Source organism: Rhinolophus hipposideros (assembly GCF_964194185.1).
Source record: "Rhinolophus hipposideros genome assembly, chromosome: 5".
Taxonomy (NCBI): Eukaryota; Metazoa; Chordata; class Mammalia; order Chiroptera; family Rhinolophidae; genus Rhinolophus; species Rhinolophus hipposideros.
The window spans coordinates 23,640,902-23,785,080 of record NC_138051.1 but is presented as its reverse complement, the minus strand read 5'-3'; positions in this window follow the sequence as shown (position 1 = coordinate 23,785,080).

Below are 144,179 nucleotides of genomic sequence, written 5' to 3'. Positions count from 1 at the left end.
TAATCCTTTATATGTTATAGGAATCCATTCTATATTCTTAAAATATAATGGCATATACAGCTAAATATGATTAATGCTTCAGCATTTTACCAATTATATCTTCCTTTCCTCTAAGACAAGACTTTTCATACTTATTTACTTTTCATTGCAGTGTGCCTTTACAATACTTAGGGATAAAGCATTCAGGTACAATTCCTCCATAGAAATTCCAATACTGTTTGTTTTAAAACCAGAACCATATATGTATATTAAAATATATATTAACCATATATATATTAAAATACATATATTTAATCATACATATGAATACATTTTTTGTAGTTTTCATTCTACATTTATAGAAAACTACATATATGTACATATATATGTGTATATGTGTGTGTGTATATATATATATGTGTGTGTGTGTATATATATATATATATATATATATATATATATATATATATATATATATATATGTTGCCCAGGGGACAGAGAATAATGAAAATGGGAGCATAGAGTTTACAGGTAACAGAGACAAGAAATATAATTACCTACTATTCAAAATATGGTCTAAAGACTAGCTCATGGTCATTATCGGGGAGTTCATTAAAAGTGTACAACATCAGGCCATACCCCAGATCTGCTGAAGCAGAACATGCACTTTCACAAAATCCCTAGGTTATTTGCATGCACATAGTTCAAGAAATACCACTCTAATCTGAACCTGAGTAAGGTTACTGTCATAAAACCTAGAAGAAACATAGAGATAGAGAAGTTTGAAAATGGGAAGGTGAGTGACTTAGAGGATGAAAAGATCCTGCCACCTGTACTTTATCCTTCCAACAGAGGAGAGATCATCAGTCAGACGCCTTTTATTAGCATAAAAATAAATGTTTTTAAATATACATTTTTGGATGTTTTTGGTTTTTACACATCATTTGGAAAAATAGTCATATTACTGTTTACAGTACGTCAGTTTGACAGAAATATTATATAAATCCACATCAAATGGAAGTTTTACTCTTTATTTTATCCTTCTTATGGTTTGCAGAGAAATGAGGGACCACAGTGGCTTTTAAGACTAGTTTTGTCAGTTACTGAGATCCTTCAGGTATGAGCGCAGTGACAACACAGGAAACTTTTCTTCCTCAAGATTTCAACCCAGACCACATCAGCAGAACCAGTTCACGTAAAGATGATCTTTTGGAAACTGAGTCATTTAAAACCATTTTCATGTTCTTTGCAAAGCTTTAAATAGCTATGGGAACTAGGAAGGTCACAGCAACATATTTTGATCAAGTCTCATTTGTGCAAATCAGTATCTTGGCCCCTCTCCCTCTGCCTTTTCCATCATCTTCTCCATTCAGGACACTGAACATGTTGACTGGCTAGGAAAGAATCACACAAGGAATTGAGACTATTCTCTATTTTTGCCTTTACATGTTATATTGGTGTATTTCAATGCTATCTCTTCCACAGAAGATCAAAGAAAGATTACTTTCTGAAATATTTTTCTCAATGTAACTGTTTAAACAGATAAATGACATGTATGAATCGTATATAAGGGCTGACAAAAATGTATGGCATATTAATCCATGATTCCATGGATAAGACACAGGCACAAAAGTGAAAGAAAATAAAGCCTTTACTTTGGAGGGCACATGGAGGTACTAAATTATTTACAAGTGATTCTTGTTAACACTTACCATATTTACTTGTGCTATTCCTCAAATGGCAAAGATATTTGGGGACAGAATGGTTATTATCAGGAGCCAAATTAGAAAACTAACAAATAGTTATAAAGGAAAAAGCCCTATTTTTGAAACTTGATCCAGTTATTTTATTAATAATTATTTGATTTGGGGAGGCCAGTTAGGTCAGTTGGTTAAAGCGTGGTACTCTTAAGAACAAGGTTGCCGGTTCGATCCCCACATGGGCCACTGTGAGCTGCGCCCTCCACAACCAGATTGAAACAACTACTTGACTTGGGGTTGATGGGTCCTGGAAAAACACACTTAAAATAAACAAAAGTTGAAAAAGATAATAATTATTTGATTTAATAAGGCATAGGCATTTTTAGCTTTGCATGTCTTTTTATACTTTATATATCGGTTTTCAGACCTAATTATAGTTAAAATATAATTCATTGTCGTTGTTTATATTTTGTATTCATTCAATTGAGGTTTTCTTCCTAGGGAAAAAAATTCAGGGGGAAATTCTTGGACACAAAAACTGACTTTATAAGTTAAGAAAGATAAATAACTTTTTATATGTTATACCATATAAGAACACCTTACAAAGGACTTGATTTTTTTTTTCCCTAATAAGTTTTAAATGTCTCCAGTACTTGTAATATTCAGTGCAATTAAAACCGTTCTGAATTACAGCCCCATTATTAGGAACTTTTTGTAGGATTACTCTAAACAATAACTTTTCGTGTAAATATATGATTAGATTTATTCAGATTATACTATAGCCTTCATAAATCCTCTTTTGCAAGATCCAGTCATAGATCTGTTAAACTTAAAATCTTTCTATTTATATTTAGCTATGAACTGATGCTTGTTCAACTGGGGTTTATCCAGCAAAACATAATCCACTTCAATTTACAAGAAAGGGCATTTAATGCAGGAAATTAACTGCACACGTGATGAAACAGCTGAGAACAATCACCGGTAACAATAGGGATGGAGTAATTTACAGATCAACACCATCAGGAATTCACTAACATCCTTAGACTGGAGAATCAAAGGGAAGAAACTGAAGCCCAGGGTCTGTGTGCATCTCAGGTTAGATGATAGAACCCTGGTGGGCCTGGATGGTGGCAGCTGGAGTCAGAGAAGAGACAAGCGGCTACCAGTGAAATGGCTTAAGGAGAGGATATTCTATCTGCCTCCATCATCTTGCCCTCCATTTCTTATCTTCATCTTGCATTGAGTGACCCAAGCCAGAAGTCAGCTAGCCTGGGAACCAAGAAAATCAGCCTTCAGGGATCAGAAGGAAAAGGAATCCATCTGCTAGCAAACAGATCCAAGACCTGCAAAACAATCTTCCAGGTTTTTATAAACAAATGTAAAAGGTAAAGTTTTAAAAGCAATTTGTGACAGTAAAGATCGGAATGTACACGTTGTGCTCAAACTTAGCCCGCCTGAGAAATCTAGCACTTGCAGTTTTCCACTCATCAAAGAGGGCAGTGAATCACAAAAGAAATCATAGCAGAGAGAGAATTATATTAATCAAAGAAATTTCTGGTGAAAGAAGGCATGGAAATCTCTAAGCAAGTCACAGAAAGAAAGCTATACTCTTCAAACCACTGAATTGAAAACAAAGCTTCAAATGATAACTATATGATTTGACAAAGATACCTCAAATTGCTCAGGAAAATCTCTTTCTTTACAGTAATGTTTCGGGCTATTTAAAACAGAATCTCAGTCGAGGAACTAAACAAAGATGCTAGCATTGGACATAGAAGACAGATGAATTTGGCTGTTATCCATGTAAGAATGAAAGCCAAAATTATGCTGACTAAAAATGGAGCCAAGCGATGTCATATAGATTTGAAAACCATGTTGTGCCAAGGAAGATGTTAATGTTTTTCAATTTTTAGGTTTAGTAAGGATCATAAGTTGTTTGATTTCTTACTCTAGTTTATATATCCTAAATATCTCTGCAAATTTTCAAGGCCCTATTTTTTTTTGTTTTAAATTCTAAGATTTGACAGTGTGATATAGATTCCCAGCCTGATTAAATGTGTGGTATGTTCCAGTTTTTTGGTTCATTTAGGTGTATCTTATTGATTTGTACTGCATGACTTATCAGATGCCATTAATTCATTAAAGATATTTTAAAATTATTTATAGCTCTTGCTTAGACTAGCAATTGGGTCAGTCATATGCTTGAAGGAGATAGAGTGGGACTTTACTGGAGGTGAAGGGTTCAAGGAATGTTTCCTGCTTTCTCTTCTTTGTGCCCTGTAACTGAGATAAAGAACAAGGATCATCTTTGCTTAGTGTAATGATGTAGAGAAACTAGACCAAAGAAATACATGGTGAAATCATCTGCAAGGGCGGAATTGGTGAGCATATTTTCAAACAAGTTCAAAAGCTCATGTGCACATGTATATTTACACATTGGGGGCCTGTTAACATTTCCTAATATTTTAAATCTCTGAAGTGATTATTATAACATTTGGTATCCTCAGATAAGGAATGAAGTTTAACTGGAAAAGGAATCTTTCATAAACCTTTTAAAGGTTGCCATGATTTCCTTTGTAGATCTATGGATGATAGCTAACGTAATCAAAATCTTCCAGAAGATAAACCTCATAATGTTAAATGGCACTTGTATATTTGTACCACTACTTTATTCCAGAAAGGATTTCCAGAGAGTTGTAAAGGTATATAAAATGGAACAAAGTAGCACAAGCTAAAAAGTTGCATGACAAAAATTAAGTGAGTGGGATTAGAAAAATATGTGTGTGGGTATGTACTGTGGTTTGTTTTTATTATTAACAGGACGCAAAACAACCCAAATGGCACCATTAAATGTTCAAGTTATAAGGAGGTGGTAATGATAATAATATGTGCCAATGTGTTTTGTAAATACTATAGAATAATACACGTGTGAGAGATATTATTATAATAATCTAATTCGAGCTTAAGTACACCCAGAAAAACAAAACAAAATATATTTGACTCTACTAATTTTCTTTGGTTTTAAAATCAGAAAATCCATAACATTTTTCTTAAAATAGAACTTTAAACCTTATTTTCCTCTTCTCCAACTCCCTATTTTTAATCTGACTTACTTACTATAGAATTTTCATAGAATGAAAGATACTTCTTATTGACTGGGTCCCCCAATTTAGGAATCTGGAATCCACCTCAAAGTCTTAAGTCACCATCTGAACTATATTTTCTAATCTCTGCTCCTTATCAACTCGCAGGTGTATAAACTTTATTAGTAACCCCAGATCCCTCACACAGTCTGATTTTCCTCCTTCTGCTTCAGACCTCAGAATGCTGCTGGTAAGGTCTGTGGTCCTTGCTTCCTGTCTTGCTCATCTCTCTCATCCTGTTCTCATCAATTCTCTCAGCTCTCACTGGCTGCAGCTTCTAGGTTCCTGCTGGATTTTGCTTTGGGTCAGTTGTGTGACAATACCACGGGCAAGTTTCTTTGCATTTCATCTTTGTTGCCCCACCTGGCCAACCTGCTCTAATTTCTCTCTCCCTTTTACCCTCATCCCTCCAGGCTCCCTCAGGATTTGGATACATATTTGCTCTCATCTCTCTTGCCATCACCTTCTAGTTAGGATATTCTAGTCCCATTTCTCTTTCTTCTTTTTCTATTAGAGTCCTGAAACAGTAACTTTTAAATTATAAGAATAACTGAAAACATCTTCAAAAGCAAGCACATTATTCCTTCCTTTATCTATCCTCTCTGCTCTGTAAACACAGCCACTGCCTGTGGAGCTCACAATCCAGCAGGGCGAGAAATAGTTAGTTATGATATGCTGTAATATATTTATGATGGAACAATATCTCAACTACTACAGGAGCCCAGAGGAATCTGGAGGGGGCAAAGGTGAGAATAGTAACTTTGCCAGGAATAGGTGACATTTCAACTAGATCTTGAGCGATTAACAGGAAAATGTGGTGAGGACTTTAGAGAAGAGGAAACAGCAAGGGTATAGGCTTGGAAGGCATGAAACACTTGATTTAGAGAGGGGTGTCAAATACCTAGATGGGAACAGATTGCAAGGCTTAGAAGAGAAGTGGTAGGAAATGGCCCTGGTCTTGTAGGTTGGGGCTTCTTACAGAACCCAGGTGCATCTGAATCAAAAACCTGTCCTCTTAAATGCTCTTCATTATTCTCTCCAGAAGGCTGTTTAAACTTTATAATAAATCCATAATCTAGTTTAGAAATAAGTTTACTCAAAGACATGGAGTCTGCACTACCTGATGTTATAATGCAGGCTTTGCAAACTCAACTATAAAGACCAGACAGTATCATAAATCAGGATTTCTATGATATTCTGGGATACAGTAGCTTTACGATGAATATGGAGCTCTGTGAAATCTGGAAAATGGATGTACCTTTTAAATATGACTACCTCTTCTTAGGTCTACAGATGGATGTCTTGAGAAATGTCAACTTAGTGTTCCCTGATAATTTCCTTTCCTAAAAATCCTGGAAATCTAGATGTTAGCTAACCACTAATTAAAACTTTTAAAAATGAGTCAATACATTGGGAACCAAATAAACAGATCTGTAGTCCATATGTGGTACTCCAGCAAACAATTTACAGCCTCTGTTAGTAGACCAGAAGCCTTTCTTTTTATGAGAGTAGTCAGAGAACTTAGTCCATAACTAAAATGTATTAAGAACAGCAGGGGAAAAAAAAAGAATGCTGTTAAAATCCTTCAAAATCTCTAAATTCTGATTGGTGTGAAATTCAGCATTCCTTATAGCTGGCAAAGAGTCTCATGATCTGGCAACTTCCCAAATCACCAGCTTCCTGTCAAGACACCTTCCTCTTTGCTTGCCACAGTCCACCCACAAGGATGTTCTCCTTTCTCAGAAGTGTTAAGCTCCTCCCTCTCCGATATTTGCCCCCATTATTGCCTTGGCTTGGAATGTTTCTTCCTCTTTTCAAATGGGTAAATTCTTAGGCATCATTGTGGCTCAGATTAAATGCCATTTTGTCAGGGAAATGACCTCCACAAAATGACATTAAGTCCCCTCTTAAACTTCTGCCTCATGTCACTCTGCCATTTTCTTTAGAACATCTCACTATCGAAATTAAATAACTATTTGAATTGTTGGTTAGTCCAACTAGTCTATTGTTCCATGAAGGTAGGGCTTGTAGTCATCGAGTAGAGCACCTTTATCAGTTGAGTAGCCACTCATTAGTTGAGTGAATAGATCAAGGATTTGTCTGTTCATAAAGCCTGTATCATATTTAGTATTTAGCCTTTCTTGTGAAAGTTAAATGTTAATCCATGTAATATGTTTAGCACAGTGCTAGGAATAAAGTTGTTGCTCAATTAAATGTTAGATATTCACTTCCATGGTTAGAAACAGAAAACAAGATAACACAAAAGCACAACTGATATTTTCTAATATGATTCTCCAGACGGATACACCCAGATTATATTGGGTTTCACATAAAGGGGACCCAGAGGCAAAATTTAGATGCAAGATCATAACTTTGGAGGTAAACTCGGGAGGTAAACATGATAATGGAGTGGGGAAGAAGGAAAGCTGTCCCTCATTAGTTGGCAGTTGACACTAGGAAGCATCCAAAGAAAATCCTTAGGCTTTTTTTACTCACAAATTCTGTATTTTTTTTTTCATGATCTTTGAAGGTCTTCATTTTAAGAATCACATGTTCTTTCTTTATAATAATTGCTTATTTTTGCTAACATTATCCAAAATTGGTACAATATTTTTGTAAGGAAATTTGGTAATGTGTAGCAAACAAATGCATGTCTCTTAACCTACATAATCCACCTAAAGATTTTTTTCTTAAAGTAATAATTATAATATATATTTTTCTTATTTTACAGACATCTTACTTTTTATAGAAATTTAGAAAACACCTCAAAATATGTAGAAAATAAAATTTAGCACCACTGCCACAACACAGACATAAATACTGCTTATATTAAATATAAAATATTTATACTTTTTTGAAAAAAATAAAAATATACTACATGCTTACATTTTTCTATACATTTTTTATGATAAACATTTGCTTATTTTAATAAAGCTCATTTGTAATAATGGTGCTATCCTAAAACATTCTGAAGCATATTTAAACAGAGCATGCCAGTTATACAACACTCAGTCCCATAATATTATGTCAAGAGTTAGATACACAGTAAGTACCCAATAAATAAATTTAAAAACGGTAATTAAAAAAGAAATGAGTTAATGTCAAATCAAAATATTTATTTCCCAAATGAAGAGCGAAGGTTAACTGTAGGTATTTCTGTTACACTGTTGTTGATACCAAGCATACACCATAATACTTCAGTGGCTTTATTATGATATACTTCCCTGCCCTCCTCTTCTTCCTTCTCCATACCCCATTTTTGTGTCTCCTGCATGCCAAAGCTGAAATGGCAACTCTTAAGGACAGGGTCCAGACACATCTATACTCTTCTCATTCCATACCTTCTACTCTTCACATTTCCAACCCCCACTCTTCTCACCCTTCCATCGAAGGCTAATTCTCCCATCTTTGCGCTGGTTCCCTTTCCTTTCTGCTTTCATAAGAACAATGGTGCTTTCCAATTAGTATTTAAACTTGCCAAGTCTCTTCCATCATAAAATAATAAAAAATTCTCTCTTTATATCCAAGTTCTCTAATTACGGACCCACTGTGTTTCTGTTTACAACAAAGTGATATCAAAGAGAGGATGCCTTTTACTGTCCTCAGTTCTCATCTCTCATTCACTCCTCAGCCCTCTGTAATCTGTTCCAGTGACCTATTCTCCACAAGGCCACTCCTGCATCACCACAATGCACCAGCTCACACGGCACTGTCTATGAGGGAGTTTTCAGCCAGTAAACAAATAACTTATTGGAACAGCCTCCCTATTCATGTGATCTGGTCCCCAATGACGCTTTTCTTTACCAGAAGATAAAGGAAATATTGAAAGGACGACATTTTGATGACATTCAGGACATCAAGGGTAATATGATTACAGCTCTGATGGCCATTCCAGAAAAAGAGTTCCAAAATTGCTTTGAAGGAGGGGACTAGGTGCTGGCGTCAGTGTTTAGCTTCCAAGGGGAGTGCTTTGAAGGTAACCATAGAGATATTCAGCAATGTGGTATGTAGCACTTTTTCTAGGATGAGTTTGCGAACTTAATTGTCAGACCTCATCTGTTTAGAACCCAAGATCTTATAGAACATCTAATCACTGAGGGTTCACTTAAGAATAGAAAAAATAAGAGGGTCTAGAATAGATCCTAAGCATATTAGAATGGGGTAGAGAAGAGGGAGCCAGCAAAGAAAATTTAGAGGATAATCCAGTGAGGTAGAGAAAATCAGTAGAGTGATCTCTCATGTAAATGCAGAGAAGAGAATGTTCCAAAAACAAGGTAGTATTTAAGTCTTTAAGCCATTTTGAATTTATTTTTGTATATGGTGTAAGGAGGTGGTCCAGCTTCATTTTTTTGTATGTGTCTGTCCAGCTTTCCCAGCACCATTTATTGAATAGACTGTCTTTACCCCACCATAAATTCTTGCTTCCATTGTCATCGGATCTGAAACCATAAAATTCCTAGAAGAAAATATAGGAAGAAACTTTACAGACATTACCTGGAGTAAGAGTTTTACTGATACATCCCCTTGGGCAAGGGAAGTAAGAGAAAAAATAAACACGTGGGATTACATCAAACTAGAAAGTTTTTTCACAGCAAAGGAAACCATCAATAAAACAAAAAGGGATCCTACTAAATGGGAAAAGATATTTGTCAATGATGTATCCGATAAGGGGTTACTATCCCAAATTTATAAAAAACTCACTCAACTCAACTCCAAAAAAAACAAACAACCCAATTAAAAAATGGGCAGAGGACATGAAGAGACATTTTTCTAAAAAGGACATACAGATGGCAAGCAGACATATGAAAAAATGCTCAACCTCACTAATCATTAGAGAAATGGAAATAAAAACCACAATGAGATACCACCTCACCCCAGTGAGAATGGCTATCATCAATAAATCAACAAACAACAAGTGCTAGTGAGGGTGTGGAGAAAAGGGAACGCTTGTACACTGTTGGTGGGATTGCAGATTGGTGCAGCCACTATGGAAAACAGTATGGAGGTATCTCAAAAATCTGAAAATGGAACCACCTTATGATCCAGCAATTCCACTCCTAGGTATCTATCCGGAGAAATCCAAAACTCTAATTCAAAAAAATTTATGCACCCCTATGTTTATTACAGCACTATACACAATAGCCAACACATACAAACAACCAAAATGCCCATCGGTAGACGACTGGATTAAGAAACTGTGGTACATTTATACAATGGAGCATGACGCAGCCATAAAGAAGAAAGAAATCTTACCATTTGCAACAACATGGATGGATCTTGAGAACATTATGTTAAGTGAAATAAGTCAGACAGAGAAAGACAAATACCATATGATTTCACTTATATGTGGAATCTAAAGAAAAGAATAAATGAAGAACTAATCAGAAACAGTTTCAGAGACATAGAGGAAAAACTGAGGGTTGCTACACGGGAGGGGTTGGTGGGGATAAGGGGAAAAGTGAGGGGATTAGAAAGCACAGTCAGTAACCACAAGATTGCCACAGGGTTACAAAAGTTAATCTGGGGAATGTAATCAATAATGTTGTAAAGATTTTGTAGGGTATCGTTAGGGAGACCACCTCAGGGAAGATGTACATGCCTGATCACTGCACTGTACACCTGAAGCTGAAGCTGAACACTAATGAATGTCAACTACGAGTTTATGTGTGTATATATATATATATATATATATATATATATACACACACACACATACACACATATACATATATACATACATATACATATATACACACATATATATACATATGCATACATATAAGTGTGTATATGTATATATGTGCACACATATATGTATGCATATGTATATTATGTATATAGTTACAAGAAGCGAAGTACAGCATTAGGAATAGAGACAGTGGAAATGTAATGGCTGTGTGTGATGTCAGAGGGATAGTGGATGGGGGGAGGGGGGTTGACACAGTGTGAGGGATATAAATGATAAATGTCTAACTATTGCATTGTTTTGTGCACCTGCAACTAATAATATATACATACATATATATGTGTGTGTGTACATATATATATATATATATATATATATATATATATATATATATATGTATATTTAGGATGGATCATACCTTAATTATGTAAATGGATGTAAATGTTGATGAAAACTGTTCTATTATTAAAAATTTCCAGCTTACTTCCAAAAAAATAGAATAAAATCATTTGTTCAATATTAAACAACAACAAAAAATAAGGCAATAACCAACTGGGTGAAAATACTAAGTTCTACTTCAAGCTGTTGATATATTCACTTAACGACATAGGTATGGCCACTTCGATGTCTCATAAGAATATCCAAAAAGTCTGAGTCATCCTTGAGTCTTATCTACACCCACATTTTGTATCAGCAAATTTCTTTGACTCTACTTTTGAAATATGTACTGAATCCAACCACTTCTCACCACTTCTGCTGCTACTCTTTCCATCTGATCACCACTATTATTCAACTGGCTAATTCCAATAGCTCAACATAGAATGATTCAGTAAAATGACAATTCAGCTTATGCCACTCATCAGCTCTCACTTAGAATAAAAGCCACACTACTTCAGGGACTTCATTTCCTATTACTTTACTCCTCATTGTCTCTAGCCATACTGGCTGTCCTAGAACATGCTAGGCAATCCCTTGCTTCAAAACTTTAAAACATATATATTTCATACAGATGGCAAGTAAGCCCATGTAAAGATGTGCAATATCACCATCCATTACGGAATTACAAATTGAACCACAGTAAGGTGTCATTACACTCCTACAGAAATTACAGTGACAATACCAAATACTGGAAAAGATGCAGAAAACTGGATCATTCATACATTGCTGGTGGGAATGTAAAATGGTAAAGACACTCTGGAAAATAGTTTGGCAGTTTTTAAAAATATATATATTATATAAAACTATAATGCAATCAGCAATTGCTCTCTTGAGCATTAATTCCAGAGAGATGAAAACTTACATTCACACAAGAAGTGGTACATGAATGTTCACATGAATGTTCATATCAGCTTTATTCATGTGGTGAATGGTTGTATAAACTATGATAAATCTATACCACAGAATATTACTCAGGAATATAAAGGAGCAAATTATTGATAAATGTAACCACTTGGGTAAATCTCAAGGGAATTATGCTGAGTAAAAAATGCCAATCCCAAAAGGTTATAGACTGTATAATTCCATTTGTATAATATTCTTAAATGACAAAATTGTAACGATGGAGTAAAGATTGTTACCAGAGGTCTGAGATGGGAGAGATGGCAGGCGGGAGGTGTGTATGGTTATAAAAAGGAAGCACAAGGTAGAATTATTCTCCACGTTTTCTGTGGAGGTGTTTATACACATGTGATAAAATTGCACAGAATTAATTATGTACACACATACGTGACTACATATAAAATTGGGGAAATCTAAATAAGATCAATGTCTTAGTGCATTATATTGTCCATTTCCTAATTGTGATCTTGTATTATACTTTTACAAGATGTTACGGGGAGGAATTGGTAAATGATACGTGAATCTTTTTGTAATATTTTTTATGACTTCATGTAAATATACAATTATCTCAAAATTTTTTTAAGTTAAGTCTTTATAATTGTGAAATATAATTATATAGAGTATATGAATTATAAATTTATAGTTTATTATAGAGTAAATACTCATATGACCACCACCTAATTTAAGAAATAGAACATTTTCAACATCCTAGAAGGCCCCCATGTTCCACTTCAAAAACCAACCTCTTTATTCCCTCTTAAATAACAACAATTTGGATTTTTAATAGTAATCACTCCACTTAAACATGAATTCCTACACACTATAGTTTTTTTCTATTTTCAAACTTGTTCAATATTATAATTTTTAGATTCCTTAAAAGTTGTTAATGTGAGCTATAGTTTTGTTTTTTTGTTGCTGCAGTATAGTATTATAATCCATAAATATACCACAATTAATCCATTCTTATTGTTAATAGATGTTTATTTTTCTTCCAGTTTTGACTAATATTAATAATCTTTTTAATAAATAATATTGTACCTGTATTTTAATATACATCAGGATATCTCTCAACTTTGGCACTATTGACATTTGAGACTGCATAATTATTTTTTGTTGGGAGGATTTTATATATATATATATATATATATATATACATATATACATATATATATACATATATGTGTGTGTGTATGTGTGTATACACACACATATATATATATATACACACATATATATAGTAGGATGTTCAGCAGTATCACTGAGCTCTACCCATTATATGTCAGTAGCACTTCCCATCTAAGTTGTGAAGTAAAATATGTCTCCAGATATTGCTAAATGTCCTCTGGAGATGGAATTTACCCCTAGTTGAGAACTACATATATCTATATCTATTTCTCTATCTCTAGATAGATGGATGGATAGATAAGATTAGATATAGGTGATATAGATATAGATGATATATATAGATATATAGACATATAGATATATCTATAGATATATGTAGACATATATATCTATAGATATATAGATATAGTTACATAAGCATACATACACTTCTTCCAGGATGTGTAACTGTGTAATTGGACTGGAGTTGCTGTTAATCATTACTTTTAAATAAAGAGAGAATGCTAAAATATTTTTTAATGATTTTTTCCCATTTGTATGCCCACCCTTATACATAAAAACTACAATTTTTCACATGCTTGTAGGCATTAGATATTATCAGGCTTTTAAATATTAGCCATTCTGATGTTGACAGTGAAATTTCATTTTCATTTCATTATCATTTGGATTTCTCTCATTACTAATGAGATTGTCTTTTCAAAAAATATTTATTAGTCACTTGAATTTATTATTTCATGAAGGACGGCATATCTTTCGATCATGTTTCTACTGGACTGTGTATCTTTTAAAAATGGATTTGTAGAAGTTCTTTTTTATTCTTTTTTTTTAATTTTTCTTTTAATTTTATTAGTTTCAGGTGTACAAGACAAGGTAATACTTAGACGCCCACCATCTACATCCCTCACACTGTGAACCCCCCTCCCCCCACCCACCATCCCTCCCACCTCACACCCAGCCATCACATCACACACATAAAATTATAGTTGGTATTCATTAATGTTTAGCCTCTGGTGCACAACGCCATGATCAGGCATCCACACCATCCCTGAGGTGGTCTCCCAAATAGGACGCATGCCCATCGGATACCCAACAAAACCCCTACAACATTATTGAATAAGTTCCCCAAATTAATTTCCAGAAAACCCTGAGGCCATCTTGCGGCCACCAGCCGCCTCCCAATCCCTTCACCTTTCCCCTTATCCCCAACCCCCCCCCCCCGCCCCCGCCCATCTAACAACTCTCGGTTTTTTCTTTTCTTTTCTTTTTTTTGCATATAAGTGAGATTATATGGTACTTGTCTTTCTCTTTCTGACTTATTTCACTTAACATAATGTTCTCTAGATCCATCCATGTTGTTGCAAATGATAAGATTTCTTTCTTCTTTATGACTGCATAATACTCCATTGTATAAATGTACCACAGTTTCTTAATCCAGTCATCTACCGATGGGCATTTCGGTTGTTTCCATATCTTGGCTATTGTGTAAAGTGCTGCAATAAACATAGGAGTGCATACTGATTTTTGAATTGGAGTTTTGGATTTCTCCGGGTAGATGCCTAGGAGTGGAATTACTGGATCATAGGGTAGTTCCATTTTCAGATTCCTGAGATACCTCCATACTGTTTTCCATAGTGGCTGCACTAATCTGCAATCCCACCAACAGTGCATGCTGTGTATGTACACACATATCTTCTGAAACTTTGTGGTTTATGTGACAATATGGTTCTACAATAGGAAAATGCAAAGGCCAAGAATAGCCAGGACACATGAAAACGACAAGGTGTGGGGCAAAGGTGATAATCACTACATATACTACTGAAACAAGAAAAGAACACAGTAGAATAAAACCTGTTCTACTTGATATCAAAATCTACTAAAGTCACACTAAGCCAGTCTGGTATTGATTCAACTATAGATGAACACAAAAATAAAACAGAATAGAAAGTCCCAAAACAAACTCATACACATTTATACACTTGATTTAAGAGACAGTATTACAAACTAGTGAGGAAAGGCTCACATTTCAATAAATGAAACTGGGAAATTAACATACACTTAGAAATATAAAAAGTAATTCCTACCTTACAGAAAACATAAAACTCAAACCCAGGACTACATTAAAATTACAACTAAATTACAGAACCATCACCCTGGAGAACCATCTGAAGTCTGGCTAAACCAAAATTTTATAACTAAGGCTATAAAGAAGCCACGTTGAGACTGGTAGGAGGGGTGGAAATGCTGAATGAGCTGGCCCCAAACCTCCGTGTGGCAGCTAAGAATCAGGAGGGATAACTCGGCCGCAGAGGTTCCCCCAGAAAAGTGAAGGACCCCAGTTCCATACCAGGCCTCCTAGTCCGGAGTATTGGTGGCAGAAAGAGGAGCACCCATAATAACACTAGCTATGAAAAAAAGTGGGAATTCTGACCATCCAGTTGGGACGGAAGGCTGTGGGAAACACAGACGTCCTACTAAAGGGCTTGCATACAGACTCAATTGCTCACAGATACTCACCCTGGTCTCTGGCTGGGGATGGAAGCAATGGAAACATACGGGGAGAGACTGAGTTGTGTGGTTTCAGGGTGAGGACTGGAGGGATAGTTGCCATTTTTCCTTTGTGTGGTCCTCCTCCTGTGGAGCCGGCAGATGGGTGCCATTTTCCTCTATTGAGCCAACCGTCCCCCTCCCACATAAACACGGCCAAACCTGAACCTGAATTGGTCTGGTGACCTTCACTTGCTCCACCCTGGTGACTCCCTGGGAAGCTGCCCCACCCAACTCACACAATGCTGGAGGCACTTTCTTGGGGAGCAGCCAGCTCCACCTGCATTGGATTCTTTCTTAGACAACTACTGAGGTCCTCTGGACCCCAGGAGGGTGGTGGTTAGCCTTGGTGTACTTTGAGACTTTTGCTGAGTACTGGCAGCAAATCAGAATCTACGTAAACCTGATGAACCCAACTGGTCCCACCCTGTTGACTCCCTGAGCCCCAGCTTCAACCAACTTGCATACCACTGGAGGCTTTATCAGTGGTTAAGCCTTACAGGAGCTGGCAGCTGGCATCAGGCCTTGGGGTGTCCTGGCTTTTTGCAGAGCTACCCTAGGCCTGGTGCTGGTGGCAGCTGTCTTTAGTTCGCAGAGTGGACTCTTCCACATACCTTCATGTTTAGCATAGGCAGTGATCAAGTATGGATCACTTTATAGCTCCTACTTTTACTGGAGAACACGGGTTCTTTTATCGTCACATGAAGGAATTCCAGGGTGTACGAATACGCAATTCAAACAAAGCCAAGCAAGCAGTGCATTTATTAAAAGAAAGTAAATACTATAGTACACTCTCAAGATGGCGTGAGAGCAGGAAGGCCCTGGAAAAGAGTAACTGCCTTGAAGAAGAAAGAGGCTTAGGATTTTATTCAAATGAAGGTGTGAAATATTTAAGATTTAGGGGTGGTATTGTGGGAATTCCCAGTGTGGGTCCCTGCTGATCACTCCTTTCACTGGGAGGGTGGAATCTCCTTGTTCTCACCTGGCCCTTTTGGGAACTGTCATGGCAACAAAACGGGTGGAGATTTTTCCCTGCCTGCAATGCTAATAGTATAATCTATTACAATTAGCTGTAGCTGCACCTTTTCTTAAGAAGGATCGCATCTCCTCTTTCTCCTTTGTTTCCCACACTTCCTCTATGTCTTCCTTCCCCCTCTCTCCCTGAGTCCCTGTTCTTCCTGCCTAAGGAAACACTGAGGTAACTAGTGCCCTGCTGGTCACAGGCAGTGGGTGACCTGGGCCTGAACTGCATATCCTCTCAAGAGGCTCCAAAAGCAACATACGTGGAGGATGGTATCAGACCACAACAGAGCACCATCTAGTAGCCTCACAAATGGCAAATCCAAAGGGTTGTCTCAACAAGCAACACTGGGGTGAATCCTGCTCCATAGGGTAAGACTCCTGCACAGCAGCCTGTAAACTACAGATGTGGCCAAACCCCATAGCCAGCCAGCCTGAGGGTCAATGATACCCATTGATGTGCCAACAGCAATCAAGGTTTAACTATAACAGGAGGGCACACACAGACCACACAAGGGAAACTCCTGGCACACCTGGTGCCAGTGACCAGGGACACTGTGTAAAGGCCCCACAGGGTACATAATAGATAAGTAGTAGTAAGATAATAGAAAACACCCAATCAGGACAGCAAAAAGAAGAAAAGAATCCCCCCAAATGAGGATAGTTTAATAGACCTCTGGGACAATATGAAGCATAGCAATATTTACATCATAGGGGCACCAGAAGGAAAAGAGAGAAAGCAAGGGATGGAGAATATATTTGAGGAAATAATGACTGAAAACTTCCCTAACCTGTTGAGGGAAATAGACATGCAAGTCCAGAAAGTACAGAGTCCCAAACAAGGTGACCCTAAAGAGGACCACGCCAAGACACACTGTAATTAAAATTATAAAGTTTAAACAAAAAGATCTTAAAAGCAGCAAGAGAAAAACTATTAGTTACATACAAGAAAGCTCCCAGAAGGCTGTTAGGTGATTTTTCAACAGAAAATGCATGTCAAAATAGAGGGGCACAAAATATTCAATAGCAAAGTCCTTGCTATTAATGAAAAGCAAGGACCTACAATCAAGAGTACTCTAGCCAGCAAAGCTATCATTTAAAATCGAAGGAAGATAAAGAACTTCCCCCTCAAGAAATAGCTGAAGGAGTTCATAACCACCAAACCAGTATTATGAAAAATGCTAGAGGGATGTCTTTAAAATAAAGTAAAATAAGAAAATCAAAAATATGAATAATAAAATGGCAATAACTACATATCTATCAACGATTACTTTCAAAGTGAATGGATTAAATGCCTCAATCAAAAGATATAGAAGGGTTGAATGGGTAAGAAAACAAAACCCTTACATATGCTTCCTACAAGAGACTCACTTCAGATTGAAAGACACAGACTGAAAGAAAAGGGATGGAAAAAGATATTTCATGAAAATGGAAACAAACGAAAAGACTGGGATAGCAATACTTATATCAGATAAAATAGACATTAAAACAAAGGCTATAGCAAGAGACAAAGAAGGATCTAGTAATCCCATTTCTGGGTATTTATCCAAAGAAACCCAAAATGCTACTTTGAGGAGACATGTACATCCGTATGTACAATCGCCAAGATGTAGAGTCATCCTGGGTGTCCATCAATGGATGATGGATAAAGAGGATAAAGAGGAGGTGGTACATAAATACCCTGGACTATTGTTCAACTACGAAGGGAATGGGTTCTTGCGATCTGTGGTAGCATGGATGGACTGGGAGGGTACTGTGCTGAGTGGAGTGTGTCAGACAAAGACAGATGCAATGTGATTTCACTTATATATGGAATCTAAAGAACAAAATAAACAAATTAAACAGAAAAAAACTCATAGATACAGAAACATTTTGGTGGTTGCCAGATGGGAGGGGGTTAGGGAAGCGGGTGAAAAATGGAAAGGGATTAAGAAGTATATATTGGTAGTTACAAAATAGTCATGAAGATATCAAATAAAGCATGGGAAATAGTCAATAATATGGTAATAATTATGCATCATGCCAGGTGAGTACTAGATTAGTCAGAGGGAATCACTTCTTAAATTATACAAATGTCTAACCACAATGCTGTACACCTGAAATTAATATAAAATAATACTGAATGTCAATGGTAATTGAAAAATTTAATAAAGGGGGGAACATATAAAGGGGAATAAGAAGTTGAAATTTCCAGGTACAAAACAAATAAGTCATGGGGATGTAATGTATAGCACAGGGAATACAGTCAATAATATTGTGATAACATCATATGGTGTCAGATGGTTGCTGGACTTCTGGTGATCATTTATTTATGTATATAAATGTTGAATAACTATGGTGTACATTTGAAACTAGTATCATATTGCATGTTAGCTATATTTTAATAAAAATCTTTTAAAAAATCAAATAACAGGTAATTTATAGACGTAATGTTTAAGGCAAAGCAAAAAGCAGTTAGAAAATACACTAAAATATTTCAATAACCTTGGTGTTCTTAAATAGGATACAGATTTTAAGATAAACATAGATAAATCTGAGTACTTTACATTAAGAAATAATTATTAGTCTTGATTTGCCGATCCCTCTCCGGACTGCTATTCCCTTACCTGTCCACATGACTGACTCCTTCACCTCCCTCACTCAACTTTCACCTTCTTAGTGAAGCTTCTCCTGGACACCCTATGCAAAATTATCATGCATCCTCCCCACTACTCCACTACTGTTCACATTCCCCATCTTCCTTTCCTGAGTGTTCTTGTTTGTTTGTTTGTTTGTTTTTTGCCTTAGCACTCACACCATTTAATATGGTGAAGCTCCTTGAGGGCAGAAAATTTTGTCACTAATTGTAATGCTACATTCTCAGCATCTAGTCCAGTAGTAAGTGGCAAACAGTAGGCACTAAATAAATATGAGTTGAATGAATATATTGTCCTCTTCCAAGCTTTCTGGGGCTCTTATTTTTTCTTTCTCCAACACCCAATTCTCAAAAAGAAAGCTTTGTGCCATGTTAGATGGTCCTCCCCCTGGTACCTCACTCCCAACCAAGTCCTAAATAAGTCTTGAATGAGTTTCTATTCATAGCCACTGATCACCCCTAGTTCAGACTAGTCTATTGTAATTTTTAACCTAAACTATTGCAGCCATCTTTTGATTGGCCTCGCTCCATTTTTTTTCCTCCTGTATTATAATCCTCTAACTGCCGTCTGTGTGACATTTCCTAATACTGATTAGGGACCCACACTATTTCAGTGCCTCCCACTGTCCTCAAGATATGTCCATTCTTTAATGTGAAGCCCCAACCTTCACTTCTTCATTCTCTAACCTCATTTCTAGCTCATTTTTGTAAATTTGCCTCCCACCCCTCCAACCTCTGCCTCAGTGTATTCTTCCTCATCTCATCTTTGCCCTTGGTTAATTTCTACTCTTATATCAAGTTTCAACTTGAATGCTTTTTCCATGCAGTCTTCCCATTCCCTCTGATGTCCTCGTTTAGTGCTTTCCCTCTCTCCTGATGTGCTGCCAGAATAACCTCTACTTTCACCATGACATTTCGTCACACAGTATTTCATTGCCTGGATATTTGCCTGTGTGTGACCCCCACCAGATATAAAGAAGGTGATTATAAGCATCATTACTCTCTTGGCCTTGATTCCAGCAGGATTTCCAAATTCCTGCCATATGATATTTAGATGCTCAGCAAATATATGCTGAATGGATAGTGCCCTCTCTAGTCCATAGAAAAGCCTAAGTTTGAGTTTACAATGGAGATAATCAACTGACAATAGAGTGTGAAAATAAAAACAAAATAGAGTGCTATGGTCAGAATATGTGTTGTGCAGATAACCGCCGGGACATATGTAATCAGCATGGTCATTGTGAGTATTTTCTAGATATCATTTACAATTCTAGTTAAAATTTTTATCATGCTTAATATTATTGAAAAATGAAAGCATTGCAATAAGTTGATAGGGCTATTTTTCCTTCATGTTTCCTCAGCATTATTAGCACGTTTAACACCTGAGAATAGATTAAAACGTCGACATAAAATGTTAACAATCATAAAATTTCCATTTCAAAACATCACATTTGTCTATTCCTGAAAAAACTGTTTCGGATTTACGCAACAGTTTAACCTATTTGAAACAGAGCTCACATTAATAGATTCAACATAATATGTAAATGTCAAGTAGTATTGCTATTTCTGATTTTAATAACTCTGATAAACAAAATTTACAATTGTTTGCAAAGAGATGACGACCCCAAAATATCAAGGCAAACTACTTTAAATGTTTGTTCTTTCTTCCAATTCACTATTTCAGAAAATATGAGAAGAAATTCATAACTGCTCAATTCAACTCATAACTGCTGCTAAGATGTATTAAATCAAGGCTCTTTCAAAAATAATCTCTCCTAAAAAGCAGCATATTTCTTCTTTTTTTATTTATTTTATTTAAATTTATTGGGGTGACAATTGTTAGTAAAATTACATAGATTTCAGGTGTACAATTCTGTATTACATCATCTATAAATCCCATTGTGAATATTTCTTCTTAACTGAATATAGCAGAAAAATTAAAGGCAAAAATTATGCTGTATATTCCAGAATATGGAACAAAACTCTTCTTAGATCCAGAGCTCACCGTATTGAGTCAGTGGTTCTTAACGTCTGGTAAAATTAGGGAAATATTTGATAACAGTCCTGACAATCACCAAGGAGGATGCAGTGAAAAGGGTACACTTATGCACATATGGTAGGAACTGCCTCCTATTCAAGGCTTCTGGAAATTGATATGCTCCCAGATTGACAAAATTGTAGGGTGTGATCTCCCTCTGGAGTCCAGGGAGTGTCCTCTGGGAGAGGCTGGCGCTAGGACATATGTGTCAGGACACTTGCCAAGGAAAGACTGAATAGATGAGAGTGATACAAGTTGTCTGATGGTCACAGAAAGTGAGACATTCTTCATCTTTTAACAAGTGGGGGGACATTCTGCATGAAGAAACATTAGCAGATCGTGTCCCCAAAACAAGAGTCTTAGTCACTGAAACTGTTAGAAACCATGTCCTTACTCCCACCAGTGTACTCTAAAGGTGTACACCGACATGCAAAATGAGAATTTTTAGAGTGGTATTAGAGTAGTGGTATTAGAGTAGGGAAGGTGGATTGAAATATACTAAAGCATAGTTATGTTTTTTCAGTGTTCACTATTATTCCCAAAAGGATATTCAGAAGGTAAAAATAGTGCTGTTCAAGGTTTCTCAAGGATACATTCAACTGTTTCTCAAAAAAAAGGGCAATTGTTATTTTGGCAATCAAGTGTTAAATTTAAAAGAAAGTGATGTTTTTGTCTGTGGGTATATATGATTCATGTATTACACATTGAACAAGGACTGCTACAAGAAATTTTACAAAAATGCAAATGTTTTTATTGTCATGCAAGTTTTGGGGAATGACAATACTTCCAGAGAGATCTCATTCCCAGCAAAAAGGGGTTATGGACTAAGAGAGCCAGAAAAAGGAAATGCCAAAACAAATACACAAATATGTAACTAAAGGGAAGTACTTGCTGTCCAAACCACGGGCATGTAGAAAATACCTTCAAAGAAGCAAGCTTGTGAGTTAGGCTTTAGAATATCTGTATCTGACAATACAATGCAACAGTAGGCTTCCTTTTTTTGCTCTCTTTCCCACTACCTCAATCACAATAGAGACTTATAACACTTTAACTGTAAGTAAAAGTGTGTGTGTGTGTGTGTGTGTGTGTGTATGTATATAAATATAGAATCACACTGTTTTGAATTCGCGAAATATTAAAATTCATTTTCCTCAGAATGGATGTAACATAAGCTACTCTGATTAAGTAAATGCTGTGTTTGGCTTAACTGATATTTATTATATATAATGTGGGATGTATCCAATTTCAAAGTCTGTGAATATGGTAAATAAACACAACACACTCACATCCTAAATATCTTTAATCTTTTTCTTTGTGGAAGATTTAGAATATGCTTGAATATCTTTCAATAAATAAAGTTATTAGAATAATTCATATTTTAAATTCTATTTTAAAATAGTGTTAATAAACATTAAATTAAAATGCTATGTAGAGTCTAAAATTCTAATTAACAAAATTAAAATATTTTCTTATTTGAAGCATAGTTGTATTATTTACATTTGTAATTGGCCTATATTCAAATTTTGGTTGTTTAGGAGGTGATCACCTAACTTCATATTGTTTACATTCTAGTCCTGAATACTTCAATTTTTCTTTCTGCCTTTGAATATTTATTGGCTTGTCACAACTCCATTACAGAAGAGTCAGGACATTTTTAAAAAGGAAAACAAACATAAAATACTATTTATAACATATAACATGTATGGGGGTCTACTGTGTTCTCCCATTTTCAGACAAGAAAACTCAGTTCTGGAGGTTGTAAGTAACTTGTTCCAATGCACAAAGCTAATAAGTGGTAAACTCCTAAACTATCAGGACTGACTAAAAGGACAATTGTTTTGTCCTGTCATATGGGCCAATATGCAATTTTATACTAATTTGGAAGTTTAAAAGTTGGGAAAATTACTGCTGAGTTTAAATAAAATAGGGTTCTTTAAGTAGTAACGCAATGTTTCTGGAACAGGGACATTTCCAGAGACTTTGCATTCCCAGCAGGAATAGGCTAGGGCCCAACCAACAGAGGTAAGATACAGTAATGACAATGGTGGCAGCCTGAGGTGGGATTTGAACCCAGGCTATGACTAGAGTTTGCACTTGTAAGCACTCTTTTATAAGGCTTCTACTATTGGTCAGTTTTGCCAGTTACTAGAAATGGTGTTGGTAAAAAATCCTTTACACTATTGATTAAACTTATATTTGTGAACTCTTTCTGCACTGACGGAAAAAATCCCATTCTTTTCATACCACAGACTATTGCTAGTCAACTATAATTTTACCCAAATTGATGAAGGAAATTAGTTATATAACATTAACAATTTGCTACTCCAGTCAAATGAAGTACTGGTATAATATGATACTTCTATAAATACAAATTTCCTATATAATTTGTTCAAAAATGATTTTTTTTAAAAGACATAGTTTTGAAGTAGTGATTCCAAGTGGCTTATTATTAACTAATAGATAGGAATGAGTTCTAATTATATTAATTACCTGAATATAAACGGTAATTATAAAAATCTTAAAAGTGATTCATTCTCTTAGATAATCATTTCCCTAAAATTATTAATCATATTATGAATTTTCTCAACAATATTATTGCAAATAATTCATATATAGGGAGCCCAAGCTTACTTTATTATGAATTACTTTAAGTTTAACATGATAAGAATTCAAATTAGTATTTTCTGTTAGGTAACATACATACAGATTGAGAGAAATTTACAATTCTTTAGTTCTCAGAGGAAAGAAACTCAATCAAACATAATATAATGGTGCCCTGGAAAATTATAATGAAGTAATAACTGACCCTAGCCGTGTACTAAACCGTGACATCTTGAATTCAGCTGCCAATATAAACTACAATTATCAAATCACTTGGTGGTTTAGAAAATCAAACCATATTCTTTCCAGCTATTCTTCTGGCTTGGCATTACCTTCTAAATTTCAGGCTTACCCAGGTCTGCCATAGTGTAGCAACTGTCTACATTTATTGACAAGCAAATATTTTCTGATCTGTTGCCATAAAGGAAGGATCACCCAAACAGGGAGGCCAGATTAAAAATTGAAATCCTGTCAAATGTCCAATTCTCAGCATGACTTATTATTTCGTATTGTCATTTTTCTGTACCCACAGAGTTAAATCTTGTTAATTTTAGCACATTTAAAAGAATCCTAAATCATGGGTTTAAAACTAATGGGGCTGAACAGACATTTATTTATCCTGCAAAGCAGGCCAATAAACAATTTTATGTTTCCAAATGCTAATTTAGAAGTTTGAAAGTCAAAGAATGCATTGCTAATTTTAAGTAAAATGGATTACTTCAAGTAAGCAGAAAAACAAACATACACACTGAAAAAATATTTTTTTTTATGATCCATCTGATGCCTACGTTTACTGACAAGACATAATTGAAAAGAGAGAGCTTCAGTTTTTCAGTTGCCACTTAAGTGCAGGGTCCTGGGGAAGGTGAGAAAAAGGCATGAACATGTCTGTACTACCTCAGTTCTTTAAATCTGAGAATATCTATGTCTAAAAACATTAGTTGGAGTTAATGGTCCAAGAGCTTGTTGCGTTTCACCTGGCACAGTGAACTTACCTACTGTTTACACTTAAATCTTTCCTTTCATTTTCTCTTCTTTTCTAGTATTTATTTCCATCATTAACATATTAAGGTTAAAAAAGAAAGAGACAGTGAACATTGATTCCCTTAAATGGAGTTCTCAGGTAGTTGATAATTTACCAAGTCAGGAAAGCTTTAATTTACAATCACTGTGAATCCCAGGATACACTAAAATAGTACATTGTCAAAAGTACCAAACTATTGGGAAAGAGATGTTAATGTGATAATATTTCTAAATTTAATCTATCCCTATATTACAGTCCTATAGCACCTTTCCTCCAAGGAGATCAGGATGCTTTATATTTAGAAAACAGACGGAAATACAAATCAAAGTGAAACTTCCCCCAGAATTATGCTGAAAAAATTAAGAGTCGTATAAAAAGAGATAAAGGGCATTAGAAAAAAATAGAATAGCGATTGGAATCCATGCAGGTCCTGGCAAGCTGTCTGACTTAAGGGTTCTGTTTTTGCTACTACCTTCCCTAAATTTAACAGTAAGGACAGACAACAGATGCTGGCCAAGGTAGACCTCATATTTGTTCCTGTCTAATGTGCTTTTATATACCACCATAATCTGACAATTCCCATCATTCCCCAGCCTCATTAAGGCTTAGTTCATAATTTCCCTTAGAGAATTATAAAATACCCAGGCTTGTCTTATAAATTTCATTTTGAACATGTTATTTTGTGCCTTATGACAGTGGGAGACATGGTTACTCAGGGAATACATATCAGCTATTGGAACCATACCTGAATTCTCTAGAAATTCAGGTATTTCACAGAACAAGTTATGGACTTTATACCAGACTTTCATTCTATTTGGACATGGTTAATGTTTTGTGATGTCAAAATATGCCAATGGAAAACTTCCAATAATTCAAAACACTTACGCACTAATTTTATTTTTACTTATCTAATGGTATCTATATATAGACATGGAATCTGAATTAAGATCACTTATGCTCAAATCATGCTACATTAATATCCACTGATTACTACCTGAATTACCTTGGACAAGTTATTCAACCTCTCTGTGCCCCCGTTTCTTCATCTGTTCAAATGAGCATAAAAAATTTCCTACCTCATAAGTTATTGTGAAGAGTATTATGTGGCACACAGAAATAGCTCAATGAATTTATCTATTAAATGCATAGCAGACATTTTTTGGTTCAGTCTATGAATAATAGTGAAGAAATTCAATTCATTGCTTTCCCCTTGCAAACAGTTTATACTCTACATCCAGGAGCTAGCAGCTCAAAGTTTGGGAACCATGATTCTATTATAGGACTCTCCTTAGGGAATTTTGGGATAAATCTTGACACAAGTAAGAGTTTATAGGGATGTTTTGACACATAGTAAAAGAAGACGAGTCATTATGTTGGAACAGATCTTAATTACTACATAGTTGCTTTAACATAGACCTACACAGGCTACTGCACAAATAGAGTAAAGGTATACATATAAAAACAGTGACCATGCTCATTTCTATCTTATACTCAGAAACATTTTTAAAAAAAATTGTTTGCAGTACTCTGAAGTAAGGCACAGATTCATCTGACTGTCACAAAAATAACATCTGAACCAGTGTTATGCTTCTCCCGAGGACTGCAAAAAAAAAATAGTTAAGGAGAAGCTACATACATTAAAATACTGAGAATTGCATCAGTTTGATAGCTTAGGATAACTAGAAAATTTTTATCAAGTTTCTTGAAAGAACTGGGCAACACTGCCAGAGACACTGGAGAATACCTTCATATGTCTCTGCTAGAGCGCCCCCTAGAGGCCGGGTGGATAGCACCAGACCATGCAACTAAGTCTAGAGGTCCTCGGAACCAAATAATGGAAGGTGGTAGGATTTGAGTTTGGGCCTAGGCTCTGCACCAATCTAGCAAGAGGCTAATCTCAGGCAGCACAAAAATATCAACAGAGCCTCCAATTCATAACCAACACAGTAAGTCTTCATTTTTGGATTCTCATTGTAAATAATAAAGTCATTAGATTTGAAGATTTATCTTTTCTATTTCTTAATTATGCTGATTCCAAGAAGTCACCCTGAGTTGATTCACAGAACTACTCCACAGGATAGTATCAAATTTGTTCACACAAGTAAAGAACACTTATTAATATTCAGGCATCATCTCACCTTCCACAAATCCCTAGTGAACTCAAAGTTTTATGTGCAACAATGATTCCTAAGCAGTATTTCTAAACACATATCTTCTGTTTGAAAACATAAATAATTGTCATCTTTACTATCTGGTCAGATGCTGTAATTTGAAACCTGTCTCCTAGTTCAGATTTTTCTTGTTCTATTCATTTTTACCCTCACCTCAAAGACTTTCCCAAGATTAAATGAATATTTTGAATCCTCAAATGGGTACTATCAGTCTGGCTGCCCTTCCAGGTGCAAAGTCAGCACTTCAAGACCCAGCACTTTTCTTCATTGATTGATAAGTGACACCACTTTCCTGGGTTCATAGACAGAGACATAGGAACAGACAGGCTGGCTACACCATGGAACTTTACACACACACACACACACACACACACACACACACACACGCATACCCTGAAATTTGAGTTTGTTTTTAAAGTAGAAAAGCAATCTAATAAAAAATATAAAGCTATAAAATGTCCTACATATGTAATAAGTCCATATACATAGAAACAATGGAGTTTTCCTACCCAATCATTCATTTATTCTAGCACCTTATACCCAATCAGTCATTTATTCATACATTCATTCAACAAACTTGGGTGCTTATGGGGCACTGAGCTCTGTGAAAGCTCCAGGAGCTCCAAGTCCAATGAAGGATATTTTTAAAAGGGCAATAAAACATGCTGGATGCTAAACAAAGTGCTTGTGGTACAGAGATCTGAACAATTAACTCCATCTGGGGATGTTTCTGAAAATTTCCTAAAATAAATGATTTTTGTGATAAGTCTTAAGAGATTAACAACAGTTAGGCAGGGGAGGGCATAGCATGCACAGAGACACTGAGTTATGAAAGTGCTTGGTGTATCTGGAGAGTCTGAGCTGGACACTGGCAGGAAAGACTGGTGAGTAACCTAAGTGGTCAGACATAAGACAAGAAAGGCAGATGGAGTCTGATTTTGCATATCCTATTTGCAAAACTACAGAATTTAGATAATATCCTGTTGATATCTTGGAACCTGAGAGATTTTTTTTTTTTTAAACTACGGACTTTATTTTTTTTTTTTATTTATTTATTAGGGTGACAATTGTTAATGAAATTACATAATTTCAGGTGTACAATTCTGTATTACATCATCTATAAATCCCATTGTGTGTTCACCACCCAGAGTCAGTTCTCCTTCCATCACCATATATTTGATCCCCCTTACCCTCATCTCCCACATCCAACTCCCCTTACCTTCTGGTAACCACTAAACTATTGTCTGTGTCTATGAGTTTTTGTTTCTCATTTGTTTGTCTTGTTCTTTTGTTATTTTTGGTTTATATACCACATATCAGTGAAATCATAGGGTTCTCTGCTTTTTCTGTCTGACTTATTTCGCTTAGCATTATACTCTCAAGATCCATCCATGTTGTCACAAATGTTCCTATATCATCTTTCTTTAACGCCGAATAGTATTCCATTGTGTATATATACAACTTCTTTATCCACTCATCTATCGAAGGACATTTTGGTTGTTTCCATGTCTTGGCCACTGAAAACCTGAGAGATTTTAAAATTTGGGAAAGACAAGTTTACCTTTGATGTTTTAAAGACAACAATTCTGAGTGTTCTGTGGAAAATAAATTGGAGTGAAAGGCTCCGGAGACTGGGTCCAACAATGTTAAACGAGATGGAGAAAGAATAACTTAGAGCCCCCAAGTAAGACAGTGACAGAGAAAACATATTGAATGTTTTAAAAATGATAATTCATATGACTACTGATTACCATTATAATGAGATTTACCACTTAGTAGAAATTAAAGATATTTGTAAAAATAGTTGTTTATCTATGTTTCATTTTAATTTTACTGCCTCAAATTGAAAGGCTATGTAATCTTGCTTTCTCTATAACTTTACCTTTCCTTTATTTGTAAACACACAGCATTATAAATTAATTATAACTTCTGTGTACGCCATTATAATTTAAATCTTCTAAGAACTGCCTAATTTCATAGGTCCTTTACAGGCCTTTTCCATACCTTTGATAATGGTTGACCATTTCCTCTTCTGGAACTCTGTCTTCCTTTGGCTTCCATGTCATGATTCTTTCAAGGTCAATATCCTACCTTTCCAGCAATTTTTTCTCAAGGTTCCATGTTGCTGGTTTTCCCATGGTTCTATGTCTCCACCCCAGCCCCTTCTCAGTCTGCCAAGCTATCTCATTCACTTTTATATTATTAATCACAGTGTATCTATCAATGACTCCAATTAGACATTTATTCAACAAACATTTTCTAAGCACCTACCTTGTACTAGGCTCTACACTACTTGCTGGGATTTTATCATAAATAAATTTCCTTTTATGACAAAATACCCTTTCCCCAAGGACTAAATTGCCATTCACATCAAAGAGAAGTGGAAGAAGCTCAATAGCAGGATGTTATGGGATGACAGGAAAATTATAAACATGTTTTGTGAGGTGTAGAGGATAAGTAGAAGTGAGTTAGGCAAATGGATACATTTCTGGCAGAGGAGATATGGAAAAAGTGGAACCACTCTATTCCTTGAATGTCATCCTCTATCAGAATTCAGGATAAAGAGTGGCAAGTGATGAAGTTATAATGAAAGCAGGGTACAAATGAAGGTAGGCCTTGTATAATATGTCAAGGACTTTAGATTTTATTTTATCGGTCATAGGGATCTTTTGAAGTAACAATCATTCCAACAGGCATGAAAAGAAATGATTAAAAAAGAGACAATGCCAGAGTCGGGGATTAGCATGGATGTTGCTGCTTGGTAATTAACACGAAAGACAATAAAAAGCTGACTTAATAGATCAGTGGTAGTAAGAGGGAGAGAAAGGGGACGGTTTCGAGAAGTGTATAGGAGACAAAATCAACAAAATTTAATAGCTGATTTTATGGGACATGAGGGAAAGAAACTTATCTGGAAAGTTTGCTAAGTATTCTTACTTAATATTAGGTTGGTGCAAAAGTAATTGCGGTTTTTGCAATTATTTTTAACCTTTTAAACTACAATTACTTTTGCACTAACCTAATAATCCTGGTGCCATCAATAGAAGAATAAAAGTTTATTTATAGCATCATTGGGGAAGGGAGCAGGAGAGATAATGAGTTCAATTTTGGACATAGACCCTTTTAGAAGCTGGTAAGACATTCAGATAGAGAAAAATCTAGCAGTGCAATCCTATGGGTCTAGAAGTTCTAGAAAGTCTGGTGTAGATATTTTTATTTTTTTTATTTTTACTATGTGGTCTAAGTGCTCTGTGTACATTAGCTCAACTTTAGCCCCAAACCTTATTATATAAGTACTATTACTATTGCCATTCTATAATAACTTGCCAAAAAAAACCAAAAACACAGATTGTGAACATTGGATCCAGGGTTTGAACCACTGGTTCTAGCATCCATGTTGTTAACTACTCTACTGTACTACTTCCACATATTTGTAGTAAATGAGTCTATGAGGGGCAATGACATCAACCACTGTGTGAAGTAATAAAATAGGAAAGTCAAGTGTAGAATTCCTAGAAACACTCCATTACATATGGGAATGGAGGTAGAATGGGGGAGTCTAGGAAGAAATCAGAAATAGAATAGAAGAACCAAAGACTCCAGGAATCAGAAGATTGCAATGTCATGGAAGGGAGTACTTGGTTTCCAAAGGAAAAAGGACTTAGCAATGATGCCAAAGCTGTTTCACAGTCCATTCCGTATCTTCAGCTCAAAATACACAATAAAACACCCTCAGGATTCTCCTCCTTAATGCTCCTCAGGCATCTCAAGGTGAACCTGCCTCTAGGTAATCCACAGAGTTTCCAGACCAAGGTTCCCTAACCTCTGTACTACTGAAATTTTGGGCTAGATAATTCTTTTTGTTATATGGGACTGCCCTATCCATTGTAGGATGTTAAACAACTCGGGCCTCTGCCCAGTGCATGCTGATAGAATACTTCCCCAAGTTGTGACAACCCAAAATGTCACCAGATATTGCCAAATATTCCTTAGGGGCAAGCAACCCCAAGTTGCGAACCACTGCTCCAGGTCCATCCAGATAACTTGTGTTTCTTAAAAACATTGTTTTACACACACTGTTCTCTGGAGCGGCCTTCTTTCTACTTTCCTGCCAAGGGCCTCCTGCTTATCCATCAGTATCCAGGTGCAGTGTCACCCTGCCTGGGAAATTCTCCTTTGTGCCACCACTGTACCTTGTACATATTGTTTTTATTCCACAAATGGCATTTTATTATAGTGATTTCTGTGAAGTTGTATTCCACAACTGGACTCTTGCAAGTTTTCCAGGGGTGGCACATAGAATATTTAAACACAATAGTGTTTAAGTACATAAATGAAATTTTTTTTTCTTTTTTACAAATGGAGTATTAACATTTTCTATTAAAGTTTTGTTATTAGAAATTATCTTTTGGAAGCCAAGAAAGTACTTCTGGCTAATTCATTTTTGTGTTATTTATTTTCGGTGCACACTTTATTTTTCTGTGTCAATTTATTTCTGATTGAGCCAATATCAGTAACTATCCTTATTATTTTAGTGTTTTATTAAACTTATTAATAATCATTGATCACATTAACAATTATTTATTATAATAATCAAAATTATATTAAACTTAATAAGATAAACTTAATGACTCAAAATTATTAATTATTTGAATAGAATACTATATATATTTTACTATTTTAGAGGATATACAAAGAAAGTATGTATATGATTTTCATGTGATAGTTTCAGTGCTCTTAGCAATACAGCAGTGTTTTCCATCTACACATCATCTTTTATCAGGGGACCATACAAACATTTCAATTAGGAAAATACCTACACATCTTAGTGAGGAAAGTAAATGTGGTCATTCACTTTTGAAGAAATACAGTGCAATATTTTTGAAGAAATACAAGGCAATTATTTTTTTTCCCTAGAAAATCTTGACAGTCCTGAGATTAGCATGGGGAGTGCCTGTTACCAGACTTGTTCTCCTGATACAAAGCTGTTGGAAATACCTGGGACAACTAGCCTTGGTGGACTTGGCTTCAACTCTATAGGAACACACTGAGAAGAGCCATTTGTGGAACCGGTTGTCAGAGAATAACATTAGGTCTCAAATTCAAACGGAGCTAATATAAGGCTTCCTCCCTTTAATGGTCTCAATGGTTATTGTCTATGGTCATCATAAGATTCCATTAGGATTTGTAATAAAAGTTAGAGAATCCCAAATTCTCTCAAGAGAAACTTACTAGTGTGTGTGTGTGTGTGTGTTTTTTTTTTAAACAAACAAAAGGAAGTGTTTCTTACTAACATACGTGACTTCTTCATAATTCTTTCTGCAGTTTTAAGTCTGGGAGCAAATTCAGCACTAGTGAATTCCTATAGCAGCACTCAGTATAAGTCCTCAACTATAAAATTCTCAGCAAATGAATGAAATGGAGTCTATTGCCGATTCCAAGAACACAGCAGCTAACAGGACCTGGTATGCACTAGATGACATGCAGATGGAGGCCAAATCATCAGCTTCACTGGGGAATGAAGGTGCTCATCAAATTAGCAAAATTTTTAAGAATAAAGAACACTCAGGTTGTGGTGATTATAAATCATTAGAATCCTTTTTTAGGATATTGTGTTGGTATTGTGACATTAAAAACATGTATATACTTTAACCTGGTCTTTTAGATCCCTGGACACAATTCCAGTGCGTGTGTGGGAGGCTCAGGGGTTTCCCACACACCACCAAGCAATTCTCAGACAACAGCAGAGTGTCTAAGATCTCAACTCAATTTTGACACTACCCACTGGAAGGTAGTGCCAGCTTTCATAGGTTGAGGGCTCAGTCCCACAAGACTGTGTCCCGAACGCCATTTCAAATTCCAGGCACAAGCACAGACTATTACCTGTACCTCTGACTGACCAGTTACAAATAAGAGGTTCCAATGACTCCCTCTGACTCAGGATTTCAATCACAAGTGCAGGTTTTTATTTGTACTTCTGAACAAATGACTAGGTTCTCCTCCTTGTGTTAGATTAATTTGCTAGAGCTGCTCACAGAACTCGGATAAACATGTTACATACTAGACCAGTAGTTTATTATAAAAGGATACAACTCAGGAACAGCCAAATGGGAGCTTCACAAAGCAAGGTATGCTTCCATTCCCTCTTACATGCACCATTGTCTCAGCATCTCCATGTAGTAACCAGCCTGGAAGCTCTCCAAACCCTGTCCTTTTGGGGTTTTATGGTGGCTTCACTGCATAGACACGATTGATTAAATAAGTCATTGGCCATTGGCAATTGATTCAACCTCCAGCCCCTCTCTCCTCCCTGGAGGTTGGGGTCAGAAGTGAGTACTGAAAGTTCCAACCCTCTAATCACACTGCCCCTGGAAACCAGCCAATATCCTTAGGTTACCTAAGTGCTTTCCAAAAGTCATCTCATTAACATAAGAAAAGACACCTTTATAGCTCTTATCACAGGAAATTCCAAGGGTTTTAGGAGCTCTGTGACAGGAACTAGGTCAAAGACCAAACATATTCTTATGAAACACAATATCAATCTAGCAATCCTACTAGTTGTGAAAGCAAGATGAGAAATCTTTACCACAGAAATAAAATCACCAGTATGTAGGGACCTAAGAACAATGATGTTAATCATAGCATTTTATTTTATAATAGTAAAATTTAGAAACAATCTAAACTTTGGCATCCCTGAGAAATAATTGAAAAAATTATAATGTGTTCATAATATTATGCACTTATTAAAAAGAATAAAAGAATGACTTAGATCTGTGTACTAATCTGGAATGTGTTCATATTTTATTATTAAGGGGATTAAAGTAAAATTACAGATCAATGTGTATATGTGATTTCTTTCTATAAAAAAGGGGGGGAAATCTCATACGTATACATATTTGTACATACATATATAAGTGTGTATAGTTGTACACATATACATATATGTACAAATATTTCCATACATTTGTATGAGCATAGAGATGGGTGTGGAAGGAATCAGAAGTATTTCCACCTTTATTAAGAGGAGGAGAGGTAGCCCTAAAGGAGAGAGATGAAGGAGACTAAATATATATATATAATACATACACAGGGTGCCAAAAAATTTTATAAACATTTTAGGAATGGAAAAAACTTTGTAGTTTTGTAGGAAAAAAAATTGTAGTACTCAATATATACTGATAACAAAAGATGAATACAAGTCATGTGTATACATTTTTTGGCACTCCCAGTATATATATATATATAGTAACTAATTATATATACATAATATATAATATATAATATATATTATATATATATACATGTAACATATATGTTACAAAAAGTAGATATTGTTTACACAATTTGAGAAAGTCTATTTAACATAAAGTTTAAAAAAGAACAGAAAGAACAACAAAAATCACCTCCATCCCTGAGATCAGCATATACAAACATAAAAAAGGACTAAAATAGTGTATGAAAGAAATTCAGAAATATAGAGAAACAGTAAAAATTCAACCCCAGGTAAGTGGTAACTATAGTGGTAAAGCAGGAGAAATTCTGTTTTAGCTTTTGGAACAATATGTCAGGACATTCTAAAAGAGAATCAAAAGACTGAATACTGAACCTGGCTCAAGTTGTTCTTTTCAGAACTTCTTTGACCAAATTTCATATTATGTTAAGGAAATACAGTTTGAAAAATTAAGCTGAAGTTAAATCTACAGAAGACAGTCTTTGAGCCTATAATCTCTCAGCCTACATATAGCAATCAAGCTATCTGAGCACTCGGGAGAGTGGAGTACGAGTCTTGGTCCTCTTGGCCAAGGAACTAGTTATTTAGACAGAACTAACCAAGGAAATAATTCTTGAGTGATACAGAACAGAAAGTATTCAAGTGGTAGATGTCGTGTTATGAACTTTAATCGTAATGTCAGAATGTAGGGAGCCAATGAAAATGGTCCCAGAAAGTGCCCTGGAGGGAGGAGACCAGAGTTAGTGTAGATAGGCTGGAGGAGCCAGCCAGCAGGGCATCACAGATAAAAGAAATGTGATCAGTGACCACAATAACAGGAAGTGAAAGGGAGCTGGAGTGAGTGGGGTGACGGCTGAAAAAAGGGGAGACCAATACCAAGATAGAGAGAAATGTGTTAGAAGGAGAGAAACAGGTGGACTAGAAGATTATAATGGGCCTGGAATGCCAGGTACACGAGTTTAGGCCAGATGAGATCAAAAACTCAGAGTCTCTAAAGATTGTTTTGAGAACTATGGGCTGTGGAAGGAGGAGTTGTCTGGCTATGTGAATAACGGAAGACAGGATGAGGAAGGCAGCTGTTGAAGCATTTCTGGAAGAGAGAGAAAAGGCTCAGCCTAAACATATGCCACCTCATGGTGACATTTATAACAAAACAACAACATTTTAAGTCCTTTGGGATTCCCCATTTCTTTGTGTTCCTACAGCCTAGAATTGTACTACACACAGAGATAGATATAATACATGAATGCTGATGAGGTAAATAAAAGGAAACATAGGAAATGAGAGAAATTTTTAAGGAATAATTTGATGGAACATGATTAATGGATATAAGGCATAGTGAAAAAGTTCTAATCAAATATGTCTCCAAGGTTTCAAGCTTTAATGATGAAATAATAATAGTTGTGTCTTTGAATAAGACAAGGAGGAGATAACAAACAATAGTTTTGAAGAAACCTCATTTAATTTTTATTCTATAAATCCATTTTTTCTAAGCAGTAATTTGACCTGTATCACCAATGAAACACCATAATCTCTTCATCTGACTTTAAAAACAAAGCAGAACTTCTGGTCAAGATGGCGGAATAGGTAAACGCTATGCTCGCCTCCTCCCAGGATCATATCAAAATTACAACTAAATTATAGAACCGCACCCTTGAAAACCACCTGAAGACTCGCTGAATAGACTCCTATAACTGAAGATTTAAAGAAGCCACTTGGAAACTGGTAGGAGGGATGGAGACTGGTAGGAGAGTAGAGACTGGTAGATGGAGCAGAGATTGGAAAAAGGGTGGTCCCACAGCCATGTGTGGCAGTTAAGAATCAGAAGGGATATCTTGGCTGTGAAGGTCCCTCTTGAGGAACCAGAGGTCAAAGCCTTACACCAGGCTTCCCAGCCCAAAGCACCAGTGCCAGGGAGAGGAGTCCCCACAATACTTGGCTATGAAAATTAGCAGGGATTCTGTCCGGGTGAGATGGAGGCCTGCTATAGAGCCAGGTGTCCTCTTAAAAGATCTGAGCACAGACACACTATTTCACAAATACTTACCCTAAGCTCCAGCAAAGGAACAGTAGCTTAAAAAATGCCAGGAACATACAGGAAGGAACTGTCTAGTGAGGAAGGGGCAGCTCTCTCCACGACAGAGCATCTGCAGGCACCATTGTTTCTTTGTTGAGCCCTCCTATCCCCAGACTGCAGGTGCAGGTAGGCACCAAATCTGAGTTACCATCAACCTGACTCATATTGCTCACCTCTCCCTGGTGAATCCAAGACCCCACCTGACTCAACTCACATACCTCCCAAACCTCTTTCAATGGCTATTCCTCACAAGAAGCCAGCCTTGGCCCATGCTGTGGACTTTTCGAGAATATCTCATAGGTCCACAAACCCGAAACAAGTAACAGCTGTTCTTAGAATATCCTGTACCTCCTGCTGAGAGGCCCTAAGCCTGGAACTAGTGGAAAAAAGCCTTGATTTGCAGCATACCCCCCCCCCCCCCCGGTACGTGCAAGCCCAGCACAGGCAGCTACCAACTGCAGATCATTTTGTAGCTCCTACCAGGTGGCACTGGGCCAGGCACAGGCAGAAACTGACTTTGCCCTGAACCAGGGATCCTACCAAGAGGCCCCAGAACCAACACCTAGTGGCCAGCTTCAGACCACAAAGCACCCCCCATAAGCTCCACAAATAACAAATCCAACAGGAGAACTCAGCAGGCACCAGAGCCTCAATAAAGCAACTCCTGCTCTGAGGGGTCAGCTCTGGCACAACAGTTTATCTGCTGTAGTCATAGCCCATCCTCACAGCCAGTCAGACTAAGGGTCAATCTTACCCACTGACATGCCAACAATAATCATGGTTCAACTACAACACGAGGGCACAAGGGTCCCCCAGGAGCACACAGATCAGGTGACCATGGAAATTATACCACTTGGCTCCACAGGACACTGACCACATACCGCAGCTCTGCCAAGTCTCGAGACATAGCAGATCTGCTTAATACATAGAAACAAATACAGGGAGGCAGCCAAAATAAGGTGATAAAGAAACACGCCCCAAATGAAAGAACAGGACAAAACTTCAGAAAAAGAACTAAACAAAACGGAGACAAGCAATCTACAAGATAAAGCATTCAAGACACTGGTTATAAGGATACTCAATGAACTTGGGGGAAGAATAGGTGAAAACAGTGAGAACTTACACTAAAAAATAGAAACCATAAAAAAGAACCAGTCAGAAGTGAAAAACACAATAACTGAAATGAAGAATACATATGATGGAATCAACAGCAGATTAGATGGAGGATCGAATCAGTGATTTGGAGTACAAGATAGTGGAAAACACCCAACTGGAACAGCAAAATGAGAAAAAAAAAAAAGAATTAAAAAATAAAGAAAAAAACGAGGATAGTGTAAGGTACCTCTGGGACAACATCAAGCATAATAACATTTACATCATAGGGGTAACATAAGAAGAGAGAGAGCAAGGGATGGAAAGTCTATTTGAAGAAATGATAACTGAAAACTTCCATAACTCGGGGAAGGAAATACACAAAGAAGTTCAAGAAGTACAGAAAGTCCCAAACAAGATGAACCAAAGGAGGCCCACACCAAGACACATCATAATCAAAATGCCAAAGGTTAAAGACAAAGAGATATTCTTAAAAGCAGCAAGAGAAAAGCAGTTAGTTACCTACAAAGGAGCTCCCATTAGATTGTCAGTTTATTTCTCAACAGAAACTTTGCAGGCCAGAAGGAATTGATATGAAATATTCAAAGTGATGAAAAGCATGGACCTATAAACAAGATTACTCTACCCAGCAAGGCTAACATTCATAATTAAATGACAGATAAAGAGTTTCCCATGCAAAAGAAAGCTAGAGGAGTTCATCACCACCAAACCAATATTACAAGAAATGTTAAAGGGGATTTCATTAAGAAGAAGAAAAAACAGGATAAAAAAATTATGAGCAGTAAAATGGCAATAATTACATATGAATTAATAATTACTTTAAATGTAAATGAATGAAGATTAAACGCTGCAATCAAAAGACATATAGGGTGGCTGAATGGATTAAAAATATAAGACCCATACATATGCTGCCCATACATATGCTGCCTATTCAGATCGAAATACACACACAGGTTGAAAGTAAAGGGTTGGAAAAAGATACTTCATACAAATGAAAGTGAAAAAAAGCTGGGGTAGCAATACGAGTACTTACAGCAGACAAAACAGACTTTAAAACAGAGGCTATAATAAGAGACAAAAAAAGGACAAATTAATCCCTTCACAATGATAAAGGGATTAATCTAAGAAGAGGGTATAACCCTTGTAAACATTTATATACCCAATGTAGGAACACCTAAATATATAAAGCAAAATTGACAGATATAAAGGGAGAAATTGATAGTAATACAGAAGCAGTAGGGGACTTGAACACCCCATTGATGTCAATGGGCAGATCATCAAGACAGAAAATCAACAAGAAAACAGAAGCCTTAAGTGACAAATTAAACCAAATAGATTTAATTTATATTTTTGGAACATTTTACCCTAAAGCTTTTTCAAGCACAGATGGAACATTTTCCAAGATGGACCATTTGTTAGGCAACAAAACAAGTCTCAATAAATTTAAGATTGAAATCATATCAAGCATCTTCTCTGATCATAATGGTATGAAACTAAAAATCAATTACAAGAAGAAAACCGAAAAACACACTAACACATGAAGGCTAAAAAACATGCTACGAAACAATGAATGGGTTAACAATGATATCAAAAAAGAAATCAAAGATACTTTGAGAAAAATGAAAACACAATAACCCCAAATCTGTGGGCCACAGTGAAAGCAGACCTAAGAGGGAAATTCATAGCAATACAGGCCTACCTCAAGAAACAAGAAAAATGTCCAATACACAATCTAACCTTATACCAAAAAGAACTAGAATAAGAACAAAAATATGCCCAAAGTGAGTAGAAAGAAGGAAATAATAAAGATCATAAAAGAAACAAATGAGAATCTAAAAAAAAGCTACAAAAATATACAAAAGATCAATGAAACCAAGATCTGGTTCTTTGAAATGTTAAACAAATTTGATAAACCTTTAACCAGCCTCATCAAGAAAAAAAGAGAGAGGATCCAAATAAATAAAATCAGAAATGAAAGAGAAGTGACAACTGACACCACTGAAATACAAAGGATTAAAAGAAAACATGACAAACAATTATATGCCAACAAATAGGACAACATGGAAAAAAAGGATAAATTCCCACAAACATACAATCTTCAAAGACTGAATAAAGAAGAAACATAAAATCTGAACAGACCAATAACTACTAAACAAATTGAATCAATAATCAAGAAACTCAAACAAAATTCCTGGACTAGATAGCCTCACAGTTGAATTTTACCAAATATTCAAAGAAGAATTAACACCTATTCTTCTTGAACTATTCTAAAAAACTCAAGGGGAGGGGAGGGTCCCAAGCTCATTTTATGAGGCTAGCATGAACCCAATTCCAAAACATGATAAACACATCAAAAAAAAAAAAAAAATATATATATATATATATATATATATATGAATTGAGGTGCAAAAATACTCAACAAAATGTTAGTAAACAAATTTCAGCAATACATTAAAAAAATCATACACTGTGATCAAGTACTACTTATTCCTGGGATGCAAGATTGGTTCAATATCTGCAAATCAAATAACTTTATATGCCACATAACAAAAGAAGAATAAAAAATCATACGTTCATATCAATAAATGGAGGAAAAACACTTGACAAACTCCAGCATCCATTTATGATTAAAACACTCAGCAAAGTGGCAATATGTGGAACATATTTCAAGATAATTAAGACCATATATGACAAACCCACAGCTAACATCATACTAGACAATGAAAAGCCAAAAGTATTTTCCTTAAGATCAGAAACAAGACAAGGATGTCCACTATCACCACTTTTATCCAACGTAGTATTGAAAGTCCTAGCCAGAGGAATCAGACAAGAAAAATAAATAAAAGGCATCCAACGGGGAAAGGAAGAAGTAAAACTGTCATATTTGCAGGTGACATGATATTATACAGAGGGTGCAAATAATATATATACACACTTTGAGAAAGGAAAACTGTATTAAAATTGCAATACTTAATATATACCGATAACAAAAGATGAATACAAGTCCCTTTTGACTTCTGTAATTACAAGATGTGCTCAACATGGTTACCATCAGCATCCAGACACTTCTGATTATGGCAAACTACTGCTTGAGCAACATTGGTCAGAGTGTCCAGCTGTATACATTTTTTTTTTGGCACTACCCGGTATATATAGAGAGAACCCTAAAGATGCCACCAAAAACCTATTGGAACTGAGAAATGAATTCAGTAAAGTAGCAGGATACAAAATTAATATTCAGAAATTGGTTGCATTTTTATATACCAATAATGAACTATCAGAAAGAGAAATTAAGAAAGCAATGCCATTTACAATTGCATCAAAAAAATAAAATACCTAGGAAAAAAATGTAACCAAGGAGGTAAACACCTAGGTTTGGAAAATTATAAGACCTCAAAAAAACAAACTGAAGAAGATACAAATAAATGGAAGCATATACTATGCTCATGAATAGGAAGAAACATCACGAAAATGGACATCACAAAAATGTCCATACTACCCAAAGCAGTCTATAGATTTAATGTAATCCCTATCAAAATGCCAATGACATTTTTCACAGAACTAGAACAAGTAATCCTAAAATTTATATGGAACTATAGAAGACCTCTAATAGTCTCAGAAAAAGAACAAAGTTGGAGGTGTCACACTGCCTGATATCAAACTACACTAAAAGGCTATAGTAATCAAAACCACATGGTCCTGGCATAAAAACAGATACATAGATCAATGGAACAGAATAGAACACCCCAAAATAAACCCATGCCCATAAGGTCAATTAATCTACCTTGAAAAAGGAGGCAAGAATATACAGAAGGTAAAGACATTCTCTTCAATAAATGGTGCTGGGAAAACTGAACAGATACATGCAAACAAATGAAACTGGACCACTTTCTTACACTTTACACAAGAATAAACTCAAAATGGATTAAAGAGTTAAATGTAAGATCCAAAACTATAAAGCTCCTAAAAGGGAAACATAAGTAGTAAACTCTCTCACATTGCTCTTAGTTTTATATATATATATATATATATATATATATATATATATATATATATATATATATATATATATGTCTCTTTGCGCAAGGGAAACAAAAGAAAAAATAAACAAATGGGACTACATCAAATTAAAAAGGTTTTGCACAGCAAAGGAAACCAACAAATGAAAATACAACCTACTGAATGAGAGAAGGTAATCGCCAATGATAGAACTGGTCAGGGGTTAATATCTAAAATATATAAAGAACTCATACAACTTAACTCCAAAAAAAAAAAAATCATATTAAAAAAATGGACAGATGACCTGAATAGACATTTTTCCAAAGAGGACATACAGATGGCCAAGAGACATAAGAAAAGATGTTCAACATCACTAATTATCAGAGAAATGTAAATTAAAACCACAATAAGTTATCACCTCACACCTATCAGAATGGTTCTCAAGAAATCAACAAACAAGTGCTGGTGAGGATAGAGAGAAACAGGAACCCAAGAGCACTGTTGGTGGGATTGTGAATTGGTGCAGCCACTATGGAAAATAGTTTGGAGGTTCCTCAAAAAAATTAAAAAAACAACTACCTTATGACCCAGCAATTCCACTTTTGGGTATTTATCCAAAGAAATCCAAAACACTAATTCAAAAAGATATATGCACCCCTATGTTCACTGCAGCATTATTGACAACAGCCAAGATATGGAAGCAAATTAGGTGTCCATCAATAAACAGTTGGATAAAGAAAAGGTAGTACATATATGCAATGCAATATTAGGTGGCCATAATAAAAAATGAAATCTTACCATTTGTGACAATATGGATGGACCTAGAAGGTATAATGTTAAGTAAAATAAGTCAGGCAGAGAAAGACAAATATCATATAGTTTCACTTATATGTGAAATCTAAAAAAACGAAACAAAGCAGAAACAAACTCATAGGTACAGAGAACAAACTGATGGTTTCCAGATTGGAGGGGTTTGGGGGGACTGGGTGAAAAATGTGAAGGAATTAAGAAGTACAAATTGGCAGTTACAAAATAGTCGTGGGGATGTCAAGTACAGCATAGGGAACATAGTAATATTGTAATAACTATGTATAGTGTAATGTGGGTACTAGACTTAACAGGGGGATCATTCCATAAGCTATATAAACGTCTAACCAGTATGCTGTATACCTGAAACTAACATAATATTGAATGTCAACCATAACTGAAAAATGAAAAAATAAATTTTAACTAAAAACAAAAACAAAAAAACACACAGAGAAGATGTAGCTGTTCGAAAAAAAGGCCAAAGAGCTACCAGTTAAACACACACTTTCAAAATACTGATGCATCAATTCAACAAACATAAATTGAGAAGGAATGTGAGCAAGGGGCTATCCAGGTGCGTGGGACAGAAAGATCAAACAAGATGACATATTTGCCCTCAAGGTGCTCAAGGTCCCAAGCTTGAGACTGACATTTTGTAGAGTGACTTTCATTACGTTACTGTTCTAAAAAGTGATATGAAGTTCAACGGTAATGTCAGGAAACTGCTGGGCACTGGAGGGAACTGGACAAAACATCTCAAAGAAGATGTTATTTGAACTTTACATTGAAGACACAAAATAAAAGAGACACTTGGGGACGAAAAAGGGAGAAGAACATTTACACAAGTGCAGTGCTCTCATGATATCACCTGCTAGCGATGTTTTCTAGAAAGAGACACTCTGCTGTGCCTACTACTTGACGGCAGCAGAAACTGCCCTTTTGGGTACCACCTAACCCAGGCATTTGAGCTTGGGGTTTTCTTAGTTGTCTGGACTGAAGCATGTAAAATTTGGGAACAGTAAGCCATGTTCTGCTATTTAAACTGAACCACAGAAGCAACCATATGAGTATACAGCAAGAGAGAACACTAACTAGATATGCTCAGAAAAATGAAGTAAAAAAACTCACAGTGTTAAGTGCCCAACTCCATAAATTCCTGAGGCCAAACTTCATTCTTATTTTTGGCTCCCATTAGCCACTCCTTTTTACTTATGATGATAATTTCCTTTTCCTTTCCTTTTCTTCTTTGTCTCGTTTAATTCAAATTTTGTAGTATGTAAGGGAAATCGAACTACATAGATGCCTAATACAATCAGGCAATTCTATTAGGTGAGTTCACATAAATTACTTCACTGAATTCCTCTCAATATTCCTAGTAATGGATGTTATTATCCCCATTTTACAGCTAAATAAATTAAGGCTCAGATTCATGCAGGGCTATTAGCAACTAATGAATGACAGATATGGAATTCTGGCCCAGATCTTGTTCCAAGGTCATTTTTTCCTCACTATATCATACTGCATTCCAAAAAGAGAACTGCATTTATAAGAGTGCATAGAGGCACGAAGGGGCTTTGGATGTTCTGATGCTGTCTCCCTTCCACGTAGCTAGAGAAAAGAACTCAAAGAAGAAAGCTTTAGAACAAAGAAGCTTGAGAGTAGGTTAGGGTGAGCTCATCAAGGACCTGTTATGCTAGGGAATCCGAACCTAATTTAGCCACAATGGAGAGTATTACCTCTCTTTTTCTGTTAAGGTTTATTTTCAAGCCAGGGAGAGATGTTATCAGATTTTGTTTTAGAAAGATAATAATGACAGCATTAAGGATAGATTAAAGAAGAAAAAGGTTATTGAGAAACTCTTGTGCTAATCTATGGGAGAGCGGATAAGGGCCAGATCTAAAGTGGTGATGGCAGGACAGAGTCGAGGTTAGATCTCAGCAGTATTTCAAACAGATTGTCCAGCACTTGGGACCACTTGACAGATGGAAGAGATGGAAGAGTTGAGATTAATTCCATGGTGTTCAGCTTGGACACCTGACATAACAGAGACTCCTATGACAGGGTAACTTTGAGGACAAGAAAATGGAAAAACTGGGGGTAAATCCCAGAGCTCCTGATCATATTTAAAAAATGGACCCTTTGTGCTGTTGTCTGAATCGGGCTGACATTAGATTCTGTGTCACTGGGTTTAAACTCTCTTAGGCTCAATAAACCCCTTAGGCTCAATAAAACATAAATATGAGACATGTTATTTGGAACATTTCCCAATTACCAAATTTATTGAACTATGTATGGATACATACTATTTTAAGTCTACGTCTAATATTGATCACTAACTTTTACATTTCTTCCTCGACTGATTGCTTTGAATCTGGGTTCTTCAAAGTAACGAAAGAATTCGGTTTGGGAAAGAAAAGCTGTTTAGAACTGAAATCAGAATGTGGAGGGGTACACTCTCCTTTTTGAATCCTCATGTATTACTCCCCAAGGCAGTCTCCTGAATGAATCTTTTTCCTTGTTGTATAAGAGCCTCAAAAAGCAGTGAAGAACATTCATTTTTCTACTTGATTTTGTTACTTTGCCAGGAATAGCACAGGGGTCCCTTTAGCGAGTGAGACTAAGGGCACTAAAATGGTTGGAAATCACTGAAAACAGTAGCAGGTTTATTTGAGCAAAATCGGCAGGGTGGTGTAATATACATTTTTAAAAATGCATTTTCATTAAAATTATAAATGAGCTTCCAAACAAACTCTGGAAAGGGCTCCAAATACAGCCTTACAAACCCAAAATGAAATCAATAAAAAGAAACCAGCCAAGCAGCAAGTTGAGAAAACACCAATTAGAGATTTTAACAAACAGAGAAGCTCACTGTGGGGTACAGTTTTTAAATCAGACAAGAGAAATTTGGGCTTTTTTCCTCTACCTCAGCATTGCTCTACTGTGTTCTCCCTGGAACTAAAATTGATGGGATTCAGAACGCACCCCAGGAAGAAACCACAAACAAGCGGGTGCTTTCGACATTATATCTGAGCAGATGAAAGCAAATATTATTCTGATAGTTTTTCATTTTGCCCTCTAAGGAGCTTTGCATTATTATCCATGACTAGGGATTTTAATAGTCGAACTACCACAAATTTGTCAAACACTCAATTTCTGCCTGGTTTCAGAGTGCAGCTTTCACCCGTGGAGGTTAACTCAGGTTTCTCTAGCCAAGGAATTTTTGAAGCAGATCCTACTCTGATGGACTGTCTCAGCTAATGTGCCTCCACAGATGACGCTGCATTGAACTGTCAGGTAGGTGAGGTTCAGCTTCAGTCCCATCTGCACCCCAGCTATCAAGCCTGGCCAGACACTCCCGAATGTAAGTCCTGTGCCTGGCAGATCCATTCTTCTGCTTTCCCCCGGCTGGCTCTCCTCAGAGTTTATTTACCGCTGGCCTATTAAAACTACCCTATCTTGTTCTTAGACCCTCAGGAATACGCTTTGTGCTTCTGCCCAAGTGACGCAATATAGATTGTCATGAAAACTCACCTTCTCAGTGCTCAGGAATCCAGTGGGGTTTTGTTCTTGTTGTTGTTTTCTTTTAATCAATTTAACTTAACAGAAAGGCACCACAAAAACCGAGGAATCATAAAGCAATTTTTTATGTGTGGATTATTTGATTATTGCTACTTGGTATACATGTATTAGTGTGTATATATATATATATATATATATATACATATATGTGTGTGTGTGTGTGTATATGTATATATATGTTCTGTGCATATACGAATATATGCATGTGTGTATATAAATATATGTGTATGTGTATACACACACATATAAATGTATACACATATATACATGTAAAATACACATATATTTTTTTCCCAAACCCTAAGGCTATTTTGTCCTAGTATGTAGTTTTAGGTTCCTATACAATAATACCCATTTATTATTTATTTCTACCCATGAAAGAAACATCCTCCATGTTAATTATATTTCCTTTTAGCAATGAGTTTGAAGTCAATGCTCATAATCCTTGGTGATGCATAGATTATAGAGATTTTATATTGTACTAGGCCGGCCAATCTAAGAATGAAACTTGAAATATGTTTACAATCCCTCCATTTTCATCACCTCTACTGGCACCAGCCTCGCCACCAAGCTTCTCTCCTAATCACTTTCCTTGCTTCTACCCTTGTCTCCATCTGTCTGTTCTTGCAACACAGCCCACAGAGTTATCTTTCTAAAAAGTAACCCATATCACATCAGTCAGACTTTCCATTGGCTCCTCATTTCCCCCAGCCTGAAAACCAAAGTCTTTGAATTGCTTATCAGGCTCTAAATGATGATGTTTCCTTCACCTCTGTGTCCTACCAACCAGCTACTCTCCCTTAGCACATGCAGTTTCATCAGCATTGAGCTCTTATTGACACTCTTCCACCTAAAGCCTTCCCTCTGCCTGGAATGTTCTTTCTTTAGATATGTTCTTGGTTAACTACCTCCACCTTCAAGCCTTTGCTTAGTAAGACTTACTTTGACCATCCTACTTAATACTGAACTTGACTTCCTTCCTCAACTCCCATCCCTGCAAACATCATCCCGTCTCTTGGCTCTTCTAATTGTCCATTTTCACTTTTTTATATAGCACTTACCATCTTGCATACAATTTAATTTAGTTATGTCTTATTTTTGTTTTTATTGTCTATCTCCCTTGCCATAACAGAATTTCTCTGAGAGTGGGGATCTTTGTCTAACTTTGCTCGTCAATCCCTAAATAGGAGCATGTACATAGTAGATGATCAATAACTATTTCCTAAAAGAATGAATACTGTCCAATTATATCCAAAATAATGTATTATATTTTCCATTTTTGGTAAATGATGCAAATGTGTATGTCCACATACTCATACCATTTTAGTTATGATTTTCTCATTTCAGCATATGAGGAAATGGATTATTTTATTTTTTGTTGAAATATGGTTAAGAAAAGGTTAGGATGTTTAAAAAGAGGTTTCAATTGACTGCATGCCCTGGTTTGATGAACAGCCTTTAACGAGCACCTGCCTTCTGTTGTATATTTCAGGTGTAAAGTTGAACAAGTCATGTGTCAGAAATATCAGTGTTGGGTGGAGGAGACTGACTTGGAAACACGAGGCAGGTTGATAAATTTGTATTACAATCATAAACGAGGAGCAGAAGTGACAAGACTAATTTAGCAAAAAGGTAGACACTGCTGAGGTTAGAACATGATCCTGTACCTTTAAAGTAACTGTTTAGGGCAGGAAACATATGTGAGGGCCAGAGATTTTATTTGTCTATGTTATCGCATAGAGAAGACCTGAACACAAGGGTTCCTCTACCACTCTGTTCTCTGAGTATTGCAGCTTCCTTTAGGCCAGGCTGTGGACAAAAGCACATGACAGTTGGGGGCTAACACTCACGTCAGAGCAGGTGCCACAGGTGAAGGGGGGCAGGAAAGGAAACAAAAGGAAAACAACCCTTTGGCCTTTGCAGAGCTCATATGGTGCCATATTTAAACTTCACAGTGTAGACACCAGCATTGACTAGAACACCTGGACCTTCCTCTAATCTAGTAGCAAAACACAGAGCGAGGGTCCATCAGTTGTTACATAGGAGAGAGTAAATGCATATTCTTGCTCTAGGATTAGAGAGCTCTATCTAGTCCACTGCTCACAGGACGGAGAAAAGCAGAACAGAGTATATATCTAAACGTCAAAGTGACACAAAAGAGAAGCATAAATTGTGTCTATTTATTTATTTAGTTCCAGGTCAAGTTTTGTGCTTGAGTTAAGTTTCTATGGAAATTCTTACTCCATTGCTGTTATGAAGAGACAACTCTGTTTCAACAGGTTTTGGATTCTGGTCCAGGCTCCAGCCTGTCTCAAAATCCAAACAGAATCCTAAAATCTGTTCCTGCCTCTATCAGAACTTGCTGTATTTTCTTTGCCTCCTGCCACCACACAGTTGGATGGACACCAAGTATAGAAAATTTCAGCCTCAAAGAGACATTTTAAGAAAGTTATGAGCTAGATTCAATTATTTGTATAAGCATTCTTTGAAATAATGTTATAACATACCTTTGAATAAAACTTAAAATAACTACAAGTTTAAGCTCCAGATACAGATGGACTTGGGTTGGAATGCCAGTTTTGCCTCTTATTAGCTATCTTACTTTGTGCCTTAGTTGTGTTATGTGTAAAATGCAGACAATTTAAATGACATCATAGAGGCATTGAAAGAGTCTAATGAGATAATATATATACCATATGCTGAGCATAGTGCCTAATTCCTAACTAACCTCAACAGATCAACAGATTGTTGTCATAGTGACTATAATTTTCAATCATCAACCCTTAGTGTATAGGTTTTGTGAGTTTTCCATAAAGTGGTATCTAAACTTCCTTTTAATTTTCCATGCACAAAATGATTTCCATGCACAAAATGGTTACTCTCATCTCTATTGAATGGGTGTCCTCTCTCCCTAGAGGGGAGAGCAGTAGATTAAAAATGACAATTTTATCAAGAGTGTCCTTAATAAAAATATAAGAGTGAAATGTTTGTTAGTAAATATCAACCTTGTGGTGACAATGTTATCAGCAGAAGCTTATTTAAAAAGCTAAATTGGCATGATTTTAAAAGGTAAATCATTTAAGATTCTTTATTCCATAATATAATATAGGCAATACATAGATTTAGGAATAACAGTTTTATTTACCAATCACGGTATCCATTCATTTGGTATACACTGCACCCTCCTTTTTTTTCCTTTCTCCTTCCCCCCTTATTAACAGATTTAGAACTGACAGTGCTTTCACTTCTAAGTATAAAGAATAATTTTCTTCTGAACATAGAGACAACTATGAAATCAAAGTTTAAAATATAGTCCTCTTCTAACAGCAATTCAGATTTCCATTAAACCTCCTCCCACCCTCTCAAATTAAAATTTGAAAAGCAGAGCTCAGGAATAATCTGACAGGAACTAGTGCTTCGTTCATTTCCAGCAAGGAAGCACCAATTTGATTCCTACCATAACAATTTTTGCTGTTGCCAGTGCATCAAATTTTTTAACACAGCTTCTCAAGTGATAGAAATCATCCCGTCACTTTGTTTCACAAAATTGACACTCTGGGGAAATGCAAAATAGAGTAGGAACTTGAGCGAAACTGCTCCTCCAACCCTGGTAGGTATTCCTGAAATTCTCTTTTCCTCTTCAACTAATGTCATCAAGTCCCAATTGCTTGTTGTTCTTTTCTCCTTGTTCTGCTCACGTGCTACAACATCCCTTGGCTTCCCTCATCACTGGAGTTGGTGTTTTTAAAAGTGTTACTCATAGATTGGGATTCTACCACTGGCTGATTTGAATGCAGTGACAAAGGAAAAAAAAAAAGGAACTTGATGAAATTATTTCACACACAGAGAGCAATAAACATATGGAATAAATTACTACAGAAGATGATTCAAAGAGTTTAAGAAACACCTGGATTTGTTTCTAGAGGCAGTGGATTAAAGAGCAGAGTGAGAAGAAGCAAGAGAGGGAAATGAAAGCACACTCACCAAGCCAAGTGTTAAGGCTCTAACTCCTTATTGAGATGGCACCTCCTGCATTTATCAGGAGCAGCAGCTATGAAGTCTATTTTAAGAGAAAGGTTCCTCAAATACCCTGACTAAATCATAGGAGCTACCTTCCTAACGGGTTGGCCTCTGGCTTTGAGGGAAGGAAGTGAATGATGGAAGGTTCTTCTCAATCCAGAAAGAGGGGAAGAATATTTGAATCTGCAGGAAGTAAATTTTAGCAATTGGCTTGAGATCTAGTCCAGGCTTCCCATGTTAGCCACATTTCCGACCTCCTTACACTGCCTGCCCTCCCCTCTCTCTAGACACATTCTGACCTTTCAGGAACAACCATGTTCCTCCCTGCCAGTAATTATGTTGCTGTTTCCTCTCCCAACTCTTCCCCTCATTCTTCAGCCCATAGGCCACCTGACATCTCAGTTAATAGTCACGTCTCCCTCCGTGTTCCCATACCACATGAAAATATCGTTATGTGTTTACTTTCATCTTTATCTCCTCAGCACTTCACCAAATGCCTGGCTCACTGGAGATATTTAGTGTTTTCAAAATTGATTTGCTTCACTTTGTTTCAGAGAGGATGTAAAGTGTTTGATAAAAATAATAGCTAACATCATGGAGCCTGTAACATGTGCCAGGCATTGTTCCAAGTGCTGCACATGCTTTAGCTCATGTAATCCTCTACAGTGCTGCAGATGAGTGAGTTTGTGATGTAGGTAATAATATTATTCCTATTTTGCAAACAGAGGTGCAGAGATGTTAAGTAATTCACCCAAGTCTAGCTGGGGAAGAGCACATTTGAGACTGGGCTCAGCCAGTTGGTTCCAGAGCTAGTAGTCAGCCATTATTCTGATTACTGGAATGCCGACCATAGCAGGGAAACAAAAATAGGGAAAGGTGATGAAAAACAAATAATTAAGGTCATAAAATGGAGCACTTAATTACACTAATTAAAAATACATGTAATAAATCCCAGCACACATTATACTCTGTTTTTAGCAGCCAATTAAAAAAGGTTAGTTTGATAAATTAATCAATTAAGCAAAAGCAAATCAATTACTCAGGAGAGTATTCCTGATATCACAACATGAAATAAATTTCTTCTATGGGGTTCATAAAAGATGATGGTGTGTTAAATCATTCCTTCATTTTCCATCTACATTTATTTCTATCCAGTAGCATCTAGGTGTTCAAACAAAAAGACTGATCACGGGACAAACATTTTGTAAATTTATATGTGCCTCTCCAAAATGATGTGCACTGATTTTACATATCCAAATGGAAGACACACATGAACTCATTCAAGAAATATACATATGTTGAGCCTCTATTTTGTGTGACTTCATGATGTACCACAAATTATCAAAGTCTCTGCTCTCGTGGAGCTCAAATTCTAGATGAAAAGACAAATGATGAATACATAAACAACAATGACAAGAGTTGTTAAGAGCTAAGAAGTAAAATAAAGCAGATTAAAAGGATAATGCATAACTAAGGGAGGGAGGTAGAAGGATTTCTCTTTTAGATAATAGGGTCAAGAAACACTTCTCTGAGCAGGTGGTATCTAAACTTAGACCTGAGTCAAGAAACATATCAGAGATAGTTATCTATTTTTTTTGTTAATTATTCCAAACTGGAAATCAGATGAAATGTTATCACTTCCTTGTGTAACTTCAGGCCAATGAAATAAAATGTTCTGTATGATTTTTCCTGTAAATCTCCTTTTCTCCCTGAGATATTCTTTTATTTGTATTAGATGCAAGTTTCCTTTGGGAGTTTGAATATAAGCAAATGAAGAAAAGGAATAGGATAAATTTCATACCTTCCAAACCAGCAATAGTCTGAGAGTAAAGTGAGGAATTTAGTTTAATAAAAATTCAAAAATCCTACACTGTAACGAAAAAAAAAAAAAGAAGACAATAAGGAAAAAAATTAGATAAAGAAATCCAATATGGCAGAGTAGATAAACACTGTGACTGCTTCCTTCCACAAACACATTAAAATTACAACAAAATTATAGCACAATCAACCTGGAGAACCATCTCAGTTAACAGAAGTTTTATTACTAAGGATATAAAGAAGCCAGGTCAAGATTGGTGGGGGGACCGAGATGCAAAATGGGCTAGCCCCAAACCTCTGTGTGGCAGCTGAGAACCGGGAGGGCTATCTCAGCCCTGGAGGTTCCCATTAGAGGAGCGAGGGATCCCAGTCTACATTGGTCTCCCCAGCACGAAGTACTAGTGCTAAGAAAAGGAGCTGCCACAACATCTGGCTGTTAAAAACAGTAGGGATTCCAACTACCTGGGTGAGACAGAAGGCTGCAGGAAACCTAGACATCCTCTTAAATGGACAGCACAGAGACTCCCTTGTTCGAAGGCATTCACCTTGGGCTCAGCAGAGGGACAGTAACTCAGGGGGTGTCAGAGACATAAAAGGGGCAGACTGAGCTGTGTAGCTTTGAGGCGAGGCATGGAGGACAATCACCATGATCCCTGTGTGTGTGGTTTTCCTCCTGTGTAGCCGGCAGGCAGGCACCATCTTTCCTGTATTGAGCTCTCCCTCACAGGCCAAATCTGAATCTGATTAGCCTGGTTAGCCTACTCATTCCATCCTGCTGATTCACTGAGACCTCACCCCACCCAACTCACCCAAAAACAGAGGCACTTTCTCTGTGAACAGTTAGCCCTGCCCTTATTGCACTCTTTCTTGGAAAACTACTGTAGTCCACAGTCCCTAGGTGCGTGACCAGCCTCAGTGTGCTCTGAGACTTTTGCTGAGTAGCTCCAGGCTCAGCACTGGCAACAAATTAGTCTACATTAGCCTGTTGACCACAACTCTTCCCAATCTAGTGACTCCTTAAGATCCCGGCTCACTCAACTTGCGTACTGCATGAGGCTTTATCTGTGACTGAACCTTAAGAGAGCCAGCAGGTTGCAGCAGGACTTTGGGTGTCCTGGCTTTTTACAGAGCTACCCAGGCCCAGTACTGGGGAAAGATATCCTCAGTTTGCAGTGTGGGTTCTCCCACACAAATCCAGGGTTGCATAGGCAGTGAACAACTGTGGATCACTTTGTAGCTCCTACCAGATAGTCCCTGGCCAGTCACAGGCAGTGGTTGACCTGGGGTTGCAGCAGAGCCTCTTGCAAGAGGCCCCAGAATCAAAATACTTGGATATTGGCTCAGACCACAGCAGAGCACTGTCCAATTAGCCCCAGAAGCAGCACACCCAAAGGGCATTCTCAACAGGCCCCAGAGCCCACTGGGGCAAATCCCACACAGTGGGGTAAGCCCCTCCTCACAGCAGCTTGTAAGCTGTCAACAGCTTGTAAGCTGTGGCCCCACAAACCCCACAACCAATCAGCCTCATGGTCATTCCCGCTCACCTACGTGCCAATAGCAATCAAGGATCAACTATAATAGGAGGGCACACACAACCCACACAAGGGACACTCCTAAAGCACCTGGAACAGGGGACCTGGGACACTGTGCCAGGGTCCCACAGAGCACCTACTACATAAGGCCACCCAGTCAAGACTGGAAGATATAACAGATCAACCTGATACATTAAAAAAAAAACAAAAAAAAAAACAGAGAGGCAGCCAAAATGAGGAAACAAAAAAATACATCCCAATTAATAGAACAGGAGAAAACTCCAAAAAAATAACTAAACAAAATGGAGGTAAGCAATCTACCAGATACAGTGTTCAAAACAATGGTTAACAGGATGCTCAAGGAATTTTTGAGAATTTCAACAAAGAGATAGCAAGCATAAAAAGGACAGAGAAATCATAAAAAATAATCTGTCGGAAGTGTAGAATAGAGTAACTGAAATGAAAAATGCACTAGAAGGAGTCATCAGCAGACTAGGTGAAAAAGAATCAGTGAATTGGAAGACAAGGTAGCAAAAAAACACCCATTCAGAACAACAAAAAGAAAAAATAATCCAAAAAGTTGAGGATAGTTTAAGAGACCTGTGATACAACATCAATCATAACAACATTCGCATCATAGGGATACTAGAAGGAGAAGAAAGCAAGGGATTGAGAACCTATGTGAAGAAATAATGACTGAAAACTTTCCTAACCTGGTGAAGGAAATAGACATACAAGTCCAGGAAGCACAGAGAGTCCCAAATAAGATCAACCCAAAAAGGCCTATACCAAGACACATTAATTAAAATGGCAAAGGTTAAATACAAAGAGAGGATCCTAAAAGCAGCAAAAGAAAGGCAACTAGTGACTTATAAAGGAGCTCCCATAAGATTGTCAGCTGATTTCTAAACAGAAACTTTGAAGGCCAGAAAAGATTGGCACAAAATATTCAATGAGATGAAAAGCTAGAATATACAAGCAAGATTACTTTACCCAGCAAAGCTCTTATTCAGAATTGAAGGACAGATAAACAGCTTCCTAGACAAGAAAAAGCTAAAGGAGTTCATCACCACCAAACCACTATCACAAGCAATGTTAGAGGGACTATTGTAGGATGGAAAAAAAATCAAAATTATGAATAAAAAATGGCAATACTATATATCTATCAACAATTAGTTTCAATGTAAATGAATTAAATGCTCCATTCAGAAGACATAGGAGGGCTGAATGAATAACAAAAAAAAAAACCCTTTCATATGCGGCTTGTAAGAGAATCGCTTTATATTGAAAGACACATAGATGATAAGTAAAGGGGTGAAAAAATGACATTTCATGAAAATGGAAACAAACAAAAAACAAAAAAAGCTGAGGTAGCAATACTTATACCAGACAAAATAGATTTTAAAACAAAGGGAAAACAAGATACAAAGAAGGGCCCAGTAATCCCATTTGAGGGCATTTATCTGAAAAAATCCAAACACTACTTCGAGAGGACATGTGCATTCATCCATATGTTCATTGCAGCATTGTTCACAATGGCCAAGATGTGGAGGCAGCCTGGGTATCTGTTGATGGAAGAATGGATAAAGAGGAGGTGGTACAATATACAATGGAATACTGCTCGGCCATGGAAAAGAATGGGTTCTTGCCATCTGCAGACACATGGATGGACCTGGTGGGTATTGTGCTGAGTGGAGTGTCAGACAAAGACAGATAGAATGTGATTTCATTTATATGTGGAATCTAAAGAACAAAATAAACAAACAAAACAGAAACAAACTGAGAGATACAGGGAACATATTGATGATTACCAGATGGGAGGTGGGTTGGAGTGGGTGAAAAGGGGAAGGGATTAAGAAGTACTCATTGGTTGCTACACGATAATCATGGGGATGTAGGGTATAGCATAATGAATATAGTCAGTAATATTGTAATAACTATGTATGGTATCAGATGGGTACTAGATTTGTTGGGGTGATTGGTGGGAGGGGGTTGGAGAGCAGGGTGAAAAAAGTGAAGGGATTAAGAAGTACAAATTGGTAGTTACAAAACAGTCATTGGGATATAAAGTAAAACATAGGGAATGTAGTTACTAATGTGGTCATAACTATATATAGTGCCAGGTGAGTACTCGAGTAGTCAGGGGGATCACTTCTTAAATTATACAAATGTCTAACCACTATGCTGTACACCTGAAATTAATATAATACTGAATGTCAACTATAATTGAAAAATTTAAAAAGGGGGCAAAAGGTGAAGGGTAATAAGTGGTACAAATTTCCAGGAATAAAACAAGTAAGTCATGGGGATGTAAAGTACAACATAGGAAATACAGTCAATAATATTGTAGTAGTGTGGTACGGTGTCAGGTGGTAGCTAGATTTATCATGGTGATCACTTCTTTAGGTATATAAATGTTGAACAACTCTGGGGTACACTTGAAACTAATATAAGAGTGTATGTTAGCTATATTTTAATAAAAATCTCAAATAAGGTAAAATAAATTTAATAAAAAAGAAAAAGACTTAGAAATCTTAGAGGTGAACTATATGATACCTATTTCAAAAACATTTCTTCAACTTGGTTTTCAACTAATAAGAGAGATTGTTTGGGGCCCTTTCACTAAGAAGTATGCTAATAAGAGAGTCCAATTTAGGGAAATGCAATATTTTGATCCTATGGTACAGATTATTATATTTAACTCATGAAAATATATAGGGACCTTGGGACTGTGTTTTTGTTCTACCCATCAATATTGGTCATTTCACACTTGAGTATGGGAAAGAAGTTTGACCAATGAACAAAAGCTAAAACAATGTCAAATTACTAATGCACATTTTTGTAATGTAGTCTATATTAATTCTGCTTCTCAGAAGAGTCACTCATTCTTTTTAAATTTCCTCCCACCTTGTACTTTGTGGAGCAATCAGCTATCTATTTTCTAACAATGCACACTAAGACTAGGAACTTCTTCCTATATTATGACTCAGTGTGACTGTCAGGTATCAGATTAATTTTAAGAAACTGAAGTTTTAATCTTTAGTTACTTTCTTTGCTATAGTCTTTCTCCCCTTTATCTTACACATTTGTGTTTTATTTGGAACCATTCTAAACAAATATAGCTCTAAACTGCATCATATTACTTAAGTAAAAAGGGAAAAAAAGGATGCTATCATACGTTTCCAGGTTCTAGTACATTGACCTTCTTTGTGTCTTTTTGATATGAGCAGCTTTCTTGTTCAAGCTGAACAGGAAATTGAAAACGGAATGCTCTGTAGTGAAAGGAAACAAAAGGCACAGTCATTTATTTTCTTCTTCACAATGATGATGTCTTATGGGATTTTATCTTTGGAAGGATCTGGATCTTAAGTATTAAAATACTCTGAGATAAACCATACAAGAGAAAAGGGTGGTGGGGGAAGTCTTTTAGACTGACAACCTGGACTAAGACTAGAGGAATTAAGTGGGCATTTCTCTGCTAAAATACATACTAGATAGAACCTTGATAGCTTCTTTATGAAGTTAGCACATGTGCTTAATTTAGATTCACTGTTTAAATATTCAAGTAGTTACCATACATGGGTGGGCCAGTGAGACAGATTAGGTGTTGAAATCATATGATAGCACATAAGCTCCAGCACAGTAAAGAGACCCGAGTTTCTGAGTGCAGTTGCTATGTACTACACAGTGCTTTTCTTATTTATAAAGCTGGAGCATACATTCTATTGCTCTTGTTCTTAGATTTTCAGACAGCCATAATTTCTTGTCTTTTGTTTGAAATGAAGGCCTGCCTGGAAAAATTGAGGGTGCTGCCAGGCTTACTAAAAGACAATCTTTTTGTAGTGTATTATATTCTCTACTCCACTTCCTCCCCCCATGCCCAATTCTTGGGCATGGGGGGAGGGGCACAAGATTTAAGAAAGATGTAAGTTATGAAATTGGAAGCACATCAAAGGAACTTATGGACAGAATCTTGTCGAATCTTCTCTTAGCCAAAAAACAAAATAAAACAAAAAATCATTGAAATGTATTAACGTATAGTAATGTGCATGCATCTAAGCATAACTCAAAGACTATGTTCCATAGTGAAATTGTGAAATGCAAGTTATACTGGATCCCTTTTGGAGAACGAAAAAAAGTTAAAATTCAGCTTATATATCTGAAAGACTGAAGTAGGCAATCAAAATCAAACTTCTACAACAGATTCATTTGACATGATTTCAAAATAAACTAAGTTCCGTAAACCTGTTGGCAGAGAAGTATCATTTGTCAAGCGATTAACAGAGACACAATCTGTAATTCCAAATTGCTGAAAGCAGGCCACTAACGAGAGAATGACTCACGTTTTGGGGTGAAGGGGGGGAGGGGTCTCTCAGAAGCTGTAATTTGATTTACAAAACTCTAAATAGCTAATGGCAGGTAACTCTTGCCAACTAACCAGCCAACTCTTACAAGCTCATTAACAGAACTCCATGGTCTCGCTGAAGGATAAACCATATGGAGGTGTCACTAAAAGCTAGAGATGAGAGACTGTAATTCACGTTCAGTCCTTCTGTGAGCCGGTCATATGGGCATTGATTTGAGCCTTTGTTTATCTGACATGACCTGTTCTTAAGAAAGAAAATACATTTTTAGGAGTTGTTGGTTTCTCCCCCACCACACACACATACTGCCTTACACTGCAGTGTTCAACTAATTATTAAACTTCTTTATTCTGCTTTTGTTTCTCCAGGTTCCCATATCTGTGTCACATTTCAGTTCTAGCAAAACAATTGAATAATGGTATTACACAAGCGCTTAATCCACTGTTTGCTTGAGCGCTGAGCTTAGAGTGCTGTTAAATTGCTATTCTATGATTTCCCTAGCGATGGCAGACCTGGGGCTATAAAATAAGATCATTTCCAACTCTTTATTCACATGGACTTTGTGAATGCTTGAGGAGACATATGTAGCAACACACCTTCATAAGACAACATTTTGCAATGGGTTCTGTTTATTTAGTCTAAAGGGCTTTGTCATATATTTAGCCCTTCTAAGCAGAGTACATTGTAGTGTGTATAGAGGCACTGCAGTTTCCATTTAATACCCATGTCAACCAGGAATCTCCAAAAAATTTATCAGAATAACACACAAACATAGTTTAAAAAATAGTACTACAGGCTATTCAATGATAAGCAAGTCTTCTAGTGTTTTTTTCTATAGCCTTAGTCCTATTCCCCAGGAACAGTTTTAATCACTTTTGTGTAAAATCTTTCATTGCTCTAAATAATCTTTCATGATCAGTTGTTGATTTATTTAGATGAGATATTCGCCAGTGCTTCTTGATATGATGCATGAAGATTTCGCTCACTGATTATTTCCTTTACCCCCTCACTCTGAGTTTCTATGTTAAATTTCTTTGGTACTTTTAAATTTTTAAATAAAATAATCAAATATTTATTTCTTTATTATACAGAGGATGCCAAAAAATGTGTACACATTTTAAGAAAGGAAAAAACTGTATTAAAATTGTAATAATATATACTGACAACAGAAGAAGAATACAAGTTATGTATATACATTTTTTGGCACCCCCGGTATATAATATGTATAAAAATAACAAATATATAATATATATTCTTTATATAATATCAAGTATTATTCATCAATTTTAAACTGTAATTATTACCTCCCCATTTTGAAAAGAGGGAACACTATTCCCCCATTTTTCTTTCCTCTCTATCTCCAACATTCTATTACCTTTACTCTTACTTTTCTATCATTTACTCTTACTTTTCTATCAGATTAATGACATTCGCATTCTATTTTATAACTACAATTAAGATTTCTTTGCTTTTTCTATAGGCCAATAAAAGAAGTTGTTAATCAGCATTAACCTCATATCATTGTTTAAATAGTTTACACGTGTGCTTTTGTTACATTTCCTTTCTTATGGATTTGTTGATATGGCTCTACTACTAAAAACAAAATATTCCTAGAGTAACACTCGAAAGTCTTTTATTTTCTTACATTACTCCAATTGTTCAAACTCAAATCTTCTTTAGTTTGCTCCATATTTGGACTGTGAGTCTTTTATTGTATTTTTTTCCTATGTCTTACCAGATTTTCTAGTTGAATACGTCTAATACCATCCAGTTCCATAATCAATCCATCCATTTATTATTCTTTCCAACATCAATATTCTTAGACTCCATTTGATATCCTTACAATATATGGTTTATTTGCTAGACCTGGTACCATTCTTTCTTGCATCCAGTGTTTTCTGCTTTGTTTCTTTCTTCTCCAAATAAATACATACAATTGAATTTTGAAGTTACCATGGATATGAAAATGGTTTAATTTTGCTTTCATATTGGTTGCCAGTTTGGTTGGGTAGAACACCTAAGATTAAAAACAATTCTATCTAAGCTTCAAAGGTTTCTAATATTAGCAGTTGTTGTCATGAGACATTAGATAGCAGCTAAAATCATTGTTTTTGTAGATAATTTGTAACCCTTTCCATCTCTGACTATGAGTTTAATTATTTCTCTTTACCTTTAGTGTTCTAGATTTTAATAATAATGTGTTTTGGTTTTTGTTCATTTCTTATTTAGGTGTACGAGTGTGCGTGTGCATGCGTGTATGCGAGTGACCATCATTGCTTCAGCTAGACCGATTAAGAGTAATTTAAATAATGATGATGGTTGCCTCATCTTTGTCTTTTCCTAACTTTGTTAAACATGTATTTAGTGTTTTCACCATTCATCACAATATTAACTGTTGAATTTAGATAGATATGCACTTTCATAATTTTTCTATGAAACTGCTCTGTTAAAAAAAATTTAGGAACAAAGTCCAAATTCCTTTTTGGTATATATTGAGGTGATCCTATTACATCTTATTTGATATATTGAAAAATATTATTAATATATTTTCTAGTATTGAATTGCAGTTGTAAATGAACACTTTCTGGTAATAAAGTAATTTTTAAATAGCATAGGGTTTAATTTGATATTATTTTACTTCTATGTATGCATGGATAATTTTAGAAGGTAGTTTTCTTTGCGCTAGTACTGACTATGATATAGTAATATGGTGGCTTCAGTTTATTTAGAAATATTTGCAAATGTTATGTGTTCTGAAACATTTTATAGGCAAGTATCACAATTCTCTCTGAAAATGAGAAAGGTAAACTACTCATCTACAAATTTATCTATATCTTATATCTTTTAAAAAAGAGACAACACATTTGATGGCTTCTACAGTTATTGATTTCTTCAGATTTTTTAAATTCATAAATTTTAATATATCATATTTTTCTAGATGACTTTCTATTTCATCCATATGTTCAAATTTACCATCATAGTTTTATTTAGCACATTAATCCCATGAATGTAATTAATCATCACATTTAAATTTTTTTGAATTTGTTTTCTCTCTTTAAACTTTCTTGCTTTGCCTAACCAAAGTTGTTTTAGGTTGTTTATATACCAATTCATCAATGTATTTATCAATTCTTTATTAAATTTTTTTCTTAAAATTCTTGTCATTTTTGATATCTAAAATTTTGAAATAAAATTTTTACTTATTTATATTTGTTTTTTCTAACAATAAAAACATTTAAGTTTGTGAATTTGCTTCTGCTTATAGCTTTAGTTGTATTTAATTAGTTATTATGTGTAGTTTCCTCATGCCTTTAATTTTGAAATATTCACTTTGCAATTTTATCATGTGATTCAAGGGTTACAACATTTGTTGATTTCCAAGTTGAACTTACTTTAACTTTTGTTATTACTTTGCAATTATCCTTTTTTTATTTCTCAAAAATGTGGCCCTTTATTATCTTCCTTTCATTGTATTAAAATGATCTTTGTGGCTTAATGTATAGTTATTTTAACTAATAACTCTGGCTGCATGAAAAAGGTATTTTTTTTCTGTTACAGTAAATTGTGTATATTTATGTATATCTTATTGTGTTCTACATACTCTGCCTAATTTATCAAGGATACAGACGTGTGCATACTTATGATGTCTTCTAAAAGTATCTTCCCACCTGTTGATACATTTTAAAAATATTTTGCTGATATGTAATTTGAAATGCAATGTTAATGTAGTTATATATTCATTGTAGATTATAACTTCTGAAAACTTTATTGTCCCATTTAATATTTTTCCTTAAATTATTTTTTTCCTAATATTAATACAACTTCACCTTCTTTCTTAATATTTTTCATGATCTTAAATATTTTTGTTCATTAGTAAGTTTCAATTTTACTGTATTACTTTACTTTAGGTGTAGATTATACAAGATATGGTTAGAATTTATTTCTTAATCTAACCTAAGAGTTTCAACCATTTTGTGGAGGTTATTAATTTATATTTGTTGTCATAATTGACATGTTTGTTCAAAGCTGTCACCTTATTCTAAATGTTTCTTGAGGGTTTCATTGTGATTTTCTTTGTGTTCTATTTATCTATTCATCTATTTATCCATTCAACAAACATTTATTGAGTACCTTCAACATACCAAGGACTTTGTTGGGCACTGATGAAACTGCAAACAAGTCAGACAGCATCACTATGCTCATGAAACTTGCTCTCACAGAAGAAAGTGTAGAAAGCATTGGTAAGACATTGTGAGCAGTGCATAATAGCAGGTAGTCTGCTTGCCAATGAAGAGCATACAAAGTACCTGCTTTGGCAGAAGGAGCTGTAAAAGAAGGTTTCTTGTGGGGGTTACATCTAAGCTAAGTACTCAGGGATGACTAAAAGTCTGAGGACAGAGGGCAGAGGAAACTTTGGGTTAAGTAGTGAAAAAAATATGCTCAATGGCCCAGCGCCAGAGTGTGTGGCATTCTGGGGAAGTCAAATAATTCAGAATGAAGGGTAATGTTCAAGAAATAGGCGAGTGGGAATGGGGTAGAATCTTAGTCATTTTATATTTATACTTATTGATATTCAAGGGTCTGCTTGCATGCGTGCATGCACACACTGTGGTTCAGCAGAGACATCTAGGTATCTGTATGTAGAAAACTTGAAACCATATGAATATTATTTACCCAGAATAATGTGGAGAATTAGGGGAGGTGAGATCTTAAGAGAGGACACCAAGATTGAATAGACAGGCAGAAATTAATAGTGATCAAAGAAGACTGATTAGGATGACACCATACCCGAAGAGTGTGGTCTCATAGCTGTCACCATAACAGTGTTTTACAAAAGATGGAGGGATCAGAAGATTCAAATGTTCCTACTCAGAATGTATCTTGTTTGACAGACAACAATGTAAGATACATATCTAGTTTACTAAATGCCTTGAACTCCACACACATTACAAAGTATGGCTGTGCCAGTCCTGTTTCCTGGCACTATGCCTACAGGAAAAATCCTGCTAGATCAGACAGAAGTCCTGCTACAACTGGAGGCTTTTCCCCATTTCTCCTCTGTGAGAATCCCAAGACCATTCTGTGTGGATGCTTTGAATATTTTTGTCTGAGGTTGTGAAAAGCATAATTTTTAGCACTGCTTAGTCTATCAATAGCTTGCCCTTGTCCTCAGCCCTCACTTTTCTTATTAGGGGCTAACTGTAAGTCTTTTGCCTGATGCTGTGCTGCTTTCTTAAGAGATAGAGTTGAGGGTTAGTCTTTCGTCTCTTCTTTTACAGTATCTTGCTGTCCTAGAAGAAATTTCCAGTGTGTGGGGCACACACTACCCATTTCCAATAAGGGTATACATTATTAAATTTCTAGATTATTTCCATGAGACTCTGGAAAAGCAATTACTAGAACTGGTATTGCCATCTCACCTGAGGTCTTCAACTACTTTATTATATCAAGACCTACCAGGTCCAAGTTAGGACTCTAAAAGTCAACAAAGTTACCTAATAACACTGTGGAGAGAGAATTAAAATATATTTACTACAAATTAATGCATGCAAAATAATGTCGTAGTATTAAATTTCAGTTTTTCTTCACTTAGGCAGATTAAACCATGGAAATGTCTCTTCTTAATCACTTTCAGATACATTCCTCCTTTATTATTCTAGTTTTTGAGTCTTTGGCTGGTCCTCTTCTGTGTTTTACGTACTTCCAGGTCTTGCTATATCATACTTGGTTTTTATACTAGTTATAGAAATATTTTAATCTCTCTAATTGCAGTTGCTCAATTCACAATTACGTTTACAAGGATCTTAAATTATACTTACCAAATTTTTATTCTTCTCCACTATGTATGATCTTGCAAGACGTCTGTCGTTCCATGTCTCTCTGACTTGTTATATGAACATGGTGTTTTTGTCAGGAATCTTACAGCTTCCAGGTTAGAACAACCTTTAAAATCTCCTCTAATATGTCTATGAAACTCTTTCTCAGGCTACTAAATATCTTCCCTCTCGATGTTAAGCCAGTTGTTTTATAGCGAACGAGGGGGGGTGGAGTTACTATACTTTCATCTCCGTCTCAATGGCACTTCCTCAGAAAAGCTTTCCCTGACCCTCAGTACCCTTTCATCTTCTCATTATTCCATTGTTTATTTTCTTCATGAAACTTAGCATTTTTAAATAATAATTTAGATTGCTTTATTTCTTTGTGTTTTTGTTTGTTTCACTCACTAGCCTTTAAGTTTTATGGGTACAAAAAAGGTGGATACCTTTTTGGATCCCCACTATGTTCTTCATAATACACTAGAAAACCTTGATATTTAATATATATTTGTTCAATAAATGAATAAATAAATAAATAAATACGTAGAGTAGAATGGCTTATGTTGGAGATGATGAATCTCCAGCTATGTATTCATCTAATATTTAATCAATTAAAAAATGTATTAAGCAACTGTATCTGTATGTGACAGTTACTAGATACTATCAGATACTATCAAAAGAAAATGGAATAAACGGAATAAAACAAGATGTACACACTAAGAGTTAAATGCCATAGTTGAGAAATAAGTGGGAATCTTATGTTTAGTTTTAGATGGAATTAATTGAGCAATAAGTTGATAGGAACCTTTTCAGTTTGAGTATATAGATGTGTCAGTTCACCCAGTAAGATTCTCATACAGTTTAAAATCTGATTGAAAATATACTCTTCGTAATTTAATTAGCCTTTTAGATAGATAACAAGTCATCAACATACTCATACTCATTAATGAGGAGCTAATTATGAGAAAAACAATATAGTGCAGTGGAAAGAGCCCTGATTTGAAGCTAGAAATTCATCTATTCCTCTACCACCTATCCATCAACCCTTCACTCATCTTTGTATCCATTCAGCAAACACACGAAATTTTTGCTAGATACAGCAATATACTGTGCTTCTCACTCACTGGATTTGAACAGATAAAGTGCTACATGCTAGTGATGTGCCATGGGCAATACTACTTAATATCCTTAGTATCCTCAACCACAAAATTATTATTCAGTATTGTAAAAAAACAAAAAACAAAAAGGAGACAATATCAGTAAAGTATACTGCCTGACACTCAGAAAGCCTATGAGAATATGGGAACTATTATTAGTTTCAGATAATTACTTTTATTCTACGGTTATATAGAGTAATCACATTTGAAGCATTCCAAAACTGAAGCAACATTGGTTGGCAATTTTTTTTTTTTTGTTTTTATCTACAAACTCAGTATTTACAAATTAATAGCACCAGAATTTGATGACTAGAGAACTGAACATTTATAATTCTGACTATACTTCACATCAGGAGCCTTAAATATTACTTGTGGGCCATCTGTCTAAGCCTCTACTTTTGATATAAAAATAAAAATTAAAACAATGCTGAATAATAATCATACGAGACAGACATAATTAGTTTTCTCCATTTCTTGTTGGACTGCAAGGGAGTGGAAGATTTTTGTTTTGTCAGAGAAGGTTTTATCTTTTACTGCATCTTTCTAAGCTTTTCACTTTCCCTTTTTCTTGAAATTAGGTTACCGCTGCTTTTTACTTATCATGTCCAGCTAGCATCTTATGGAAGTGATCTACAAGGGCAAACAACCCTGACGAAGCCATGTAGAAAATTTCTCAAATAAAAATGAATAGCTCTTTTCAAGTGTATAAATAATTGAAACAAAGCATACATTTTTACAATTCAAAACTACATATTATTTCCCTTTAGAGAAGCCAAGTGAATTAGGAGAGAAATTTTCTTTCCTGTAAAAATTTTATCTTTAAATATTTAAAAGCAAAAGGTAAACTATGGAAAGTTACACAACATATATCTATCTATATTAACATTTTGCCATATTTGTAATATTTATTTTAGCTTTTTTAAAAAAATAAAAGGACATAAAATTATAGCTCCATCTTCCCCATTGTCTCCTTCCTTCTCTCCTAAGAGACAAATATTGTCTTAAAACTCACCTAACTCCAAACATGTTTGAAAATGTTTTCTGTACACATATGTATTTCTAAACCATGTATTCTATTGGGTTTTTTTGTGTGTATTTAATGTTATTCATACATTGCATCATTGTGAATTTGATAACTTGCAATTTTATTCTTTATTTACATTGTATTTTTGAGGTATACCCATGTTGCAACGTGTAAAGTTCATTCATCTAAAACTTTTAGATTCTACTATTTCATTATATGCATAAACCTGGGACAATAAAGTTGTTTCTATTCTATCACTTTACAAACAAGCTTGCAATGAATACCATTAGATTTGTCTTTCTGTACATGTGTGAGAGTTTCTCCAAAAAAGGCAACTAGGGTATGTACATTTTGGACTATGCTGCCTTACTTTGCATCAGTATATATAAGAGTTCCATTTCCCCCATATCTTCCCAATAGTTTATGTGATAGACTATTAATTGTGAATGGTCTTCTAAATCTGACATCTGATTTATCACTTTTCCAAATGCTAGTGAAGCTTAGCAAAATTTCATTTTTTCTCTTCTGCAATTTTTTCTAATCTGCCTCTGTGAATTTGCTGATGTCCATTTTTAAATTGGGTTGTTCTTTATAATTTGTAGAATTTTCTTTTATGTTAGATACAATAGTTGGTCAGTTATATGTATTAAAAATATAACTCAGTTTGTGGCTGGCCCTTTCACTTTTATTATGATGGCCTTTGTTATATAAAAGTTATTTTAATTTTAATGTAAAATTGTTTCTTTTTTTTAAAATGATTTTTGTTTTCTGTGGTTATAATCCTTGCCAATCCCAAATTCAAAATAAAGCAGTCTATTTTTTTTTTCTAAAAGTAATGCAGTTTTTGCTTTTACATCCAGATCTTTAATCCATCTGGATTTTATTTTTGAGTGAGGTATGAGATATCTATTTCCATATGGACAGCCAATTGTTCTGGCACCATTTATTGACTAATCCATTCTTTGTCACTGATTTGTAATGTCACCTCTGTTTTTAGTATTGTAACTTTATACTTGTCTCTACAAATTTCTAGCTTATCTTTTGTTGTATTTGCCCTCTGGATTTCTTACACTTTGGTTGTTTTTATAATTAGTATCCATCCGTCTCCCCACCCAACCCCTGAATACTTCATCATGAAAATTTTCAAATGTACCATAAAGTTGAAAGAATAGAACTCTGTATACCAGGGGTGCCCAAAAATGTATACAAGTAGACACTTTGTTCAATTAGTAGTTTGCCATAATCAGAAGTGTCTGGACTCTTATGGTAACCACTTTGAGCTTCTCTTGTATTGGGAAAGTCAAACGTGACTTGTATTCAAATTTTGTTATTGGTAGTATGAATCTCTGGCTTCTGGTGAGTGCTAGAAATCCTTGCCATTTTTTGGCTTGTAAATGAATCACTCCAATCTTGGCCTCCATCTTAATATGGCATTCCTCCTGTGTGTTTCTCTCTTCTCATAGTTGTCATTTTATAAGGACACCAGTAATATTGGATTAGGGACCCATCTTATTTCAATATGACCTAGTCTTAACTAATTATATCTGCAATGACTTTATTTCCAAATAAGATCACATTCTGAGGCAGTGGGGTTAGGACTTCAACATATATGTTTTAGGGGGGCATAATTTAACTCATAACATTCTTTTTTTCTTTTCTGATCATTGCTCTCTGTGTGCAATCTCAGAAGGCATTGCTTTCCTCATGTTAGGAAGATAATTCCCTATGTTTTGTTCTAAAAGCTTTTCTGGTTTAGCTTTTATTTTTCAGAGTCTACCTCAGATTAATTTTTGTGTATGATATAAAATAATTGAGGTTAATTTTTTCCATGTGGCTAATTTTATCAGCATTTTCATTAAAAAAAATTTCCTTTTCCTCACTGCATTTCTTTGCACGTTGGTGAAAAATCAATTGATTACAGAAATGTAGGTTTATTTTGACTCTGTTCTGTTTAATTGATTTGTCTATTCTGTGCCCATACTATAGCTGCTCATACCACAGCGATGAGTAACCATAAACATTGGGCTCATCTCTTCAAGTCTCTGTCCTTTTCTAATATCCATATGTCTGGAAATTCTTTACTTTCTTATTACCTACCTCTTCAAATACCTTCCAACAGAATTTCTTATGGTTACTTCAGGTTTCCTAGATGCCCTAATTATGAAAGCTGATTAAAGATACCTATTCATCGATGCCAGAAGCAGGAAGTCCCTAATATTGCTTATTTGTTCTTTTTTTTTTTTTTTTTTTGGATTATTCTACCCAGAGATAGGTCTACTTTGATATCCTGTAAGTAAACATATTTTAGTCTTATTCAACCTGTATTTTTAATATAATCAATGTATTTCATAACTTTCCATCTATTTTCATTGGATTATTTTTCTAGTGGATAATCAATTTGAACAGAATTCTGGAATCAAAAAGTCTGAAGTTAATCAATTATCTGTATTCTTATCCCAACAATAATATAAACTTAAATATAAACTACATAAATATAAACTACAATATTTTATATGCAATCACTCCTTTCTTACTCTGCAAGATTTTATTACCCTGTATTTGAGTGCTACTTTGTTTAATGCCCTCTAAATTGGACATTGTTATTTAATAAACACTTCTTTAGATATACCTACATGATACATGTTTTACTTTTGCTTTTTGCACTTTGATTACTGCTTATAGATTCACTTTCCCTCTTTAATTATTGTTTAAGACATCATACAGCAAGGGTCTATTAATAGCAAACTATTTGAGTTGCTCACATTGTTCTTCTCTTAGCAATTTAAAGATTTGGACTTTTTTGCGATCGTCTATATATCTCTATATTTTTTATAATTGGCAAGTCCATTTTTTTGTTGCTGTTTTTGTTCTAATGGTCTTTGCTTTCTAAGCCATCTGTTCCTGAATCTGATTGCTCTTAAGATCTTTTATTTTACCTCTATTTTTGAATTTAGGAAATACAAATATGTGTTAATTTATCCTGCTGGAGATTTTGTCCTTACTGAATCAGAGGATTCTTGACTTTTATCAAATCTGAAGAATTCTCATTGTCTCTTCATTATCTCCCTCTTTTTTCTCTATCTGTCCTCTTAGGTCTTCATATGTTAGCTATATGTTGAATCTTTTCCTTCTATCGTCCATGTCTCTTAACCTCTCTTTCATGGTTTCTATAACCTCATCTGTCTAAGTTGCATTTGGTTAATTTCTTCAGAAACATTTTTCAATTTACAATTAGTTCTTCAATTGTGTCAAATATTCTCTATAACACATCTTTTATACAATTTACCTTTTAATTGCTGTAGTTCTCATTTCTCAAAGTACTCTATTATTTTAAAGATTATCCTGTGTGTTTTTTTTTAACAGTGTCTTGTCCTTTTATTAAGGTTTCCATTCCTTTTAAAAATCTTTCATAATTTTAAAAATCTTATTTTATAATCTTCCTCAGATTTCTTGACCATATGAAGTTCTTGGTCTGATCCCATTTGGTGTACGTACATGCTTGACATTGCTCCTTTCTCAGGATGGGTTGTTTTCTGCTTTGTTTCTGCCTCTATATGTCAGATTTCTTTATAGGTTGAGTCATGATCATGTCCATCTGGAATTTTGCATTTGTGTTTTCTTCTGATAAACCCCTCAAGGTACCATTGGCCTTGTTCTTTTATTATTATTATTATTATTATTACTATTTTTAATGATTCTTTAAAGCTTTGGAGTTTCTAGATCATATGGGGCCTCTTTTAAAAGGGAAAACTTTTGGGTAGTTCTCTGCTAAATCACTTGCATGCATTATTTAATTGTTACATAATTTCAACAAACTGTGTGGTAGATATTATTATTATATACATACTAGAGATGGGGAAATTAAAGATTGGAATATTAGTAAAAATATCTGAAGCTGCACATCTAATAAGTGCATATGTGGAACTCGTACCAAGGCTCGACTCATTTTAAACCCATATTCTTCTGAATCACTACGCTATGCTTTGTTGCTAGTCACATAACAGGTTCAGCATCTCAAACAATCCTTCATCACATCCTTGCATGTCCTCCCTAATAATCTGTAAATAAGCAGTTGAAGAATATGCTGAGGAACACAGCAGTGTGCATTAAAAATTTCTACATATTGATATCACCAGAAGCTGAAAAGCAACTGTTAACTCTGAAGTTTGTTTTTCCATTACAGCCATATATATATTTCATACATACATACATATATATATATATATATATATATATATATATATATATATATACACATACACATAGTAATGGTCTTTGTATTACAGAATGCTGGTGTTCTGTATGGACCCACTCAATGTTATCACTGACAGTTGTACACTATATTTTATGCCATTCTTAATCACCTCTTCTTCTAGTATTATACTCCAGTGCTATTATGAATCTTCCACTGCAAAGAGGAAGAGGATGAGATGCTTCCAAGTTCTCTCCAGGAACACCACTTTCCCCACATCTCTAGGTGTTCACCAACCTGGAAGCTCTCTGAACCCTCTTCCTTTGGGTTTTAATGGAGATTTCATTTAGTATTCATGATTGATTGGCCATTGAAATCAAATTGGCCATTTGAGTTCATCAAGTATTCATGATTGATTGGCCATTGGTGATTGATTCAACCTTCAGGTCCTCCCTCTCCCTGGTGTTCCAGGGGTCTGACTGAAAGTTCCAACCCTTCAATCACATGATTGGTTTTCCTGGCAACCAGCCCCCATCTTGAGGCAAAGTCCAAAAACCACCTCATTAACATAAGAAAAGACACTTTTGCAGCACCTGAAACAGGAAATTCCAAGGGTTTTAGGTGCTGTGAGCCAGGAACCATCACAAATGACAAATATATATGAGAACTATATTTTGGTCATCTAAACGACCAAATATGTATTTCTTGTAATTCATAATATTGCAGTAGACTTAGAGTAGGTGATTTTATTGTGAACATACGAGCTATAACATCTCTGATATTCTAATGTACATTATTCATTTATGAAAAGCCATTTAGAAGAGTCTAGAAATGAAAGGAGTTTTCTCTTAAATTTGAGACATAATTTTACCAATGATAAATTTGATCAAAGTATGATTTATTCCAAGTAAAGGAAGTCTAGGAAACCTATTTTCTGCTGAGGCTCTTTCTCTTTTTAAATCTATTGTTCACATCTTACTTTTCTGAATGAGATATGAAGACCACTAAAATTAACTCATCATAATTGTAAATACAGTGGCAAAACATACAATGATCTATTAAAATATTTTCTAAAACAGCAATGAAGTGATACATTTACTAGATATTATTTACATTGTTAAACTACAGTTCTTCAACATTTGAATAACTAAATAATGATACGGTTTGCCATATGTTTCCATTTAATGAAGCCTTGTATTGATACTTAAATGCTTCATTAAGTCACAAGCTGCCAAAATAAGTAGTTTTTCTCTTGTCATAAATGTGACATGGTTTAACTAAAAGTCTTGTCATTTTAAAAATTAAGAATGCTTTTATTCTGCATATGTTATAAGCAACATCTCTCTCAATATTTCAGGTTTAGATACAAAACATTTTTTAAGAAGCTGACATTGTAGTTTGGGAATTTTTGCGCACAATTTTCTTGTCAGTACAAGGTTGTATGAGTTGTTGTAACTATCATTTCATCATAAACTAAACAAAATTTATATGTAATTTTCAAAAGCTTCTTGAAATGACACCTGTTTCATTAATAATAATAAAAAGCTAAAAAAAGTTCTAGTCTGAGCTGTAAACACCAAATAAAAACTGTAATTTCACCAAAATCATATTTTTTCAAGGTAGCAAGTTACTTTGAAAATGACAAGTTTGGAAAATGACAAGTTCAGAAAATTTGAAAAGCACATGTGGTTTAGAACAGTAATATCAGATTTTTGTCTTTCTACCCTGAAATACCTAAGACTAACTTTATGACACTATCATAAAGTCTAATTGGTACATAAGGTCTGATATTTATTTTGAGTGAAAGGAAGCTTTTATACCTTAATGTATTATTCTCTAGGAGATTAGGTTACATGGGAGAAAGTTCAGGCATGAATAAGTGATTATTTCAAGGATGGCTCATTAATATGACTATTCCTAAAGAAAATTAAAGGACAACTGATTGTATGTAACAGTTGAGAAAACAGTATGTTTTTGCAAACCTTAGTTTGCAGAAGAATTGAAGCAGTGTTATGCTTCAATACTTGAATTGTAACACATTTATACTGTAACAAATGTATTTAAACTCGTAGAAAATGCTACCTGAAATTTTAAAAATACAGAATTTATAAAAATTATTCAAGACTCTGAAGCTTGATTGTTCCCTGTTAAAGTAATTCATGTAGATTATTTTAATTTAGATCCAAAAAGAAAAGGTTTTAAAAAATATAGACTCAAATATTTGTAGTTAACCTACAGAATTACATTTACTTTTTTCTGTTGTTCATTTCTTCGTTATTATAAATTAACTCTTAATCCTATTTATATAATAAAATGCAGGGTTTGCTTGCAGAAAAATATAAATTATATCTATGTGTGTGTGCGTGTGTGTATATGTACTATATATCTGTGTATTTTTTACATAGTTGCTAATTAACTTATGATGGGGTAACATCCCAATAAATCCATCATAAATTGAAAATATCATTAAGTCAAAAATGCATTCAATACACCTAATCTACCAAAATGCTTAGCCTAGCCTACCTTAAATGTTCTGAGAATGCTTAGATTAGCCTCCAATTTTCATTTATGAAAATTGGGCAAAATCATCTAACACAAAGCCTATTTTATAATAAAGTGTTCAAATCTCATGTAATTTAATGAATGCTGTACTGAAAGTTTAAAAAAGCATGGTTGTATGGGTATTGTTTTTGTACCAGCATAAAGTTGAAAAATCGAAGCCATGGTAACTTGAGGACTTTCTGCTTGTGTGTGTGTGTTATGTAGTGTAATCTATATAATGGCAAAAAAAGCATGGTTATAATCTATAGTGTAATGTATATAATGGCAAAGTTCTTTAACTACTCCCCCGTGTCTATATACTCTGCTTCTCTTCTGTTGATATTTTCATTTTCATCTCTTGACCTGTATAATTTTAATATTTTTGTCTGGACACTGATGGCTTGCTTGTTAAAGATTTTTACAATTTACTGACTGCTTCTTAGTTGTCAGGCATTATTTCATTTAATATTATCATTCCCAGTTTTTGAGTGAGAACAAGAAGAAATACAGTGGTAAGTAAATTGCTCATTGTTCCACAGTTACTAAGCAATGGAGCTTAGGATTCAAGTACAGGTTTTTCTGAATCTCAGTCTACAGTATAGAGTATAGTTTGGGGCAAACTCCTGTATTACTAAGTCTAGAACTACACCAGATCACCTGATTGAAAGAAACACTTATTTTGTATTACGCTCGTTTAACTTAGTGCTTTGGGAGCTGGTCATATTTCATCTAGGTATTGTTTTTATAGTTTAAGTTACATTTTTCATCATTCCAACATTTGGGGGAAATTCTTCAATGTAATTCTGAAGTAGTAACAATTATTACCTTTTCCAAGTTTATTAAATGCTTACAAAACATTTATTTAATAATGCTTTAGAATGGATAAAGCATAAAGAATCTCAGTAATTGGGCAAAATGAAAAGAATGCGATTAAGTTACTTCCGATTTATTTTTATTAATCTTCTTTGTGCTCTTGAGTTTAGCAATGAGGAATTTTAAAGAAGAAATCAGTGATGGATAATTAACTATTCTCTATTTTCTTGATTCTGGGGTTTAAAAAATATGTTCTCAGCAACACAAATATTAATTAGATGCTAATTAATAATTTCACCCATGAAACATTTACAAAACAAATATGCAAATCTTCATAAACCAACATGCACTCTAGTGATGATTAAACTATCATTATATTCAGGAGCAATTCTGATGAATGCATAAGATTTTAAGAGTATGATGTTAATGTTAATATAGTAAAAACTGCTAACTTTTTTTTCCGATATTTGTTCCTCTCTGTAGTTCATAAGAATGAGAATACGTTTCTAAGATTAATATATAAACTACCTTTATACATTAACGTTTTATTTAATCTTTGAAATCATAATTTTATATAATCTTGGAAAACATTTTTTTTTAGATCACTGTTTCTTAACATTTTTGGTTCATGAACTGCTTTGAGACTATAATGAAAGTTGTAAATCACTTAATAATAAGAAATGTACTGTTCATGTAAACAGAATTTTCCACACAATGTAACCAATTCAGAAGCTTCTCTAAACTCATACATGGATTTCATATGGACAACCTCTGACATAGTTGAGAATTAGATCAGGTGTCTAGTCCTAGTTTTACCTCTAATGAGATATGTGATCACCAACAATTTATTTTACCTCCTAGAGTATAGGATTCTTGATCCATAAAATTAGAGAGTTGATTGTTAAGGTACTTTCCAGCTCTGAGAAAAATGAATACTAAATTTAACTCTTAAATGTGGAGATATAATGATTGCTTTTAAAAAGTAAATGCATCAACTTAAATTCCAGACTAATATAGTCTTTTAAAGTGTTCACCTTGGGAGGCCATCTGATTACTCTGGGGATGAAGCAACATCACTCAACAGAGGAAACATTGCTCATAATATTTTAAGAATTCTCTCTTATAATTGCCAGTCACAGAAGCATTTCACAACCTAGTATTGTGGAAACACTTTGCAGAGATATTGCGGAGCAACTGTTGGGATTCTTTGAATCACCAAAAAGTTCAGGAAACTCCAGAAAACTGATCCTGGCAATATTACCAACATTTTTTCAATAATAAAGATGGTCTGAGTGACAGAATATGGACCTATGAATTTCATGTAGATCACAGGTAAAATGTGCATAGTATTATTAAGCAGAGAAATTTCTAACCAAACATGTTCTAGTAAACAGAGGAAGTTAAATTATGTCAAAATAGTCTCATTTCCTTTCCTGGTAGGGTTACTAGGTGAATTGACTAAGTTGCATTTCAGCAAGGTATCCGACAGTCTCTGCGGTAGCAGCCTTGATAAAGGGATGGAGAAATTTGGGTAAAATGATAATGAACTAAGTGGATTCATAAATAGAAATAAGTATCTCCTATAGCATGTTATTGGGTTCTCTATTTGGGACTTCCTTAGCCATGATATAAACTGATGAGTTGGATGATTATATCGGTAATCATTAACTCTGCAGAAGAGCAAATCCAACAAATTTTAGAAACACTTCACTAGAAGAAAAAATGGACTGATTTTAACATTATACATATTTAACAGTCAATGTGCCCCTTTGTACTTAAATCCAGATAATCAGTGGCATACATATGAATTTCAGGCATCCATCAAATATATATTGGGTAGCTACTGTATGCCAAAAGCTATCTGTGTCCTATGCTGTGTGATGTCTTGGTGCTCCCTCAGGAAGCTCAAAGTTTTTTGTTGAAGATTAAGAAATAAACAGAAATAATGCAAAGTATTGTACAAGCCATCAAATGTGATTAATAGCATGCACACAATACTAGGGGATTAAAGAGCAAGGGAATTCTAACTGTGACTTGGTGGATGAGGCAGAGAATGCTTCACATAGGACATATTATTTAAACACTGTTCAATAGAAGTTTGTCAAATGGATGAAGATAGGAAGAGGATAGGGTAGTCTGGCAGGGATAGCATTCCAGGCTTAAAAGACAACACCTACTGAGATGTGGAAGCATGTTCTATTTAGTGGAACTAAAAGTAGTTACAAATAAATTCAAGAGAGTAGAGAACGTTTACACTGGAAAGAGCAGATCACAAGTTAATGGAAGAATTTTTGTATATCCTATTTTAAAAGTATTGACCTTTTAAGTGGGGAAAGAAGTAGAGAAGAGAACTACATTTTAATTAATTCCTGTTCTATGGGAGGTATTCAACTACAGTCACACACTGTGTAGGATATTTCAGTCAACATTGGACCACATATATGATGGTGGCCCCATGAGATTATGGAGCTGTAATGTTCCTATCACCTGGTGAAGTCATAAACATTATAATGTTGTAGCACAACATGTCACTCACAAATTTACGGGGATGGTGGTGTAAACAAGCCTACTGTGCTGATAGTCATATAAAACAACAGCACATGCAACTATGTACAGTACACAATACTTGATAATGATAATAAATGACTATGTTACTGGTTTGTGTATTTACTCGACTATAGTTTTTATTGCTATTTTAGAGTGTACTCTTTCAACTTATAAAAAAAGTTTACTGTAAAAGAGTATGCCATGTTACAGCAGCAATAGCCTTATGCATCTAGAGTTTACACCTCCTAATTACATCATTTTCTCTTGTGCTTGATTTAATCTCATGTTGTTTTGTTCATCATGGCCCCAAGCACACAAAATCCACTTTTAATGCTGCCAGTAAGAGGTCACATTGAGTGCTTGACCTGGAAACAAAATTAAATGTGATTAAGGAACGTGAAGGTGGAAAATCAGTTATAGTTATTGCTTGCTAGTCAGGCAGGTCCCATTCCACCATAGCTACAATATTTAAGAACAAGAACAAACTGAGGGAAACTGTTAAAAGATCTGCCTCATTGAAGACAAAGAAACTAATAAAAATTTGAAAAGTGTCTATATCGGAGATGGAGAAACTTTTAACGGCCTGGATTGAACACCCGACACAGAAGCATATTCCTCTCAGCACCATGACAATCATGATCAACAGAAAAAGTTTGTTTTTGATGTTGAAAGAAAAGGCTGGACCAGCCTACAATGGTGAAATTACTGCTAGCTCTAGGTGCTTTAAACAATTCAAGAATTGTTATTCATTACATAATGTGAAAATGAGTGGTGAGTTTTTAAGGGCTGATGTGAGGGTGGCTGAAGAACTTTTGGAAACTCTAGATAAGCTGATTGTGGAAGAAAATTACTTGCCCGAGCTAATGTTCAATATGGATGAAACCTCCGTATTCTGGAAATGGACGCCTAAAAGGACTTTCATCCATAAGTAGGCCAAGTCAATGCCAGGTTTCAAGGCTTTTAAGAACAGGATAAGAGTCTTGATTGGGGGCAATGTTGCAGGCTACAAATTGAAACCCTTTGAGATCTGGCACAGGGAGAACCCTAGGGCCTTCAAGCATATCAATGAGCACACACTTCATTAATTATAGTTTCCCAGTTGACTACATTCAAAGGGCTAGCATTCATTTTATATTCGGGTAGATTATCTTGTTGAGTAAATTATATTTAAAATTGAAATAAAAATGGTACAACACTTTAGTTGCATTTTATATTTTATTCTCTTTCATTTCTCTTTCCTCTGTGTGTGTAAGTAGGTATGTATGTATGTGCACGTATGTATGTGTATTTATATGTATGTATATATATATAATTTTTACATTTTTTCTCACTTTAGGTTCCTATGCTTTCATTTGAAGTTTATAAATATTTAAACTTCAAGCATCTTTCTAGAAATCACTTGACTAAAACCAACGCCCTACTTAAATCTTTTCAATTTCTTACAAAACCAATTATCTCTAGATTGAACATACTTTTTCTAATTTTTCCTCTTTAGTTACTGAAAAGTTCTTATTCTATTGCATCTATTGAACTTTGGAACATAATTTATTTTAATTGTGATGTAAGTTTAACATTGTCAGCTTTATCATTCATACTTTGATAAAAATGCCTTTTCAGTTTTCACACTTCTAAAATTTCCCTTAATAGCTTTAACTTCGTTATAATAGTCCTCTATCATCAACTCTATTGCAGGGCCACTGTGTCTTAGATACTAACTACTTTCAACTAATTATAATAGTATAATACTAATTATTCTCGTTAACACATTTTTCCTTGCCTTCTAGGGATACTGCCATAATGTGGGTGGAGTGCATCTTGCTTAGTGTGCAGCTCAGACTTTCGGGTTGGCATACATGTTGAATCTACATATATACTGACCTCCTGTTTCTTTATTTGAATTATATATGGCTTTCATTTGAAAAACTCGAGGTGCTATATATGAAATTCTTTTTTCTCATTATGAGCATTAAACCACTTCCATAGTACAAAGAAAAAATTATTGGATGGGATTAAGGCAAAAGGGATGAAGAGTGAGAATCAGCAAATGCACAAGAGGCTAACACTGAAGTGAAAAAATAAATAAGTAAATAAATGAATAAAGTACACTTAAAGTCATATTGTCTAGTGTATACCTCTGCTTTCTGAAATAAAAATTAATTCAGAGGCTCCCTACAACCCACCAATAAATCAAACTTTTAAGCAAGATATTGAGTCACTGATGAGCATTTCCTTTCCAGTTCAATTTCCTACTGAACTCAATTTCAGTCATACTCTGTAAACATGCTTTACGCTTTCTAACCTGTTTATCTTGGTGAATGCCGTTCCCCTTTCCAAAAAGAACTGCACTCTGCCAGACTGTCAATTTTACGTCAGAAATATCTACAAGTTTATCTTTGCAATATTTTGATACTTTCTCTATATCCAAATATGCTTTTTTTGTAGATTAGAAAACTAAGATTGAAACGGAGAGTAAGCAAACGAAGTGAAATTTGAACACTAATAGTACTTGTTGACTTTCTTACTGAATTAGATACATTCTGTTTTGAGGTAGAAGTCCGTGTGTAAGCATTGTCTCATATCATAGAGTCTATTAATTATCCGTCTTTCTTTTTTCCAAAGAGATTTAAGGTCACTTAGAAAAATAAATGACTTTTATTTTGAGCTCTTTTATTTTTTCTCTAAATAGGTGAGAGCATTTCAGGGGATCATACTGATGAAGGCCCAAGTATTATGCCTTCTTTTCCACTGAAATCATCCAGAGTATTAATTAACATGGGAGAAAATCTAGGATAAGGATTGGAAACTAGGGAAGGGTATCATCTATATGACCCAGATTAAAGAAAAAAAATTCTTTCAGCTCTAATACACCTGGGTCTAGTTACAATGTGATTACCAAGGATATTTCAAAACTCTCCTTTCTAAAATGTATCCAATTTATTAGGCAAACAGGAAAGGCTACCTTGGGAAAAAGAAAATAAAAACCATTTATTAGGAGGAGCAAGGACTGGGGGGACAATGGTGGGCATGACTATCTCATCCGGATCCTTCTTGGCTTATCCAAATAAACTTATGAAACGAGAACTAAAGATTATCCAAATTTACACAACTGTTACCTGCATCATAAAGACAACAAAGGGATATGCACTAACATACCTCTAGATTGTTGTAATGTATAAACTTAGGGCTAGAAGTGAGAAAGGACAATGTGACAGAAGGAGATCTCACTATTTCAGTAATTTTCTTTTTGCTGCCAAAGGTTTTGTTCAATATTTATACATATTGGTTGCCCAAAGGAGAAAGCAACAGAGTGTGGTGAGTAGCAAGAACAAGAAGGGCTCTGTGAAAAGGAACTTAGCAGGCCTGTTTTGGAGGACCAGTCCAGATAGAAATAAGGATATGCATCAGACTTCTTCATTACCAACAGTGAGACAAAACAAAAGAGAAAGACTAGATGAAGAGTCCTGTCAGCCATGTCCACGTTTATACTGGTTGGTGGTTGCAGGGTGGCTTCTGGGTAACTAACTGACTTAGTCATGTTAATTGGCATCATGTGTACTCATGTCTCAAGATCAGTTGAAAATATTTTAAGTGGCAATATTGACCATGAAGGGAAATAAAGGAGACTGTTCCTACTTTATCCATATGCAAACATAAAAACTGTATATACTTTCATGCTAAGAAAAGTGAGCAAACAGAAAAAATATACAACTTTGTGCCTATTGAAAACTCTGCAAAATACATGAAGGTAAATATAGCACTCAGGTTACAATGGAAAAATATTTTCTAAACATACTTAGTACAGGAAAGAAGACAGTTTGATATTAAACACTTTGCTTCATGTAAGAAAAACCAATAAAACATAGACCCTATGAAATAGAAGATAAAGTTGAAAGACTAAGGAAACAAAGTTGAAGTGGACTGTACAGTTGCTTCTCCTACAGCCATCCATTCTTTGTAGCTTCCACACATTTCATTTCTCTCTCCATCTCTCTTCATTCTCACCTCCACTCAGCTATTTACTTTCAGGGAAGCTAATTCTATCCTTCAGAATAGGCAATTGCCAGATACTTTAGGCCTAGCCAACCAAAGCAATCTTATGCCCAGGCAAAAGATATTGATTTGGGTGGGCTCAGCCCTGGCTTCACAGAGGCCAATCTGTGTGGTTGCACAGGGTCCCTGTGTTCAGAACACATAGACTCTACCAATAATCTAAAATATTCTGAATGTAAGAAAGATCCAAATCATAGCAAAAGAATGAACCAAGTCATAGGCAGAGTTAGTAAAATAGATTAGTACTTCAAATAACCTGGTGATTTTTTTATATCTTAAGAATAAAGCAAGAGTTATACAAGCATCACAACAGAGAAGGCAATAAAATCTTCAAAGGCAATAAAATCCTACTAGACTCAGATTTTTCACTTCAATAGTAAATGTCAGAAAACAATGGAGTAACATATGAATAGTATTGAGGAAAAGGGTCATGGTTCAAGATTCCTAAATCCAGCCAAATTGTGATTAGAATGTGAAAATCAACACAAATTTAGGCTACCACAACATGAAAAGGAAACCTACAACCCATGTAGATCTCTCTTCTTAAATTCCATTTCCCAATCCCATCACAGGATCTGTGTCCCAGACCTGCCTCTCTTGTTACTGGGAATCTTCTCATTACAGATATTGGCCTAAAATCTGTTCTGATTCTAAAAGTTTCAAGTCTCAGCCCCTCTCTCACTTTCTATTTCAATCCAGGAAATTAAAATATCAGTTTATGGTTATTTCAAAACTTGAGGAGACCTACTCTTTAGCATTTGTTTATTACTTATTAATTTAGCTATAAAGCAATTTATTTTTTTATTGTTCAATAAATATTGAACCTTCAAAAAAAAGTAAATAAATATTGAACCTTCAAAAATATTATTTTATCTTCATCTGCCTTCTTTTGTCCTAGTTTGCAATGACTCAATTATTTTCCCCAAACAATAGAAGTGTCCTTACCAAAAGGTATATTTGAACTTAGGCCTTTAAAGACACACACACACACACACACACACACGCGTTTCAGATTTTCTTTACTGAGCTCAAAACATCTCTGCTTTTACAGTCTTCCAAGATAGTACATTTTTTTTTTTTAATCCCCAAATCTACTTGGAATCCTACTCTACTTTGGCAATGTGATCCAATGAGGATATTCCCTCCCTTCTCGATAAACTATAGGACTAAAGGTTCTTCTTTTTCATCTAGTGTAAAGAATGCAAGAAAGTTTAAGGTATTTCACCTATTGTTGTCATTATAAATAATACTGGGATGAAGACATTATGATAATTACAGAATGTAGTTGTAAGTTTTAGTTGTAGAATTGCTAGAAAAAAAGAATGAAAGACAAGAGAGACTGATCCATATTAGCAAATACAGAAACACCAAGAAACCATTATGAACAAAAGCACAAGATGACTAACATCAAATGTATCAGCTATAACAATTAAAAGACAGACTTTCATATAGGGTAAAAATTAAAATCCAACTTTGGACTGTCTATGTTAATTAAACTAATATTTGGTAATAACAGGAAACAAGTAGAGAAAAGTAAATTGTATCAATAGGGGAATGATGACCTAAAGTACAATGCATTCACATCATGAAATATGAAGCAGTCAAAACGAATTTGGTTATGTCATATATCCTATTCATTTAGAGATGGAATACGCTTTTAGACATAGTAAGTGAAAACATAAAATTATAACATCCAAGGTATAATCTCACTAGTTTAAAACAAAACAAACCTGTGTATTTTATATATACAAAAATATACATATACGCAAATGCATAGGCAGAGTTCTGAGACGAGACATCCCATTATAATGACAGGGATTATCCCTAAAGAGGGCACTAGCACTAAATGGAATTCAAAGGGGCTTTTATTGGATATGTATTGCTTTTTATTTTTTACAGTGATAATTTATTTACATGTTATATTTAAATTTGCAAAAAAAATTTAAATAGGATCAACAATGCCTATTATTAGTTGAATTAGCAAACTAGTTTTTTAAAGTTATTTATCTCCCAAATCAATTTATAAATCAATGTAATTCCAGTCAAAATAGTATGTTTTATGTTTAGATTATTTCTGCTTTTTCACAGTTAAAAATATCCATAAATTATTTGCATTGACCCTTGACTGTGGAGAGAGGACTTGGTGATGAATTTTTTAATATGGAACCTCAAGCTTAATATTCCTTTGATGCTCAAACAATAGTTTCCCATGTGATTAAATGGAAGAGGTGGCTTTATTCAAACAATTTATTGTTAGAGATGAAACTCTGCCTTCAGGTGTGCTAGAGAGCATCTTTATCTCTATGATACAAATTCTGTGACTTTCACCAATACATGGTTTGTTTGGCTTTTAATTCTGTCTTACTATATTCTCAACAATTCAAGGGATATATTTTCTCTTCTCACATCAGGTTTTCATCCTTTATCATTCAGAGGCAAAAGAATGTATGTTATCCCCCTCAGTGTTTTTCTGGATATAAAGTAAGCAAGCGGCTTCTCTCAGTACTTCTAAGATATATGGGCAACATATTTGAATCAAAAGGGATTTGGGGAAAACACGCAGTCGCTCCTACCTTTCTGTCACGTGGGAAGTGAAATGACGATTTAATTGAAGAACTGAGAACTATCATCCACCAAGTCACTTTCCAGGGAATGCACCGCTCCATCAGGAAGCCACCATGGGTTCTGATCCAAGGTGGTGACTTAGGAAAATTCTCGAACTTATTTCCTCCCACAGACGCACGTGCAACAAACAACACAGGGAACAATTTCCCCTGGAAAAAAAAAGAAAAAAAAAAACACCCTAAAATCTAGCGGAGTGAGTCCTTCCCTCTGAGAGGCAAATAAGGAAAAAACAAAAACCAAAAAATAACAACAAAAACAACGCTGAAGCGGCTTGAAAGGCTGACACACAATCTTGCCAAAAACCCCACTCACCATCCCCGCGTGGATTCACAATTAGGAGGGAACCCAAAACCCAGGGCTTCTCCTTGAGAAGAGAAGGGTTCATACCCCACATTAGTGGACCTGACAGAGGAGCCCCTCAAAACACCAAGCTTTGAAAACCAACGTGGTTTTTATGCTCTGGAGACACAGGCCAACTAAGGAAACCACACTTAAAAGGCCCGCGTGCAGACTCACCCACCTAAGAGGGCAGTACGAAAGCAGCCATTTGAAAAGTGCCACGGCTTTATGTAAAAGAGGCCGATTTGCTAATTTTAAAGCATTGAACTGAAGGGCAGGGCTTACTGGGATAGGCCCCACTCCAGGCCTACTCCGTCTCCAGGGACCGAGGCAGGTGGGTGCCAGCTTCAGGCTCCCCCTCTGCTTTGCTGAAGTTGGTGGGTGCCATCTTTTCTCTTTATTTTTCTTTTCCTGGCCTGCTCCTTACCTAAGGAGGATGGGGAAGCAGCCATGCTTTTACCATTAAGTCTGATGTTAGATGTCCACTATCAGGTGGAAGAAATTTATTTTTATTCCTGCCTTTCTGAGAGGTTTTGTTGTTTTTAATCAGGAATGGATGATGGATTTTTGTCAAACACTTTTCTTTTCATGCAAATCAATTAGACCAACTGTGGGGGACAAACCCCACTAAGTCATATATAGCTTTATATGTATATTGTTGAATTCCATTTGTTAAGATATTGTAAAGGGTTGTACCTATATTTATGAACAATGGAATGTAGTCTTCTTTCTTGTAGTATATTTCTGTTTTTAGTATAAGCATAATGCTGGTCTGTAGAATAACTTGCAAAATATTTATTCTTCTTCAATTTTCTGGGAGTGTTTGTGTAGAATTAATTTTTATTTCTTCCTTGGTAGAATTAAAAACTAAAGCCATTTGGACATAAGTGTGTTTTTTTTTTTTTAAGGTTTTATATACAAATTTAATTTTCAAAAATAGATATAAGGCTATTTCGGTGATGTATTTCTTTAATAAACTTTGATTATGTCTTTAAAGCAATTTATCCATAAGTTTAAAAATATGTTGGCATATAGTTGTTCAGAATATTCTCTTATTATTTTTTTACTTTTTGCAGTGATATGTTTCACTTTCTTATTCTGGGCATTAGTCATTTCTGTTTTCTTTTTTTCCTGATTAGATATTTTTGCTGATATTTAGAGATTCATGATTTTATTGATCATCTCAACAAGCAGCTTTTTATCTCATGAATTTTTCTTCACGTGATTTCTATTTCATTCTCTTTATCTTTTATTTATTTTCTTTCTTCTGGTTATTTGGAGTTTAATTTGCACTTTTTTTTTCTAGATTCAAAAGGTCAAATCTGCATCATAGTTTTTAGGCCTTTCTTCTTTCTCTTTGAAAATTACTTTACGTGCATCCCACCAATTTGGACAGATTAAGTTTTTATTTTCATTTAGTTCCAAACATTTTATAATTTTTCTTTGACCAATGGGTTATTTATAAATGTTTTATTTAGTTTGCAAATATTTGAGGATTTTCCAGGTATCTTTGTCTTACTGATTTCTAGTTTTATAACATTGTGGTCACAGAACATACTTTGTATGATTTGGCTCCCCTTAAATGTAATGAGACTTACTTTATGGCCAGGAATATGATCTTAGTAAATGCTCCATATGTGATGTGCTTAAAAAAATTCTTCTGTTGTTGGGTGTAGTGTTCTATCCATGCTGGTTACTAGCATAGTTCTGGTTAGTTAATAGTTCAAGTCTTACACTTGTTGATCTTCTTTCTACTTATATCAATTATTGAGAGAAAATTGTTAAATTTCTATTACTGCAGATTTGTCTATTTCTTTTACCAATTCTGTATTGTCTAAATAAATTAATCACCTTATCATTCTTACTTGGTTATATTCATGTTGTGACATCTACCTTGGCTTATGTTAATATAGTCACTTCAGCTTTCTTTTATTTAGTGGTATCCTAGTATTTTTTGCCTTTATATTTAGTCTGTGTGTGTCTTCATATTTTAATGGAGTTTCTTATAGGTAACATATAGTTGGGTCTTGCTTTCTTATCCACTCTGACAATGCTTACTTTTTAATCAATATGTTTAAACTATTTACATTTAATATTATTATTGATACTCTTGGGTTAGATTTATTACAGTATTGCCAATTGTTTTCTACTTGCCCCATGTCTTCTTTATTTTCTTTTTCTCTTTTTATTTTCTTTTAGATTAATAAATAATTATTATTCCATTTTAAAGTGGTTGCTGAGCTTTTAAGGATGAGTAAGAATTTGAGGGCTATAGAAGAGATAGGCACTGTTAGTGAAAAGAAATTTTGTGAAAATAAAATAAAACATTTTTGTATGTAGAACAATTTGGCTAGATGAGCTACAGTGTCTTTATATAGGAGTGGTAAGAAATACAGCTAGAAAAGGAGGTAAGCCCTTGATTGGAGAGAATACTTAAAAATTGGCTAAGGAGTATACTTTATACTTTAATAGATAACCAGTAGAGAATCACAGAAAATGAAATTGGTGAAATAGAACTTTGTGAAATTTAATTTGACAACTGGTGCATATCTGACTGGAGGAGAAAAAAGAATTGAGGCAGAAAAAGAAACACAACAACTTTGAATTTGAGAATTGTTAAGTATTGAAAAAATCATGTTGTTCAAGATTTTTCATTTAGGGATGAAGAATCTATAGTCAAGAAAAGTGACAGAATTTGTGTGATGCCGCTTCAGCAGAATTCAGGTCCCCTGCCTTTTAGTCTAGCTTTATCTGCAGCTCTGTTCTATTGTTAACAGGCTATTTTGTCAGGCTAAGTATGAGGTGATAAGACTCTGGAGGATGACATCCATAGAACTGAAGAAACTGAACCTAAGTGTGAGAGTAGAAAATGACAGCAACATTGGGAGAAGCATTATTTAAATAAGATAGTCATGAAAGTTCTCGCTTCGGTGATGTACTTAACAGAATTGTGTCTGTTAGGGGGAGTCCTTTGAAATCTGGAGGAGGAAAGTTGTAAGCAGGATGTACAGCAGGTACAAAGCCCTAAGACAGAAATGAGCAATAGGGCTATTATGCTGTTAGCTGGCAAGCAAGGGTAGAGCGGTACAAGATGATGTCCTTCGGCAGAGTTCAGATCATGGAAGATCTTATAGGGCCTTATAGGCCATATTAAAGAGTTTAGAGTTTAAGTGTAATCGAAAGTCACCAGAAGGCTTTGATCGGGATAGTAAGATGAAAGCTAGACATTTAAAAAGATCACTGATTATCTGTGGAGAATTCACCTTGGAGAGACCAAGATTGGAAGGAAAACCAATAGTCTACAGCTTATTGTCATAACCCAGACAAGAAAAGATTGGTGCTTGGATTAGAGTGATAATAGCAGAATAGCAGAAGTGATTCTAGATGTATTTTATACGATTATATATTTTATACAATTAGTACAGCTGAGTGACTGGTTGTGCCATTTACTGACATGAACATGGTATGGGGATGAATTGAACTAAAGAATTGTGTATGGTCATGATAATTTTGAGAGGACCATAGGTCCACAATCCCTGATCTGAAATTCTTGAAACCATATGTGTATAGGAATCTTATTTTTTTTCAGAATTTAGGAAGGTAGTATTATCCATATAATTCATATCACATAACATCCCTAGCAGAATCTAGGACAGTATCTCTTAATTCCCTTATCCCACATTAAAATATCACAGTAGAAATATTCAAACTTGAATGGGATAAATTAAGATGATAAATAGCTTAAATCAGTTCAAGTCAGATTCTGCCTACAAAGGATTCTAGAGCAAAGCTTTTTGGATTTTAGAACAGCACATTAATGTCGTAGATTCATATTAATCCTAAAGGGTTTTGGGGGATAGGCAAGTAATATGTATGGAGCACCTCCCAGCTTTTTAAAATCATGGTAAACTAAAGGGGAAAATGGTAGTTTTATTGATCCCTTTATCCCTTGGGGCAGGAGGGGATTGGTAACTGGACATACTACAACCCAATAAAGTCATACTGGTTAGAAAGAGAAATGGCATGGTTTCTATCCTAATTGTTTGAAGACTGTTGGTGCCATTTCCTGCAATAAAGGAGTCTGGAGGAAAGGTTATTGGAGAGAGGTAATGGAAACTATGGTGTCTTTTGTATTGACCCCTGTGAGAATCGGTAGCTTTTTTTTTTCTACACAGGGCCAGATAATAAATATTTTAGGCTTTGAAGGCCATTTACTCTCTGTAGCAACTACTGGACTCTACCACTGTAGAGCAAAAGCAGCCATGGATAATACCTAAAGGAATGAGCATGGCTATGTTCCTATTAAACTCTATTTATGGATACTAAAATTCAAATTTAAAATAATTTTCACATGCCATAAAATATTAATCCTGTTTTGATTTTTTAACCTTCTAAAAATGTTGAACTCATTCTTAACTCAAGGGCCATACAAAAAAATTAGTGGACCAATTTGGCTGGTAGGTCATTGTTTGCTGGCTCTTGCACTAGCGTGGGAAGTTAATAGCTTCACATAATGATAAGGAATGCCCATATCCAGAGGACTGGAGGTAGAGTCAGACTAAAGGGATAGAAAGATTATGAGAATATGGCTGTAAAAGCGGATATGATATGGAAAGGAATGGAGCCAAAGGGAAGACTTCTTTGCAAATATATGTTATTTTTCTCCTGAAACAATCACTCAAAGCATCAAAATGAGTTCTCTGGGGCACTATAGTTTTCTTACTTCCTAGACGTCTTAACCTCTACTCAGAGAAACACAATCTTATGTACTCAAGGGATCTGCCAGCCTACCCTTTGTATTATAGTTTGCAGAACAAATATTGTGGCTAGCTTCATATGTCTTTCATTTCAGCAACTTATTACCTGCAAAAACCAACCAGAGATAGTTCTTTTAAAAGCTATGAATCTTAGCTCTCTAGAGATGGAAAAGATCATTTTCTTTCCCAGAGGATGTAGACATTCAGCATCATACTTTTACATTTTTAAAGTCAGAGATTGAAGCAGGGTTTTCTTTTAATATTAATGTACATGTTTCTATCTAACCCCTCAATTCCCATACCATATTCTTTCCCCTTCTATTATTTAAGAGAAAATAAAAAAGAAGAAGAAGAGGAGGAGGAAAAGGAAGAAAAGAGTTAAAGAAAACATGTCTGGAGTATCTAGCAGGTGGCAGAGAGTAGAATTAGAGACCAAAATTACCAGATCCTTCTCTTTCTATGTTTGCCCCTCAACTTTCACCCCCCGCTTCTGTTTCACGATAAAGCCTAGCACATTAAAATAAAGATGGAGTGCTTTGGCCTTTAGGTTTGATGAGAAAATACATTCAGGTTTTTCAAATTAATAGCTAAAGCTCATGGCCCTAGAGGGTTTTAAACATTATTAAATCAATTTTTTAAGAAATATGGTAAAATTATTTCAATTTCTGTGTGTGCTGTGTGATATTTCTGGTTCTCTTTCACACTTAAAGCTCTCATTGAGAATAAAACAGTTTTCTGCATTAAACTGTAACATGATTTGGCATTTATATATCCTGTAGAGAGAGTGAAACATTACCTACTTTAAATTGTGATTTCTATGAGGGTTTCTGGATAAAGCCTCAGACACACACAAAAATAAAATAAAGATTTTGAAATTGCCTTGCCAAGGCTCAGATTCCTATGTCTATTTTTACTCCACACCAAATAAAGTTACCATTTTTTAATCCAAGAACTTTACTCCGCTGTCTTCCATCACATTGACATTTTCCACAGGCATTTCTTGTTTTACTTGATGTATTTTTTTCTAGTTTTTCTTAATATGATATCTGAGAATATTTGTTGCAAAGTATTGATTAATTTTTTTAAAATTATGGTTAAATTGTGACTATATTTTACATTGTTAAATGTGCAAACTTTATCGTACTTGTTGGCTTTGATTAAGAAAATAAATATTCTAAAAACTTCAAGAAGGACAATTTGGAGAATTTTTGTTTTTCAATTGTAGAATGAAGCAGAACTCTGAATGTAACAGTGAACAGAACTTTCCAAAACTGGAAGACATTTCTATTGCCCTCCATATGTAGCTAAAGAATAGTTTGGGTTAAAAGGTTTAATTTTTCCATAGCTATAACATGGGGAATGATAGTATGATTTCTCTGAGTGCTAAGTTTATTTTGAAGTATCTTGTACATTATAATTCAACTCCTGATTAAAGTAATTTATTCCATTGTGTATTCAACTAGAGGTCAAATTTTATCATTCATAAGTATTTTATATTCCTAGGTTATTACTTTCAAAAATCACTTTACTTGGTTTCAAAACAGAAAATGTGGTTACAGGTACATGATTACTATGAAAACAAGATTTCACAAGTTCATGAGAAGACAAATAGGTTTTCTGTTTGCTTTATTTTAATTTTCCCAAATTATGCCAAAAAAGCTGATATAATAAATACTATTTCTGATATTTCAAGTAATATCTGTGGTGCAATCTTTACTTTTCCAACATTTTTTTTTTCATAAAACATGAGCAAAAAGAATTCTTACTTTATGTGTAACTTACTTCACCCAGCAAAAGACTCAACTGAAAATAGCTGAAGCCAGTAGCTTTGAAAGTTTAGGAGAAAATGGTTAGAAATTGATATGAGCAAAACTAACAATATCAGGGTAATAAATTAGGATGAAATAACCAGAGTTATCCATGCTTATTCTGCAGAACATAATCTCCTAACATTTGCAAAAACATCCAAGCTCTGTTCTTGGATTAAGTGACATGTCTACATTTTACCACTTGTTTACAATGGCCCATTAGGTATATCATTTTCCCAGTATGATTAGACAAAAACAAATCAAAAAACAAAACTCAGTCTTGGTAACAGCCCTTTTACTCCTACATATTCCATAATCCTAAAAGGATACATATAGGTAAAGGTTGCAAAAGTGTTTTCTCTGCCACACCGTGAAATCTGTCCTACTTGCAAGTGAAAAGGCTCCTGTAGAACCCTTTCTTGCCATCAAGAATCCAAATTAGCAACAGCTTGCAATGATAATCAGTTCATTTCAGTGTACTCAAAATGGGCTCATTATTATTAATTTTTGCCAACTCCCAAGCAATTCATGAACCATTTTTAGATTTTCAAAAAGCAGTTCATGAATCAGACAAAAAAAATTTAAAAGAAACCCATCCCACAATGAGATGATGACTCAGAGTCCTTTGCTGTAGCTGTGTCAACTGCCGAGCATCTGAAATCTGATGAGGATGGGGTTGATGGAGAAAAGGCCATGATGAGCATGAAACAATGTGTTGAATTTACATGTTAAAACTTCTTGTTGGTTTTGGCAATTTTTGCTGAGGATTATTGAGAGATCCATAACATCTGGATGTGGGGGAGAAGCTCCACTAAAATGATGAAGTTTATATTGGTCGACAAGACTATAAATGGAAAAGAAAGTAGTTTCTTAACACAGCTGTTTCCAATTTTGTTAACATTTTAGGCCAAATTCATTTGAAAAAAAAAAAAGAAGAAGAAATAACATAAAACTCTAATGTTCAAGATATACTTTACAAGTCTGACTTAATGTACACACGCTGAAGACATTCTTTACTCAAACTAATATATCCAAAGGATGGACAAATGAGCCACTGGCCTAAGTCGAGGCCTTAAACTTGTCTTTGAAAAGGACACTAATATAAGCCATTTAGCCAAGAAATTTGGATTTCAAAGTTAAGTCATCCTTTTAGGTTAATTTGTTTTTAAGTGAAATAAAACCATTAGATACCTGGCACTGTCATATGTTTCAGTACATGTCATTTCTTTCATGTGTTAGAAAATAATTTAATTTAATGGATAGATCTTTGATTGAAGCTCAAAGAAATAGATATTCTCTATTCTGCCTACTGATTGGGTGACTTCTTATTCATCACTTAATTCTTTTTGAATTTTATTTCTCCCTCTGTAAAATGAAAATTACACAAGAAGACAAAGAAAATATATGTAAACATATTTTCTTGTGCTCTTGAAAGGAACACTGAATAAATCAAGTACATTAATATATGTATGTATGTATGTGCACAGAAGTACATCTTCACACAGATATATTTATTTAAATCAGTGTCACCTTGCCTTCCAAATTCCCGTTTTCCTATTATTACTTTTCTAACATCTCTTTTCTTATATTTTAGCAGGAAAATATGGCAAACATTTAAAAATTTTCTATTCTGTTTTCTCTTTGCCTCTTCCTTTCATTTTTCCTCTATTGCAACCATTAAACACCTTTCTGTTTTCTAGCACAAAGAACAAAAGCAAAATTAGAAGCTCAAAGAAAAACTGACTTCCCTCTCATTTTCATTCTCTGAACCTCTGAAGTCATTATACAGTTGAATAAAATGGAAACAGCATCTTTGTAAAATGTTCTATTAGTTTGTTGATGCTTTTTGGCTCGCGATGACTCTTAAATATTGATGACAATTACAACTTCTTTCCTATGCTTTTATTTTCAGAATTCAAGATTTGGTAAAGGCATGAACATACCACTATCAGATAGATTTGTTAATTCTCCTTGACATAAGTAAAGTCTGGGACAGCAAGATGTTTTAAAGATCATCAACAATATGATCAATACAGATTGCCAAAATCAATTCTGGAGTCTGACTCTGCCTGCTGTGAGCAGTTGTCACAATGTTCTTCGAGAAAATTGGCAAGAAATGATAAGAATTCTGTCAACAGACACCCATCAATAGAAAATAATCCCCCTGCAGACATATTGCACTCCTTTTGCCTTTTCCTCACAAATAGGTCATAAATCAGGAAAGCTTGTCTGATCTTTGTAATTAATCAAGTTAATACAAGAGATCTTATGTCAGATCTCTCTTTGTTAGGAATAGATTGAAAACATTAAATGGGAAAATGCATTTCTCAATTTACAGAGTATTTCAGAACTCAGAAGCAATGCCTACTGTACAAAATTTATTTAAAGTCTCTATAAGTAATTTTCTAATTCAGTGACATCCCTTCTGTAGGCACAAAAGTATGACACTTAAAGTAACTTGTTGATTGACTTTGGTGAGAACACTTTTTTTTTTTTTTAATTTCACAGACTTATCATATCTAAAAGAAGCTGGATATTTGGTTGACTATAGAATTCCTGGTTTTATAGATTTCCTAAAATTTTCTTTTAGAATCTAGGGATTGTGGGACCTTATGGGTGTCTTCATGATGTTTATGAATTTACTAAAATTGAATAAAAATATTTGTTGATGCGTACAAACTTACATTGTTTATGGAGATAGGAATTCTAACAACTGTCTGATAAACCAAGGCATCTATGAAATATTTTTAAAAATGGAAAGACATTTCTAAGATAAAATAATGTTTCAAAAACTGAATAACTTAAGCCTCCCAAGGCATGCACTTATTTTTAAAAAAATAAATGTTGTTGAGTGCCTATTATGTGCAGTCAGTGAACTATAAAAACAACAAAAAGCTACACCCTTAAAGAGCCAATAGTCAAGTAACAGGAGAAAGACAATAAAACATGTCAAGTTTTATCTGATGCAAACCCAACCTATAACCCTACAATGACTATCCATTTGACAACTATGGCATTAGGAAACAGCATGAAATTGTTATACACAATAAAGACTTGCCCCTTATCCTCAGCACCACTGATGTTTGAGCTAAATAATTCTGAACCTCTGAATAATCATAACAGATAATTCTCTGTTATAAGGAGTTGTCCTATGTATTTGGTTAGCAGCAATCCTGGCTTCTACCCACTAGATGCCAGTAACTGGCCCCCCTTCCCAGTTACAACTAAAAAAATTGCCAGATGTCCCATGTGGGTCAAAAAATCACTTCTGTTCAGAACCACTACTCTGAAGAACATAGCTATCAATACTTCAAGCCAATGGCAATGCAGATAGTGATGAATGCGATGTTTACATTGTCATGGAGAACACATCTTGGAGAGAACTCACTCTTGAAGGAATCAAATTTGGAATTCATCAGCCTACAAAACAGCCTACAAAACATCTACTGAAAAACATACCTTGTCCTGGAAGGAAGATTTTTCTCTCCTTGATCCTCTCTTTCCCATTTTATTTTAGTTATTTGCTTACTTATCTTTTGCCTGTTTTTCTTTCCCACCTAAGCCAATAAAGGGCCAATGTCATAGGCATTCTCTTGCTTAAACAGGATTGGCTTTGTAATAATAAAATCTAGCTGTTTAAAATGTAGCTAATATTAGAGATACTTAACTAGAGGAAGGATTTGTAAGTAGTATCTAGAAATGCAAGAAAATAGCTAAAATAGAAACTAGCTAAAGGAGTAAAAGTTTAAGAAATAAAGATGGATATAGATTTGTTCATATTTTTCTAGATCAAAATTTCTAGTTATTCCAGAAATTCTGAACTCAGCAATAATAGCTTGTTTTGACTCTCTGTCACCATCATCCCTATAAAGGAAACATCTCACCTTCAGTTCTAGAAAAAAAGAAAATAAGGGAATGTTAAAATGAATAGAGGAAAATGAAGAGAAATAACTTATTAATAATTAGAAAGTATAGAGGCAAGGAAAAGGAAGCAGGCTGGCAAACAGATAGATGATGAGGAAAAGTAGATATAAAATAGGAATGAAGAATTCCGGAAGACAGTAAACGGATTTTTTTTTTTTTTTTTTAAAGGAAGGAATAAATGGAAACTTATGCTGGGAGAGGGAAAGAACAGAAAACTGTATTCACTGAAAAAAAATAAAGGAATTTCTAAAGAAGTAGCCTACATAAATAACTTTGCTACTTTTTCCCCTGTGAATTTGAACATATAAGATGTTTAGAAATTAGCCTTAGGAGAGCACATAGAACACATATAAGGCTGACACAGGTCAGGGCCATGACTCTTTTCTTCTCCAGGCAAAGCTTCTCCAACTTCTCAAACTAAATGACAGTTCTCTTAGTCTATTCTATATAGACACTAATTTATCAGTACCTTCCCACACATGTTTGAAAGCCTTGTCAGCTCTGTTCACCATCCAGAAAATTTGGTTCACTCACTTTATAAACTTCTCTTATTGTTCTCTAAGATTAAATTCACTTTTTTAAGCAGGTACATATTTTTAACTTATGTGTTTTTAGTGCATATTAATAACCCAGGCCTTTTCCTTGCATTTTGTATATCACTTGTGTCTTGAAGCTACAAAATTAGGTTTTGATCCCAAATGCAGGTTGTACAAGTATGTTGGATTGAGTCTGTTACTCAAGACTATTCTGTTAATTTGTCCAGAATTTGTCATTCAAAGCATTTGCATCCTGATTTCATAGAATTTCAAATTTCAGTAGAGTGGCAGGCACTATTGTTTTTTGCCTTATTTTTTGTCTATTGCTGTAATAGCCTCCCAACGTAGAGGCTGAAATACAAATATTCACTTTCCCCGTCTACTATGCAGTAGGTCACGAGCATGCAATTTAATCCTGGCCAATGGAATTGGACCTTTGGATGGTTCCTAAGAGCATTGTGGAAAAGTTTTGCTCTATAAACATTCAATGGTCATAGTTGTGCCTGCATACGATACCCGGAACTGCTACAGCTGTCTTGCAAGGAGGGAAGACAACACTGATAGACTGAAGTTGGCAGACTAGAAAGATAAAAAGCCTCTGCTCCTTTGATGATACTGTTAAGCCACAAACTGACCTTAAAACAGTTTCCGCCTATATATTTTATTAGATGAGATTACACACATCTTCACATTTAATTCAATTTGGATTGCATATTTGGTTACTTGCAGCCAAAAGACTTCCAATTCATACAACAAATATGTCATCTACATCTTCATTCATGCTTTCTTTCTTTTAGTTTTTTAATGTATTAATTTGGACTTAGAGATATAAGCATATTTAGAACTGGCTCTTTTAAAGAGTTTGCCCATCAAGAGTTTCAAATCGCTCTATTCAGTCCCCTCTATTTTTTTTTTCAATTCATTCCATCATTTTTTTTTATCTATGACTCATCCTGGAGTTATGGAATTTAGTCAAAGTGAGAGAAATATGTAGAGAAATAATATTTGAAACCAAGGTGTATGGATAATGTATGGAGAAAGTATATGGAAAAAAGAAGGGGGAAGTCAAGGGTGAGAGTTCTGGAAATCTCTGTCTTTATTTGGAGCAGAAAAAAAATAAATAGTGAAGTTAGAATAAAGTGGGAGAATCCAAGAGGAAGGGAGACAGAAGAGTTGGTGCCATATGCTAATAGGAAGTAGGCAGTAGTGAGAAAGATTTACTAGATTCTAGATTACATCTTTCAATGTCCACTTTTCCCTCATTCTATTTGGAAAGGCTCAGGATTTAAAACCCATATTTCCTAAATTCCCCGGCAATTGGACCTCTGGTTGTGACTTGTGTTCTCTCAGTTAGATGCTTTCAGACAGTATCTAAAAAGTGGAAGAGAGGCAGAAGTCAGCTTCCTATGACTAGTAGTAGATAAGCAGTGGTCAGACCCCAAGTTCCAGTGTCTAGATGTCAGCCTGGTGGGTGTGAGGTCTTTGTGTCGGCAGCAGTGGTAGGAGCAGCTGGAGCAGCTGGAGCAGCTGCAGTTTCCCAGCATCTGCATCAAAGCAGCAATGGGAAGACTTTCAAGCCAATGATGCAGAGACAGGTTCCTGAATTCTCTTCCATCAGGACTTGAAACAACTTTGAAGCATTTAATCCTAGAAGAAATCCTTTTGAAATATCTTTTGAAATCCAGCTTGAAATATCTAAAGTGATAGACAAATATAGGCAACATGGTCAACTGTCACGGAGAGGTTAAGATCTTGGAGATTAAAAGAACTTTGAATAGCAATTAAAATATTTAGAGAGAAATTTCAGCAGACTTCCTCAGTTACAAGAAAGAAAAAGTACTATTCAGAAAAACGTTGATTACAAGTTAGAAAAAACAAACTCAAACTTGCATAAAAAAAGAGATGTGGGTACGTGGATTGAGTCATATCCTAACCAAGGGGCATGAACAAGTTCATTAAATCTCTTTCTCCCTCTTTCAACCTGAACTCTTGACTCTATTTACCTTTGATGACTTTTTCTTTCTCTCTCTGAAGACAGGTGAGTGACTTCTAACAATCCTAGACTCATAATATCCCAGCATCCATAAATCAATTTCCCAGAAAAACTCAGATTCACTGTGATTGGTTCACATGCCCACTATTGGATTAACCTGTTTCCACAAGGGTTTTATGTGTTATTTTTTCAGGTTTTTTTGGGCACTTCCCTCTTTGTTAGCTTAACCAAATCAACATGAACAGGGGAGCAAATTTCTACAAAGAGAAGAAAATACTATTACCACATGAGTCAGGGAAAAGATGCTGGAATAAAAACGAGTAGAATTTCTATACAAGAAATTTGGAAGTAGGGACAAAGGAGATGCTAATGTTTTGAGTGAGATTAAGGCCAAAGTAGGATATGCAAGATGTTAGAAACCTGACATATAATATAGACTGGGAGAAAGAAGCATCTTAGAGGAAGTAATGCCATTTTTAATGAAAGGAAGCAGAAATATTTGCTCAAAGTCTCCAAATGGATGAGGAAGTTGAGAGAGCTTATTTGGAAAACAGAGTAGAGAGCTTATTCATCTAAAAGTATATAAATAGAAAATATTTTTATATATTTATATTTACATGTGAATGAATGGTCATAGATCATAGATCGTCATATAGGTATTGTCTAGAAACACAGGAAGTAGAGAGAAAAACTAACAGAATTCTATATGATTATTCTTAAAAGAAAACAAATTCGTTTGCTGAGATTTAGGTTTTAGTCAGGCAGATTTGAACCTTAAGGAAAGAAGAAGAGAAATGACTTTTAATGTCATTTTATATACTTTGGTATGTTTTTAATCTATATGATAATTAGATACTACATTTATGAAAAACAAATAATGAGAGTGCCAGATTAGAAAGTGAAGCACGTCTGAGTCATGAGAAGAAATAACGGGTGGTTGTTTCAGTGAAAATCACAGCACGATGTACATAAGCCACATGACAACTGAAGGGATATGACCCCTGGCATTGTCTTTATGAGTCAGGGGGAGTCTACTGAGTGTTTGTCATTGGAAGTAGTGTTGTTGGAGGGAAAATTCAGCTTTCAAAAAGGGGAAGGAGGCTGAAGGGGCACATGAGCAATGAGCAAAGTCAAGGGTAGAAACATTACATTAGATCAGGGGTGCAAATTGGTGGCTACATTAGGCCAGCAGGCAGGACTTGTGTGTCCTACATGGTATATATTCATTTTGATGCTTTTATCCTGTGCTTGAATTCTCTATTAATCACAATTTCCACCACTTGCTCTACCTTTTTTTACCTCAGGTCTGCTACCTACCTGATCTCTGAATGCATCTGTAGATTTCTTGTGCAGTTGTAATAGCCATTATCTCATTAATGTTCACAACGATTGTGTGCTCATAATAGATTTTCCCATTTGTAGTTGAGCATTGCTGGGTGAGAGTGGGCCCAGTAATCAAAATAGTTATCCAAGATTCTTTGGTGTTGTCACCTATTTCTGGACCTTCCACACAGAATCCATGCTGTGTGGAAGATGAAATGTTTGAGCTGAAAATTTAGCTCTCGTACTTCTCTCTGTTTTACTTATGCCTCATTAAAACCTAATTTATGATCTCAAAAAACTATGGACTTGGATTCAGAAAATCTGAATCCTTAAATTCAATTCCTGGGAATCTATGCTAAAAATCATGAAAAATAAAACAATCCTTATGAGGAAAGGCAAATCAAAACCACATTATTCATAATGGAACAGAATTAGGAGAGATTAACTTTTCCAACGATAAGGGAATGGATAAGCAAACAGTGCTAAGAACATACCATGGAGCCATTAAACATATTTATGCAGACATAAAAATTAAGTAAAATAGTGATAATTAAATACAGCAGGATATGTTACATACACTGTATAATGAATAATAAACAGTATGCAAATAAATGCACTTATCTAAAATAAAATTTAAATGATGACAAAACTTTTTCTTAGATTATGGTATAACAGGTTCTGTTTTCCTTTTCATGCTTTTTATATTTTCAAGGTTTTTTAAAATAAAAGTAATTAAATACAAGTAATCGTCATAGAATAAAAACAATTCTCAGAGTTTACGAGAATACCTACTGCCAGGAAAAAAATAGCTAGGATCTAACATAGGCTTTTAAAAATGAGCTAAGTGGAAGGGAAAGAAAGGCTAAGTAAAAAACAACAACAACAACAACAAAAAAAAAACAGGTCAAATCTCAAAATGGAGGTAATAGGAGCTGCGAAGAATAATGGCGTCAGTGGGAAGAGGGATGAAAATGAATGTGTTTTCTCAGAGGAAACAAAATACACTTTACCCCACTATATTTCTGTTTTGTTTAAACTTAATATCCTACAACTGGATATTTATTACCTTATTTGCCATGCAAATAGAGAAGTTACCCAAAAAATATATTAAAGGATTTGATTTTTCTTTCTCTTCTTCACTCAGTTTGGCTATAACCTGATTGACAGAGAAATGCACACTGCAAGGAAGATATTGTGATTTTATGAATTAAGATGAAGTAAATTAGTATTTATAAAGCACTTAGAAAATAGTATGGCACAGAATAAGAAGTATTTAAGCATTTGTTATATAAATACTTTACTTTTGAATAGCCTGACATAGTGTATTAAAAATCTTTAAAAAAGAACTCCTTAGTTCCCAAATACCAGAAAGTAACTTGGAAACATTATACTTTTTTCTAATGCTTAAGAACAACAAAAAAATCCAGTTGGTAATAAGCAAATAACTTATTTTGTTTCATTAGACTCAAAAGAATGAAAATGGGTATCTTCCAATTTGAATTAAAAAAGAATGAATAGGCACATTATCTTTAAAGCTACTATAAATTACCAGCTTAATAAATTGCAAAGAATGTGTGTAGCTATTTATTCTTCTGTTCAGTAAAAAATATATAGTTACTATGGCAACTACCAAGTCTCATAGTGTGTGTGTGCTACTTCTATGATATGATCACTTTTTGTAATAAAAGACATGAGTAATAAATCATCTGGGCTATGATATTAAATGTTTTGAAATGCTTTCAAACACACACATTGCTGAAATATATATCTACTATTTTTGACTCCCTTAGCTCTCTGACATTAAATACACTGTAAATTTTAACATTTTTGTGCTTCAGATATACTCTGAATATATAACCACATATATCAACTCTCTGAGAATTGTAGAATTGGAGTCGACACCCCAAATTTTTCAATAATTTGTATTGGTGTTTCATGAGCACTACAGAAATGGATAAAGGAGGTTTTTTCTTATAGAATTAAAAATGGAGTTCCCTTTTGAAAAATTAAAACTTCTACAAGAAAAAATACTCTTTATATTTTCTTAAATAAATATAAATAGCAATCTATATTAGAAATTGACCAAGATGGTGTTTTCCAAGTCTTTATGCTTCTGTTACATTTAATACAGCATCCATTTATGAGATATCTAAAATAGAATCTAGAAGTGCAACATCTGTTTACAGCTTTTATTAGACAAAATGATATGAACCTCTATGGTGAACTTGTGCCTTACAGTCTTGGGAACATGAACCTATGTCTCACTAACTGATTTAGCTGAGATTAGATGAAGCATTGGCATATGTTTTGTTATGTGTCCTTGGTATCCTGTAGAAAAACTAAAGAGGGGCGTGGGATTATTCTCTCTGAAAATCTTACCAGGTAAATAAGAGGGCTTGGACTCCCAGAGTGGCTGATGAAATCCTTTACATAAAAATTTGACCTCACTGAAATATGGTTAACTTCCTTGCTCTCTTCCCAAACAACTAAGCGGGAGCTACACTGAGTGAAATGAAGTGAATGTTTCACAAATTATAGAATGATTTTAATCATTATAGCTGTCTAATGATTTTTTTAGCTGTGCCACTCTTCCGTTTGATTTTTTTGACCTACCCACAAAAAGGAAAGTCTTTATTACATTTAATTTTTAATAGAACTGAATTAAAATTAAATTATTGTTATAAAAATTTTACGTCACACCTTAAGATAGTTGGGTATAGACTTTATTGTTGCAAAACCAAGGTAAGGGATCAGTATTATTAACAAGATATTTGGATATTATGCCAAATTTTCTCATTTTCTTCACTGCCAATTTATGGCAATTCCTACTTACCTCACTTTGCTACTAAAAACAATGCCCCTTTGATTCTTTGACTACTGGTATGCGAGTGTGTGTGTGTGTGTGTGTGTGTGTGTGTGTGTGACAGAGAGAGAGAGAGAGAGAGAGAGAGAGAGAGAGAGAGAGAGAGAGAGAGAGAGAAGAGAGGTATTTAAGTGCCACCTACAAAATCTTGTTTATATGAAGTGTGCATTGTTCTGTAGTTAACCAATGTTTTTTTATAGATACATAATTTTTAGCAGAAAAGAAAACAGGCATCTAAAGTATAGAAAGCCCTATACCAAGGTTGCTTAATTCTTCCTTTCTGTCAGCTTTTTCTCTTTTAGAATTTGATACATTTATTTTTCTTGCGTTTGTCTAATAATTTAAAGTTTGCATAGTGCTTTCATAGACATGATTAGCTGTGCTACTCACAACATCTCTATGAGGGGACAGGATTCATGGTATTTATTTTTTATTTCTGTTTATTAAGACTTAAAGAATTTACAATAAGGAGAGAGAGATGAGACCAACATCAGGGATAATTGATAAGGATGGGGGAAAGTAATAAAATTAAAAAGAAGAAAGGTGAATAAAACTAGCTGGAAAAATATCCCACAGGCTCTAACCAAGTGGATGTGGACAAACTGTTAACAACCACAGGGCATGGTAGCAGGATAAACAGAGGAAGCAACTGCGTGTCTGAGAACAGGAGAACCTCCCAACAGCCATCAGGTGTTCACTGGAAAGCATGTTGAAAAGAACAGCCGGAAATGAGAGGGGTTCTGCCTTTTCCAAGACCAGATAAATGCAGTGGCCACCACTAAGAGAATCTGAGAGGCTGAGGCAGGACTGCTTCTGTGAACTACCATATTTCCCCGAAAATAAGACCTAGCTAGACCATCAGCTCTAATGCATCCTTTGGAGCAAAAATTAATATAAGATCTGGTCTTATTTTACTATAATGTGAGACTGGGTCTTATATAATATTATAGTAAAATAAGTCCAGGTCTTACATTAATTTTTGCTCCAAAAGATGCATTAGAGCTGATGGTCTGGCTAGGTCTTATTTTCGGGGAAACAGGGTATCAGTCTGACTTATCTGGGCTCCATTCCAGGACAGGGTCCCCAATTTGGGGAGAAATGTAAGGGAATGGACTAAGTGTTGAGGAGGAACATGGACAAAAGACACAAATGAGGAAAGGGAGGTCTAGATCTGTGCTGTCCAATAAAGTAGCCAATAGGTTCAGTTTGCTATCGAACATTTCGAGGTTAGTCTGAATTGAGATATGTTGGAGGTGTACACTACATACCAGAAGGCTGGTATCTATGTTTTTTCTGTGTATTTTATTGTTTCAGGTCTTATATTTAGGTTTTTGATCCATTTTGAATTAATTTGTGTGTATGGTGACAAATAGCAGTCTAGTTTTCATTCTTTTTTTTTTTTTTTGCACATGGCTTTTTTTTTGCACATTCTTTTTTGCACATGGCTTTCTAATTTTGCCAGCACCAGTTATTGAAAAGGATTTTTTTTATCCACTGTATGTTTTTGGCTCAGTTGTTGAAAATTATTTGCCTATATATATGTGGAGTTTTTTCCTGGGCTTTCAGTTCTGTTGCATTGGTCTATATGTCTATTTTTCTATCAATAACAGGTTGCTTGGATCATTGTCACTTTGAAATATTATTTGAAGTCTGGGAGTATGATACCTTCCTCAAACACTGCTGGTGGGAACATAAACTGGTGCAGCCACTATGGAAAAAATTATGGAGGTTCCTCAAAAAATTAAGAAGAGACTTACCATGTGACCCAGCAACCCCTCTGCTGGGCATCTACCCCCAAAATTTGAAAATATTTATTCATTAAGATATATGTATCCCTATGTTAATTGCTGCATTTTTCATGGTGGCTAAGACATGGAAACAACTGAAGTGTTCTTTGACAGATAATTGGATAAAGAGATGGTATATATATATATATATATATATATATATATATATATATATATACATATATATACACATATATATATGTATATGTATATATATATATATACATGTATATATATATATACATATATATATATACATATATATATACACACACACAATGGAATCCTAGTCAGCCATAAGAAAAGACAAAATATTGCCAGTTATGACAACATGGATGGATCTTGAGAATATCATGTCAAGCAAAATAAATCAGATAGAAAAAGTGGAGAACCATATGATTTGATTCATATATGGAACATAAAACTGAAAGCAACAAACAAACAAACAAACAAAACTCACAGACACAGACAGCAAACAGTATGGTGGTTACCAGAGGGGAAAAGGGGAGAAGGGAGAGGGGAGGCAGGAGAGGGTAAAGGGGGTGAAATATATGGTGATAAAAAGAAACTTGATTTTGGGTTGTAAACACACAATGCAATATACAGGATGATGTATTATAGAATTGTACACTTGAAACCTATATAATTTAATTAACCAATGTCACCCCAATACATTTAATCAAATTAAAATAATACATACTAGATACTGAAAACTTAGAGTAAAAAATATAAATATCTTATTAATAGTTTTAAAATATTTGATTATGTGTTAAAATGATAATATAATGTGTACAGTGGGTTATGTAAAATATATTAAGTTGATGTCACCTATTCTCCATTTTTTTCAATATGACTACTAAAAGTTTTAAGTTACATATGTGCCTCATATTTGTGGCTGTTATTATATTTCTATTGGATAAATTGTACCGGGGTAGGCAATATGGCTATGGGCCAAATCCAACCTGCCACTTATTTTTGTAAATTATGTCTTATTAGAACACAACCATGTTCATTTGTTTAAGTATTGTCTGTGGAGTTGAGTAGCTGTGACAGAGACCATATGGTCCACAAAGCCTAAAATGTTTACTGTCCGGACTTTTACAGAAAAAAGTTTACCAATGCCTGGTGTAGACCAAGCAGAAGAAGAAAACATAAACAGAAAATCTCAGAAAGTCAAATCAGCCTATTTCTGAACATTATACAAAAACAGCAAGAAAGCAAGCTCTACAATGTTAGAAAAGCTTTCTTGAACCTTCACTTCACTTTAGAAGTTTGGCAAAGTTAATTTCATATAAAAATTAGCATCATAAAAGAATCAAGGTCAAATTCCATATAAAATTATTATACATTAAAAAAGAATAAGGAACACAATAATATCCCACAGAAGAAAGTTAAGCCCACAAAACAAGATGAAACTAAAATCTCTATTTGAAAATGAGCTAGGGGTGGCCAGTTAGCTCAGATGGTTAGAGCACGGTGCTCTTAACAAGGTTGCCAGTTGGATCCCCACATGGGACACTGTGAGCTGCTCCCTCCTTAAAAACAAACAAACAAACAAACAAAAAATACTGTTAAAAAAAAGAAAGAAAATGAGCTAAAAGATATCAAGACAATGTTACAATACTTAAAAGAAAAACACAAATCAGATTAGAAATGTTCAAAATATGTGACTGAAATCAGGAAATAATTATAGATAAAAGAAAGAAATTACTTTTGAAATAAATGCTAAACTAGAAGGGTGATTAAATACAACAGTGTACTTTAAAGGAAATGGAAGGTTAAAAAAAAAAGGAACATTTACAAGCCAAAATAAATAAGTAAATAAATTCACTTTAAAAAATTAGAATGAGAGAAAAAGATTCATGAGAAAGTGACAAATATTGCAAAGAAGCAAAGTACATAAAAGAACATATAAGAAGGGTCTATCTAGCACAATTTGATACTGTTTAAAGTATGAAAAGAAGGCTTATTAGCAAAATCAGGAACAAATAAAAAAATTTAAGGTCATCACATTAGTTAAAGACCTGAGATTATAATTCTCCCATCTTCTTCCTGGATGTTAGTTCTCGTAGAGGCTAATGTAATAGAAATGACTCTTATGAAATAAGTCAAGATTGTTAGAAAGACGTAAAATCCTTCAGCATAAAAAGTTACTCTAAATAAGCTAGTAGAAGTGTAGTTTATGTAGTGAGCAGATAGTATACCAAGGCTTGATCATCATGATAGTATACCAAGGCCTCATTCTCCATCCTCTTTAACTTTCAGAATACTAATAGTCCATTTGTTATTCAGTAGTCGAGTACAGAGGAACAAGAGTCTTGTCATTCCACAAACTAAACAGGAGAGGTGGAACACTGAGTAAAGGAGAGTGAAGGTATTCAACAAGTTCAAGGTATTATGAGTGAAGGAAGAGCAAAAAGGAGAGAACAAGAGACAAATCCTGGAGAGTACACATATGGATTGCCCTGAGAGTTCAGGATTAACTATGCCACCCTCCACTGACAAGGAAGAAGTCTAAATTAACAGTAGAAATTCTATGAACCTCAATAATTTTTTGGCTTTTGCCACTTGAATCTGCAATAAAGGACTGATGAAAATTTCTTTTGGACTCTTTGAGAGTGCTTGATTAATCAACAGTGAGACTACATTCATGTTGTGGATAGTGGCTGAGATTACTAATACTATCCCCAATAGTCATTACTTACTCTTAGTCACATAATACTTTATAATAGAAATAAAATAAAAATTTAGCAGGGCACATTGCTGCCCAAATTGAGATCATGTTTTCCTTCCTCCTTTGCAACTGGTTATAGCTAGGTGACTAAGTTCTGCCCAATAAGATGTGAGCAAAAAATAATCTGTGTGACCTCTTAGCTGTGCCCATAAGAGAAACATCTTGCCCTCCAATTTCTCTTTCTTCTTTGCCACAGACTCAAATATGGAGCAAGAAGGGAATGACAAAGAAGTAAAATAAATGATCTTATGGAGCCATCCTACTTCACTGGATCACTGGCCAGGTCAAATACTCAATGCAAAAGTAATAAATACTTTCTCTTGTATAGTCTACTATTATTTTGTCCCTATTAAAGCTACTAAACAAATATCCTAACTAATATACTATTGCTCTTTTCTTTCCATGATTGAGGCCTAGCACATGAGCTACAAGACATTACTGAATGGTGGCAGGGGCCAGTTGCACCTGAATCAAATTGTACAGCAGCACCGAGCCAAATGACATCTCGCCATGGCAGTCAAACTCTCAGCAGAATGGTGAAAAGGAATGGAATTAGATGAAGTACCAACTAGAAATGTTTAAGAAGAAACTCTTAGACATGCTAGAAATTCTCTCTGAAGAGAAAGGACAATGGAGCCAAAGTATGACTTTCTGAGACTCTGCATATCATGCTCTTGGGAATAACTTCATTAAATAAAGATTCATTCCCTATTTCTGTGTGTTTACGTGGGAGCCCCCACCATCCATATGCTCAAGTTTTGTGATGTGATAGAAAGAAATAAGAGATTTTCATTTGATGTGATCCTAAACTGAAGGAAAAATCTAAAATGGCTTATCATGTGATTGCTTTGTCAGTATAAAGTAGTGGTTAAGAATGTAAGTTAAGCCAGTTGGCCTGCAATTGAATCAAGTAGTGTGATTTTTAATAATTTATTTAATCCCAAGCATCAGTTTCCTCATCTCTAAAAAGAGTAAGAATAGTACCTACCTTATCGAGTTGTTGTTTACTAAATGAATTAATACACGCAAAGCATTCAACCTAATGACTGTCACATAGTAAATACTCAGTAAATACTAATTAGCATTATTATCTCAGATAACATACTGTAGTAGGGGGGGAAAAAAACAACTCAGCTACCACTAGGGTGATGACCAAAACTAAAGAATGAAGATTGGATATTGCTACAAAATATTGCAGTACTTGGTATTAATGAAATTATTGACCACTGAAAATTATCTAGTATTCTGTGGTGAATCAGTTAGGTGCCTGTCAATGTATAAACTGTAATCAGAATTGAGAGAAGAGCCCATCATGGTGGGGAAGTAACCTGCTTAGACCCAAGAAACTAAACACCAAGTCAGGATCTGTTAGAGAGAGGTGCGATAGGGCCAGTGAGATAAAGAAGCAGACTTTAACCGGAAATAATGGTGGGGCAGATGAATGTAAAAATTAGTCATGAACCAATAAGTTTTAAGTTAATTACACCCTGCTGAAAGTCACAAATGATGATGAAGATTGAGAAAGTGTTGATAACTTAAAATAAGGGAAAAAATCAGTTTTCCTCAGAAAGCATGAGATATCTCCTAACATTGAGTTAATTTTAATGAAAAGGGCTCTTCTGGATGGGAGGAGAGTTCCTACGAGTGGAGTGATATGGATTTAGACACCCAGCAATTGAAGGTCATGGAAAGGGAATATCTCCCTTTGAGAAAACTTAAAAGTTAGAATAGGGAGTCAGTCAGCATGGCAGAAAAAGTTTTCTCTCATAACCCTCACTTTCTCTGTCTCCTGGAGTCTGGTACCTTCTAAAGCTAGGATTAGAGAAGAGGGCCTTTTGAACTATATCTCAAAGAGATACTCTTCTGGAATAATAAAGTATAGGAGATATACTGATAGGGTATTAAGATTTTAAATGTGAACAATGTGATTGTCCAATATTGCAAATTGATGTTATACTACCATAAAGACCACAATGACCTACTTTTAACTCTTTGTTTATCCTCTCTAGTCCCTATCTAGTAGTGGAATCTAACAGAGCCTATATTGGCTGTTAGTCATGGCAAGGTCCACACACAAGGGAATACAAGGCAGGTGTGGGGGGTTGGGTGAGTAGGAGGGAAATGAGGAAATTACTAAGACAAGGGACAATGGAAGAGGGACAAAAGGAAAAGGAGAACACAAGGAAAATGACTGTGGTACTGGGTTGAATTTATGTAACTGAATTTTATACTTTCAGACCATCTTGATTGTTCTTTTTTAAGGCAATCTCAGTTTTCAATATTTCTTAAAATGTGACATTTATAACTAAATACAAAACTTGGGATAGATTGTGAACATTAAAGAACACAGAATACTATCCATTCTTGTAATCAGGACACTATACTTTTATAGAATCTTAGACTTTTAGAGTCAAAAAATATTTTAGAGAAAATGGAAAGAAAATCCAATTCAATTCTTATTCCTCCAATTCTCATTTTACAGGCTAATATAGGGAGAGCCAGATTCATGCAACTAAGCCTGTTAGCCAGGTATTATAGAGTGGTGATGAAAATCCAGGTCCCCAAATTTTATAACATTACCCTTAATTAATTCTAAGATCACGTTAATTTCTTCCACAATTGCAGGACTCACATAGAGCTTATGGTTAACTAAAACCTATTTTTAATTTCATTTAAAATTTTACCATCCATTTCAACCAACTATATGAGTTATTGTCTCTAATATTTATTTAAGATGTACTTTTGGAACAAAAAACATATATGATTATGTCAAATGCTAAATCCCCTTTCCTTACAAAACAATTATACTGCAATGTAACAAGTATTTACTTGCAGTTATTTATCATAAGTTAGTCAAAGACTGTACAACATTGTATTTGGTACTATCATGACATTCCTGTGACAGCAAAGGTGTCTCTATCACTATTTAAACCCATGATTTCCAGTTAATATAGAGTACTGGCACATATTAAACAATCAATCCTCATGAATCCTTGTATTACTAACCTCTTTTTTCATACTAGAAAACATTATTATTGGTACGTGTATACAGTCAGTTAACAGTGAACTAGAACTAGTTCCTCTGCCAACTAAATTCACTTATGCTTTTAAAACAATTAAAATGTTATTATAAAATCTATAAGATGTATAATGATAAATCAGATAATAAGATAATAAAAACCTATGTAACCCCTCAAAATATTGTTATATTTGCATCAGTTATCTCTCTCTTTGTCTCTATGTCTTATAGATATATTTGAAGCACTTGTATATACTTTTTCAATCAAATTCTTTCCCATTCCTCCGTAAATGTATACACTTGCCGAGATTTTGTGTTTATCATTCATAGGAATGTTTTTATACATTTATACTCAGTAATTCTAAAACATAAACCATACAAGTGCATGTTTTTAAAATGTGCATGATATCATACTTTATATACCATTCTTCATATTTTATATTATTTTAACTTTTCTAGGTTGATATATGCAGCCCAAGTTGTATTTTATCTAATCAAAATTTTTCTTTTTGATATCACATCAAAAGCAACAACAGCAAAAATCAACAAGTGGGGCTACATCAAACTAAAAAACCTATGCACAGCAAAAGAAACAATTAAAAACAAATGAAAAGGCAACTTACAGAATTGGAGAAATGTTTGCAAATCATATATTTGGTAAGGGATTAATATCCAAAATATATGAGAAACTAATACAACTCAATAGCAAAAACAAAAAATAAAACAACATAATTTGATTAAAAAATGGGCAAACGATCTAAATAGACGTTTTCCCAAAGAAAACATGAAAATGGTCAACAAGTACATGAAAAGGTGTTCAACATCACTAATCATCAGGGAAATGTCAGCCAAAAGCGCAATGGGACATCACCTCACATCTGTTAGAGTGGCTATTTTAAAAAAACAAGAGATAAGTGCTGGTGAGAATGTAGAGAAAACGGAACCCTCATGTTGATGGGAATATAAATTGGAAAACAACATAGAGGTTCCTATAAACATTAAAAATAGAACCACCATGTGGTTTAGCAATTCCACTTTTGGGTATATATACCCAAAGGAAATGAAATCCTTATATCAAAGAGATATCTGCATTTCCATATACATTGTAGCATTATTCATAATAGCAAGATATAAAAACAACCTAAGTGTTCATCAATGGATAAATGGATAAATAAAATTTTATGTATATAATGGAATATTACTCAGCCCTAAAAGAAGGAAATCCTAGCATTTGCAACAACAAGGATGAAACTTGAAGGTATTATGCTATAGTATTAAGTCAGAGAAAGACAATTACTGTATGATCTCAATTTTATGTGGCATCTAAGAAAGCTGAACTCAGAAAAAAGAGAGTAGATTGGTGGTTGCCAGGAGCTGGGCATAGGGGAAATGGAGAAATGTTGGTCAAAGAGTACATACTTCCAGTTATAAAATGAATAAGTTCTGGGGAACTAATATATAGCATGGCAACTATAGTTGACAACACTATATTGTACACTTGAAAGTTGCTAAGATAGATTTTAAATGTTCTCACCACAAAAAAATTGTAATTATGTGATGTGCTGGATGTGTTATTGTGGTAATCATTTTTCAATATACACATATACCAAATCATCACATTGCACACCTTAGTCAATGTTATATGTCAATTATGTCTCAAAAAGCCAAAAAAAAAGTTTTTCCAGGTTATTACATGCAGCATAAATTCTTTCATTTCACCTGCTGCATAATATTCCATGAGTAAATTTATTTATTTATACTTCTTTTAATGGGCATTTACATCCCGGGAATTTTTCATGATTACAACCAAGGTTACAAATGACTGCTCTTCGTGATTCCTGCAGCTGTTTCTCTAGGCCTGTTTATACATACAGATTTGAACTTTCTGGGTCATAAGGCAGAGGCAAATTTAATTTCTCTAAAAATGACAAAGTTGCTCTGTCATTTGGCTTTTCAAATAACATACAGTTTTTTTTTACTCTTTCCATATACCACGATTCAGACCATGGTATGATTTACACTATGATTCAAATAAATATATGATACCACTTAAATGCTTAAACGACACTATATGAACTAACTTTTAATAGTCTTACAAACCAATGCTTACTTCTTATCTAACATAGGGAAAAGATATGGATGGTAGATTAAAACAAGTCCTAGAATTTATAAAACATCAGGGTTGCATGAGGATAAATAGAAAAGGAACAACACATCTAGAATTTTTCTGGGCACACTTGGAAGAGCAGTAAAACCAAAATTCTTCACTGCTACATTTATATTATTTTTATTACCTCTTGTCTTTCTGCAGTGTTGTATATTTTTGCATGATAGAAGACAGTTCAAAAATGGGATAACATAGAAACACACTTTACATATGACACCACATAAACTAAACTATATATTAAACTCAAGCAATTTTTAATAAAACACCCATAGATCGTTAAAATACATTTGCATTTAGTCTATACTTAACCAAAAACAAAGCTCATGAAAATGTTATATTTATATATAAAACATAATTGTGATTTTTTTCTGCCATGTTTCTCTCTTTTTGATGATATGTTTTTCAAAATGAGTACATGAGGAATAAAGATGTAGATCACATAGACACTTCTTTCTGTTTAGAAGAGACACAGAAAATGAGAAGGTCTAAACCAAAATAAGTTTTCACAGGTGCTCTGAATAAAGCATAAGATATTTCAGCATGCATGTGCTGCAAAAATGCTATCACATTAACTCAATATTCTAGACAAGTTTTATCCTAAACAATTTTTTCTACCTTATAGTGCTAACTGCTCAAAGACCTATATGCATAGTTTTTCTCTATGTTATTCATTCTATTCAGATACCATTCTTTAAGTATCTTGAAATGATTGTAATAGCAAATTGCTGATTTTTAAAAGCTAAATTAGTGATAGGTTCAGTAGTGTACTACCATTATGTTAGAGACTTTAGACATTGTTGTATAACTCAGATGTTTAGAACATAGAATGATTGCTTCTTGTTAACTGTGTTTCTTTCCACTTAATATAATTCTTCAAGAAAGCCGATCATCTATTTTTATTTATGCAACGTATTACTTTAAATGCTTTTTACCCTTCTGTTTTGCCAAAAGATAATTGTTCCTAACAACACGAAATCTCCTACCACGTTACTATCGTCCATGAAATTGGTTACTGTTCTCTATTCTTTTGTTTTATTATCAAATCGCAAATAAAAGAGTGATCCTGCCGTTACCTCTGTTCATAATGGAAGAGCTATTTATCCTATGTCAGATGGGCAGAATTATTGCAACAATCTTCAATAATATTATAACAAGAATAAAACTAAATATTTTTTAAAAATAAAAGGTTCAATGACTTGTTGTTATACATGAATGTACTAAAAAATAAAGAAATTCCAAAGTGGGAATATGTATGCAAGGAACATAAAAAGCGTGCGTAAGTAATATCTTGTGATAGTCTTCATAACAATAGTTTGTGGCATGGATGAAATTTTTATCTTTAATTTCTCTGGATTAAATAATAATATGAACATACCAAAGTTTGAATATTTTATTTTTTTTCTGTATTTGTCTTAATCCTGTAAATCAATTCCATGATTTCAGTTACAACACAAAGAAATACTGAATAACTGCTTACGTTACAAATTTTCACAGTAAAAGTTGAATGTAAGTGGAGATTCCATGTGTTTTACTCAGACATCTTTAGTTATCATTATTTTTAACCTTTGGCATTGAATGTGAAATGAAACACTCATGTTGTAAATAGCAAATTTCAAAGGGCAATAAAATAACTAAAAATAACCATTTTAAAATTATTTCATATTTGGAAAGATTATTGCAACATTTATTTAATATACAGTAGTTTATCAATTATTTGTAATTTTAGAAGTGTTATAAAGGGTTTTAGAGAACCTAGAGTACTAGCCTTAGCCCTATTGCTGTCACTAACTGTAATTTAGGAAAATAATTTAGTGTCCTTATTTTAAAATGTATAACTACTGTCAAATATAGACTTTAGAAATATAGATTTGAAAATTCTGAAAAGGTCTTCTGCACAGTCATAATTGTTGGTGAGAGGAGATGCCAACAGGGTGAAGGAGCAGGAAAACAGGATCCAATGAAGGCTCCTAATTTCACAGCCTGTACATTCACCAGCCTTCTAATCTTTTTTTAATATTTTGGTGGTATTTTCTTTTTAAAAATTAATTTTTATTATGTTTATTTGGGGTGACATTGGTTGGTAAAATTATGTGGTTTCAAGTGTAAATTTTTATTATACTTTATCTATTTTTGATTTGTGTGTTCACCACCCAGTGTCAGTTCTCCTTCCATCACGATATATTTGATCCCCTTTTCCTCTTGCACCATCCCTCTACTCCCTTATCCTCTGGTTAACCACTAAACTTTTGTCTGTGTCTATTGATTGTTTGAGTTTTCTGAGTTGTTGATTGCTTGTTGCATTCAGTTTTATACCCACATATGAGTGAAATCATGTAGTTCTTAACTTTTTCTGTCTGACTTATTTCATTTAGAATGATTATCTCAAGATCCATTCAAGTTGTCACAAATGGCAGTACTTCATTTTTTCTTATGGCTGAATAATATTCCATTGTATATGTGTACCATATCTTCTTTATCCAATCATCTATCAAAGGACACTTTGGTTGTTTCCATGTCTTCCACCATGAATAATGCTGCAATGAACATAGGAGTACATATATCTTTATAGATAAATGTTTTCAAATTTTTGGGGGTAGATAGCCAGAAGAGGGATTGCTGCGTCATACTTTCAAGGAAGTAATTTTAAATTTTTCAAGGAAGCTCTATATTGTTTTCTATGGTGGCTGTACCAATTTACATTCCCACCAGTGTATGAGGGTTCCTTTTTCTCTACAACCTCTCCAACACTTGTTATTACTTGTTTTGTTGATGATAGCCAGTCTAACAGGTTTGAGGTAATATCTCATTGTGGTTTTGATTTGCATTTTCTTAATAGTGAAGTTGAGCATTTTTTCATATATGGTTTGCAAGTCTTTTTGGGAGAAGTGTCTGTTCAGATCCTATGCCCATTTGTAAATTAGATGGTTTATTTCTTTGTTGTTGAGTTGTATGAAGTCTTTATGTATTTTGGATATTAGTGGCTTTTTGGAGGTGTTGTTTGCAAATATCTTTTCCCATTCGTTGGGTGGCCTCTTTGTTTTGTTGACAGTTTCTTTTGCTGTGCAGAAGATTTTTAGTTTGATATAGTCCCATTCATTTATTCTTACACTTCCCCTGCCTTTGAGGTCAAATTCATAAAATCCTCTGTGAACCCAAGGTTCATAAGGTTGGCACCTATGCTTTCTTCTATGCAATTTATTGTTTCAGGTCTTGTGTTTAGATCTTTGATCCATTTTGAGTTAATTGCGGTACATGGTAACAGACAGCAGTCTACTTTCATTCTTTTCATATGGCTTTCTAATTTTTCCCATCACCATTTATTGAAAAGCCTTTTATTTTCTCCATTGTATATTTTTGGCTCCTTTGTCAAAAATTATATGCCCATATATATGTGGGTTTATTTCTAGGTTCTCAGTTCTATTCCATTGGTCTGTGTGAGTCTTTTTCTGCCAATACCATGTTGTTTTGATTATTGTTGCTCTGTAGTATAAATTGACACCAGGGAGTCTGACAATGTCTGGCCCTGTTCTTTATTCTCAGGCTTGCTTTGGCTATTTGGGGTCTTCTGTGATTCCATAAAATTTGATGATTTTTTGTTCTATTTTTTTAATGCCATTGATATATTGATGGGATTGCATTAAATCTGTATATTGCTTTGGGCAATATGGCCATTTTAACTATACTGATTCTTCCAATCCATGAACACAAAATATCTTTCCATTTGTTTGTGTCTCTTTCAATTTATATTAATGGGTTTCTCCTTCAATGTATATGTATAGGTCTTTCACATCCTTTGTTAAGTTTATTCCTAGATATTTTATTCTTTTTTGTTGCAATTGCAAAAGAAATAGTTTTTTTCATTTCTTTTTCTGAAATTTCATTCTTAGTATATAGGAATGCAATGGATTTTTGTACATTGTTTTTGTATCATGCAACTTTACTGTATTTGTTTAATGTTTCTAGTAGTTTTGGGGGGAGTCTTTAAGGTTTTCTATGTAAAGAACCATGTTGTCTGCAAAAAGTGATAATTTGACTTCTTCATTCCCAATTCAGATGCCTTTTATTTCCTTCTCTTGCCTGATGGCTCTGGCGAGGACTTTCAATACTATATTGAATAACAGCATTGAGAGGGGGCATCCCTGTCTTGCTCTTGATCATAGAGGAAAAGCTTTTGGTTTTTCAACAGAAAGTATGATATTAGCTGAGGGTTTGTTATATATGGATTTTATTATGTTGAGGTACCTTTCTTCTATACCCATTTTATTAAGTGTTTTAATCATAAATTGATGTTATATCTTGTCAAATGCTTTATCTGAATCTATCGATATAATCATATGATTGTTATCCTTTATTTTGTTTATGTGGTGTATCAGATTGATTGATTTGTGCATGTTGAATCATCCTTGTACCACTGGAATAAACCCCACTTGATAGTGATGTATAATCTTTTTAATGTATTGTTGTGTTTGATTTGCTAGTATTTTGTTCAAGATTTTTGCATCTGACCAATATAGACTCAAAGTGTGGGAAACGATACTCCAAACAAATGGCATCCAGGAAAAGCAGTTGTAGCCATACTTATACTTGATGAAATAGACTTCAAGATACAAAAAGATAACAAGAGACAAAGATGGACTTTCATAACAAGAAGACATAATATTTATCTATCTATCTATCTATCTATCTATCTATCTATCTATCTATCTATCTATCTATCTATCTATCATCTATTTGCTCCCAATTAGGGAGCATCAAAATATACAAAGCAACTACTAACAGAACTAAATGGAGAAACTGACAAAAACACAATTATAGTAGGGGACCTAAACACCTCATTGACAGCTATGGATAGAGCATCCAAACAGAAAATCAGTGAGGAAGTATTAGCCTTAAATGACACATTAGACCAAATGGGCATAACTGATATTTACAGAGCCTTTCATCCTAGAACACCAGACCATACATTCCTTTCTAGTGTACATGGAACTTTCTCAAGGATAGACCATATGTTAGGACATAAATCTAGCCTCAACAATTTTAAGAAGGAAATCATACCAAACACATTCTCTGACCACAATTTTTTGAAATTGGAGGTCAACTGCAAAAAGTAAATGGAAAAAAACACAAATACGCAGAGATTAAATAACGTGCTACTAAAGAATGACTGGGTCAAAGAAGAAATAAAACGAGAGATCAAAAGATACCTAGAAACAAATGAGAATGCGAATACATCCTATCAAAATTATTGGGATACTACCAAAGCAGTATTAAGAGGGAAATTTATATCATTTCAGGCCTATCTCAAGAAACAAGAAAAGTCCTAAATAAACAATGGAATATTACATCTTAACTAGAAAAAGAGTATAGGAACCCTAAAGTCAGCAGAAGGAAGGCAATAATAAAAATTAGAGGTGAATTAAACGAAATAGAGAACAAAAAACACAACAGAAAAATTAATGCAACAAAGAGTTGGTTCTTGGAAAAGATTAATAAAATTGAGAAACCCCTGGCTAGACTCACTAAGGAAAAAAGAGAAAAGACAGAAACAAAATCAGAATCAAAGAGAACTTACAAAGGATAACACAGAAATATAAAGGATCATATAAGAATACTATGAAGGACTCTATGCCACCAAATCAATAACCTAGAAGAAATGGACAAGTTCTTAGAAACATATAGCCTTCCTAGACTGAATCATTAAGAACTAGCCTTCTAATCTTGACCTTCAGATCATATTGACAGACTCCAAGTTAATCTATGTAAAAATGTCCCCTTTTAAATCTTCAAATAAATCAATATGAAATGAAAGGTATTTTTTAATAGATCCTATCTGTTTTGAGCTGATGTGAGAAAAACTTACTCACTTCTTGTGGAAGTGAAAAGCAGATAATGATAAAATTTCATTTTGTATAATGCCAAGTATGGTGCTAGGAACACATTCTCATTAATGCCTAATGCAGTCAAATGGTCATATGACATAGCTTCCTTCCTGTCTTTTACCATCATCCTAAATTTATTCTCTAGTTTTGTAATCTTCACACAAATTTATGCAATTATGTGTTGCTGTGATGATTTTACCATTTGATTGTGGCCAATGTGAGACACTATATGATCAAAGTCTTCATTAACTGTTGCCTCTTTCCTCTCTCAAAGGAATCATCGAAATGACATGCTCCCACTTATTTCTTTACAATTTACTCCTAAGTTCAATTTATTCATTTTATGAAGTCTTTTTATCATGTGAGCACATAATATTTGTAAATATCTTATTTTCCCCTCCCCGCCCCAGGTTTTGCATACTCACCTAAAATAAAAAAAAAATATCTTTCCTTTTTCTTTTCAGCCTTCAATTCTTTCTCTTTTCCTTTACCCAAACAAATCTAATCTAGTCTTATACTGCATAAGGTTTTCAGTGTTAAAGAAATAGAAATCTGAAGTGCTTCATTACAATTAAACAAAATAAAGAATTGATACCATTCGTTTCTGTAATTTAACTATATCCAGAAGTCCCTTTTAAATGTTTCAGGTACCTTTGTTTTCCTTCTTTCAGTTATTCATTCTCCTCCCCATCATTCAGTAAACATTTCTTGAGCACTATGCACTCACACTGTGCTACCTAGTAGAAATAAGTAAGATATAATTCCTGACCAAAAGATAGGAAAACACATACATTATATAATGACTCATTTTTCAGTTTGGTTTATTTAATGACATTTGTTGTAGCAATATTGTTTAATTATTTTTTCCACGGCAAATAGAGTTTACTTAAGCTACATCATGGACTAAATAAGTTGTGTGATGACTGGCAACTGTTCACATAAAAAAAAAAGGCAAGGAAACAAGAAAAAAATCTATTTATATAACATTGTTTTCATAAAAAAAAAAAGAAGTCTGAATTCCAACCCACTGCTTACAAACATGGTTTTGGAACACAACGCATTTATATGTAGCCTACCTATAATATTATCTTGAACTTTAAATTGCACCTTTTCTCAGAAGGACTCGAAAGATTTCCATGTATAATATCGCTGGGTCTTGTTTGTTTATACTCTGACTTCTTTTACAAATGATTTGAAATAATTTACACATATAACAAAATAATAATGCAATGTAAACAAGGTAAAGAAGTAGAAGTAGGACAAAAATATAAATGAAGCCAGAAATCCAAGCCTGGAAAGGGGCAGGGCCAGGTGGCCAGTGCACATGTTTAGGTTGTGACTGTTGGCAGAGTTGCCCAGGAGGCCATGAGAGGACGCTGGTCATTTGCACTAAAGACTCTCCTTTGGAGATTCTTCTGAGTCACTGCTTGAGAGTGAATCTATGGGTTTCGGAAACTTGATGAGAAGATTAAAAGGTTGTCATGCCTTTAGGAAAACTAAGAGGCCTTTTGAAAATGATCACTTAAACATACAAAAGTCACTTCTCTACCTAGAAGTGGGTTTCAGAATGCTCTATAGAAAAACTCATGAGATTATCACAATAAATCATTGGGGGTTCCTTCTAGCATAATATTATTTAGTTCCCAAAATTTTAAGCAAGGCTTAGATGATTTGGGTCCAGGAGATTTTCAAAGCAAATATTTCTAGGTTGCTAACACAGATAAATAATAATACAAATTACAAAGATATCATATAATGCTCAATTTGGGGAGACTTCAATTTGCTGAGACTTCCATAATAAATTAATTTCTAAAGTGTTACTGAGCAGCTCAAAATGTAGGTTGCTATGTAGTATTATTGAAAATAAAATGCCAAAGTTTAAGAGGTAATCTGCACAAATAACGTTCATTTTTTAATAGTTTAAGTCATTCTTGCCAAAAAAAATATTGGGAGCAATTTCCTTTTATGTCTATTTTAGTGAGTGACAATGTAAATAATATGATGTTATTTAATCTTAAGTAATTGTTATATAATTAAAAGATTTAAATCTTAATTTGGGGAACAATTCATTGTGAGTGTAATCAATCAACCAATATTTGTTGACTATCTGGTATATTCTTAATACTGAACTGGTGACATTTTGGTTTGGGGGTGAAGAGATATTGAAGTATAGGACATGGGGTCTGCTTTTCAGGAAATTAAAATCTAAGTTTCTATATGCAACCATATATAAATTGATACTCAACTCTTTAAAATCGTTTTCAACAAAGCACAATCGCTCTCAAAGAAAAAGGAGAAGCCAAAAAGCAAACACCACAAGATTTAGGAGGTGTTCTGAATAGTTAACTAATATTAACTATAATTAATATTAACTATATGACTGAGACGTGATTAATACCAAGTGTAGGAAGTCTGTATTCGTTGAAGTGATAGTTGTCACAATGCCATTTCTGCCACAAAATGCTATTTCACCCTTGAAAACAACTCTTTCCATTAGTAAAGGTATAAGTCAGCTACTTGGATATGGTTACACAACTCTTTCAATGCTAAAAGCAGAATCACAGTTCCTATTTTTCTTTTCCATGAAAGGAGGTGAAAATCTGACAGCTCAAAATGAAGCTAAACTCCAAGATAAAACAGACACCATTTTGTGCCCACTCAGACTTCTTTCCAGGGTCATACATGTGTAAGTAGCTGTTTGTTTATAGTTGAGACCTTCTGTGGGTAAATCTGGCAGGATATCAAAGACATTTAGCATAGATATTTCATTTTCAATGCATGTGTCTATTTTTTTCCATGTTGATGAACCAAATATAACACATGCAGATGATTTTTAGGAATTTATTTTAAATCATAAGTGTTTCTTTTATTCTTTTTCTGAATGTTCATAGTAGCTAGGAGACAAGCATTTGCTTACCACTCCCCTCTCATCATAGCATTGAATGGTTGGATGAAACAGAACACAAAACTGCATAATGTGTTTCCCTCCTTTTATATCTCTATTTATCTATGAATCTATTAATTAACAATATATATACCTATCTATTAATCATCTATCATCTACCTATTAATCATCTATCTATTTATATAACCCATAGCGTAGTGTTTAAAAATGTGGGCTTTGGATTCAGTTAAACCTGAATTTGAAGGCCCGATCTACTTGTTATTAGCTGAATGACCTTAGTTAAGTCATTTCACTTCTTTAAGCCTAATAGGCTTATCAACTAAAACCAGGCAATAAAAATCTTCATGTTGTGAAGATTAAATGAGATAGCTCATGTAAAGGTCTTAGCACATTGCTTGGCATATAGTAAATAGAACTAATCACTAATTTTTAATTTTTCAGTTTAATATGTTTAGTAGCATTTGATTCATTTATGAAAAAAAAACATGATTTTAATTAACTAGGCAAAACTGAGAGGTAGTAAAATTTCCCTTGGTTCTTTCAGTTTCCTATTCCTGATACATTCATAATAATGATAGTTTTTTCTCTTTTCCTAATCAGAATAACATGTTTTCCTAGTGTACTTTTCTCTCAGTAGTAAAATATTTGTATTTATAGTTTATTGAGGCTTTAAGTCAATACATTACCTGTCTGTAATACAGTCTGGTGGGGGGTGGTTTGGTTTGGTTTGGTTTTTATTTTGAAATGCTATCTTGACCCAGTTTGAAGTCCTAACTAGAGGACAATCGGTTCCCCTCAAGCAGCTGATTAAGCTCTGTAACCCAAGTACAATGAGATAACATCTTCTGCCAAGAGAAGGTATTACTTGAGTTGTTTCTTGTTCAAGGAAAGAAGGTTAGAAGTGGATTCTGCAAGGAGGAAATAACATGAATAAAGACAGATCGGTGTGAAAATGTGCAAAGGAGGGTGAATATCTGCAGGATACGGAGGGAATAATGTGAGACAAAGCTGGATAGGTAGCTCAAGCCCATATAAGTTTGTAAATTAGGCTTATCTGTTTCTATTTTATCCATTGTGCAGACCAGTGGTTCTTAATCAGAGGCATTTTTGTCCCTCAGGGGACACTGGCAGTATCTGGAGACAAATATCTTAGGGATGGGGTGCAGCTGGCATCTAGTAAAGACCAGTGATACTCTTAAACATCCTCTGATGAACAGCACAGCACCCTCACAAGAAAAAGAATTTTCCAGCCCAAAATGTCAGTAATCCAAGCTTGAGAAACCCCAATCTACACTAATGGTCTCCAAAGTGGGATGGTTGATCTTGACAGAGATGAAAGATAGAACTTTAGGGCGTAGAAAGAAAATTTTATAGTTATTTTATCTCATTTAAAATTTTTTGATTTTTAAAGCATGTTTTGCAGTATACACAGTATATATTTGTGGTACATATAACAATTTATAAATAGGAGGAGAGTTAAGTATCAATTGCAGTCTTCCAGGCCAGAAAGGAAAAGGTCATGATCGAAGGTATTATCATCAGAGATAAAACACAGAGATAAATCTAGGGCACATTTTTAAAGGTGGATTCAATAAGAATTCTTTGGTGACAGATTGGGTTTGGGAGTTGAGTAAGGAGATGTTGTGGAGTAAGTCTAAGGTTCCTGGCTTAGACGTGCTCTTTGTTTCTTCTGTCTCATATTCTAGTTGCTAGTATGTAGAGCTCTCCAAGTTTATGTAAAGACAGTGACAGAGGTTTTATTATCTTGGGGGATGTTGGATGAGGAAAACACTTAAGATGACTCTAATGAGTAACTTGTGGGTAGTGAAAGTACCACTAGAGATGAGAATGTGAGGGGAAATACAGTGCATATCTTTAATTCAAGAGAGGTGTATAAGTTTGTTTGGATCATTTTGATTTTGTAGATATTATGGGAATCCCAGTAAATATGTGAGATAAAGATTTGGAGACTACTTTATTTGTTTAGGTAAAGCTGAAAGCTGAAAGGTTTGAGGAGGTGACTAAAAAGACCAACGGTGTTAGTAAGAAAATATTTGAAATGCTGTGAATTATCTAATTTATATAGTTTTCTTTGATCTCACACAGTAACCAAAGGAAAAAAGAGTTGCATTAATGCACAGCTGCAGGTTGAAAAGATTGGTAAGGGGAAGAATACAAGGCTTAGAAGTTAGATTGCAACAGAAGAGTTAATAGATGGATGTGATTTCAGGCTATGGCAGCAAGACAGCAAGTAGAAATGACTTTTATTAAATAAAAAGAATGTGGAAGATTTGTGGACAAGGTCCCACTGATGGTGAAGAGTATGTCTAGTTGGAGGAATGGAGTGAGAAGAATGGAAAAACTAGGAGTTGTGGTCCAAGAATACAATTCTGGGTTGACAAAATTTAGTTTTAATAATTATTTCCGTAGGGCTACATAGAAGACTATCATATATTTCAACATATACACTAAGAGAAGCTTTTGGAAGAAATTTGGAAAATAAAACACTTATTACAAAGAATGAGTAGAAAAAATAATGAAAGAAAATTTAATATTTGGTCTTAATAAAGTCATCATTTCCTGAATTTTCCTCTTCCTATTCAGTTTAAGTAGTAATAAATACGTTTCATCTGGCCTTCCAGATCTCTCAGAGAATCTCTCTCTCTCTCTCTCTCTCTCTCTCTCTCTCTCTCTCTCACACACACACACACACACACACACACACACACACACACACAATTCTTTAAGGCCAATCCTGCAACTGTATTTTCTCAAATAGAAATGGCATACAAGAGAGGGATGCGGAAGAGAGAAATTCATCATAGACATATTTGCTGAAAAAGTCTGGCAGATGAACAAAACATGATTTTTTGAGAGGTTCTGTAATGGATAGTTCTTGTTCTCACTTATGTACTTATGTGAAACTAGGAAAGATAGTAAAGTGCAAAAAAAAATCTGCCAACTTAAAAAATTACTAAATCTTAGCAGCTTTGACTGTAGCAACTTATAGCTAAGTTATCCAAATGCTCTTAAGGCTGCCTTTTTATTTCCTTTCATTTTGACACCATAATATAATGTTTCATTTCTCAAAATCAGAATGTGAATCAGATAGATACAGTAAATTGATAAATTCTACATCTGTGATTTCCTCTTTAGCAGTAAAATAATATGTCAGATCTTAAGGTCAAAGGCTATTAACCACAAAACATTAACACTACTGAGTTTCAAATATTGTTTTCTATCTTCTAGGGGAAGAGTTAAAGAAGGATATTTGAAATTTTCACGTTTTCACCACACATTCATTGGGCTACAATATTTATTTTTAAGGCATAATTAAACAAATATGCCCACTTTGGGAAGATTCTATAAACCATTCAATTCAATTAAGTTAACAAGAAATTGAAATCTGTAATAAAATATGTTGAACTGTCATTATTCTTAGTAATATCTTCACTAAGGTTTTTGCATGTTTTATATATTTCCTTCACATTATTTGAAAGGGAAAGTATAGTAAAGAATGGGTTTTGATGCTAACAAATAACCTCAAAATTTTCTAGGATACCAAAGATGGCATATTAAATACATTTTTTTCTTAGTAATATCTATTGGTAATCATTTAAAAATTGTGGAAACTCTAGTGAGGCACATAACTTGCTATACCATTAGAATGAAAAACTTGCTCGATCCTGTCATCAACAGAATTTACTTTTAGTCTTGCTCCCCATATTGCTACCCACACTTTACTTCTAGGGCTCTGTGCCCTAAACTATTTATATGATTGTCAAGGACAAATTGTTCTGGTATTTATGCTGTGCTGTTTTGCACATTGCTCTGTTAAGAAGAGGTTTCCTAGGGACTAGGGAATCTGTTTGTTTTACTAGAATTCTTGTTTGTGGTGTTTCTTTTAATGAGATGATCAAATTTTGGTTGGGATAATGACAAGAGTCCAAAGCCCTTTTGTTGAGATAGAGTTTCCTCTCCATGACTGAGAAAATTCTTTAACGTCTTTGATGTTCTCTTTCTGGCTATACACAAAATATAGAATATAACTTTGAGAGGGTGGAAATGAGGTGCTCTATAGAGATTTCTTCACACTTCTGCCTCTGTCCGCTGAGGGTGAATCTTACATACCAACCTTAGAGCAGGAACCTGGATGCCCATTCTAGGTTATTAAACCTAGTTTTCAAACCAAAATAGAAACCAAGAAATGGAAACTATACCAAGCTAATTATAATTGAATTGGATCCTGATATTACAGCCAAAAGAGTAAAGCAAAGGATTTCTATAACAGATTAGAAATATTGAAATGCAATTTATGTGTATGAAAAAATGAAGGAAATTATAAGATAAAAAAAATGTTCTCAGAGGTTTGAAGATAAAAGGTTGAGAATGAGAGAGATTTTGAACTTTTTCACACGGATAAAATATAATATTGGCTTGTTAAAGATTATCTGGATCTGGGAGCATATGGAAGAAAATATTATAAGTGCAACCCTGAAACAGGTAACTCTCAACCTTTTTGGTAAAATGGGTAGTTTCACCAATATTTGGGAAATATTGCTCTAAAATTTATCTTTTCCCCTTTCCCTCATTTATAAATCACAAAGCACTAAAAGAAACACATGGAATGATGAAAAAACATTTGCTTAGTTAGCAAAGCAAATGTATTGCCTTCAAGAGCTTTAGATTTAAGAAGAATTGAATGAAGTAGTCATTTTGGCTTGTTACTAAAATGGGAAACTCAATACATGTCTGAATCTCTGAAAATGCTAAATTCGATATCTGGTTTGGTAAAAGACTTCGGCTTTTTGATTTAAGAAAAGCATTTACATTTTAATCTGTGAATGAAGAAAAAAGGACTGCTATGTCTGTGTAAGGATATTATGGAGAAATACACAAGAACAACGTGCAGCATAAATGCTACAAGGGTCAATTTTAGTACCAAATGAAACTTTTTTTTTCAATTAGTTTAATGTCAAAATTGAATCATGTCAAATGTTCACATAACTCAACTTTACTAATAGCTATCAAGTGTGACCCGGTCCAGGGAATCCATATGTCTCACCAGTTCCCAGATTAGCACCACACAGATTTCTGGAAAGTGCTTTCTACTAATGTCCATGAGCAGAAAACAACATCAGACAAATAACACTCAAGTTTCTGTGGCTTCATTTTCCTTACCCTTTTATTTCGTATTTCTATAGTCCCTGTTGTATTAGGGAGTAAAAACTGCTGCTTAAAATTGTGCTTAATAGGATATAGTAGTTCTCAACTTAAATTCATGAAAAGTAGTGTGCATAGAGCAACATTTCAGCTTCTTTTTTTTCTTTTTTCAAGGGTTGTCTTAATTTCCAGACTAGGAATTTGGACACCTGAATTCTTTTGGTTTTGAACTCATCTAAGAGATGCTTTCTATCTAATGCTTAAACTCTTGTTTTTCTTTCTAGCCTCACCTGAATGCTGAGAGGAAATCTATTATAGTTTCTAACTTTTCAGAGAAAATGTTGCATATTAACTGGTGTCTGACCATGCATGAGAGGACCCTTTTATCTCCTAGGAAATAAAAACCAGGAGTGCACTCCATGGAAAAAGTAAGTAGCTCATCATTTTGCTTCTGAGAATTGCTTGGGCAAGGTTAAGATCCTTTGGGAGAAGTCTGCTAAAATGGAAAAAAAAAAGAGGCCTTTAGATGAAATAGTCTATAATTTAAATCTGCATACAAATTCTGTTACTTTGGCCAAGTTCAAAAAGCTAGGGATAGTAATGTATATCTGTTAGGGATAGTAATGTATATCTGTTAGTAAACTAGTAAATGTGAATGCACCTAATACTAGCTTGAGGCATTAAAAAAAAATCATCATTTTTGAAGGACAAAAATGCTCAAAGATCAGCAAATTTAGATGGTTCCTAATACACAATAGAGACTCACATTTGATTAGGTGAAAATCCATAATATTTTATCCTTTCTTCTTTTATCTTTTGTTTTCTTCTCCAATTTATTTACATATAAAATATTCTTTCAAAAAGAAACATTCCTTGTATTTCCACTAAACATAATAACTGGGTAAGGTGTATCTCATTGGATGTAAATATAATTATAAAAATTATGATTAAAGGAATAAGTAGGTCTTGAGTTTATTCCTTATCTAAATTCACAGAAATGGAGCCACGAATATTCAAACCTGCTAATATTTTCTAATAATCTGCAGAATTTTGTCCTCCCTTTGTTATGTTTGGAAAATACGAGCGTTCGATAGCACGACTGTGTGTTCAGACTGCCAAATGCCAATGGGAGCAGACTGCACAGCAAGAGAAGTACGTTTGTTTGACAATGTGTTATACACTATTGATAATGATTTTGAAATTAAAGTTGGTACTCTTGCCTTTTGCTCAGTGATATGAAGTTTCAAAATTGTTTTTATTTTAATTAAAGAGCAATGGTTAGCGCTGTTGTTTATGTTCATCCCTCCTGTCAGTGTATGTGTACAATTATAACATGTAAGGTTTTAGTCTTCCCAAATGCTTTTGAATTTTGTCCAGGATAACATATTTTTAAGGTATTTGCATTCATTCAGCAGCGACTGTTCATGGTGCTGCTTGTTTTCTTGATTAAATAGTGTTTACTTAGAGTCTCCTATTTCTTCTGTTCGTAATTCTTAAGCCAGGACCACTTATCATCATAATCCATGATAGATGCAGGATGGACCCACAAGAATTTGGGATTGTCTTCCTGGCAGCCCTCAACTAATATTAAGTCATTTAAATTCTTATTGCTTACAATATGCTTTAGAGAAAATGTGGAAAGAGTTGAGAATCTTGCTTTCCACCAACATGCAAATTGCTTAGCAGTTTACAAATGTCAGATTATAAGAGTAAATGATTTTCATTTTCATCACAACAGTTTCTCTAGCTAATAAATGAAGATAATTGTACTTGTGTCATACTTGAAATCAATACTGAAGGTCATGCGAAAGGCTATATAGAAGCAGGTGAAGAAAGGTTAGTGAGTCAAGGGTTTGTATTTGTATGCATTTGTCAACCCTCAGGACAGAAGTAAGACATACAACCTTGATCTAGAGGAAATTGCCAAATTTTGATGAGCCCCAAAGGTGACACAAAGGGAGAATTTCCACATTAGGTGGGCCAGACATAGTTGCTAAAATGCTAAAATTAATTCTGTGTTATCATTTCAGTTTCCTAGATTAATTCACACAGTCTGTGTTGTTCTAGTGAAATATCATGTGCACCTTTAGAAGATCTGTAATGATCCTTCATGCGATCTGAGAGGAGAATCCTGATGTATCCTAATATATTGATAATATTTGAAAATTATGAAAGATTTGGCAAAGAGACTAGGACTTCACTATTCAAATTTTGTTTTCCTCTTACTAAGAAAGACAACGTAAAATGTATGTAGTTCTTGGAGATATTTAGCTGTTACAATATACATGAGAACGTTTTATAGGAGAGTTTGTTAATGGGACAGTCATTCCATTTTGCCACACTTGCAACTTTATAGCCGGAGAGGCAATTGGCATGGTTCTCAGCAATAAGATATGGGCAGAAGTGCCTGAAGAGGCCTCCATTTTTGTTTCATTCTGCCATAAAATAAAAACAAGGACATGAGAACAAACTTTTTGCTTCTGTCCTGTCCCAGCTTCCTTTCTCTGGGGATGGCAGTATAGAGCCTGGAAGTAAAACAGCCAGCGTGTAACCCTAACAATAAAAGGCACATTAAATGATGAAATAGAAAGATAGATGGAATCTGTGTTCTTGATGGCATCGTTTGATCACTGTGCCATCCCTGAACTGCCTTTCCTGGGAATTTTTGTTGAACACAAATAAACTTGAACTGATTTTTAATTTCTGGCAGCTGAAAATATTTTTACTAAAACAACTCCCACCATTCCATTCTCCGAAACCAGTGGTTTTCATACTTCAGTGTGCATAGAGTCACCTGAAGGGCTTTCTAAAACTTGGATTGTTTGGTCCATAGTTGGTCGGTGGTGGTACCTGATAATTTGCTTTTCTAAAATGTTTCCAGGTGACGCTGAAGCTGATGGTCCAGACACCTCAATTGAAAACCATTGCTCCAAACAACGATTTTTCTAAAATATAAATTTTAATATGACAACCAATCTGCTTAAAATACATTTTGCCCCCGGATCGTATAAGACAAAATCCAAGCTTCTTGCAATGACATCTAGATCTGTTTCTCCAACTTTATCTTTTATATCTCTTCCATGATGCCTCTAAGCTCCTGACACACTCAAATGTCTGTAGTTCCTGATAATGTTCTATTTTCTGTAGCTACCTGCTAACACCTTTTTTCTCTTTGCCTAGTGTGGTCTCTATATTTTCGTGACCCTTCTAATTAGTCCTTCAAGATTCAGTCTTCATTTGGATAAATCACTGGGTTAAATACCCTATATTGTGAATCAATTAATTATATACTTTTCAGTCTTATCCATGTAATTTTCTTCGAGTGGAATCTATGGTATCAGGCATCCATCTCCAAATCCCAAGTACCTAGCATAGATGCCGAAACATAGGAAACACTCAGTATAAAGGCCTGCTGAGTGAAAGAGTGAGTATTTGTTGAAACATCAATAGTTATATGTTTATGATATAGTTCTTTTTATATCCCTGGGCTATAATAGAATCTCCCTCTTTCTGTATAGATCTGTCTATTGTTTATAATGTATACAATTTAATACTTTAATATAATTACTTTCATCTCAGTTTAAAAATAATTTTGATGGGTTACCTTTGTACATAGTTCTTTGCAAGGGACAAAGTCTTTATTTTTTCTCTCTCTCTCTTTAATGGAACAGAAATTGAAACCAAAAAATTCTCACAGAACAGATGCCCTTGCAATTGAAAAGCACTCCCTCTAATAATGCTTGGCATAATTTTTGTTAGGTTTGTATCTCTAGTATAATTACATGATGATTTTAATGGAAATTATAAAGAAGTATTTTACAAAGGAACGGAATATTTTATGTGTAGTTATATGTAAATTTATTCTTATAAATATGCAAAGTTTCTTTCTCACATGGGTATTTGCTTAAGGATCACTCTGATAAATGCAAACAAGACTCATATTATTTATTAGAAGATTGCTGAGATATATAACAGTAATTGTCATACTATTCTGTAGAATTCACTTCCAGAATCTGCTGTTGTTCCTATTGCCTGATAATGCACAATAAAAATTGCCACATTTATAAATTCTGTTGAGATATTAAAATATCTAAGTTTTTATCTTCTTCAGATGCATAAATCATTTTTATGTGCATGTTGCTATTTACCAAGTCAATCTGGCTTTCAAATGAGGCAAAAGCTCTAGTTTGTACAGTATGATTTCTGAAGGTATAATCCATATCAGTGTTAATCTAATAATAGATAGGAGAAGAATCATAAAAAAACAAGGAAAGGTTGATCTGTGGAACCTTCTATTATTACATGATATGATTTATCATAAAAGGAATGTTTCACTTCTGGCTGTGTTTTCCCAAGATTAAGTTTGAAGTACAAATAACATTAGTGTCCATTTTGCAACAAGATAAAGACTATTCTTTCCTCTTATAAGGTAAACAGCACTTCCATAAGAAAATAAAAAAAGAAATAAAAGCTTGAGATCAGGTCACTTCAACTAATATGACAACCACTTGTTGAAAGTCTTCTAGTTCATTAGCATCGTTCATATACTGGGAAGCATTTGAATGCTAAAATGCATAAAGTAAATTTGATGCATAAAGTAATAGGGTAAACACTAAAATTATTTTGTAATGCTTAGTATTTTAGGCCAACTTCAGAAGAACAGTGGCTTGGTTCCAGTCATGGCAAGTGTTCATTGCTTATTTCCTAATTCTTTGTGTATCAAAATGTTTAATTATTCAAGAGATGTTCTTATTTTCTAGGTGAAACTCAGGAAAGGGCATGAAAGGTCCTTTGAGTGTTACTGAGATCCTGTCATAAAGACTTTCTTTAAATTATTTAAATTGCAAGTCATGGTCAGCAAATGTTGGGAGATCAAATACATCTCAATACATACTCGCATCAATCACATATTATTGAATTCTCTAGGATACACACACAGGCTCCCCTTTTCTCCATTTTATGGCATGATATCATGTTGGAATAATCAGGTAGTACATTAACACTGGATGACATAGTTGGCACCATCTCTTTGTGTCAAATAGGTCTCATGATGCCGAGAACCAGAGTCCTCTACAGGGTAGTGCTAATGGATGCAGTTCCTCCTGACCGCCTGTTGGTCTAAATGTTTTTTCGTGGAAATAGCCACCAGGGAGAGGGAGAAAACTATTTAAGCATTTTGATCTAATAGGGCCCATGACTTGGACATATCTATAAATCTTTTTCAATTACCAGACAAATGAGACTATTTTGCTGTCTGTCTCAGGTTACCAAACTTGTATGTTACTTTTATATGACTTATTTATTTCACCACAGTTATTTTAAACCTGATTTGTCTTTTTATAATAGCGCAGATGGCACCAACACCTTGTGCTCAGTCATCCTCCTGCATGGATTCTCTCCCCACTCTGATCAGGATCTGACACTTTACTGTGATTTGCACCCTCTGGGGGTCACACTGTCAGCCCACTTGATCTAGACACCCTATGTTGGGCTACCACAACCCCGACCCTTCACCCTTAGATCTACCTAATGGCTTTTGGACTGAGTTTTTTAGGAAGAGAAGGAAAGTAAAATCAAGAAATAGCATTTTGGCAAGTCTTAGTTGTTTCTACATATTCAAATTCAGAAGAATTTGTAAAAATGGATCCTATAAGGACACGTCTCCAGCAGGAATTTCAGCCTCAATGTGCTCCACTACTATAGTTTTATATACAAACAAAGAATGAGCAGGGTTGGGATAGACTAACAGACAATATCACTTTTTAATTTCATTCTCAGTTTGGACCAAAGAGGAGCAGATACAGTGAGGAGCCTTGTTTCAGTTCAATCACTCTTATAATTAGAGGGAATCCAGAAAATAAATACAAGATCTAATTTAGTAATAGAAAGTGCCAGAGTGTCCAGTTCTAGTAACCTAACCCTTGAGGTTCAGATAAATTTTAAGTAGCATTAGATTCTTAAGATCCTACATATTGGGATGAAACACATAACAATTTTACATAAGGTAAATGATACCGTACTTGAAAACATTTGATAATAGGTAGAAATATTAAAATAATCTTCAAAGTACATAGGAATTTTTTTAATACTTCCTTTAAATGTTGTGCATTTCTGGCAAATCCTCATGTAGACAGACATCTTTTATTAATTGAACAAACATTTATTGAATTTTCACTGTGTACTAGTTAGGTAGGTAAGTTCAGGGTAATGTGTTAAGTGCTGTACTCAGATGAGGGGAGGACCGGATATGCATACAATCATCCTCTTTTTGTACGGACAGGAGAGGCTCCCTGGAGCCTCTGTTAGAGGACCACATTGAAGGATGAGTCAAGTGGAGATAGGGTGTTGGGTCAGGACCTATGACAACTCAGAAGCTTGAGAAAATATGTTTGCAGAATCAAAGGTCATTTCATTGATTGGATCTTAGTATTTAAGGTGGGGGAGTTGTGAAAGACAGTATTCTAAACATGTCCCCCAAGATGTATATACCTTGGTTCCTCCATTGAGCACTGATCTCTGTACTGCCTAAAGGGATTTTGTAGGTGTAATTAAGATTATGTTCCTGAAAATGTAGAAATTATCTTGGATTATTTGTTGGGACAAACCTAATCACTTGAGCCATTAAAAGCTGGGAATTTCTCCATCTGGATCCAAAAAGATTCAGCCAAGCAATGAGGCAGAAGGAGAAGGAAGAGATTTGATGCATGAGAAATAGTTGACCCGCTGTTGCTTACTTGAAGAAGAGAGAGAAGAGCCAGGGAATGTGGATGGCGTCTAGAATCTGAAAATAACCCCAGCTGAAGGCCAGCAAGGAAACGAGGACCTCATCTTTATGGATGCAAGGAACTGAATTCAGCCAACAATTTGAATGAGCTTGAAAGCTGGTTTTTTTCAGTCTCTTGATGAAAAAACCCAACAAGCCAAGACATTATTTTTTTTGTCCTTGTGAAACCAGGGGTAAAGAAACCAGCCTAATCAACTCAGACTTCACATTTGTAGAACTGTGAGATAATAAATTGATGTGCTTTTTAAGCCATTAAATTGTTGTGATTTTGTTATGGCAGCAGTAGAAAACTAATACGGGAATAATCATGAAAAGTAAGTCTAGAAGCAGTGATTCTCAACTGGGTATGAAGTGTCCCTAAGGGGACATCTGTCAATAACTAGGAATATTTCTGTTGGTCGTTAACTGGGGCTTGGGTGAAGAGTGGGGAGATGGGAGTTGTTTGCTATCAGTATCTAGTACGTAGAAGCCAGAGATGCTGCTAAAATTCTATAATGCACAGAATAGCCCCCCACAACAAAGCATTATGTTGCCTAAACTATCAAGTGTCAACGATGTGAAATCCTAGAAGAGAAGTAGACAAGCACTGATTGGAGCACCAAAGGTCTCATGTGTCTTAATCCTAAGGAGTTTGCATTTTATCTTTAAGACTATGAACAGCCATCGAAGCTTGTTTTCTGCTCTTTTTTCCCTTTAGTTGGATGGAAAATATGCAATATTTCTTTTGTTGAATAAGGGGCAGCAAGCAGGACGGAAGTCACTATTAGAAGCAGTTCTGTTATTTAGCAAACATCGACTGAAAAATTAGCGAATAAATTAAATCACATAAATCTCCTTTGTTGCTGGTCTAACATAAATAATTATTTGTCTACACAAGTAGTCATTCAAAAGTAGTAATAATTGACAAAAAGATGACTTACAAGGATGAGTCATTCTTAAAACTGGAAGCCTAACGATATTTTTGAAAAATATTTTAAAGAAAACTCCACAGATTATTTCCTTAGTCTTTATCTTTGTGAGGATGGCTCATGTTAGTGATTTTTCTTTTCCACATAAAACCCTCTGCTTGGTTAGTTCACTGTACAATTAGGCTATTGAACATCTACTTCTTTTAAATTTGTCTTAATCTTTTTCTTTTTTAAGAATAAATAGGGACACAAATGCTGGATCTTATGGTTCAAACTATATTTACAATTGTCAAAAACTGCTGAACTGTTTTTTTTCCCTATAGTTCTATACTATTTTGCATTCACTGGCAATCAACCTTTTGCTTTTTTTTCCCATTTATCTGCAACTTGCATTCCCCAAAAGAGCCTAACACTTTTTTGATTCTGTATGTAACTTTAAAAGTCTGAGATAAAAAGTAAAGTCCCTTTAATCCCCTTAATAAAACTCTCACAAGAAATTGGCATATTTCATATTGATAAGGATAATCAATAGAAAAATGTAAAAGTCGAGTTTGTATTGACTGTCACTCCCATTCTGAAAATTTCAAATTAAATTTTAATATAAAAATATATTAACTACGTATTCATTTAGTGTGTGCTTGATTTAACATATTGTTAACTGATTTCTCCCCTTTTAAAATAATGGCTCCTATTGACTTGTTTTTGTTGTGTATTATTTTTTTGAGTTATTACATTTCTCAGTTAATGGCACCTTATCATCGTTGGTGCATATAGGTCCTCTCTTGTTTTAATGGATTTGTTTAGTTTGTGTGTGTTCATATAAATTAGTATTTTTTTCTAGGTACTTTATTTATTTATTTATTTAGTTAGTTAGTCAGTTTCAGGTGAACAAAACAATGTAATAGAGATTTACACCCCTCAGAAAGTGATAACCCCCGTCCCCCAATCTCCTACCCCTCTGACATCGTACAGAGCTGTTGTAATCCCATTGACTGTATTAACTATGCTGTACTCCATATCCCATGACTATATATATATATATATATATATATATAATTATAGTTAACATTATTATTATTATAACATATATATTAAATTATAGTTAACATTCAATATTCAGCTTCAGCTTCAGGTATACAGCACAGTCGGTACTTTTAATCCCTATAAATAGTAGAGAATTATATTTCTCATTCTGTTTTGTTTTTTCACTAAGCACTGTGTTTTTAAGCTCTAGTCACATTATTCTACTGCATTCATCCACTGCATTTTCACTCTCCCAATATTGTCACTCTCCCAGTGACGAACATCCATGTTATCTCCCAATGCAAATGATACTACTGTGACATCTTCATCAACACAAAGGTACAATTATTTGTCTAAGTACATAGGGCATGTTAGTGATTCCTTTAGCATACATAGTTTGAAACAAAAATTCAGAAGTATAGGATATTCCTCTTCTATATTTGACTAAAATATGTCAGCAATCTCTTGAATGTACTCTCGGGCTCATGAGCAGCAACAGTGTTATTATCTAACTTTCTGCTTTGTTAGTTTTTTTAGCTATGAAATAATAACACATTGTCATTTAAATTGGTGTTTATTTGATTATTCATAATTTTGAACCTTTCTTCATTTGTGCATTTGAGTTGGAGGTTTTCTTTCATATAACTTGCCTGGTCATGATCTTTGCCTGCTTTTCTATCAAAGCTACTATCTGTTCTTTGTTGTTGTAGGAATACCTTATATAAAACATAAGGTATTAGCCCTTTGTAAATATTACACATTACAAAAATGCCTTCTCCATTTTGTCTCCTGTATAGTAAATTTGTCCAAAGACACTATCATTGATCAGAAGATCTTCATATTGATGTAATAAAATTCATCTCTTCCTCCCCCACCCTGTGGTTTGTGCTTTAAGCTTTTTTTGTTTGTTTGTTTTTTGTTTTTGAAGTCATTTCCTGACCTGGGGTCTCAAACATATTTGACCACATTTTATTCTATAAACTTTATAATTTTGTCTTTCAAATATGGGTTTTCAAATTAACTTTTGAAAATTTTTAAATAGTTTTAGATTTATAAAAAAATTGTGAAAATAGTATAGACTTTCAATATCCCCCATTTCGTTTTCTCTATTATTAACACATATTTATATTTGTATTTATGTGATATCATTAATGAATACAATTAACTAAAGTCCATGCTTTATTTAAATTTTCTTAATTTTTACCAAGTGCCCTTTTTCTCTTCCAGGATCCCATTCTGAATACCACATTACATTTAATTACTATGTCTTCTTTTTGAGGAATACAGTTTTGAAGGGTTTTTTTGAGGTCAAGTATTTAGTTAAATATCCCTTTATTAGGATTTGTGTGATGTTTTTCTCCTGCTTACTCTAGGACTATGAGTCTTGGGGAAGAGGATTACAGAGGTAAAGTGCCATTTTCATCACATCATATCAAGAGTATATGTTATTGACATGATTTATCTGTTGATACTGACTTTGATTACCTGGCTGATATAGTGTTGATTATGTTTCTCCACTGATTAGTTACTCCCCCTCCCTTTTTTTATGCTGCACTTTTTAAAAGGAGGTCACTATGTTCAGTCTACCTATGTGGAGAATTATATTCAATCATATTGAGGGCAAAGTACCTACAAAAATTACTTGAAATCCATTTGTCTATTTCCTCCATGTACTTCTTTATCCAATTATTTATCATAATATGGATTCATGGATATTCACTTAATACTGTGAATTATTCAGCTTCAGGTGTACTTTATTCTTATATGCAGATTATGCTAGCTTTGGCCTATATGTGCAAATATATAAATATTTCTATATGCAAGCATCTATACCTATATTAAGCTAAACATGAGTTCTTACTGATGACTCCAAATCTAAACCTTAACCACATGAATCATTCTAGGCCCTTCTTATTTCTTATCAGTAGCTTCCTAATTTAACAGTGAGAAACTTAGTTCTGTCCTCCACCATCCATTGACTTAACAGTCCAATTCTGAAATACAGGTATAGGTTTCAGAATTATTAACCTGTTTAGGTCCATGGGAAACAACTTTATCAACCACAGTACCGTGCTTAAAAACATTTACTTTTTCTTTAGTCTTACTTACTCCACTCACTTCCAAAGTTACTTTAGGTCAGCGTTTTCACCCACCCTTTTCAGTGAAATAGTTTCACACTTTTATAGAACAGTTACATTATTTTATCATTTTTTACCTTCCATCCTGAACTCCTGAATTATTTTAAATTTGAATATATTAAGGTTTAATTTTTGTAAAGTGAAGTTCTATTGGTTTTTGACAAATGCATAATGTCAAATATCCCCCATTGTACTATCACACAAAATAATTTCACTACCTAAATAATTTCTATTTACCTATTTAATCCTCTCCCCCACCCTCATCCCTGACTTTTTGACAGTCATTAATCTCTTTACTGTCTCATATATTTTACTTTCTTCAGAATGCCACATAAATAGTATCATGCAAAAGAGAGCCTATTCAGAATGGATTCTTTCACTTAGCAATATGCACTTAAGATTCAGTCATGTCTTTGTATGGTATGATAGCTTACTCAATTTTTATTGCTGAGTAGTTTTCCACTGTATGAATGCACTATAGTTTGTTTAACCATTCAACTTGTTGAAAGACATCTTGGTTTCTGGTCATTGTTCACAAAGTTCTATGAACATAAATGGAAAAATGGGTGGGTTTTTGTATGGACATATCAAATTCAGCAAATCAAATCAAATGCAGCAAAAGCTAAATCATATGATAAGACAATATTTAGCTTTGTAAGAAATTGCCAAATTATCTTCCAAAGTGAATATATCACTTTTTGTTCCCCCAAGAAATGAATGAGTTTCTGTTGCTCAGCATCTTTGCAGCAATTGGTATTGCCAGTCTTTGTGGATTTTAACTACCCTAATACATGAGTAGTTATATCTTAGTGTCGTTTTAATTTGAATTAACCTAATAACAAATAATGTTAAAAATATTTTCATATGCTATTTACCACCAATAATGTTAAAAATATTTTCATATCCTATTTTTGGTGATGTGTCTATCCAAATCTTTTACTCATTTTTAATTGGGTTACTTGTTTTCTTTTTGTTGAGTTTTAAAAAGTCTTTGTATATTTTGGATACAAATCCTCTATCAGATACCTGTTCTACAAATATTTTCTTCTAGTCAATGGCTTATCGTTTCATCCTTTTGGCAATGTTTTTTCAAAGAACAGAATTTTAAAATTTACTAAAGTGGAACTTACAAATATTTTCTTGCATAGATCATGTTTCTGATGTTTTATCTAAAAGCTTATTACCATTCTCAAAGTCATCTAGATTTTCTTTTATATTTTCTTTTAGAAGTTTTATAATATTGTATTGTACAGATGGGTCTGTGTGCTATTTTGAGTAAAAGGTGTACATCTGTGTCTCGGGTCATTTTCTTGTATATGGACATCCAATTTTCCAGAACCATTTTTGAAAAGACTAATGTTTCTCCATTGAATTACCTTTGAATCTTTGCCAATTATCAGCTAGCTAACTACATTTCTGTGGATCAATTCTGGGCTCTCTATTTTGTTTCATTGATCTATTAATATTTGTCTATTTTTTTCACCAATACCATGCTGACTTGGTTACTGTACATTATAGAAAGTTTTAAAAATAAGTAGTGTTTTATCTCGAACTTTATTCTTTCTCATATTGTGTTGAATAATCTAAGTCTTTTGCCTTTTCATATAAACTTTAGAATCATTTTGTCAATATCTATAAAATAGCTTACAGAGATTTTGATTGAGATGTGTGGATTCAATAGATTGAGTTCAGAAGAAATGGCATCCTAACAATGTTGAGTCTTCCATCCTAAACATGGAACATCTATTTATTTAGATGCTCTCTTATTTTTTCATCAGCGTTTTGTAACACAGATAGGCTGTTAATGTAGCCAAGTTGACCTTTGTACATGATGTTGGTAAGGGATCCGGTTTTCTTTTTCTTCATGTGCTGAACACCACATACTCAGTTTATGCTCTCCCTTTTTATTTGTGGCTTCATCTTCATTGAATATTTAATTTACATACACAGACATATTTACATATAAGTTACCTATTGTGTCCATTAGATTTTTGTGTTTTGCATTCAATACTGTACATAATTTTTTGATTAAATCTTTTAAATGATTCTTAATATCCAGTAAGAATGTCCCACTCTCTCTTTGTAATGCTGAACTGGTCGTTTAATTAAAAAAAATTTAATTTTGTAATAAAAATTTAAACTTATTTTTAATTTAAGTAAATATGTAGACTTCTTAAGAAATATTAATTGGAGTTTTGATCGAAATGTCATTGAATTTTAGGAGAATATACATTTTTATAATATATCATCCCATTGAACAACATGGACCACCTTTCAATTTATTTAGCTTTTTTTGTATACCATGCTAAATTTTTTTCTATTAAAAGTTGTTTTTGGTTAAGTTGTCATGCAGTTTATGGTTTTTGTTATTATAAATGTTTTACTATTTTTATTATATTTTTCTTTTGATTACTACTTACATGTTATTGGTATTTGTAGGTCTGATTTTTGTCTTCAGAGTTTATTCTAGTGCTTTTATTTATTGTTATAAATAGATGATAATATCATCCCCAAATAATGCCCATTTTCTTCATTTCTGTTCCAATTCTTAAATCACTGTTTCTTTTTCTATCTTTATTACATTGGTTTTGACCATTAGGATTAACCTTTAAGGAAAACTTCTAAGTTTCTCCAGTAAATATAAATTGATTGTAGAATTTTGACACATATTTTATCAGATTGAAGAAGTTTTCTTTTATTTGTAGTTTGTTAGAAGTTATTTTCACAAATAATTGCTGAACCATATTAAATGCTTCTCTCTCTCTTTTTTTTTTTTGCATTGAGTGGGATAATTATCTGATATTTCTCCTTTAGATAATTAGTGTAATAAATTATATTAATACATTTTTCAATGTACAACCAACCATACATTTATTGGAATAATGTTACTTAATCTTGATTCATAATTTTAAAATTGTGTTTATGTACTAGTATTTTATTTAGAGTTTTTAAATCAAGGGTCTTAATAAAAATGATCTAATTTTCCCTTTTATTATAAATTCCCCACTTAGTGTTATATTAATATCAATCAGCTTTAAAAATTATTATCAATCAGATTTTTTATTATTTTTTATATATTAGAGCAACTTGACTCAATCAGGAATAAACTATTACATGAACTACTGTTTGAAATTTTGTAGATTTGATGTATAATCCCATATAGAGCTGTTTTCTTAGGAGGGGACATCTTTGACTACCAAATTCATTTGTCTATTTCCATTTCATATGGTCTATTGACATTTTTAATTTTTTCTTTCACCAATTTTGGCATTTCATGTATTTCTAGCTATTGGGTTATAATCTTCTTAAGATCTTATGCCTGGTATTAACTTTTGTCTTTGTTTCTTATTAGGTATATCTTCCTTTCCTAATTTATAAAATAAGGATATTATCACTAGACCAGTCTGACTCACAGCCTGGTGTGGATTAAGACTATAAGTGTGTGGTAAATAACTGTGTATAGCAGATTTAACATCATTATCATTTCACTTCAGGTTAGCTGTTAGGTATCATGAATGTCACTAGAAAATTCTCAGTCTCAATTTTATTATCTGTAATGTTAAAAGTTTTAACTAGGTTATTACTAATTTTTCTTCAAATTTGTTCTAACAAGTGCTTGATTCTTCCTAACAGTTAGATTTTTCAGAAATAAGTTTGGGGTATTCATAAGGTATTCAAGTGTAGATGTTTAGTTTCAAAGATGTTTGTATGGACCTTAGAAGTTGAAGTCTGAGCTAAATAATCAATATTTAAATCAAGTTAAATTAAAAGGATTGGAGAAGATTTTCTAGGGAGGGTTATTAGTATTAAGAGTAGATGAAGGTGTACTTCTGAGGGATACCACATTTTAAGCAACAATACCGTAGTAGAAAAGAAAACTCACTAAAGAGATTTACATGGGATGTCCACAGTCATGAGGAAAATCCAATTTCAAAGTATCTTAGTCACTGGAGGAAGACACCAAACTCTGTATTAGTTATATATTTCTGTATAGCAGTATTACCACAAATTTAATAGCTTAAAAGAACATTCACATTTGTTATCTCACAGTATCTATGAATCTGGATGCTGGGCACAACTTAACTGGTCCTCTGCAAGAACGCAATCTAGGTGTAGACCAAGGCTGAGTTTTTAGTAGAGACTTGCCTTGAGAACAAACTTTGTTCCCTTAATATTTGTTTTTCAGAGCAGTTTTAGATTCACAGAAAAATTGAGAGGCAGAAACAGAAATTCTCTATCTCCTGTCCCCACACATGTATAGCTCCCCCCAGTATCAATATCCCCTACCAAACTGTACGTTTGTTACAACTGAACGTACTTGATACATCATAATTACTCAAGTACATAATTTACACTAGGGTTCATTCTTGATTTTGTATACTCTATGGGTTTGCATAAATGTATCCATTATTATGGTATCATACACAGTATTTTCAATATCCTAAAAAATCCTGTGTACTCTGCCTACATCCCTCTGCTTCCCCGCCAACTCGTAGCAACCACTGATCTTTTTACTGTCTCCATAGTTTTGCTTTTTCTATAATGTCATATAGTTGAAATCATATAGTATGCAGCATTTTCAGATTGGCTTCTTTCACTTAGTAATATGCATTTAAGTTTCTTCCCTGTCTTTTCATAACTTGAAAGCTCATTTTTTTAACACTGAGTGAAAGTCCATTGTGTGTGCCACAGTTTCCTTATCCATTCACTCACTGAAGAACATCTTGGTCTTCAAGTTTTGGCAATTTTGAATAAAACATCTATAAATATCCAAATACAGGTTTGTGTGGAGACATAAGTTTTTAATTCTTTTGGGTAAATATCAAGGAGTGCAATTGCTGGATCTCATGGTAAATATATATTTAGTTTTGTAAGAAATCGCCAAACTGTTTTCAAAGGGGCTGAACCATTTTTCATTCTCATCAGCAAAGAATGAGAGTTCCTATTGTTTTACATCCTTGCCAGAAAGTGCAAGCAATATTTTTGATCCTGGTCGTTCTAATAATGATCCTCTTTTACACATAGGTAGCTGCTCGTCTTGTGATTTAGAACTGAGGGCTTTAGTTTCTGATTGGCCTTAGCTCCTAGATGCTACCCACAGTTTTTTGCTGTATTGGGTTCAGTAATATGGCCTCCTGCTTTCCCAAAAGCTGCAAGGGAGTGAGAGACACCAAGACATTAAAAAATAATGTCATGTGAAGCACAGAATTTAAGATTAAGATGAAAAATTATTCATGTAATTTTGTAATTATTATTCACTGGATTAAAAAGTGATTTGGAAATATCCTGTTTCCCCAAAAATAAGGCTTAGCTGGACAATCAGCTCTAATGCATATTTTGGAGCAAAAATTAACATAGGACCCGGTCTTACTTTACTATAAGACCGGGTCTTATGTAATATAATATAATATAATATAATATAATATAATATAATATAATATAGTACTGGGTCTTATATTAATTTTTGCTCCAAAAGATGCATTAGATTTGCTTATCCAGCTAAGTCTTATTTTTGGGGAAACACGGTAGTAAAATGAAAAAAAAAATGTACACACCAGTCCTTCTGGAAGTGATACTTACTGTACAATGAGAAGGGATCAAAAGTCAGTTCTTAAAAGAAGATATAGAAAAAGGGAAAGCTTACTGTTGCTTTTCTGTGCTTTTTAGGTAGGAAAAATGCTGAATTAAATTAACATTTCCTCAATGCTTTACTTTAAAAACTTATATTTTATAGAAATGTCTAACTTTTTACTTCTTAATAGTTTATCCTGAAAGTGGTTGTCCAAACTTTTGAAGGAACCATCTAATTCAAGAGGAAGTGCCTAATGCACCATTATTATGACAAAAGACAATTTATATCTTTAATTTAAATTGAAAATAGTTATACCCTGATTCGTGGAAAATAATTAAGTCACCCTTTAAGATCAAATTATTTTCGATACTAGTTTTTATTTAAATGATGGCTTAGATTTTACTAAACATCTAATATATATTCATTTATTTCTTTTAAAAAGATTTAAGATAAATGGTGTGATAACGCTATTTTGTTTATTTTTTAAATTTATTTTATTTTGTTTATTTTTCATAAAAACTTCACGTTCCCTCTTGTGCAGTACAATGCACTATTAACCTTGTTTAAAATTGGAACATTGAAAAGGACATTTGAAGTAGGTTAAATATAAAACATAATTCACTGAGTCACTTGAGGAAAAGTATAAGGCATCCATTTCTCAATTATCGCTGTGCAGCAAATGGCAACCTCAGGGCACTAAGTCAGTCATCTTCTCTGTCATGGCTCCTCTGTTGTTTGCTTTTTCTCAGGTACATACTTCCCACAAGGAGCAAACATAGCTACCAGCCACCCCAGACATCTAACTTCTCTATTTCAAAAACTGCCGCTGAAACATCACTGAGAATAATTGGCCTGTCCTGAGCCCACCAATTCTGCAAGGAAAGTGAGATCAGCTCCATCTTCAACAGATGGACTCATATAGGGAAGGAGAGATGTTCCTGAAAAGGAAGTCAGAATGTTGTAACAAAAGAGGGGGGACCAAGGTTAAGCAAGAACAAACAAGAGCTGTTGAGTTTAACAATGCTCTTAGAGGTTCAGTATATTTCCCAGGGTATATAATTTGTTTGTTTTAGGAGATGGTCACAGCCCTAGATCTTACATTTCCAAATGGAGTGCTTGTTTCGCTACACCATAATTTCACCTAATTCAGGATGAAGCTTATGTTTAGTTTGTGGAATATGAAGCATGACAATTGTTTGCAAACTTGTTGCAATCATATTGCTAACCTTTTTTGATATCAGAGGGATTATTCACTACGAATTTGTACCAACTGGACAAACAGTTAACCAAGTTTACTATTTGGAAGTGCTCAAAAGGCTGTGTGAAAAAGTTAGATGACCTGAACTTTTCGCCAACAATTTATGATTCTTGCATCAGGACAATGCACCAGCTCACAGGGCCCTGTCTGTGAGGGAGTTTTTAGCCAGTAAACAAATAACTGTATTGGAACACCCTCCCTACTCACTTGACCTGGCCCCCAATGATTTCTTTCTTTACACAAAGATAAAGGAAATGTTGAAAGAAAGACATTTTGATGACATTCAGGACATCAAGAGTAATACGACCACAGCTCTGATGGCCATTCCAGAAAAAGAGTTCTAAAATTGCTTTAAAGTGTGGACTAGGTGCTGGCATCAGTGCATAGCCCCCTAAGGGGAGTATTTCGAAGGCGACCATAGTGATATCCAGCAGTGAGGTATGTAGCACTTTTTCTAAGATGAGTTTGTGAACTTAATTGTCTGACCTCGTATATTGGAATAATTATTTACAATTTATAGAGTGTTTTCATACATGTTATCTCATTTGAAAGACAGTAGAATACGTACAATATATGTTTCCCATCCTGAATTCCTTCAGCTGTTCCTAGCAGGCTTCACTTTCTTAAATTGACTATAAGAAACCGAGTAACACTCAATATGAAAGCTACTCTCTCTCAACTTCCTTGTGGTAAGAAGAACACGTGGTTATGTCATTATATTATAGTCCTACTGTGATGCAGCCTGAATGTAAAGTAAAAATAGGAAGAGAGACTAGATCAACCAAAGAAAAATAAAGCTGAATATGTGCTTTCAGCAAAGCAAATAGTGCAAGTACTATTGATAAATGTAGAAACACAATTTCCTGAAGTATGGATAGTCCAGTCTGAGATAACTGAGGGTTGATCATTACATGGAAAATAAGTTATAGATTCATATTCCTAGTCAAGAGCGCTAACATTGCATTACTTTGAAGCATAATGAGAGGACAATTTTAACCCAACAAGAACATTCTATTACAAAGCAATTCAAGAATTGAAACCAACTTATTATACAGGAAAACCAAAGGCAAAAATGGCATGAGAAGTAATGCAAAAGGATAAAATTTCATACTTTGTGCATAATGATAATCATTACTACATTAGATTGAATTTAGTACTCAGAAATGTTTCTTTTTTTCTAATCTAAATTTAATTCCTTAAAGTTTCATTCAACAACCTGTAATAAATTATGACCAGGTGAAACCTGAAGAAAAGTGTCTAATGACTTTATTACTGAAATGTATGATTCATATAAAGTTTTTTTAATTTAGTTTTTATGTGCATTTTTTTTCAATTATGCTAAAAATATTTTAAGATTTTTTTTTTTTTTGGTTAGTCTCAGTTTTATCTTAGAGACGACTTATGTGTTTATTAATTTATTTTCTACAAGGATGACTGCCATTCGCTGTGTCATTTGAAATGATTACATCTTTTATTTTTTCATTTAAAAGGCTGCTGTGGGGAATGAACAAAATGAACCTGATGCATATTCTCCCTGCAGATATCTTACTGCACCATCATGAGCATGAAGCATGTACACAAATGTGTACAATGCAATACAGAGTATCCAGGGATACAGCTTTTCTTTGGAGAAAGAAATGATTATTTCTTGCTAGTGGCTCAGAGAAAATGTCTTGAAGAAGGCAGCATTTGAGCCAGATTTGACACATAGAAATGGAGTATGAAAACACTTGAGGTAAACAAAATAACAAGAGAAACCTAAGCTTGCTGTTAGATTCTCTCTCTCTCTCTCTCTCTCTCTCTCTCTCTCTCTCTCTCTCTCTCCCTATCTATCTATCCCATCTACCCTCTAGGGACATCAGACTATGTACCAGTCCCAAAACACTCTATGTTCTTTTACAATTCAGTCCACATTAATGCCCAGAATGCCTCATCTTCTCTAAGGGAACATTATCTTCCATGGTCATTCTCAAATGCTACCTTCCCAGGAAAGATTTTGAAGGTGTTTGAGGAGTACTGTGAAATGATCAGAGCTGTACTTTAGGAAGTTTAATATGACAGCAGAATGGAAGGTGGTTTGAACCAGGTGGTAGGGATATGCACTAGTATTAATGTGAGAAAATAAGAGCTTAATATGAGACAATACCAGTGTCTCAGGAAGAGGTAGAAATAGCTGTGAGAGAGAATTGGTTACTGATTGATCATACTATATTTTGTCCTTCATTATCTAGAACTAAGGTGATTCCTTTAAGATAAATTGGAAAAATAAAAGAACAGGAAATGTTTGGGATAGAAAACAATGAATTGAATTCTGGTCATATTGAGTTTGAGGTCCTTGTGGGGCATCCAAATGGGGATATTTTATGGACACTTGGAAATAAAGAAATGAAGCTTTTCTAGAGTTTGGCTCTATACAAATGACCATTGAAATAATGAAATTAGACTAGAATGCTAAGGGAGATACACAGAAATGAGAAAAAGGTACTGAGGTTGTAATTGTTGCCTAAAATACATTGTGCACATCTACCACAGGAAATGATAAAATGTTAATATTTGAAGATGTTTAAAGATTAAATGACTCCTTTCTGTAGTAGTCCACATATAGTAAGGATTCACCAAGAACACCCCAACATTATCTATTTCTAAGTGATTTGACCATTTAATGATTAAAGAGCTAAATACACAATCTGAGGTTAAAGGTTAACAAGAAAATCTCCCTCAAAATAAAAGAAAACAATAAACACACACTCCATTGAAATGTGACATTTACTGAAGTCAACTTGGTGAATTCCAGGTGCCATTTTTATGTTGTTAAAAGAAATCTCCACTAGATGGTGGTTGAATTTTCAATAGGAGCACACATTCTTTATTTGGCAGTCTGTAGAATAATGGAATTATCCATTTAGTAAAACTTAACTTAAAAAAAAATCTATATATCATGAGAAAGTGATGCATATTACTTAAATGCATATTAAAAGAGCATAAGTTAC